We start from the raw sequence: 124,984 nt of genomic DNA on the forward strand, positions 1-124,984 counted from the left end.
GGACTGGTAAACCGCAAGTTCAAAGTTGGCTCAATGCATGTTCCAACCCACTGAAATTGTGCATGAACTTTCACTCCCTGTTGGAAAAGGAATTCATCCATGAAAAAATATGAATGAACATGTAGAGACCTCAAAGTGAAAAACTACCCCCAAAAGCTAGCTCACTACTTAGCGGCAGTGAATGTAGAGCAGAGGTGGGTAGCTGATATGTTCCAAAAACCGTTGTGAGAAATTGGATGGACCGTTCCAGAAAATCTCCATGAGGATTTGGAATTTAAAAAAGTTTGCTTGTGAATGGCAGGTAATTCCATTGGCCAAACATAACTGGTCCTCTTACAATATAACTGATCCAGTGCCTGTGTTTTCTAGACTTAGAAAGACCAGATCTAATTTTGGTTCAGTCTTGTATCTCATGTAAAAAGGAATAAACAGGGATGAATACACTGAATCCATGCACAGGAGTGCAAGGATTATCCTTGCAAATTATTATTATGTGGGCATCAGATGGGAGATTGCAGCACTCAAACAGGCAGCACATCATTTGAATATATCCCAATTAATAGGTGTTACTCTGCGTTTCATTGCATACCATCTCCTATAAACCTGCATTCAGGAGAGGAAAAGGTTTGTCCTGAAAGTAGTCACTACTTAATATCCCTACCATTTCGCTTCACAATCATGCTGCTGCTGTAATGCCCATAAAACTACCTGACAATGGTTAGGTCATCTGATTGATCCTCATTACACTAATTATAAATGTCTCACCAGTGTCTTCTACTTCCCTATCATCAGCTGGGCCAGTCTTCTTTTGTGTTTGGAAGTCCTTTCGGGCAGGAACTAACTCCTGGGAAAAATATCCTGTCTTGCACAACAGGACCTTGACCTTTGCCTGAAATGTCTGGACACTGGCTTATTGTCCAGGAACACAAACAGCCTGCATATGCCTGGACAAAGCCTTCTGGTAAGAGAGAATGTAGAAAAGAGCTCCTTCCTATGTGTCTGAAACCACGGTAAGAACAAACCATAAAGGATCTATGAACATGCAGGACTTGCTCTGCTGCTGTTCATTGACATTTTGGGCTGAATTTATCAAAAAGACAGTAAATCTTTACTGAATAAAGTTAAAATTCACCTAGAAGAGAGGCGTAGTGCCCTTCTCCAAAACGAAGAAATTAATGAGGATATCCAGACATAGTCTCTTCAATTTTGCTGTTTCCTATCCACATATCTTGACCTTTCTAGCAAACACCTCTCCTATTCTTCTCCTCCCCCCACCACCCACCTTCTTCCTCCAGCACTGCTTATACACTTTCAGCTGTATAATGGCCATGGCAACTTTTGCACATCCACTTGTTAAAACCTCAATGAGGACTTCTCAGGATCCTCTTGCAAACAGCACAACTCGAGGGTTCCCAGCATTCCACCCCCTGTGGCAGGCCTGGGCCAGAGCTCTTCAGAAGAATCACAGAATGGTTTGGGTTGGAAAGGACCTTAAAGTCATCTTGTTCCAACCCCCCTGCCATAGGCAGGGATGCCTCACCCTAAACCATGTTGCCCAAGGCTTTGTCCAACCTGGCCTTAAACACTGCCAGGGATGGAGCATTTACCACTTCTTTGGCATGCCCCAGTATGATTCATAAAGGGATGTTGTGGTGTGCTGCAAGGGAGCTGGCTCTGTGCTTGGAGCAGGCAGCCGCCTGTGGGCTTGCCCACGCGCTGTGCGGCGGGAGCACAACCTGCCTGCACGTCAAGGAGCGCTGCAGAAGTGACAGGTGACAACCCACAGGATTGTGACTTTGAAAGGACATGGCACCAAACACCACCACACTCATTACACACTAATGCTACCTGTAGTGCTAGTAGTACTACCTGTAATACCAGTCATATGTCCTACTCATCAGTGCTGAGTATGGTCCCGCTCAGAGCTGCCTTGATGGCATTGTTCCACCCTCTTGCACTCCTCTGTGGGAACACACAAACTGTCTTTCCCTCCAACTCTTCCTGCTTCCTTACCAGCAGCATTCCTTCCTTTCTTTACTACACAGGAATAACCAGAGGAGCCCAAAATGATCCTGGGTCAGGATGACTGATGGATTTAAGTCCCCACACAAGGAAGCGGAGAGGGCCAGAAGGCAAGTGGTTTCTTCTGTTCCCCACGACATCCTGTCCTATGGCTTCCCGCGATGAAGTTTCCAAAGAATAGACTGAGTGTCCCAGCAAGATGAGATTAGCTGATGAGTTTGGTGAGGAAAGAAAGCTTTCCATCTATGCCCCCAGCCCCAAAGGCCGACTAGCAGCTTACCACTATTAATACCACTATAATTTAAAATGCATGAACATATGACTGCAACAGCAGCAGCAACCGTGCAGTGCTACCGAGTCCAACCGAAAACCAGGATGAGCACAGGCACAGTTACAATGCAACAATGCCCCAGCTCTTCAGAGCATGATCAGAGCTAGTGCATGACTGCACAAAACACATGTGCCCCAAGTCTGCTCCTGGTTCAGTTCTGCAGAGGATTTCACACATCTGTCTAGGGGAACTGGAGCAAAACCGGAGCCAAAACAACACAGAACTGAACATTCCTAAATTCTGACAGGTCCAAATGAATTTGCCCAGCCTAGAAATCCCAAAGCCAACCTTTTGTGAATTTTGGATCTGGAGATCAAGTCAGAGCTGTACTTCATGGCTTGGTCATATCTTTAATATACAGAAAAAAAATATGCCAGCCCTTAAAGCCGTTTTTGTCTTGCATGACTGCCTTTCTGATTTCAGGACTTCAGTGATGACTAAAGACATGGTTGTTACTGACTTGACCTCTCCCAGCAGAGGCGTCTTCTTACCTACGTGTTTCTTTGGGAGGCAATTATTTTCTTCCTGCTTCTGAGGTTTACAATTTTGGAGCTAGTGCTTTCTTTCAAGCTCCCACAACCCTCCCAGGGACCTCTCCAGGTAAAAGCAAATGTTATCTCAAAGGGGTACTGAGGCTTTTATTACATCCTGACTTCACTTCTGTAATTCGTTATTTGCTGATCTGCCTGCCATTTCCCTGAGGCATTTGCAGCTCACGTTGAACTTCACTGCTGAAACCTGGGTTTCTGAGCATTTTGCTTCTTTTCTGAGAGAACTTCTCTGATTTCATCCTGATTTCAGACTAAAATTAATTTTCTACTTATCAGATCTCCATGGGTCCTTTCCATTTCTCATAATTTGATTTTCCTGTTACTTCATTTACTGTCTCTCATCTAGTACCAATGTCAGGCTTCTGCGAGTTGCTTTTCAGGTCCCTCTTTCAGAAGCAGTGTTACCGGTGAACATCTAGATAACTGCCGAAGTCCCATATGCGTGCAGGCCTTACAGGAACTGAGTGCCCTCCCGCTCAGTTCAGGTTACCCAACATAGAGCTTGGTAAAGAGGGAGATCGACCAAGACCAGTTCCTGCCTTTCCTTCAATTCTTCTGACAGGTTCTTCTTGCCTTTTCCCTCATTTCTCTCTTTGTCCATGATGAACACCTGAGCAAAAGCCAACCACATTGCTTACTTGCCACACTTGCTGGTATGGTGAACAATTTCTGCTTCAGTTGTCTTCACAGGCATACAGATATATATATAACATACTGTGAAATACATAAATGCTAAGCCTATCATATGGATTCTCTAGCAATAGCTGGAGAACCTAAAAAGCCTTATATGGGGAGACAAGACTTACCTAAGGATAGCTGCCTTGCTGCACACTGAGATTTGCTACCAGCTAATGAGCAAAGTTTAGAAATCCCTGTAGATTTGGTGTAAGCTACATGCATAAGGTCAAAGCCTGCCCCCAGTTCCTCCTCCTTTGTGCAGGTCATCTCAAACTGCAAAAGGAAGAGAGCACTTGGTTTCTCTAGGGGAATAGTCAGGCGGCATAAAAGTGGTACTGCTTCCCTCCGCCCTGCTGAAAGTTTGGGTGCATTTGCTGGTGACCCTTGGCTAGGACATCCTCCCAGCCTGTGACCAAGGCTGTTCTGAAACTTCTACGCTGCTCCTAGGAGTGAATGGTGATGGGAAATCAGCTGTGCCCTACTTTTTGAGCATGCTGAATTCACTTCCACCGTGCTTATGGATGATTTAGCTTCTGGAAGGCATTCAAACAGTCCAGATAAGTCTGCTCTCACATGTCCTTTTGATGTCTCCACCTGAGAAGCAGAGTAACTCTGCTGGCATGGAGCCAGACCTACACTACCCCTCTTGAACTACTTGGGACACTTGAGTTCACCCACTGCAACCCAGTGGGTGTCCCCAGCCTGTGGCACCAGCATGGGGCATGCATTCCAGAGTGCTGAGCTCAATGTAAAACCTAAAGGGAGACAGTGGAAGGGAACAAGGAATCCCAGGATGCCATTCCTTAAGCAGGCATATATATGCCACTCTTCGAAGAGGCCTGAAGGATTTCCAGCTGCTGCCCAGAAATGGGGCCCAGGGTAGTCAGACCTGCCGTCTGCTCCAACTCACTAGAACGCTAAATATGAGCATTTGGAAACCACAACAGTTTGCTTCTAACTCTAGAGGCATCTGCTTCCCAACCACACAGAACAAGACCACCCAGGCCATTGACTATGCCTCCCCAGCACAAACCCATTCAGCACTTTCTTCATGCTTGGCTGTGCCTCCATGCATGCGGATGCCCACACCCTCCCTCAGGACTACACAAGCATCTACCTCTGCCTGGTGTGTTGTGCCTCCACCTCCTGATAAATCATGCCTGTCTCTCCTTTTCCTTGCAGAATCCCGGCTCTGTCTGGTCCTTGTTGCCAGCACTGCTGAGTTCTGCCTTTCCCTACACTTGCTCCACAAAGGAGCAGCCTGTCCATGGAGAGTACACTGAGCACACCTCCAGATTACAGACCTAAAGGCACAAGCAGGGGCATCTCTTCTGTGGCTCCCTAAGGAAAGTGAGGACCACATCACACCACAGGCATCTACCCTGGCATGCCCTGACAGCCAAGCAGAGAAACTATGCGAGATGATCATCCTGCACTGACGGGTTGGCAGGATTCCTTAGCTCTGTTTCTGGATTTTGTAACATTTGGGTGGTTTAGTAAAGACAGTGAAAGTCTTATTTCAAAAGCTGGCTGCATTCCACAGGAAAACACTTTTTAAATTAGCTTTTTTTAATCACGCTTTTACATGTCAATGGCTGCTGTATTGGCAGCAGCCGGGATTAGCACCTAACTCTTGACCTGGTTTGAATAAATGGAATGCTTACTGATCAGCCCACTTCCAGTCTTCACATGGAAGCAAAATACAACAGTAAGTGGTAAAAGGCACCTACAAAAGCTCTGGGGGTTTTGCCTTGATGACATCAATGAGAGAATCAATTTTTATTAATATTTTCAATTTTTAGCATTAAGGAATAACATTTAAAAATATATGTAGGTCAGATCTGGGTCTTGCTTAAAGTCCAGAAGAAGCTTTACTAGCTTACATGAAATTAAAGTTCAGTGCATTATCATTGGTGTATTGGTATCTTCCAATTTGTATCCAGCATTAGCATTGCTAATAATTTTATGGTAAATGCTATGATCTATAAAAGGATTTTTACATTCAATTTACTACCAGAATATGACACTGTAAAATGTTTCTGGGTGATACATGTACAGATTAGATCTCACAAGTGTGAAACCTCAGTATTTTTATGCAGAACCTAAGTAACAACCCAAAAGTAATGTTTTCACATTTCATTCCTTAACCCAGTTTTGCCTTATTTTGGGGTTGCATGCACAATTTTTTTAAAGCCCGTATTTGGCAGAACTGCATTTCTTTGTTTCAATAACTATTCCAGCACCACGAAGTTGTCATTCATTCGTTTGGACTTTAGTTGGTTTTAATTTTTGTTTCAGATATCGCCGATATAAACGGCCTTGGTAACATATTGGTAAGTATCCTACATTTAGGCAGATATGCCACTCTCACCAGAAAAAAGGCGGTTCAAGAAGTCCAACAATCTTGCCCTGACTTCACTTTCCCTTTTGCCACTCGAGGCCACTTGCACAGCAGACATCTGCACTGGTACCTACAGTACCAATGTGTACTCTGCGTGTATCCTGTGTGCTCTGTGCCAGGCAAGATCCTGGAGGGGCCTGACCCAGGCTCATATATCATAGAGCAGATTACTAGTCCCAGCTGCCAACAAAGAAAAGAAGAAAGCAAACAAGAAATGCAGCCTGGGAAGGAAGCCCCTTGTAATCATAGAATCATAAAATAGTTCAGGTTGGAAGGGACCTTAAAGATCACCTTGTTCCAACCCCTGTGCCATGGGAGGGACACCTTCCACACGGTCAGGTCGCTCAAAGCCCTGTCCAACTTGTCCTTGAACAATGCCAGGGATGAGGCATCCCTAACTTCTCTGTGCAACCTGTGCCAGTGCCTCACCACCCTCATAGTGATTTTTTTCCTAATATCTAATGTAAATCTCCCCTCTGCCAGTTTAAAGCCATTCCCCCTTATCCTATCACTACATGCCCCTGTAAAAAGTCCTTCTCCAGATTTCTTGTTGGCCCACTTAGGTACTGGAAGCTGCCCAGAGCCTTCTCTTCTCCAGGCTGAACAAGCCCAACAATCTCAGCCTGTCTCCATAGGACAGGAGCTTCAGCCCTCTGAGCATCTTTGTGGTCTCCCCTGGATTTGCTCAAGGAGGTCTATATCCCTCTTATATTGGGGGCTCCAGAGTTGAACGCAGTACTGCAGGTGGGATCTCACAAGAGCAGAATAGAGGGGGAGAATCCCCTCCCTTGACCTGCTGGCCACGCTCCTTTTGATGCAGCCCAGCATACAGGTCATGTTGAACTTCTCGTCAACCAGCACCCCCAAGTCCTTCTCCTCAGGGCTGCTCTCTGTCCATTCCCTGCCAGCCTGCAGCTGTGCCTGGGACTACCCCAACCTAGGTGCAGGACCTTGCACTTGGCCTTGCTGAACTTCATGAGGTTCGCACTGGCCCACCTTTCTAGCCTGTCAAGATCTCTCTGGATGGCATCCCTTCCCTCCAGTGTGTCAACCGCACCACACAGCTGCAGTTTTTACACCTATTTTGCAATGCTGCAGTTTTTACACCTATTTATGTACCATCTGTTGCTCAGGGTTGTACCTACAGACTAGCATTTAACTTGAATCGGCTTGGAAAAATAGAGTGGAGGGATAGTAAAGCAGTGGTGGAAAACTGAGGCATTATTTTTTACAGCGTGATGCAACAGCGACTTGATATCTTATGGCATTTCCTCCTTCATTCATTCACTCATTGTAAGGGGAATTTTTCCTTCCTGTCTGCAGCGTGAACCACAGCACCGTGCTGCAGCCATCTAACGAAAGTGATGCAGATCTCACCATGGATACCCATTTAAATAGAGAAGTCACAGGACAGTTGCTATTTGTGCGCCTGAATGGAAGTCTATTGTGGGTTGTTTTTTTTCCTCCAGTGAAGCAGAACAAACCCTTCTTTTTCTTTGTTTATATGAGGTGAAAACCATACTGGTACTGACCTTCAGATAAAAACTCTTAGTGGTAGTCAGTTCCTGCTCACTTTGAGAACATCTGGGAACACAGAGACAGTCAGTCCATCTGTTCTGCTCCTACACTTAGGCAACACACCTGTGATATTACATACCCTTCTCATTTCTTTTGTCTGATCACACCTCATGCTGTAGTCCCTTGTGGTCAAGGACTGTTTTTTTACTGCATTTGCTTTTAGAGAAAAACCAGCAACTTTCAGGCAGTACTCAAATACTATTTTTTTGATATAGAATATCATGCATAGATATGAAAACTTTTTAGTTGAGATATTGAGTGAAACCTCAGAAGACCTCAGTCTTGCCTCAAGGACCTGCGTCACCATCGGTACATATCACGCAATCACACAGAATCACAGAATGGTTTGAGTTGGAAGAGACCTAAAGACCATCAGGTTCCAACACCCTGCCATGGGCAGGGACACCTTCCACTGGCCTTGAACGCTTCCAGGGATGGGGCATCTACAGCTTCTCTGGGCAACCTCTTCCAGTGCTGCACCACTTCTTTACATTTTGGCTTTCAGTCTGTATTTTTAATTTGTTTTGCACCAGTGTCCTTGTCAGAGACAACGTGCTCCTTGTGTTTGTGGTGTATAAACACATAAGCAAAAGATAGTCCTTGATTCCCACACACTTGGAAGGAAACACTCTCTGAGAACATGCAAGGCCAGTGGCTCTCCAGGTGAGCTAACCCTGCCCTGCCTCTCGGCATCAGCTGACAGCTTCTGGTGCTGAACCAACTCTGGTGTCCACACAATGAGTACTGGCTTTATGCATCTACTCAGAGGGGGCACACTTGCTCAGAGCATGTCTGAAACCTACATTTTCGCATGCATCTTCAGCTCATGTTAAGACCTCTAATTTTTCGAAGGAGTATAAAGCACTTTTACAGTGTCAGGAATCAGCCAATTTTGTAACTATTTTCTTAAAGGACACTAAGATAAGTCTTGTCTTGGGGCTCATCTTAAACAACACTAATATTCCACTTGCAGATTGATTAAGAGACCTGGTAGGTATCCACATGTGAATTGGATATCCAAGCCTTCGTTACAGTCAGTGGAGTCCAAAGATCTGCTCACCTCACCCTGAAGCAGACCTCTTGCACACAAACCAGCTGGTTAAGCATAGATGTCTAGTGCCAGCTTGGCCTGTGATATTCAAGACACTTACACAGAATTGCCAAATACTAAACATGACGTTCTTCCTTCTGATGTGGCAGTTGGAAATTTGAGGCCTATTACAGGGCATCTCAAATGGCACTAGACAAATATACGTGGGCCACTGAAGCAGTCAGGTGGATAGCTCTCCGTGTTTCACTGTCTGTGATGGGAGTTCAGATACGTCTCATATATTGACATTTACTCCATGAGATAAAAGCCACCCTGAATGTCACATAAGAAGAGGACAGTCTGTCAATTTTTTTCCTTCCCAAAGGGTGGGAAGTTTGGCTCTAAGTTCCAAATCAGCTTCTCTCAGATCATCTTTCCTCTCAGAGAACATCAAGGCCAGGTTGGACAGAGCCTTGGGCGACATGGTTTAGAGTGAGGTGTCTCTGCCATGGCAGGGGGGTTGGAACTAGATGATTTTGAGGTCCTTTCCAACCCAAACCATTTTGTGATTCTATGATTCTATGGGGCTCACCCAGCTTCTCATGACTTTCCATACCTCCAAGCAGTATCCAGCCTGCCTTTAGCTGATGCGCTTACATGGTTTTGCATACTGTTAGAATTTATTTAACTGTAAGGTAAACTGCTGGAAAGGAACAGTATTTATCCAGGGCTCAGCACCTCTTAGGCTTCTCATTGTTTACATTGTGTTTATATTGCTCAGTGGTGCCAATCAGGGTAAGTATTTATTGCTGCAGGGTGTTTACTGCTTTATATCTGAATATAGCTTCTGCTCTGAAGAGCTTACAATTTAATTAGAAAACACGATGCCAAGAGTTTCAAAGAAAGAAAGTTGATGAGCAAAAGAGGTACCCGTACTACCCACAGAGGCAGGAGAAACAAAATATTTTTTATGCCACCCTGTTTATTTTTTAGAATTACATGTTTTTCAATTAAAAACAAAACAACAAAACAAATCCTGCATGCTTCATTTGTCTTTTTCCCCTTCCTGGTTCCCAATGCAATTTGTATTTCTCAGTAGAAAGACTGCACTTAAAATAATTTTAAGTATCTACTTAATCCTATTTAAGATTGTTTTTTATATGTTTGTAACTTCCATCTACTTACATACCATTGGTTCAGGTCTGCCTATCACAAGCTTGGGGCTGGATTATCAGCAGGGACATACAAGGCCTTTCCTTCCCTGATGGTCTACAAAGCAAGGGAGGTCAAATTCATCCATTTTGCCTCTTCTCTTGGTTTATTTGCCTGCTTGCGATCCAGTCTCCAGGATGGACCATGTACCAACATGCAGGTTTCCTACTGGTCTCTCAGCAAGACCTTATCTGGATTTCCTGGGACCATCTGCTGTGTTGTCTTGGGACATCACCCACCATTATCCCACACACTCGTTCCCAGTGAGATGCAGCTCACCTTTATCTGCCACCCAACTCACTTCACAGGATCCAAGGACATGCTTCCTCATACAGAGATCACTTTTATAATTCATTTTAAAAGATAGTTTGTTTATCTCTGCAGTATACCCCCCACTTACTACTCAATGAAAATCAGAAACACATGACCAAAATACTATCCATATTACAGCAGACACCAAAATGTGCTACTACTGTGCAACATGTAGAAGAGGTGCTAGAAATGCAAAAGGCACTAAAGGCAGCATTAAGCTCTTTTAAAAATCACCATGTACTGAAAACCAGGGTTTAGTTGTATATTACATGCATCTGCACAGTTCATGTCCTGTTCAAATTTCACAGCCATACTCTCAGAGCTCTTCTCTCTCCAGGCACAGAGGAGGCACAGAAGGTTGGAGGGAAACACTTTGCTCCTGTGCCAGAAAGCCAGTTGTGAAGAAAACGTCTCTCAGGTGTGTAGGTCATATAGCATTTGTCTCACCTGGGCTCACGTTTTCACTACCAGGCATTGGCCTTTGCCAGCCAGCGTGGCAGCAAGGCAGAATATTTTCTGATGCACATATTTGTCCAGTAAACACTGAACCACATGCACATTTCACAAAAGCCACTAGATAAGCTGCCAGCCCCACAGACCTAACTCAGAACTGGCCTAGCCAAGAGGAAAAACAGCATAGGTAGTTCTCATGGTGAGTTTATCCACCTGTAGTAATACCAAAAAGGATGAATGATCCAAGCTTTGGTTACAGTTAGTGGAGTCCAGAGATCTGCTTACCTCACCCTGAAGCAGACCTCTCAGCACACAAACCAGCTGTTAAGCATAGATGTCTAGTGCCAGTTTGGCCTGTGATATCCAAGACATTTACACAGAATTGCCAAATACTAAACACGACCTTCCTCCTTCTGATGTGGCAGTTGGAAGTTAGGGCTTATTACTGGGCATCAGCGTAGCTTCAGCTCTGAAGTTAATCCATTACCACCAAGTGCTTGGCCCTGCTCAACCTGTGGATGATTTAATGGAGTTGGTGTCAATGCTGCATCACAGCTGAGTCAAGAAAGCACTATGAAGACAAGAGAATAAACTAACCCCCTTCCTCCTTAGAGATAGTTATTTTAGTAAGAGTTCTCTGAGTCTTGGAGCAGGCAGCAGCTTGAGCTGATCTTCAACTTCCCTGTTGTAGATGGGGAAACAGATGAGTCAGAAATTTTTATGAGAGCAGCAGCAATTTATGTCAGTAAATGCTTCCTCTGAAAAATATCCTGAGGATCAAGGACCTTTGGTTAGGTACACGTTTCAGATGCCAGGAACACCACTTGAAGCTTAAACTGAGAAGAGTGCATTGTGACTTCTCAAGTAAGATTTAACTGCGTATCTTTCTGAGCATTAGAAAACAACAGGTGTGGAAACCTTCCCTCTTACTGGAATCTTTCTGAGGCTGAAAACCAGAAATGAACTTCCAGGTCATGGAAAAGGGCTCTGCAACAGGGAAGAGAGGTCATAAGACTGTATTGAATAAATCATCTTGACAATTTCTTGTATTCAGCAGCATTAAGTGATTTTTTTACAGGCCTCCAGAGAGTCATTGTCTTCTCCAACTGAGGGGGAAGAAGTGTAAAGAACAATCAGACATGATTTTACAAAGTTTCAACAGCTAATGGTCTTTTCTTGTGGAATCATTGCTTCTTTATCTGAGGGCCTGCTTGCTTTTGCAGAGCACAAGTCAGAGAACCCAATTAGAGTGTTTATATGTTATACTGTGTCTATAAATTATGGGCATAAAATATCTCAAGACCAAGCAGCAGAGGTTTCTTTTAAATAGATTAACCTGAAGTAACTATAATGTATGTCAATTTAGAAGTATTTACAAGTAAAGCTAGCCAAGTTCAAGACATAAAGCCACTCTGCTCCTCCACCCTGGTGACAAGCGTAGAGATCCTCTTAAGAAGGAGCTCAGAGACAACCAGCTCTGCTCTGACCCTCTTTTCCCCTCCTCTCCTTAGGATTATAGGGAACTTGGAGCTGGTTTATCAGAGACCAAGCAGAGGCTAGTGGGCATTTCTGGACAAAAAAATCCCCTCAAACATCTATCTCAAAATACATGTGCGAGTGCAGGTAAGATTTATGGTAAAATTATTTAATATAATTAATTAAACATATTCATGCATGATCTGTAGATTTTTAGGACTGGATGTTATCGATTCCTACTGACTACAGACCCTGCTTTCATGTAATTAATTTTTGTGATGCATAAATTGCCATTATCTGTTCTTATTTACATAGCAGAGTATAGGTGATCTACAACAGAATTAGCTTTTAGACATTTCAGCATGTGAAGAATGACACTTTTTTTTTGACTTATCTAATAATCACCTTCAGCTCTGCAGCTTCAGGAGCAATAAGCCTATAATTCAAAAGGATGTGTGAAATGAAACAAACCAAAAACGCTTCAAGTCGTGACTGATGAATACAACAAATCGGGTTTGCCTGCCACCTTTCCTGCTGTCGTCTATAATCACCTCTTCTAGCTCAAGTACTTTGCATCACTAAGAAAGATGTCACCTCATAATCCAGCCATAAGGTGTAAAGCTCTCAGAAGAATCCCTTTTGTTGGATATAAATAATTATAAGCAATAGAGTGGATCATTTCTTGAAGCTGTGAAAAAATCCCCAAGGCCAAGAACAACCAACTTAGGCTGAAATGAAGCGTCAGACACTGTACACCCAGTACTTTGAAAAAGGATACATGGTCTTCTTGCTCGGACTGAGCAGTTTGAGTGCATCTGAAGACTGAAGCACAGTTGCCTGGAGCCAACTGTTCTTGGCACGGTCTGGGTAGTGCCTTCCCAACTACACCAGCTACCAATGGTCTCAAAGGACTGTGACAGCAGCTGGGAATCACCAGCACTAAAAGGGTGTTTTGGATACACTCCTTTCTATCCAGCAATGCAATGACCCTAGAAAGGACTAGTGTTAAAGAGATTACTGCAACCCACTATGCCCCTAGGAACAAACTCCTGATGTAAAGGACTATCCAGCATGCTGACACTAAAGCATTTCTCAGACCCTACAACTAGACCACAGTATTTCAAAGTAATTTTTAAACTTGTAATAGTCACTGGTTTACGGCATTTGAAACACTAACCTGTGTCTGAATTTCTTGTATATTTACCACAGTCTCCATCAAGTGCTCTTTATTATAAATCTGAAACTTTTAGCCACATCATTATAGATGACCTGTCTTGTATCCAATACACATATGACATAGCAGTCTGCAGCAGTCTTCTTCTGTGGTGTTAAGAGTAAATTTACACCCTCAGCATCCTGCTGTTGTAGGTATTTGATGGAGAAAGAGATGAAGGAGAAACCCAAAGGTGCCTAGTTGAAGGAACATCAATTGCACCGTGAAATCCTGACTCTGAAGAGAAAGGACAACGTACTTCTCCCCTTCCTCTGTCAGTACAGTTTTGCCTTTCTGCTCACGAACCAGGCTGCACTGTCAACACGCTGCAAGTACAATCTCTTGAAGTCCAACCCATACAGCTCTATTACACAAATCACAGTATCACAGCCTCATAATCTATCCATAGCCCAATTTGATAGGCAAAAAAAAAAAAAAAAAAATCTCCTTCTCCCCTGTACTAATTCAGACACTTGTGTGTAAATACAGGTATGAGCAGGACACCCACCCATCACAGATTAATGACACACCTACTATCTGAAAACATCCATTTCTGTAAAAGATAAGGTGAGGACCCCAATCTCCCTGTCCTTCAACACTGCACAGCCATTTATGCGATGAGAATGGAGTAGCTCTATAGCCAAGCAGCAATACAGTTTCCAAGTTCAAATGAACATTCAAGGGAAGCCAGCAGAGAATCTGCTAACTCTTCATTACTAAGCTTTACCATTTCCAGATGTGTTGCTTTATCCACCAAGGAATATACACCCATGAATAAGAGCTAAAGGATCTTCACTATTGCTATAATTGAACAAATACACTTCTGATGGCCTTTAGAACCAACTGCATTTCTGTGTCACAGACAGATATTTGATGCAGAGTTAAAGCAGCTTCTCCAAGTAAATGGAAAATTTAGGAGAGCTCTGTGATTTAAATTGTGTTCTATGTTAATAACACTGCATAATATTTAGCAATATGACTAATGCTAGATTCAGGGAAAAGTGTTGTTTTAGAACCACATTTTTTGTAATTAATGTTTCATTTAGCCTGAATAAACTTAAAAAAAGAGACACTTCCTGAATTCTACATTTGGTCTTTTTGTACATCATAATCTGCTGTGACAGGCAGGCCATTACAAAGCCTATCTGATGATAAATTGACTAATCACCAAATAAAATGTTGATTTCAGTCAAGGACTACATTTTTCTTGAATAATCGGAAAAAAAGGTGCCACACATATTTCTATAGAGGCTATTTGCTTATATTTCAAATCTTAAATATTGTTATTATCTTTCATCTTTTCAACCAAGCTCACTATTGTGGCTTACACAGTCTACGCACATGTATGTACAACTAGAAACATTTGATACTAGTATCTTTGCAAATCACTCATCTAGTAGCCTGAAAACTTCCATGCAATTTTCCTCACAGATCTCCAACATATTTGAGAATGAGAGAATCAAAACTGCAGCCAAAAGCAAAAATTGGAAACAGAAAATCTTTCTACAATCTATGAGAACAAGAGCAGAAAATACAATCAAAGATGCTCATGTTTGAAATGGGAAGCTTGGGGTATTAAAATATATGCATATATATATTCCCCACTGAATCTTAGCATAGGGCTCAAGAGGACAGAAATACAAAATTATAGTACTTTATTACAGCATACACAACTTTTGCACAGTTACAACACTGAGCTCAAACATCTTCATACCTTAGTTTGCTACCTGTTAATTGGGCATAAATACATTCATACTTCACACAGTGGTTACATTGAGTTGGTTTCAGCTCCCTTTGGAAAATTCTTATTCAGCCACAAAATTTATATAAATTACATGATTCCCATTAAGGCCTAGTCAGATTTTAAAAATGGGTTCATGCTACAGAAACAAATATTGTCACAGACAAAAAAGAACTAAATTGAACACAGTATATTGTACAAACCCAGAATGTGAGAGATCTGTTTTCAAGTCCTGGCTCTGCTACAGACCTGCTACATATAGACAAAGTAAGGCCTCTATACTAGTGTCCTGGTTTCAGCTGTAACAGTTATTTTGTTCGTTTGATGATAGTGTAAAGTGCATGAAATAGAATGGTTATTTCCAGAGTTGTGATTATGCCCAATTAACAGTAATTATTACTGTTAAACCATCTCCTCAAAGTTTGTAATCAGCTGCAGTTAACAATGGTTTTAATATTTATGGTACCATCTTCAGCTTAGACTTTTTAACGCCGTGTTAATGAAACCCAAGATTTAACAATGGTTGGCACTCACGCCACAACTTTATTTTAAAATGGTCCCTATGTCTTAAAGAAATCTGACTAACCTGCTGAAGGAACAAGGCTGGAAGGAACAATCTAGTCCTGTTTGAGTGGAATTTTTCTTATGTCACCCAAGTGCTTCACAAACTTTAATGAATTGTTCTCTATGCTCTTTTGAGGAAGGAAATATTATCCTTTGCATTATACTTAAACGAAATCATAAAGACTGTAAAGCCCACGCATTGCAATGTATTTAGTGACTTCTAAGGGTGTGAGTGCTCAATTCTAGGTTTGGCTTCCAGGAATACTGTATTTTTTGCAGTTCCTCTTTGTAAGGAGTTATCTTCTTAAGTATACCAAATACCTCATTCTTTGTTGCTGAACTAGGGCTCCTGATTTAAAAAAAAAGCCCAACTTATAAATCACTAATATATTGAGAAGTAACTTACATAATCTCTTCTACATCTGTTTGACCACAGATCAAGAAAGAACCAACTACATCTTAGCCTCATCTTGCCTGATGTTTGTGGACTCACAATCCTGTTGTTCACACACATTGTTCCTTCACAGATGCATTCTCTCTGCAGACTGCTGAGTTTGAGCTGTAGAAGAAACAGTAGCTTGCATTACCACACAGCATCCATTGCTGATTTGTAATGTTTTACTCGTATCTGTGCACACATTCCTCAGCTAGCAGCGTACCAAGGAAAATTGTCAAATCTCTTTGATGCCAGCAGCATGCCTTTAAAAATTGGAAGCATTCAGTGATTAAGTTCTACATCCCCCACACTGAGAAGGGAATTAGAAGTGGCCCAGGCAAGTAGAAAATTCCTATTACTTTATGGAAAAAGTGCATTATTTTCACTGTTACTCAACCACAACAAAAGTTAACAATAGGAAATAAAAATCAGAGTCATAGATACATATTGCCATGTTTATCAATATATAACACCTTTATAACATCGGGCTTTTAAAAAATTTAGTCTGAAGGTATTCTTTTCCTTTAATAACACAGATAAGCTGCTTTGGGGAAAAAATCCAAAACAACCAACAAACTCTACCCATTAAAGAAAACTCCCTCCTACCACGAGGCTGTCTCCATATGCTGGTCTTTGATGGGAATCAGTCTTTCTCTCTCACACACTCCTTCAGTTACAGAAAGGGAGAAGATGAGCTCTGCCGTCATAAACCCTGAGACAGCAGAGGGAATGATACAGTGCAGTGTTATTAGTCTGATGGGTTTGGTTTTCTGTCCAAGTGTTGCATGGGAGTATGCCTTGGGGGAGAGGTGAAGACTGTATGTTTAAAGGGTAAGTATCAGGAACTTTGAGGCTCCTCTAAAACAAGGATATAATGGGACTCATGATGTTTGTCAGCTTAAAATTAGATGTTTCTTCTTCTTTTCAAGAAAAGAACTGTAGTCTGCTGAAAAGCAGTCTGGCATCAAAGAATAAAATCCCTATGCTCAAAGCTAAGTTTTATTCCTTTTCCTCATCAGGCTCTATGCTAGCCATCTTCCTTTGATCAGCATTTCTTCCTTGTAACAGCTCCAGAAGAACTTACTATGGAAAAAACCCCACCACCTGTGTTGGAAGCACTTGCTGAGACACACTTCCCTCAGACGAATGGTAAAGCTTCACGTCTGATGAGACCTGATTTCATTTCAGGTACTATGACATACTTTATTTCCTCTGCTAGCTAGGGATTTGGAACAATACAGTAACCTCAAAAACTGCTCCAAAGGATACTTGGGTGTGCTTAGAATAGGTCTCCTGAGTTAACTGCAGTATTGTCTCCATGGGGATTTCTAGCAGGCAGAACTATGATTCTTTATCAGTAAGGATTAAAAACAGGGTCCAGAAGGGCCCATCTGGATTGATGCGAAGATGGCCAGCAATGCATGGTACAGGTAATTATTATTGTAAGATGACGTAGCTTTGCTACGTTTGAGGTAAAAGGCAAGCTGAGGACTGGGAGTAATCCTGAAAGACGATTCTTTCTAGTGTTTTTTGTTCATTTGGGTTTAAGTCCTTAGAAGAAACTACATGTTTTCCATTTGCCTAATTAACTGTAGTTAAAAGCAAATCATGATTTATAATAAATAACTAAAACTGTTTGACAAGACTTGTTTCTTCTTTGGTCAAACAAATGAACTCTTCAATCTCTTGGAATTCACCACAGTTTCAGATAACTGGTGATATGCTTTAGTCCTCGGTAAAGAGGCTGATAAGTTAGAAGATCCCTTCTTACACAATGGTGTCCCACCTGAAACAGAAGGCTCTTCCATGAAATACTCTTCTCATAAAACCCCTTTATGTTTATCACTGTCTTTTGAAGCCGCAGCTACTCAGCCTTACTCCACAGACGCTGCTATATTCAGAGGTAGAATATTCCGTGGTAGGATATACAATTTTGGACAGGCATCTGGATCCTCCCACTGCTGTTGTGACAGCGCTTCAGAAGGCGACAACGCGCCCTGTGTCAACGGAAAGTCGAGACAGCTTTCCCAGACTCGTGGCCGCGGTGATGGCGAGCACGGGCCAGGCGGGCTCACGGGGGCGGTACTGTCCCTTCGCGGGCCGCGCTCCCGCAGGGGAGATCTGTCAGGGCTGCTGAGGAACCGCACGGTGCCCGCAGCCGTCACCGGGGAAGCGACAGAAGCGATAAGACCAATAGGCAGGACAGGCGCGATAGGCCGCGGGGGAGGGGGCCGGGCTGAGGCAGGCGCGCGGCCCGCCCCGCCCCGCCGGCGGCCCCGCGGATAGCGCGAGGCGGTAAAACGCCTCAGGGTAGGCGGGCGGTGTCGGCTGGCCTCCGCGCGCTCATTCTCAGTGGGGGTGACGTCACGCGCGTCACGTGCGGCCGCGCGTCAAGCCGCGCGCGGGCCTCCGCTCCGCCAATCCGCGGCTGCTGGTGCCGGCCGAGCGCGTCGCTTCGCGCTGCGTCGCTGACCAATCTTCTCCCGCCGGCGGAGGAGGGACTTCCGCCGGGAGCCGGAAGCGGGTCTCTCATGCGAGCGGGTGGTTGAGTCTCGGCTCGGAGACGTTTCGGGCCCCGGAGCCGCCGCCGCCGCCTTCTCCTCCGCGACCCCCCCTCCCCGCTCTGCTGCCGCCGCCCGCTCCTCCTCCCGGCCCCCGCCCCCCTCTCCGCTCTCCTTCTCCTGGCATCCGGCGGCGGCGAGGCCCCGGCGGCGGCGGCGGCGCAGCGAGAGGCCCCGGCGCTAGCGGAAAGCCCGGCAGGAGCGAGAGGCCCCGGCACCAGTGGATACTTCTCTCCCGTGCCCGTCTGTCTGCTTCCTGCCGAGGCCCGTCTCAAGGGCGGCGGCTGCTGCTGGTGACAGGTGAGTGCGAGGGGCCTCCCGGGGCCCGCGCCCTCCCGGCGGCGGTGCCTGCCTGGGCCCCTTGTCTGCTTTTCCACCTTCATTTCTCTGTGTGAGGGGGAATGGCGGGGCTAGAAGGGGAGAGCCACCGCACCCGTTCCGCCACCCCCCTCTCTCCGGGGAGGCGGCCGGAGCCGCCATCTTCCCACCCGAGGCGGTTCCCGGGGGAGAGGTAGGAGGGAGGAGGAGGGATCCCGGCTCGGGGCCTCCATGGTGGCGGGGGGTAGGGCAGGTTGCCGGGCTGGGCCGCCGGGGCGCTTCCGCAGCGTGGCTTCACCGAGCAGTGCTCGCTGCTCCGGCCCCGATCGGTGCCCGGGCAGGGACCGAGTGAGCTTTGCCCCCCCAGCCGGTTTGGTGTTACCGCTGATCCCCGTGGGCAGGGGTTGCGAGCGCCTTGGTGGCGTCGGGGAAGGGACACGAGGGGTGTGAGGGCAGAGCTGAAACACCGGCTGTATAGCGCTTGCCGGCAGGAGAGCCGCGACCCCCTCGCCGATCGCTCTGGGCAGATGTGGGACAGCGCTGACTTCCCCTGAGAGCCGTGTCCCGAGTCGATGAATGGGGTGTGCAGGCGCTAGCGGGCCATCTGGTTAGGAAGCAAGACTTGGAAAAGCAGCCACCACGCGAACGATGTTTTGCCCCTAGGATTTTGTTGTTGTTGGGCCTTTGCTGGCTGCTTCAGCTGAGTTGTTGTCACTCTCAGTTTCAGTTTGTGCAGATGCTCAAAATTACTACATAGCTTTGTCCGCAGTTTAAACAGATGTGCACTTGCCAGACAATGTTGTACAAGATTCCTGTGTGGCAGATAAGTATAATTATTTTTATTCTGCAGGTAAGGGAATTGAGGCAAAGTGGTAAAGACTTGCCTGTGGCCACAGAGAGAGAGCTGGTTTCAAAACCACTGTTTAAACTTGAGTCACAGTTGGGGTAAAACCATGGGAATTCTGGCTTCCGATCCTGTGTCTTGTCTCTGGCCTAGTTTTGTTGGTCTCAGTCTGAAACCTTAGTAAAATGGGAGTAGGAACCTTTCTGAAATACTGCACCAGAATCACTACTGAAAGGCTTTAACCTTTCATGTGATTTAAGTTTCATGTCAAACTTACCCATTTTTTACGGATTTAATACATTTTCAAAGGTCAAAGCATGCTGTGTTCTTTTCTTAAACTTGCTGGGATTTCACAACTCCAGGGTTTTGATTCTGATCTGGTAACTGTTTTTATCGGTTGAACTTTTGCTTGTTTCCTGCTAACTTGTAAGCATTTCTTCAAGTTAATTCCTGAGATAGGAAGCTAATCAGCTTAATCACTCTGCCTAGTAGAAGAAAATGGGTATTTTCTAATTTTTTATTATTTTCTGTGGGAAATGAAGGGGAGGAGAAAAGTAGTTGTGAGGCCTGATAAAGCACGTACAGAAAACAGTATGTACTTTGTATGTTTATAGGAGATTTTATTCTTCTAGGTGTGTTGTCATTTATATGTGCATACTATTTATGTGGAAGTTACTGCATAATAGTTATTCTTATGTTTAATTGGATTTACTTTTTTTTTTTTTGTAAAAAAACAAAACAAAACCTAAACCAAAAGCAACTTACTCAAACAGATTTGCATAAATGAATTAATAGAAAACATCTGACCTCTTGGATGTTCCTAAATTAAGTGATTGTGTGCTTTCATGGTATGTAATTGGGTCCTTAGGTGCACACAATGTTCTGGGTTAGATTGATTTGTTTCCCTCATAATTATTCCTATTTTTTCAAGTGTATACACACAAATGCCTTAAGGGAATAAAGGTGTTAGCTCAAGTGTGTTCTGCCTTAGTTGCTTTTTATGCGTGCTCTAATACAAATAAACACATAGCAGGTATGGATGACTGACAGGTGTATACATACATTGTTTAGATATGTGACTAATTTTTCAGTCTGCTTCAGTACAAAGATGGAAGATCTAGAACTGGAGGCAGTTGTGAGGGCTTTGGGATTTTGGTGGGGTGTTTTTTTAGTTTCTTTTTGAGGCATGCAGTAACCATGTAGACACTTTCTGTCTCTGATGTTTTACTTGAGTAGTTTGAAATTAACTACTTGGTGTATTTTACTGAAATGTAAACTGCATACAGTCAGGTTTGCCTAATCTACATGTTCTGTGGAGGTCTGTTGCTGTGCCTCTCAAGTCTCATATCTAGCAGTGGCTTTGGCTTTAAATCAGTTGTGATCTTAATTGGCATGGTAATATAAACTCTTTGTTAAATATTTATTACATTACCTCACAAAATGCACAGAGCAGACACAGAAAAGGCATGTTTCTGGTCACAGTGCGTGACTAATCTAAAGTGACAGCTGAAAGGTAGCAAGAAAGGGGTTATAAAGAACAAAGTTATGAGGTGTAGATGTATTTCATCAGTTATTTTTTTAAACCAGGTGGCTTTTTGTCCCTTCAGCACTATTAATGTTTAATTCCATGGTGCCTGTATATATTCATCAGAGATTCATGTTCTTGTAAATTAACAGGTAAGGTAAACGAATAAGCATGTAGAGCACTTGACTTGTCTTTTCTTGTGCCTGTGTTGGAAGAAGCAGGTTTTGTCAAGGGCAGCAACCTTATTGATTCTCTTCAAGAAGAGCATTCTTGTCTTGGAGATGTTCTGTGAAGGAAGGTACAAAGGTGGCTGTAGAGGTAGCTAACAAATGTGTCATCAACAGGGCTGTTGCTAGCACAGAGAAAAAGTCAGAAGAGACCAGATGAAGAAAACATAAAGAGACATAGTTTCAATACTGGAGAATATCAAGCTTTAGGAGTGTGATTTTTTTTTTTTTTTTAATATATTTTTTCCCCCCGTGTGTGCGTGTGTATGTGTATGCACACATGTGAGGAGCTGTTATGTGCATTAAGCCTTTGTCAGAAATGTGGTTTACATAGTGTTGTGTTCCTTGAAGCATTTACTAGTAAAATACATTTTTAGTCAGAAAGTTTGAGTAGCTCCTAGAAATAACTATAGAAAATAAGCTTTGGCTGCATTTATTCTTGTATGTAATAAACGATACTAAACTAACATGAGTATTGCAAGTGTCTTGTATTTGCATTCAGAATGGGCACACAGGTATGAGTAGGAAAGGAAGGATGTTACAAAACAGGACGTTGTAAGGAAGAAAATTAACCCCTCCCCTGCAGTTTTGAAAGAGGCAAGAGTATGTGGAGAACTGCATAGAAGCAGAGAGTAAAAGCTACTTTTGTAGTAAAGTCCCTGGAAAGGTATTTGAGCAACATTGTTCCCAAAGCAAGGCATAGGTGTATTGAAACTAATACTGTTGGTTTAGTCCATATAAAACACGATCTAGACAGGTGGATTTCACCATGTAACTCAGTCATTAAATTAGGGAGGGGGAATTGATGTAAAAATTAAAGTTTGAAATAATGCTACTTTTATGTGATACCTTTAAAAAAAGACAAAACATGCACACATGCACCTTCTTCCCCCCCTGAACTAGTAATACACTTTTTACAACATTTTCAACTGGTACCTTTGATACACAGTTGTAAACTAATGTTTTGAGGAAGTTCTGTTTCCTTTTCCTATGCATTAATTCCTCTGTGCTAAACTCAAGGCAGGCTAGTGTGTTCCAACAGTCAAACACAAAACCAAGAATACTTCTGAAGCACTTTTTCTGAATATAAAAACACTGTGATACTTCACTTGGTCAATAAAAGTAATTTGGTGATATAAATACTGGATAATTGAAGAAGTACTATTCCAGCAGTCTGTTTCTTTCTCTTTAATTGTATGCTGGCTTAGACTGTTGTGTGATAAAAGTGTTATCTAAAACCAGCAAGTTTGAGGAACTTGTTAGAAATGGGAGACTAAAAGCTGATTTCTGTACTACCCATTCATTTAATGTAGCCAAGTTCCACAAAGTAGTGCAAGAGAGAAACAAGTTCTGTTAATTAGTTCATAACTGATATTTCTTAAATTTTGGTCATGCAATGGAGCGGAGGGTTTATAATCCTTTCTTTCATTGGACTTTCATGTTTGTGTGTTCTGTGCATGTGTTGCTGTTACATACACTTTCTAAATGGGGTGTTTCCCTCTCTATTAGGAAGCAGGCTACAGAGTCATACCTACAGACAACAGAGGTACTTTGGAGTACTTAAATTAGGTGTGACTGTAATACAGCCTAATTGTGCCATTAGGATAGCCGTGACAGTGGTCGTTCTGTGATGTGTGCTGCTGCAGGTATTTTGTGTCTGGGTATGTGTTTCAGGAACAGCAATTAACTCCAAAATTGGGAGCCTGACAGGGGTTACTAATATGTGGCTAGTTACTTGGCCTAGAACATTGCAGGGAATGGGGGAAACGCTGTTTTGACGCCCTGATGAATCACCAATTTCTTTGAGCCTTAATCTTTTCTAACGCTCATTTACCATGGAGGGCTGGGCTATGCATATTCTGGATCCTGTCAGTCCAGCTTCTTAATGGGTAGTTGAATGATGTAATACAAAAGGAATCAGTTGTTCATAAGCTGAATGGATTGCCACCTCTGCACTTCTAGCAGCTCTGTTGTTATTCACAAAAGGCTGTTGGCATGTAAGGAGCTGGTGTCCCCGAGTGTATATCCTACAGTAAAGGTTTATTCTGGATTGTCTTTCTGGCCATCTAGAGTTCATGGGTATTTTGAGTTCAGTGTACATTTATTTAAGGAAGTAACTATACACAGCTTCTAGTTCTGAACTGTTGCACATACAGATAGATAGAAACATAGATGCCTATAGATACATATAGACATCTGTCTGGCATGATAGTTTATAGTGAATTAGGCCCAGATTTGATGTATCTGTTTGGGATTCCTTCCTAAAATGACTATCATTTTCACTATTGACAATAGCAAACACTGGCAATACCAACTTTGGAAATGACACCTTTAGATACTGTCAGTAGTTCACATGGGTCTTGTTCAGGAGTACCTAGAGTTTTGAATGTAGTTGTCAAACATATATTTATTTTTATCTAGAGCTTGTGCTGGGCTTTTTGCAAATCTAAATATTGTATCGCTTAATTTTGCTTTTAGATTTCTTGTATTTTCTTGCACAAGTTGCACAAGTATCAGAACAGGTATCTGCTTAGATTCTTCCTCATACTGGCCTTTCCCTGCTACCTTCTGGAAATAAACAACAGTGATGAATATTAATACTTTATTGATGGTATTCATAAGGCAGACTTCCATCTGTCTTGATAATGGAGTTAGAAATTACAAAAAAAAATTGTAGGCTTCTGTTACTCTACTAAAATGTTTCAGTGTATTTCTAGGAAGACCTAATGTTCTGTGGTCTATTTCCAAGTATTTTATAATTGCAGAATGCCAGTGATCTGACAGAGAACCTTGAGAAACAAAATATTAGTTAAATAGTGATTATGTTGAGAGAAAAATATTTAACCATTTGATTAATTTTTACTTGTCAGAAACTTAATGAAATGCTTGTTAAGCTCTACAGGGATGTCTTTTGGCAGCTTTATGGTTTTGGTTTTGGTCAGTATTGATATCCGTAAGAATATTTTTACAGGTTATGATGCTGTTGCAGGGTGCTGCACAACCAAGTCTGACTGACTTGTTCAAACAAGGAACTGCTGAAACAACAGGCCAATGTCGAAAGTAGCTTGATTTGCTACCCTGGCACTGAAGGCTTATGCTCAAACATTTTGATGTATCCTACTGGTTTCTGATTCTTGTTCTAGAAATTCAAAAAATAGAACAAAAGTGAAGAATGCATTAGAGCACAGTTACTTCAAGTGCTGAGCTACCTTTATGTGTGGAATTTGCGATCTTATCTTGGAATTTCATTCACATTCAATGTTGTTGCTGCCTGACAGGGACAGAGAGTGATCAACATGTTGCTGTTTAAAGCAGCAAGGCAAACAATTTGGGCAAAATATTGCCTGCACTGGCATATCTCCAAGATCTTGGGTTTGTGTCCCTGTTCCTGTTTAAAGCTTGTTGTCTGATTCTTTATAGTAGATGTCTAAAAGATTCGTATTACAAAGAAGGGAGTGGGATAATTTAATTTGTTAATGAAGATGTTGCAGCTTAGTTTATAATCTGCTTTGTTAGAATTATAACTTTCTGTTTCTTAATGTGTATTTTAACTGCCTGGATTCAAGAAATCAGTGAAAATTTTAGGAGGGTCTCTGCCCAGTTATTTTGACTTGCAAGTAAGAATTATTGTCATTGAATCCAAGCTGAAATATTGGAACAGTCCATCCTTTAACAATGAGTCAAAACCTGAATTACCAGTAGTTTTGATTACAGTGATACTCTAAAAAGGTGGGGTGCTCTAACTGTGAACAAATGTACACTCAGTAGGTGATAGCCTTTCATACAGCACTTTAAAAGCAAGCAAGAGTTGCTTCTGATTTCGGTGAAGCTTGTAATGGAGGATAGTGGCTTTTTTCAAAAGAGGAAGTAATACTAAAATGACTGGATCATTTGGGTTAAAATCTATTTTTGGCAAAGAAGCTAATGAAATAATCATTGGCAAAAACATTAGCTTCCTTTTTTGTATTACAGAACCTTAAAGTTGAATGATGTTTCTTCTGTAAGTAGTTTAATTTCACTTTAAGTTTTGAAACATGTTCAGGACCAAATCTTAACAAACAAGTTTTAGGTAAATGAATGCCTTTAAAGTAATCGGGGGGGGGGGGGGACACGACCAAAACCAAACAAAACCAAAAACCAACAAAAAAACCCACCAAAAAAAACCAACCAAACCCTCAACCCCAAAGCCTGAGGGGAGTTCATCCTAGGCTGTTGGCTTTGCAGATGTCTTGCCTTTGCTGTTTATTACAGTAGTCTTGTCATAGTCCAAGATTACTGTATATATTTGTGTTGGAACAAAACTCATTTTTGTATGTTTTTATTTACCTCTGTAATTATGAACATCTTACTTGGTTCCATATATGCCTCTCACCTGGACTTTATACTGCTGTAGACCTTTTTCTCTCTCATTTAATTTGGACCTCTTCTGACAGAAAATGTGTTCTAGCAGCACTGCAACAGCCGTCCCGTCAGTCTGCATGCAGTAGAATTCTGGAGAAGGTTTCTGCATGCATTTGATTTTGAGATCCTTGGTGTTAAGATTTCTGCTTCCTTGCATTAAGCATTTATTGTGTGGTCTGTGAATGTGCCTGTGAAGAATTTAGGAGATCAGCTTTGAAGCTATGTATGTGTCTTTAAAAGTAAGTCAAAACACTAAAAATATTAAGTGTCCTAGAAGTTCCTAGTACAGTTTTTGACCTCCTCTTGCTTAAGCACAGCACTGATTGCAGACTTGAAACATGAAATCCAAATAGTAGTAATATTCTAAGATGATAAGCCTATTAAGACTTGTTAAAGAAAGTCAGACTTCTAACCTCACCCTTGGAAGTGCTTTAAAAATTAACGTTATAGGTTCAAGTGTTGTTTTTAGTCTTGTCTTTCATTATAAAATACTGCATTCTCTTCTGCCAACTCCTGAATTTTTCTGAAGAAGATGGTCTCCATAAAATCCTGCCCAGTAGAGATGGGTTAGTTATTTCCTTTACCTTTGTGAACTGTACTGCCTAGAGTCACAGGCAGCATTGTGAGTGGGCACTGGCCACTTGCTGGTCAGCAGCATAGTAAAGTATGCGGAAAATGTAAAGATGGTGTTGGCAAGTTGGGGGGAGGAACATTCAGTAATTGAAACAAGGAAGTTTGTTGTTCCCAGCACTACTAAATTGACACTCTTCATGCACAATATTTAACTTCTCTCTAAGCAAGTGCTAAAGCTGCTGGTAATTTGTCACGTGTTGTATCTTTGAAGAATTAGGAAAGGCCAAATAGACCATCAGTTGCTGCATCTTAGCTTTAAAAATTCGAAGCAGCCAGTAAAGTACTGTAGAACTTGCAGTTGTTTTGTGAAAGAAACAGAATTTATAAAATGACAGATCTGGTTACTACGACACTGGCATGGTGAGGTGCAGTTGAGTCCATTAGCCAGCAAAGTTCGGCATCTCTTCTAGTTTTCATTCCCAGTCAGGTGTAAGTTTCAGTCTTAGAATGAGAGCTATCTCTGATGATCGAAGTGCAACAGTTTCTATCAACTTTACTGCTGTGTGTGAACTTCTAGAATACTTAATTGTTACTTCCTTCAGCAGTGGAATAGGAAGGTGAATCTCTGACTTCCCTTAAATATATAAAGAAAAGCATACCCCCAAAAACCCCTTGGTTAAATGAGAGCAAGTCAGCTATGTGGGGAGGGAAGAGAAACGAGAAAAATATATTGCTATGCAAGCTAGTTTCCTTGCGTAATAATTCCTCATGCGTGCAGGAGTTCCAAGAAGATATGATAGAACAAGGCAGGCTTAGCATCCAGAGTGCCAAAGTAAACTCACCTTGCAGCATAAGACATGTCAAAATGAAGAATAGGAAAAATTATCTGAGAACTTTCACGTCTTTTTCCAATAACCACTTAACGTGGTGTCTTGGTTGGCTATGGGAAGGGAGTAATACATGCCGAAGTTTTTAAGAAGTTACCTTTATTTAGAATAAATCAAGAGTGCAACAGTTCAAGTTGATGAATTAGATGAGATTTTGCATTTGATGGTGATAAACTTCGGAACCAGATTTCTGTGAGGCTTTCCTAATGTTGCCTTAAGTGAAAAAAAATAATTTCCACATCACTGAACAGTAGTTGACATTAAATACTGGTATTACACTGAAAGCCTGGAATAGTCTCCCAGCTAATTTGTAGGTGTGAAGATATCTGAAGTTATTGAGGAGCTTTGTCTTTCAGAGCAAAATGCAATTATCCCATCAAAGATCACACCAAAGCATCTAGAGTTAATATTTGTGTAGTAGGTGAACAGTTTTAGCAGTTAAAATGATATATGTTAGTAAAAATACCAACACTTTTATTTGCATTACCTCAGCTGAGATTTGCATTTGCAGATGGGAATCCCACTGCACTGGACATTGTGCAAGCACAGGCTGTTACCTCATAGCTTAGTCAAGCATAGTAGGTAAATGCAGGTGGATTAGAGTGTTACAAGAAATTAATGTGAGCAGTGGGTTAGCATAATACATGATGCTTGTACTCTGATGAAAACCTCATCAATTTTTAAAATATATTCAAAAAAGCCTGGTGGAAGGAGAGAGCTTCCATCACATTGTACAGTTACTGTTAACCCACATTAGGCATAAACTTGTTTGTTTTCATGCTTGGCCATTGTTTAGGCTGGTATTTTTAGAAGATTATGTGGCAAGTTAGTCTTCCTCTCTGATTAGGCTTATTTAACAAATGTGTTTTCTATTATAATGCTTGGAAGCAGAGACATGTGAAATACTGTGTGGTGTGTGGGGTATGGAACTCTAAGCTTGTCCTTCTGTAGGTGCTTTGAAGCGTTGTTGCCCTGTGTTCAGGCTTAGTTGGTTTTCTGTTTCTTTCAATGCAGAAGAGCAGGGGTTTGCATTGACCTTTCAGTCTTTAATTCAGTGTAGGAATTCTGCTGGGATTTCTCTTCTGAAAGTCCTGCAGGTTTGTTACTGTGTCTTCCCCCCACCCTGTGGTGCTTTGTAGGCAAGAGCAATAGGAGCAGCAGCAGGGTGATGTGCACTTGACTATTAAGTTTCACTCAGAGCTGCAGTACTTGGTTTGCAGTGCTCTGCTGCTGATGGATTCCTAGGGAACAGGAAAGGAGGGTTATAGGCATTAGTTGTTCAGCTTGGGTCTTCTCTACTACTGTTCTGGGAGGCCTAGAAGTAAAGTATGTGTGTAAGCAACTACTGTGTATTTTTCTGTTTAGCTGTTTATAGGAAAGGGGGATTGTTCAAATTTATTAAAATTCTGTTCCTGCTGGTCATGTTTTCTGTCTGAAAAAATGAGAAGAGACACCAGAGCTGGGAGATAGGGAGGAGATCAAATGCTCATGAACCTGTCGGAGGGCAAGTGATAGAGTATTTTAGTGGAAAATCATCATGCATTGAGATACTTGCCTAATGTGCTGGAGTGGTAAATTCTTGATATCTTTCCTGAGGAAAATCAAAAACCTTTTTGCTCCAATGTGAGGTGTTCTCTGCTTTTTGTAGGCCTTGGTAATGAATGTAAAATTTGTGATTGTACAGTCAACTGGATAGAACAACTTTTCAAGAGAAAATGGGTTGTGGAGAATTATGATCACAGATGCTCTATATTGAAGTAGCATCCCACCCTTCATTTTAGAACTGTCATGGTTTGGGTGCGTGACTAGAATAAATGCCATTTGAGGGGTAGACTGACATAATGCACAAAGGGGAGAGTGAAGGGTTTATTTTAATTAATAGTTTGTTACTTTTTGAAATTATCTGGTAAAAGAATCTTATCTGACATGGTACTTATATAGAATTTAAATATGCATCTTTATGGATAACCTGCAGGGCGCTGGTTGCTATTAGTCCACTTACAGTGAGGGAAACAAGCTTGTGGCTTTGTGATGGATGTGCTACACGAAGCAACCCCTGTTAATGAGTTGGGTTTCTTCATGTTATGTGCTTCAGCTTGCAGTCAGGAGAGTGCTGCTTCAGATTCGAAAACTGAGAACAAGCCATAAGCAAACTGAAAACTGCTCATGACACAATCACGCTTGTCTTCAAGGCACTTCATACTCTTATCAGGGACAAAAATTTCTTCCCAATTCCTGCCTTGGTAGGCACTCCTAGTAATCTTAAATGGTAATGTTTGGGGGTTTTGTTGGTTTTTCTTGTTTGTTTCTTTTTGCTTTCTGTTTGGGTTCTTTTGCAGAAAAGGATAGATAAAAGGAAAATAATCAGAGTTATTTGTTGGTAGTGGTCATCCCATTATCTTCTATGTACTATCAAGATCTTTATTATTGTTGCTTGAGATTAGATGAGTGAATAAGGCTGTAACTCTTAACATCTTCCCATTTTTCTTGCTCTCGACTGAAAGAGGTTTTTGCATACCTCTGTATAGAATCCTTATCACTTACCGCTATCATGTTTCTTTGGTATTTTATTGCGTTTGTTCAGTAACTTCTTGCTTGGTATCTCTTGGACAGCTAATTACTGTAACAGTCTCAATTTCTAGACTTGCAGCATGATTGGTTCTGGTGTGTAGTTCCATCGCACAGGTTTGTGTGTGAGTTAGAAAGCTCAGTAAATGATGGGAGTTGTGAATCACTTGTGAAGCCTAGTGCAGAAATGTTTCAGAAATCTTTAAATAAGGAAATGCAGTGTTCCCTTTAAATAACAAGGTGTACTGTTTCTCTTGAAATCTCAGCCATTCTTAGAGGAGAGACTACATTTGAAGAGACAACTGATAGAATTGTAGAACAGTTTTGAAGGCTATCAACCTTATAAAGAACAGAAGCTTTATCAAAACCCTTGTGAAGTAGATGCAGCAGCAGCTCAAAACCATTTGGGCTCGTGGGGTTTTATTGTGAACTGTTAAAAACATACTGTATAAAGGTTTAAATGGTCTTCTGACACGATGTATTTCTTGGTAACACCCAGTTGCCACATGTGTTTTAAAATGCCTGGTACCCATCAAGGGTCCTGTCCTGAGTACTCTCTGGGCGCTTATGTCCCTGTTCCTCTTCAGTAACCAAAAAGTTGCAGTTTTGTCCTGGATGCTGCCAGGTGGGTGCCTGGGCATGAGTCATTTGTTTTTTTGCAAGAAGGAAAACTGAGACAAATCAGATGGTACTTTCATCCAGTTATTTGAAATCTAACTTTCCAGGCACCGTGCTGGCACATATGCTGGATGCGTGGATATTTTGAAACCATCATCTGGCAGGCTTTGAATGTCTGGATTGCATTAAGCTCCAGAGATAAAATTTTCAGCTCTTCCCCCAACTGTTTTGCTAGTTAGCAGTTAAGCAAATTCAGAGCCTTGTGGTGATTTTTAAAATAGTAGTGTATTCAGTATTAATTTCTATAGACACATGGTATGGCTAAATATTTATGTCATGTCAGCTTTTTAACTGCTGTTGTGCAATACAGAGTTTACAAGTGATGTAGGTACAATGGTGATTGCAGAGATTGCCACCAACAAATGTACTTCTTGGTGGTGTTAGTGTTTGGGTTGTTCTTTTTTCTGTTCACAGCTTATTTGTTCACTGTGGTAATGTAATAACTTCACAGTATATTTTCTTTTAAATAATGCTGTCCTTTGAATGATGGATTGCTTGCCACATCTGCTCTGTAAAGAAACTGATTTCATGCTTTGAAAGGAAAATGGAAAGCCCTGAGTTCTGTTACAGGCTTTCTGTGTCAGAAAGATACAGTTTCATAGGGTTATTCATCTACAGAATGGTAACATGTGTACCATACAGTGGGATGATAGTTCAATTCTTACATGAAATCTTTCCTTGAAAAGCTTCTAAAACAGCTGTCTGATTAAAATTACAAGCTCTAGTTTGTAGCAGTGTTCGTAATGCTAAACTGAAGGGAAACTTGCAGGCTTTCAGGATTAGGATTTGTCAGGTTTCCTTGATGATGCTCTATAAGCTTAACTATCCTATATCTGAGTTAGCAGCTTTACCTGGGCTGAGAACATGAATAATTCTTGACATATTACATGTGTTGGGTATTCAAAACACTTGTGAAGCTAATAAAGGTAAACTTCGTTTAAACAGGAGTTAATGTATGGAATTAATAACATACTTTTGGGAGAGGCATCTGTTATTTCTCATATCAACTATGTAACGTCCTCAGCAGGTGCTAAAACTCTTTTCAAAGCTGAGATGGTAGCTCTGATTTCGTCTGCTGAGGTGTAATAATCCTTGCGGATACCGAAGGGTGTGAAAGATAGTGAGGAAGTATGTTATCTCTGGTAGTAGAAAGGGAGTTGATGGCCTGCAACTGGAAGTTTGTTATGAGGTTTAAGTTAAACAGTGAGTGCATCTCTGTTTTCAAAAGATTTTAGGCTTTCTGATGTTGCTGGAGGTGTATTTCTGTATTAGCCTTCTGAAAAGTTCATCTTAGTCTGTGTTTAAAGTTTCTAAAACGTTTGCTAGGAAGAGTTCTGCACAAAGCCAAACTCAAATCTATTTTTGTTTGTGCTTACTGGAAGAGCAGTGAAAAGATCTTTTATTCTATGAGCTTTTTTGTTTTATGGTGTTGCTGTTTGCAGCGTGAAAGTTAGTTGTCAGCACTCGCATTTGTAAATCTCTTTTTAAGGGCTGATTACTCTGGGCTGAAAGTTGGCAGGCAAGATTTCAGCCCTAGAGCACTGTTTGGGGTTTTACATGTTTTTAAATAACAGATCTATCTGACTGGCTTGATTGAGAGAAAGCACACTGCTACTCATATTCTTGTAACTAGACAGCAAAAATGACTGCATAAAAACACACTCTGAATATGAATTAGGAAAAATAGAGACTAGTAATAAGTGTAGGCCCTGATACCCCTGCTTTCAAGGGAGGTTTTGGGAGTGTTGGTGGGGGCAGTAGTGGTTTTGTTGGCTATATAATAATCTAGTAGATATCTCTTCCAAGCTGTTGCAAGGTTGTGGTGTATAGCAATGCTGTTTGTATAGTAGTATCATCAGACAGCTGAACATTAACTGCCAGTACTATAAAATACCTAAACCTGAACTAAAATGCAGTGTGTTAGCCTGATGTTGGTACCGCAATTCATGCACACATGTGGCTTTTGGATGGGAGTGATCCCAGTTCTGCTTGGCTTGGCACCCAGGTGGAAGTGACGATATGGTTATGTATACTCTATCTGTATAGGCCATACAGTATATGCTGTGGGCTATTGCTAGTTTGTATCTGGTATTTTCTAAAGTGATGAAATTCTCATAACAAGATGGATTTGAAAATATTTGCCAGTAAAGAAACATGCTGTCAACTTAAAAAAACCCTCAGCAACAAAAAAGACCAAACAAGCAAAACAAAACAAAAAAACCCATCCACAAACCAATTTCTTATTTGTGAAAGTGGCTGTGGATATTGCAGAGGCAAACCAGTAGGCTGAAATATGTGCTACCTGTGCTTGGCCAGATGGTCTCACTCCCTCCTGAGAATATTCTTGTAACTCCTCAGATTTAACACTGCTGAGTAGGTGCCCGCAGGGACAGATGTGTACAAGTAGAGTACTGTACCTGTTGTCGTACTGAGAAAACAACTGTATTAAGGTGCTGTTCTCCTTCCTGTTGCGATTACCGATCAGCGTATTACAGTTTTGAGGACATTAAGGACTTCATGTTTAAAAGTTGTGTGCTTTCTAAAGAAACAAGTTTTTACCTGTATTCTAAATTTCTGGGGGATGAGAGTCTTGCCTACTTATCAAAAGCAGTCAAGCTTGGTTTCTAAACTTCAGGAAAATCCATGTGATTTCTCTGGGATTAGGTAGTTGTGGAAATAGGTATTTGCGTGTCTTGAAAGTAACTTTGCTCTTGACATAATACATCTGAAGTTGTTGAACTTGACTAATTACTGTGTGAAGACCAAATGGCAAGCCAGAAGGAAAAATAGAGTTTTCCTATATGTGTTTACAGAATTGAAATTATACATAATATTACAAAACTCTGATTGTGGCCTTCTAAATCAATTCGTAAATGCCATTCTGGCCATTCTGTAGACTGTGACTAGACATAATTAGTGGAGGACACTGATTTTTTTTTTTTTTTTTTCATGACTGTTTGCTGTAGAGTAGGATTACTCTTTAAAAGCACATTTAAGGGATTGTGTGCCCCTGAAGATTTTTCTTGAGGGTTTATTTCTTTTTTTATAACTTGAATGAAAAAAATTGCAGTCTACTTCTGACAGCTCCGTGTTCTGCTGTAGGTATTGCTACCTCTGTCCCAAATAGGTCTGTTGACTTGTGTTTTTCCCTTGAATGTCTCCTACTTACTGCAGCAGCGTATGTTTATGCAAAGATAGGGTTTACCAGTCAGCAATTCAGTGCATCTTTTAAAATGGTGAGCAAGTTAACTCTTCAGCAGGATGATAATCTTTATTGCTGCTGCATTCAAATGCCACGTTTAACTTGATTGCCAATTTGACTATTAAACTAGCATCAAAAGAGGATAAACAGTCTTCCAAACTATCACTCCTGATCTGTAGTTTCTAGTACTACCACATATTGATTGTGGTTTCTGTAAATAAACCTGAGTATGGAGATGCATATCAGTACTAAAGAAAAACATGCTAAAACACATCCTGTGAAGAGCCTGTAACACTTTGTGATTTTTATTGTTTCTCTCCTTGAAGTAACACTGCCTTTTCAACAAACACTGTGTTCTCTGACATGATAGTTATGGAAACCTTCAGTCATATAAATTTGTTTTAAAAGACTGGTAAGTAGCAACTGGTAAGTGGAAAAGTTGATGGCACTAACTTTCCAGAACAGCCCTGCACGTGCAGTCGCTTTGAAGTGCATCACAGCAGATGAGATTTTGCAGCAGAGCACTTGATGTCCTGGAGACTTGGAGCAGTGTGATACACTAAGAGGAGAAAATTACAAAGGAAACTCCTTCTGTGTTTGGGGTCTTCCCATATGGCTTACTCACTGGCAGAAAGGCAATAGTTGATTGTTGTTAAAAGAGTGGGACTTAGAAGGCAAGTTGAATATCCTTTCAAGCAGCTTATTACAGTATCATCTCACTTGTTTTGAGCGCCATATTGATCCTCAGTGATCAAAATGCAACTTAAAAATACGAGTTTAGCATTGTAGTTATTAGAAATAGTTTGTTCACAAGGTAAGTGGGTTTAGTGTGGTCACAACAAATCTGTGTAATGAGAATATGATTATTACTCTGAGTAATCCAAACAGAGTTATCCAGAACTTTTATCTAGACCTAGCCTGTGATAAATGTCTTGTATAATCTCATCTAAAGGACTTCTGAAAAGCAGTAGAATGATGTGCTGCTATTATTGCTGGTGGCTTGCCCAAGTAATCTGAAGTTGCAGTGTGCACATTGCAGTTGTGTGCTGTCTATCAAGTTGTCTAACAACTTGTCTACCCTCAGCTGAAATGAATGATTTAGCTGAATATTTTATGATCGATGGCCAGTCAGCAAATACTTTAAAGTACGTATGTGCAGTGGAACTTCAGTTTGTTAGACTCACATGATCTTAGCTGTTTGCCTTCCACAGTCCATAGATTTACAAAGTACTGGTGCTAACACTACATACCAGAGAATGGAAGAGAGTGCAGCATGACTGGGGATGATCCTAGGAGGGAATGGGAATGTGTGAAGGAGAAGCAGGCAACAGAAGGATGCAAAGAAGTACCTTGGCATTGATTTGAGGATCAAAATGCTGAGTAGGTAACATAATTGCTGACAAACATGTTTGTCTTTCTGTAAATTAGGTTTAGCTTGTGAATCTGGATGAATGTGCATGATCAAGTTTAGTATGAACAGCAGTGGAGATTATATACAGCAAAGACAAAGTTTAAGAAGTCTTTTGCTCTTCTTAGTAAAATACTAATCCAGAATTTAAAAGGATAAACCCAGTGCCTTTTACAGAATATTAACAGAAGCATTCTCCAAGAAGCTTTGACACCTTCCGCAGTGCTAATGTGCTTAGAGCGTGGGTTTGAGGAACATGGAGTCTAGCTACTTAGTACTTGCTTTCACCCTGAGGATGATTTTTTTGTTATTTTATAAAATACAAACATCCTGAATGAATTCCAGACTTTCTGCCATGTAGACTGTTCATGTGTGTGTAAGACTGTATGTGAAGGACAGTGTAATTTCTTTATTGCCTTTTTTTTGTGTGTTGTTTTTTGTCTGTGCCATTATCCCTTGCTTAAATAGTTTCCATTCCAAGATGAGAGGCAGGGTGTTAGGAAAAAATACTTCCGGGAACATAACAGTGATACAGTGCATGTGTTGCCTTCAAAAATATGTTTTTCACTCTGTTTGTCTGAGTATTTTGTCCTGTTGGGAAGGTCTGTATATTGGTTCCTTCAACTGTGTGTGCAAAACATCTTATCTTCTGCATATTCCCATAATACAGATGCTTAAATTGGTTTATAAGTGAATGTCATAATTTTATGTGAAAGTTTTGGAATGTATTCCATCAGTTGTATGAAAGGCTTTTGCTTTTGTCCATTTCAGAATATAGCATAGAGGAGATTCCACGGAAGGCTGTAAAGAAATACTTCAGTCATTTGGAGCTCAAGTTCTCTAAAAGGATCTTATCTGCTAAATAATGGAATCATCCATGTGCTCCAAATATTTACCTTTTATTTTTTCCTTAAGGAGATTGTAGAGAATCTCATCCTGAAGTTGTCACCAACTTGAAGGCAATACATTTCTCTTGCATGTTGTTACAGATGTAGCACTGGAACTTCCATGTGAAGAAGTAACACAAAAAGCATATTAAAACTTGCTCATATTCCTTTTAGAAAAGCAAAATGTAAAAATTACACTGCTTTTTAAACCCCGGTATTTTCTTTGAGACTTCATGCTTCAAATGGGCTTTTCCTGGGTATGGGTTTTTTTTTTTTATTATTTTGCTTTGTTTTATAAGAACAGGGTTTTTTTAAAAAATAACAATATTAAATAATAGCATCAAATTTTGAAGTGAAGTCACTGTCAGACTTTCAACTCTACTCAGTTTTCTACCTGTCTAATCAAATAGAATAACATTTAAGGATGATGGAGCAAAAAACTTGAGTGTTACTAATCTAGCAGAACTGTTGTAACATGCTTGAAATTTGCAATGATTAAGTGACTGTGAGAGTATTTGAAGACAAAGGTTGGTTTGTGACTAAATGCTCCTTAATAACTGAAGTAAATCTACCAGGTGGTGTGAAGAAGCCATGGTTTGAAAACCAATCTGAATAATTAAGGTGAGAATCAAGTGAAATTTTCCCAGTGGATTTCCCTGCCCATTGCTGTGGCAGGTGTTTGTCTGTACTCCCAAGGCAGCCAGTGACTGGGAACTGAGTATATCTGAGAGATCACTTTATCCTTTCCTTTTGCCATAACATTTTCTCTGAACACATAATCCTAACTGTGTTGCGTGGAAGTTCTTTGGACCTTTGGTCTGAATCAGCACGACAGGTCTGGAATGGCTGTTAGTTCTCAGGAATTTCAACAACCACTTACAGAATCTTTTGTTTTTCTGTTTCCGCAGCTTACAAAGGTGACCAGTAAAGTTCTCTCTGAGCAGCCAAAAAGCAGACAGCTCATGACTTCTGATCAGGACACTAAAGTTGTGGCTGAACCGCAGGTGCAGCAAGTACAAGAAGTTAAAGACGGTTCTCATCTAGTAAGTATTTTAATTACATATTCCCCTGGTATAAGTGTTGAATGAAACAGGGTTTTTTTACTATGTCTTAATCAAAATTGTATCTCAGAATGTTTTAGAGGACAGTTGGCTGATAGCATTACAACATAAAATGCTGTAACAGAGCTGTTGAAGGTGGCTGATTCTCCACACCGAGTAGGAGCCTGGACTTAATTTTTCTTTAGTCCTATGGGGGATTAAAATAAACTGCAAGTTACAACAGTTTGCACTTATTTAAGGTACAAGGCTTTTTAGGCTATGCAGGACTTCTGAGTTAGGTTGTAGCTCACACATTACCATGTGAGGAAAATGCAGGAAATGCACTTGGCATGGATCTGTAAGTTGAAAAAAGTACAAACCCATACAAATAGGAAATTGCATTCTGTAACAGGAATTTTGCTCAGTTAGTTCTGCCAAATGGCACGTGCTGCTGCTTCTGTGCTACTCTGCAGGATCCAGGAAGTTGCTTTATGGGGTGCTTTTGGCAGATCATACAGCAGATAGTACTGTGTTTATATGTTGCAGTAAATGTTTTGAAGAAGATTGGTTACATAATTTGTGTGTATGCTCTACTCATAACGCTTTATTTTCATCTTTGAGAGTTAACTGCATATTGGGAGGAATGCTTCTTCTTGGGACATCTTAAAGGGTTTGGTTTTGGTGTGTTCTGCTAGGCACTTAGCCTGTGCTATGCTAAGTGGCAAATGCTTGCTACCTCAGCTTAACCTTGCAGCAGCAGAAAATGCTTGCTGCTTCAACTTACGTTGCAGCATGCACTAAGGAGCATTTTGAAAATGTTCTGAACTTGTGCTCTTCTTTGCTAAGCAAGCTGGTAGGGTTTTTATTTGTTTCTGTACCCTCCTCCCCTTTTTTTTTTTGGGAGGGGGGGGCATCTCTTCTGCTCTGTTGTACCTTCTGACATGTGAATTTTGTCTATTTGATAGTAGAGGAAAAAATTGAACCCACTTCTGTACTTTCGTGCCATAGTTTTGTGATCCCCCCCCACTCCATACTTGAGGCATTAATGTGAAGAAACCAGTGTGTAAGCTTGAGTGGGAGACTTGCTAAGCTTTTTTCAGTTACACCGTTATCATATTCTTGTATGCACAGCATCAAAAGGTCGTTCTGTTGTATGAGAATCATTACCAATATACTCTATTAAAAATGGTGTTTTCAGGATTGTCCCTGTTCCATAATGGCACACTTGCATGAGTAAATTTTTCCAGTGCTTCATGTCTTCACTTACAAGTTTTGGGTACAAGTCTGTAGTTTGAGAAATCATCATGGGCTATAGGAAGAAGTTAGCAAACTAAGATCATGAAGACACTGTCATCTTTCCCAAAACATGATAGGAATGAGAAAAATGGAGGTCCTGATTCAATTGCATTTAGCAAGTACGTACTCAGACTAACTGAAAATCACCTGCTCTTTCTTGTGTGTCTTCATTATTTTGAGATCAGAGGACTAGACTGCATAAAGGAATAGATTCATGCTTGTGGTATTCCCTGCTTCAGTGCGTATTTGATATGGGACCATACTGCCATGGTATCTAGTCAGGTTTCTAGGAGTATTTTTTTTATAGACTGAGAAAAGATTGCTGAATTACATTCCCTAGTTCTTTTGGCTATGCTGTTCTACTGGGATCTGGTGATACCTATTGCGAGTGCTTTTGTGGCAGTTCAAGAAGAAAGTTGTGGAATTTCTACTGAAAATTTTAATACACCCCTGTAGATCCTGGAAAAATAATTCCCTCTATGCTAGTCTTAATTCTGAAGTTGTTATGTCTTTAAACATCAACACTATTAAAAAATTAACAATAATTAGATTTTCCTAGCTGTGTCTTTAGTTCCATCAATTTTCTTTGACAGGAGCAAAACTTAACACATGTTCTGCTGTTAGCAATGTTGAACAGATAGTAGTGAGTGAATTAAAAGTTTTGTGTGATGGAAAGCCACAGAAATCACTTTCCAGGGCTGTGTATGTTAATGATACTGTGGTCACTTATTTACTAACAAGTTTTCAAAGGCTTAACCTCATGGTGAGGGTGGCAAAGTAATTTCTTCTGCCTTGAAGTAGCTATGAAGTTATGTGCTGTTTAATGCCTAATTGTAGATTGATCACAAGCCTAGTATGGTTCATTTCCAACAACAGATCTGCTTGAATGTGGGTGATTTTAGTAGTTTAACAGCAGAATTTCAGTAGTTTGCATGCCAGTCTATAGAGGAAAGTTGACAGGTTGAGGATCCTCATAAATATCTTGTTAATAGTAGCATACACTTACAAGTTGGAGGTAGATGATTTTGAGGATATTGGCAAATTCTTAGCATTGATAAATTTGGGAGTGAAATGTACTGGTATTTCTGGCTTTCTAAGCTAGAGGTGGGCTTTGTCACTTTGTCACCTTGTCATTGGAGCTGTTTTGGGTTTTTTTGTATCCTGGTTGACAATTACTCTTTCTGAGAAAGTCCTGGTCAGACTAGACCTGGTCTAGTTTAGTTCCCTAAACACAGGGAAGTCAATGTTTAAGAAATGCTTCCCTGCCTTTTGACTCACTTCTCTGTTCGCTTTTTTATGAGTGACGCTTCACTACTAGAAATTTGAGGTTACTCTCTGAGGAAGAGGCGAAGACCCAAATCCCATGGTGGAGAACTTAATTGTACTTCCTAAAAGGTTTTTCATAGGATGTAATATGGAAGAATGTCTTAAGCTTAGAGCTGTTGGGTTATGGTAATCAGAAGTCCTTTCGCAACACATTCAAGAGTAAGCCTTGTAGAAGGGACTGAGGAAATTAACTTTACTAGTTTAGTATAGGATCCAGTGAAAATTCAGTCTCTATAATCTTCAGATCATTTGACAATACACAATATTACATACAGTATGTGCCAATTAATAGTTAAGTAACAGTTTGCATAACGAGATGACATTTAATAATTCAAGAAATCCTGAATAGATTTAAACAAGAGGTGGGAGCATTAGACTTAAACTGAACATATATGGTATCAGTGTCATGAAGGATCAATACTGCTCATTGTTTGTTGTTTCTGTCATGTTACTGTGGGGTTAGACTGTAAGAAAAGTGCTGAATAGTTCTGCACCTGTAGTTGACTTCTAATCCAATGTTTAATTGCTTTAATGTGTAAAATGTGTATTTAAACTCTTAACATTTAAGATAATTTAAGATAATCTTAACATAAGTCCATTTAACCTTGATATATTGGAGGGAAAGTTAAACCAGCTGTTCACAAAAACCTGCAGTAGTGACATAGTAAAGTCTTTTGTGATGATGTTCTTCTCTTTTGCCTTAACTGGAGGTGGGCATGACATCAGGTATGGCCTGTATGTATGTATGTCAGGGCTAGGTACAGTTGCATGACTTTACTGTAGAAAAAGGATAGTTGAAGTTAGATGCCAGAAGATTGGAAGGACTAGTTTTGACTTAAGCTATTGTAACTAAAGTTAGACTGTACTTTAAAACTTAGGTCTCTAAGACTGTGTATGAGATAAACACTTGACAAGGAATCGGTACATATAGAAATGAAAGTAGATGGGTAGGTATACTTCTGTTAATAAGTCATGTTGACTTCTTGCCTTCTGCCTAGGTGTGTGCAGCACATAGGACTAAAGTACTTATTAAAAAAGTTGTTCAGGTTATGAAAGTGCTGCTTCAGAGCAGTTTTGTTTCATGGAGAGGGAAAAACCTATTTAGGCTTTGAGTAGATGAGAAAATATAGCAGAGCCCAAAATATGTATTAAAGAAAAAAGAAAACAAAACACTAAAATAAGCAAACCCACTCCTCAGCTGAGCTAGGCTCTGAGGTGGCAGAGCACAAGTTCTGTTGGAGTGCTTTTCAAGTCATGTGGTGATGTTTAGCTTAGCCAGAAGGATTTTAATGAGTCTTGCGAGTTAAGCAACCAATCTCAGGTGATGTAGCATAACACCAGTGTCATTTTCTGCTTAAGTTTGTTACCTCCACCCCTTTTTTATGATGATCCCACAATAAACAGCATTGAGAAATGTGACTTAATGGGCAGTATAGGTGCTTGAAAATAGAAAGCATCCCTGGAACTCTTAGATAAAACTGAAGGAACAAGTACAAAATGTGCCTTTGCACATCAGGAGAAGGTCTGGGAAAACTGGAAGAAGGGTCTGCTTGCCTGAACTGCTTCACTCATTTTCTCCCAATTAGTTGATAGAAGTGCTTGTTAAGGCACTAGGAAAGTGGACTTTGGCCTGGTCTGTCTCTTAAAGGCACTTAGTTCCTCTCTAGAAAGCACGTAGCTAGTAATAGTTAAATCACAGAGGGGAAAAAACCTTGCTATTTGTTTACCTGATGAAAGTATTCTGAGTAGCTCTAAACTTTGTCAATATTGCTGTGACTTTATGCTGACATTAAAGCCAGTTGAGTTGTTTGCTTGTGGCATTTCTTCAAAAAAGCTATTATAAGTAACTCCTTCCCCCTTTCCGTGTTCTTGGTTCCAGGGAATGCTAAAGAGGAGTGGCTTGGCATAGTTTTAAGTCTGGATCCAAGCATGTTGAATAACTTTGTCCCACGGGAGAATTAAAAAAAATGCAGCAGATGGCAGCAATGGTGCATCAGACTTCCCATCCTTAAGAACAATGTATCTGGAGGCACTTGGAGGCTTCACATATTGGATAAGCGGGGGGGGGGCAGGGTAGTCTTCGTCTTCCCTTACTTTGCAATTTCAGAGCAGACTTGCTGAGGAGGGGATGTATTCCCTGGCCTATTCAGCAATCTTTTTTTATGGTCAGAGGATTAGTGGTGAATAGGTTTCCCCTGAAAGTTAGCCAATATGTTTCTTTCACATATACAAATCTGAGTCTGCCTATAGTATTTAATTTTATGTGGCTTCTAGATATAATGTCATCTGTGTTTAAGAATCTAAATCACATTGTTTTTTGTGATTCATTTGTCCTGTGAGCAGAATATTTGGGGAGAAAAAGCTACATTGACAGCTATGTTACAGATTTGCACTTTTTTGTTAGAGTATATATCAAGAGAAGCAGGATAAGAAATTACTCTAATACCTTGCAGAAGATTCAGAGAAGAAAAGCATTTCATGCTGTATAAGGAAGAGCAATTCACCTCTAGTCTGTTATGCTGCTAAATGTGAACTCTACTATTGTTGCTGCAGGAGCACTTCATAGTGTCTGCCCTGTAGACTGAAGTGAAACACTTGAATTTCTGGAGTGCTTCTGCACATGCTCAGTACTGCCTTGTATACTTGCAAGTTACTATCATCACATTGTGAACAGTTTGGGATAGCAAAAGCATCTCTTTTGGTTCATTAGTCTACACAGATATGCACTTAATTTACTGACTAGATACGAATGACTAAAAGAGGAAGTGATATGTAATTTATTTCTGTGTTGACAGTAGTAAATTTGCTGTCAGAAGTAAAGTAAGCAAAGGAGATGGAAAGGAAGAGGTGACTGTGGGCTTATCTGGTAAAGATGTTTGGGTGGGTTTGGTTTTGTTTTTTCTTGGAATTTTGGAAACAAAGAAGAAATCTTGCAGTGTGATGGTGACCATACAGACAGCACAGATAAAACTAAATCATGTCTCAAGCCTTGTATAGGTTATGTGACTTGCCATGAAGGCAGCTGTTAAAGTATAATGACAATCAAAAGTAATGATAGTGGGCTATTAGAAAATGGATCTGTGTTTAGGCAGCCTTTATGCTGCAAGCATAGGTTGCAGTAGACATCAAAATAGATCTCTTACTAATTAGTTGAAAGGCAACTACTTTATTTAGCCTTAGTTACCCCTATGTACTGCTATATGAACACAAGGCAAGTTGCCAGGCTAAAACTAGTTCAAGTACATCTTGATTAAATTTAACATAAGGTGAACAACCAACTGAAAAATAACTGGTTACATACAGCTGAAAGAACAATTGAAATAGAATTTAAGGGTCTATCTTTTCTTTATTCTGCTTTTTCAATATTTTAAGTAACAGAATAGCATTATTTTGTGGTGGTACAATCTGCAAGATCTCTGAAAGATAGGGTCCAAATTTCAAATAGCAACAATGGATTTGAGAGGAGGTCTGAGCGATATAGGGATATGTAAAGGCAAATGAGAACAACTGTTTAGAGCAGAAAAGATTGCTGGGTGTTGCCATCTTTTTACTGGGTTTTTATTTTTGAGGAAACAGAAGCACTTTTTTTAGCAAGTAAAAGAACTGACAGTAGTAGCTGTCTTCCAATATGTAAATACATGCGTGTAAACATGTTCTAATTGTTCTGAGGTCAGAAGGAAGTTATTTATGCACAACAGAGACAAGTTATACTGGGGACAAACTTTTGGAAGAAGTAGCATTTAGTCAAGCTACCTTTTAAATCCACCTGAGGTTTTTTTGTGAGTACACAGTTTTTTTGAAGGTTGGGTATAATTGATCCTGCCACAGTAACATGAGATGGCTGAGGATCTTAAGCTCCCCCCCAGGGAGTATGTATTCTTTTTTTGGGGTTTTTTTTGGTGTGTGTGTTTTTGGTTTTGTTGTTGGTTTGTTTTTTGTGTGTGTGTGGGGGTGGGTTTTTTTTATGTTTGGGTTTGTGGGGTTTTTTTTTTTGTGCAGATAAGTTTAAAAAAAAAAAAAAAGGCTTTGAACAGAATTAGCTTCTGATAATGTACAATGACTGTTCAATGGAGTACATGAGGCCTTATCTATCTTTAGCCTGCTTTTCCTAAAGAAGTAATCTTGGTGTAGGTTCAACTCTGGGGGGAAGGGAGGGGAAGGAGAAAATTATCCAAAGTATGTTTGATCTAATAGCTTCCACTAGTTTAGTCTTCCAAATGGATTTAAACATGTGAAGCCAGAATACATTTATCCTTGTATAGGAAGTGGGAGATGTATTAAATATGAAGGTGAGCATGTTTTTGGCACACATGGACATTGTGAAAGATCTCATTTAAATATTCCAATGATTTGGATAAAGGAAGCTCTTCAGAAAATTAAACAATGGAAGTTCATAAGGCTTGGTAATAGTTGTAAACGGACTGTAATCTCATTAGGATTATTTGGCTTGAATATTACAGTGCAATATGATGAAATACCAAAACATTGCTCAGCAACTGGGATTTGGACTTTGAGTGGCAATGACATATGAACCATGGCATGGTTCTAAAGTGTGCTATTTTTGGCAGCTGGGTGTTAGCTTGTCTCCTCAGTAGCAGTAGAAAGTTAGTTTAGTGTATAAAGGAAGGTGATTTGCAATGAGAAGACTCCTCTGACACGACTTATTAAACATGGGCTGCTGCTTCAGTAAAGAATTGAGTAACAGCACAAATGAGGAGAAAACCAGCTTGTTACAAAAATCCGTGGAAGAGGAAGCACCAAAGTCAAGGATAAGTAAAACTTTATCTTCGATTTTCAGAACTGTGAAAAGCCAGGATCTGCATACAGGGGGAAGGACAGCTAATGGGGCTGCTGCAGTAGTCGGCATTGAACATATTCATAACAATGATTGCAGAGCATCAAATTCAAAATTTGGGGTGTGGGATAGAAAAGCAAAATATCCATCATATAAAAGCATGGAGAATACTCCTTGTGAGAGCTCTAGGAGAACGTATGGTGGACCTTTTGGCTTCTTTAATTCCTTTAGTCACCTTCTGAAGGTCTCTGGTACGTATGGAAATCTGCAGAAAACTGAAGAAAAGAAAGATACGGTTATTCAAAAAGGAGCATCTAAAAAATCTAACAGTGCTAAAGGTCGGCATATGAACTATGTAGAAAATATTAATAGTAATATTAATAATGGAAATGTAGCTGCAGAAGAGCATTGCTTGTTTGATCATATTTGTACTTCGCATGTACCAGACACGGTAGACAAAGGTTTACAGGATGAAATTTCCTTAAATAGAAATTTTTGGGGGGATTACGCAGTTACATGTGACTATTCAAGGCAGAATGAAACAACAGTTAACGCTAAAGACTGCAAGAGTGACTGCTTACAAAAAGTTTCAACTTCAGATAGAGAGATGTCTCCAACATTTTCCTATCTTGATGTAGACAACAGACAAAATACAAAAGATAGGGAGTTTTACAGTATTTGTGTTGTAGATGCTGAAGATCTGAAAGGGGCTGAAGAGGTGCCAGCTACTGTGCATGAAGAGACTGCAGCAGGCATAGATAACTCAGCTGTTACTGATGAAGGAATGTGCAGCATGGCACGACCTCTAGACAGTGGGGGAGAATTTCCAGTGCAGCAATCAACACATGTGGAAGCTAATTCACAGAAAGAACTGTTTGAGTATAACAAATTGGATAGGTCAAGCATACAGGAAAAGAAAGCAAAGGGATATTGTAGCATAGACATCCAATCTTCTTATGACAGCCTACTGGCTAACAGGAGTCAGGTACAGGGGTTAAATACCGAAAGTACAGTAAAAGATGGATTAGTAGTGAAAGTATGTGATGAAAACCCTGAGAATCGACAGGAGGAGGTATATACAGGAGGTAATGCTGTCAGTTGTAATGAATCTCTCCACAGAGCTTGTGATTCTGTAAAATTTGTAAGTGCTGCTGAAGGGGACCGATGCACCCCTAATTCAGAAAACATGAAACATGGTGGTTGTACTTCCAGTGTATCATTAAACATTGGAGGATGTAATTCAGGAAAAAATGAGGAAAGTCATGATTCTGAGATGGTACCATTTGATTTAAGTAGGCATTCCTCGAGTGTTGTAAGGAAAATAAGTACTAAAGAGGTGGCAGATAACATGAGGGGTAACTTTAAATTATCGTTAGAGTTACATGAAATGGACGAAGATTCTTTTTTGGTGAGTCAACGTTTAGAAAGACTTGAAGACTACTTCCTAAAGCCAGAAAGTGAAGTAAACTCCAAGGTGGAAAAGAAAACATTTCAAAGAACGTTCAGTGATGACCGGATGCTTGCATCTGACTCCGGTGAACATCACAGTGTTTTGGAAGAATACTTGAAAGATAAAGAGAAATGCACAAGTACAGTTTTGAGTAGCAGTGAAGCTTTGAGTATGATGGAAATACACGAAAACTTGGAAGAAAGTTCTGATTTTCAAACTCAAATTAACGGTTGCACTGAAAACAGGACCTCAACAGAAGCTGCAAACCACAGTGGCATGGAAGAAGATGTCTCTGTGAGTATCACTGAGCTAAAAGGCAATGTGCTTGAGGCAGCTGGTAGCTTGAGCAGAGCTCGATCATGGGTAAGTGGTGGCACTTTGACATCTTGTGAGCTACATAACACAGGCACAGATGAAATGTTCCTAAAGAAAAACAGCCTAGAATCTCAGATTTCACAAGAGGCACCAGGGAATAAAGGTAAACTGTGCGAATACTCAAATTCAGATAGCAAAACCAGTGTCTCTTCTATGTCTGTGGAACATGAGGGTATGAATAAAACGGACATGAACTGTAGACAAGATGAGCAACTGGATACATATTCCTTCCACACAGTGGAGAATCAATGGAATGTGGGGACTGATTTAGACAAAATAGTTGTGGATGTAGTAGAATCTATGAAAGAGACAAAATTTGAAGCTCACCTAAATGAGACAATAGATAACAAGGCCAAAAATGTAAAACAGAATTTGGATGCTAGTATTATTGATTGTGGTAAAACCATCTTAAATTGCAATAAAGGCTTAACTCATGATGAGGATAATTACTCTAACTCCACTGTACCTTCATCTTTGGACAATTTTATGTACAAGAGTGTAAAATTTATAGATGATACTAAAAATCAAGAAGATGCTGATAATCTCTTGCATAAAGCCCATAATAGTTTACCTTCATTGTCTCAAAATGCATGTTGTCATGTGTATGATAAACCAGTAGAAGAGACTGAGTTATGTCACTGTGTCAATCCAGAGCCAGAGGTTGGGAACACCCAAGTTCCTGTTGGACCTTTTACTGAAGTAGAATCAGAAATGCATGAAAAAAGTGTGTGTGATGTAAATGAATGTAATCTTCAGCATGGTGAAGTAGAACAGTGTGTCAGCATCTGCTCAAAGGAGGAGAACATCACTGGTTTTAGTACATCAACTGATAATCTAGAAGCTTTTACCACGGGGAATTTAGAGCTGTTAGAACTCAAGACTACTGAACTGAAAAGCACCAGTTACATAATAAATACTCAAATGAATGACTTGGCCACAAGTTGGGAACAGATGCAGTCAGATCACAAGATTTTCTCAAACAAAGAGCTTGGAGTTTTTGTTGACCCGGAGCAGGTAGACAAATATGCTGCTACTCCTTCCTATGAAATACATAGGGCCTCTCCTGGTGCCTCAGGATTTCAGCGAGGCAATGAGCTGTGTGTATTAGATCTGATGGAAGATATACCAAGTGACCAAGAGCACTCCTATGAACTGGACAGACAAAATCCCCATGTTGAAATATGGTCACATTTCATCAGTCTTCAGACTGGCAGTGCTGATTGGACAAATCAGCTGTTTTCTGACACCATTGTTGGTAGTAATGGTGAATATCTGATGGGCTTTCTATGCAATAATGCAATTTCTAACAATACCATGAAGAATGACAAACTGTGCATAGTTAATGAAAACTTCCAGAATGAACCTGAAGGTTTAAGAGGTGCTTCATATGCAGTAGGAAGATACCCATGTCAGCTGCTAGCACCAGAAAATGTTGCTACTTGGGGATGGCAAGATAATGATGAATTTGTAAGTATTCTGCAGAATTAATTTGATGTTTAAAGCTGAAGCTAGGAATTTGTATAAGTCGAGACAAACTGTGGTTTCATTATAGTTAAATATAGCATGTTCTGAAGCTGACTGCTCTCTCTTTAGCAAAACTGAATTCTACAGAGAAAGTAGTATCTCAAAAAGTTGCTGAATATGGATATATTTTTTTTCTTTTTAGCTCTGTTTACCTTCTGTGAAAGTTTAAACATTGGGCAAAGTATTTTGATTGCAGATTCTCAGTTCTAGTTGAACTTGATATTAAAACTTCAGTATACAGAAGAGAAGATTTCTACAGCCTGTTAATAGTGCTCTTTACCTTCTTACAGGAAGAAATGTTAAAGTCATAATATTTGAACATTTCAATTTTTTACAAGTCTTTATCATTCAGTAGATGTATTGTTTTTGACATTCTTTAAATCTTTTTTTACCTTCTGAATGTGCTTTCTGTGCACTATGATAATGAGTATTTGAGTGTGTGTGCTTCAGAATAATTAAAGCTTTGTGGAATTTTGAAGTGCGTGTCTTAAACTCTGTAATGTTCCTAGCATCCTTAAATGCACAAAACAAATTTTAATAAGCTTTTTTTAATGTGTGTTCTTATGAGCAGTACTCTTTCCAGGTATAATAAACATATTAAAACATACCAAAGATATTCTGGGTATGGAATAACTGAGTGTGCTTTGCTCAAACATTAGCAAAACAAGAGAAAACTGTCTCATGTTACTATCAAAAAAAGTACTGTAGATCTTGGCAGTGCAGAGAGCAATCTCTCTGAAGGACAAATATAACCATTTATAAAATGGTTATATATAACCATATATGACCATTAAATATGTCCATTTCAAATCCATGTTAAAGGAGACTGGCCTAAGATACTTTATTGGATCTGGTAGTTGATCCTATTTGTCCTGCCTAGGGGAAAACTTACGGAAATGTTTGTTAATGCTGTTTTTTGTCTTGAAGTCATGGCAGAAGTTGTCATGCACATCTCATTGCTTCCAGTTTTTCATAATGATTCCTTAGAACTGTGTTACATGTTTTTATAAGTCCAGGAAGAAAAAACAAACCAAACCCTGTGCTCTTATGTTTTCCTAATTATTTTATGTTACTTCACAGAAACAGATATTGTGATAATATAGTAAATATCGCATTAACATATGTGTTGGAGAACTGCCTGAAGTCTGGGGCAAGTACAGGTTGAGTTAGTTTGTCAAAGGCAAAGAATGTTTGTTATAGTTTCCTTGGCTGGCCTTTTCTGGCCAGGTTCTTTATCAGGGAAGTGAATACTGTGCTGCACAATTAAATTGTGTTTGTACCTGAAACTATTATGGGATGGCAATTCAGTTAATATATTCAGGTATGGAAAAAACCCGTAACAATACAATCTTGAGTTGCACATCTAATGCTGTTGTTTGAAACTGTACATGTGTCTACACATGTGTGTGCTGTGCGTCCACAAAGTGCATAATCAAAGAAATTTCTTTCTGTAGGAGTCAACCAAGGTTTCTGAGTTAAACCCCAATGCAAAGGTGTGGGGAAATCATATGTTACACTTGGAAGCGAGTGGTGCCACTGATGGTAGTGTGAGCAAAACGTGGGAAGAAATACCTGACCAACCTCCAGATTCTTGTAAAGAAGGTATGAATAAAAGTTTCTAGCTGTTGCTCAAGCAAAAGGTAAAATTCAGATTTAGTTTTAACTATGATGATACTGTGATTAAAAGGAATGCTTTTTGAGTGTATTTGTCATCTCTGCCACAGAACTGGATGCCGGTGGTGATGGTGACAAAAAGCATCAGAATGCAGTGCTGACAGAGCTGCAGGAGCCATCACCAGTTGTTTCAGTGTCAGACCAGACAGATATGAACCCTTTGGCTCTCGATCATTCTGAGTATGAGTCTATGCATGAAACCACCCAGACAGGTAAGAGAAAGCTAATATTTGCTTGTACTTAGTTTTAAAAAAGCAAATGTTGAGTTGAACAGTGAGCATCCATTCAAGCAAACAAACTAATCAAACAACAACAAATACACAGAAAACCCACCATAAAAAAACCTACACCACTTTAGTTGTTGCTCTGTGAATAGACTCCAGAAAGTTGTCTCTTGTTCTCAGACTGAGACATATTTGGAAACCAGTCTCCTCCTGTTTTGAGTATAGGCCATATGATGTACAGCACAGAATCCATTATAAGTTCTGGATATAACTGAGTATTGTTTTCTGAAATGTTAATTCTGAATGCATGTCCTTAGTGTAGACATTTACATTTAGGTATCTAAGTTGCATGCTTCTAGTTGGGTCAGGAACTGAGGTGAAATTCACATATCATTTGTGTCTCAAGTGGTAATGTTAATATGTTGAAAGATCAGTCTTGTACTTAAAATGCTAAAATAAGCAACAATTTAGTCTAAATTCTTTGTGTTGTTTTAGTGAATGTTCATTATTTTTCTTCAGTGCAACTGTTAGCAGCTCTAGTTTATACCAGTAAAAATTCATATAATTACGGTTTTTTGCCAGGTTTTAGGCAAGGAAGAAAGAGGAGATGGGGAAGGGAAATAGTGGTTAGTACATGATATGTGGATTTCTCAGGTGTTGGCATTATCTACATCAGAATAGAGCCCAGGAAGGACAAAACGGTGGGGGGAAATTAGAAGCTGCTATAGGAAGAAGAAAGGCTAATGAGAACTGAAGAAAAGGATGAAAGTTACTGAAGAAGGGAAGGGTATAGAGTGTAACAGTTGGTGTGAAATACTTAAACCCAAACCAAACCACAGAGACCAAAAGAAAAAAACCACAAACCTAACTGACATTTATGTAACGTGTTACTAAATGTTTTATAGATCTCTGAAAGCCACTCTTAACTTCTGAGCTTCAAACAGTTCTCCCACTGACACAGTTAGCTTACCCTCAACTTACTGTAGTCTACTGAGTCTAAAATAAAATGAACCCGATATCAGTGTTTTCATGTGATGATTTTGAAACTTCCAGGTATAACAAAAAAATTCATTATTCCTTCTTAACCAAGAGATTAATTGATCACACATCTGTTGTTAAGTGATTGGATATGAGCTGTCAGTGTGCACTTGCAGCCCAGAAAGCCAACCATATTCTGAGCTGCACCAAAAGGAGCACGACCAGCAGGTTGAAGGAGGTGATCCTGCTTCTCTACTCTGCTCTTGTGAGATGTCACTTAGAATATTTGGTGTCCTCCACATAAGAAAGAGATGGAGCTGCTGGAGCAAGTCCAGAGAAGGACCACAAGGATGATCAGGGGGCTTGAGCACCTCACAGTTGTGTTGGGAATTTAGAGTGAGGCCAGAAACATGAGGTCCTCCATAACATCGCTTGTGTGCTGTATTGGTCAGCTGTGTTAGTTAGGGTTTCGTCAGCTAGAAATGGGTTAATTTCCTGAGACTGGAAGACACATATAATTAGCTCAGTATTTACTTTGAGATGTTTGTAACTGCTCTTCTAAAACTGCTTCAGATTTTTATGTATTTGGAGAGCAAAAGTTAAGAAGTGAGGTCAGACATGGTTTTTCTGTAATGCCTTGAATGACAAGTGTTCCTGTGCAATTTTAGTGGGTGGTAAACTAATATGCAATGAACATCTGTGGAATTTTAAAACTTGTTATTGGTTATACAGCCAGTAATAGATATGATGGCTTGATTAAAATACATAATGTGTAATATAGCAGCACTAAATTTAAGTATTTTAATTGTTAGGTGGAAGTGAACAGTTGCAGCCAGAAGGCCAGGAAGATTTACGAGAATTACTGAAAAAAACACTGGAATTCTGTTTATCTAGGTATGTATATACCTAAATGTAGCAAACTGGAGGATAAGTAACAAGATCAGTACCTAATTTGGGATGTGTGTTAATAGTTTCCCAATTGTCCCTTAAAACTGAGTGGAAAGGATGAGAATTTGGGGGAAGTAACACATAAGTTCCAGAGTATTGTACAATATACCTCTTAAATCTTACATGAATCTTCTAGGCCTAAAACCTAAACTTGCAAATACATTGTTCTAAAGTGAGATTATTTGCAAGCAGTTACAGATCAGGTGAATTTTTATGACTGCTACTGATGTCTTTTGGTGCAAATTAAAACTGCGTCAAACTTAAGCCATTTGGTAAGCTTCTTTTTAAGCTAATAATTTTAGAATTTGCATTGATACAAAAGCAGGTTTTTTTTATGTGCATCTATAGATCCCTTTATATTCTAAGTTAAGGATTAATAAAACAACAAAACAACAACAAACAAAACCACCAAAACTCACAAAAACAATACATTAAGGGCTCTGAATCATGCACATTCCAGTATAGACTGATGCAAGATCATCAAAGTAGTTTACTTGTACATAATTATTCTCAGTGCTTGTGTCTTGATAAAAGCATCCTAAACACATGTCTTAATAACCTAGAACAATTTTTTACCTGTGTACTCCTGCGCAGCCGGTTACTCAGTGGTCATTTAGAGTAATGAACTTACCTATATTACATGCTTGTGGGGGTAATGTGCTGCCTGAACAGGAAGATGTCTGAAGGAAAAATAAAGACATTTTCCTATTTTCTGGGCAGTAAACTATATAGATAGACTGGGGAGTTGTTGAAAATGCTGAATACAAAATTCAGTGTAGGAATCTGCCTTCTACTGTGTTAGGTTTTGTTTCACGTTCATTGACAAAAGTTACATCTGTGACTTTTCTCTTTTATCTCCCAACAGAGAAAATCTTGCCAGTGACATGTATCTTATATCACAGATGGACAGTGATCAGTATGTGCCAATAATGACAGTAGCAAACCTTGATCATGTCAAGAAACTCAGTACTGATATGGATTTGATTGTCGAAGTGCTGAGATGTAAGTAAAAAGCAATCCCTTGATGCTAGAAAGCATTTTGGTTATTGCCGTAGGACTGTTAATCTGGATTTTCAATCTCTCTTCCTTTTTTAATGTATTGTAATAAAATGCTTTTCTTTTCCTGTGAAGTATTAAATAGAGCAAGCAGCTTCCAGTTTAGACCATCACAATTATAGGACTGCAGTTTTATCAAAGATACTTCACATTTGAAGTATTGAGTAATGACCTATGTAAATGAGAATAATGTGAATGTAAATTGTGGAACATGGTGGGACAACTTGCATTACTGGAGGATCACAGTGGGTGGCTACAGGCTGTTTCATAAAGACAAGGTAGGGAAGAACAGAGGGAGGGGTTGTGCTCTATGTTAAGGAGAATCCTGAATGTTTAGAAGTCAGCTATGGCAATTGTGGAAGCCCTACTGAATACTTCTAGGTAAAGATCAGAGGAGATTCTTAGAGTAGGCATCTGCTACTGACCTCCAAACTGAGATAAGTCCAATGAAGCATTATTGGGGTCACTTAAGCAGCCTTTGGTTCAACAGAACCTGGTTCTTATGGGTGACTTCAAATACCCAGACATTATTCCAGACATACTGGAAGAACAGTACAGCAGCTCACATATCATCCATCAAGTCCCTGGAATGTGCTGAGGACTGCTTCCTCATGCGAATTTTTGATGTGCCAGTCAGGAATGAGGCACTGCTGTACTTGCTACTCAAAAATCAAGAAAACTTGCTGTGTAATATCTCAGTGATAGCATTGGCTGCAGTGATCGTAACATTCTGGTGATCTGGCTGAGCACACTGCAGGTTAGGACTAAGAAAAGTTTTTTAGATACTAGAAGAACAAACTTTGGCTTGCTCAGAGATGAGCTGGGGGAGATTCTATGGGAAGCTTTCACAGAGGATAAAGGAGCTAACAAGTGCTGGGGGGGTTTCAAAAGCTCCCTCATGGAAGCATGAAAACTGCTCATCCCCTTTAAAGATAGGGGAACTAGGTGGAGTGAGAGGCTTTCTTGGCTTAACTGTGAGCTTGTGAGTCGGCTCAGAACCAAACCAGAAGCATACGAGAGATGGAAAAGTGGACAAAAACCTGTTGAGAACTACAAGGGAAGGGCGTTGCCATGGTATGTAGAGATGGAGTTAGGAAAGCAAAAGCTCATTGAAATTGGCCAGAGATGTCAAAAACTACAAGAAAGTGTTCTTCAGGTATTTAAACAACAAGCAGAAACGTAGGAAAATATTGGCCAGCTGTTACATGAGAGAGGTGAATTAATCACCATCAATGCTGAAAAGGCAGAGGTTCTCAAGACTTTCTTCACCTTTGCCTTTACCAGCACTGCTGAGTCTCAAGCTTTGGGAATAAAAATCCAGGTTGATGCAAACACAGACCCACCAACAGTTAAGGAAGAGTTTGTATATGAACTATTACAAGAGCTTGACCCCTACAAATCAATATGCCCTGACAATATCTGCTGAAGGTGTTAAGAAGGCTGGTTAGTGTCATTGCAGGGCCATTATCCCTAAACTTAGAGAGGTAATGGAGACTGGGAGATGCCCCAGAAGACTGGAACAAAGCACACGTCACCCCAGACTACAAGAACTTGCATCAACAAGGTCATCACCAGCAGAGATAGGGTTATTATCCCGCTCTACTTGACACTTGACAGGGTACACCTGGAATACTGTGTTCAGTTTTAGTCTCCCCTAAACAAGAGAGATGTGGACAGGCTGAGAGGGTTTCAGAGAAGGGCCACAAAGATGAGCAAAGGACTTAGAAGCCTGCCACATGAGGAAAGGCTGAGAGAACCAGGTTTGTTCTGCCTTGAGAAAAGAAGGCTCAGAGGAGACCTTCGTACCGTGTTCTGGTATTTATAGAGTGGTACAAAGAAGATGGAGACTCCCTTTTAAAAGGAGTCCCACAAAAAAGATGTTGGGTAGTTGGGTACAAGTTAACCCTGGGAAGATTCCAGTTGGACACTAGAGGGAAAGTTTTCACCATGTGAACAACCAGCCGCTGGAATAATGTCTTAGGGAATTGGTGGCTTCCCCAGTGTTGGATATGTCTAAGATTCAGCTGGACAGGGTGCTGGGACATCTTGTGCTTTTGCCAAGGAAGGTTGGACCAGATGATCCTTGAAGTCACTTCCTACCTGATACTCTATTAATAAAATGAGATTGAATTCTCAGGAAAGGCTAATGGACATAACCACTAAGGTAGGAATCCAAAAAGAGCATGACTCAGTGTGTGCCTCAGAATAAAAAGCTAATTGGGATTTTCAAGGCTGGAATAGTAGGAAGAGTGTGAAGATTTTAAGGAACATGACTACTTAGCTTTGTATGTCTGAAAGTATCCTCAGTCATCTTCTACTTTTTTCTGGATGTTCAAATATTTTGAACTTTAGCACAAGAAGCTTTGCATTGTAAAACTGTTCACAGCATCTTTCAGTGTGCAGACCTATAATTGCTGATAGCTAAAATACAATTTTGTCTTTTCTCTCTTAGCATTGCCTTTAGTCCAAGTGGATGAGAAGGGAGAAAAAGTCAGGCCAAATCAGAATCGCTGTATTGTGATTTTACGTGAAGTACCTGAATCTACCCCTATTGAAGTAAGTATTTGTTTAGTAAAGAATGCTTTTCCCTTAGGATTTGGAAGTTAGATTTCCTCTGGATTTCAATAAACATATCACATTTTCTTAATACATTGTTATTTAGTTTCTAACAGCATTTCTAAACCTTGGTTTGGTGCATGTGTGTGGATAATAAATGTATTTGATAGAAGCTTGTTGCTTATAGGAAGACTGTGGTAAAATGGGTAGCTCTGCAGAGGGCTTAAAAACTGAATGTTGTCTTAGGTAGAGATAACTCAATTTTCTTGGACTCTGGTTTATCCATATGCACGTAGTGCACTGCTCCTTGGATAAATGGCAAATGAAGATGAGGGAAGATAAGTCTTAGAATGGAAAATGCCACTGCTGTACCTTGAAACTTGTTGGGGTGAAGTACTTAAAGCTTTGCAAACATTTCCATAACAGTGAGGGTAGAGTTGTCAGCAGATCACTGAGGAGCTCCACTGGCTTGTGGAATAAGAGTGTGAGAGTAGGCAGCTTGATGCTTTGAAAGATACCCAGTGCGAACTCTGATATAGCTGGGACAATGTCTAACTGAAAGACTGGAAAACAGTGGTTGGGGCACAGGTTAAATCACCTTGAATTTTCAAAAAGGAGAAAAGGCAAAGATTCTTGATGATAGGTAGGAATTTTAATTTCCTCTCTTTAATTTGACAAGTAAAAATAAAGGTGCTAAGAGTTGTTTCTCTTGATAGTCTTCATACTAAAATAAAAAGTACTACAGTTCAAAAGCTTACAATAAGGAAGTGGCCTTAATAAGCAAGAGTATGAAACCAAATGCTAAAAGGAATCAGAGGGAAGAACTTAATTATGCTAAATACATAGCTTAAAAATATTAGCTGCTTTTAGCTTTCTGTATAATATGTAACCTTTCAAACACTGCCTAGCTTTTAATAGTATAGATGTGGTTTTTTTCTTTTGTCATCAATTTGTCAGGTTGGGCATGTTAGCACTGGGTGGTTGCTCTAAAATGCTTAACAACAGCAAAGTTCTGAGCAGTCTTTATTTTCAGAGGAGGTGGTCTGAAGTGTTCTAAACGTTGCATGTATAAATTTGCTAGACTGGAAAATCTAGACTCAACTGGCCACACTTAATGGGAAAAGTTTCTGCTTAAATAAAGCCTGAGCATGCTACACTAGAAAATCTGACTGTAAAACCTCCCAGATTGCATTGTTTTTTGATGCTGCTTGTCTCAACTCTCTGACAAAAATAGTGTGCAAGCAGATTAAAACAGATGAAAAAGTCCAAGACGTGGGTTGTTTTCTGTAGAACTTAGCTGATTGGTTTTGAGTTAACGTAAACCCTGTTTCAAATATATTAATCTATAGACACTTGAGTTGAAGTGTGTTTCCAGGTTTCTGCAGAAAGGATGGGGGGGGGGGGGAGGTGTTCTACCCCACCCGGCATGCACAGGTTTTTGTGTGGTTTTGGGGACAAGGGAGATAGAAATAGATGGGGTTTGGCACTTGATGCCCAATTCAAGAATTTCTGTATGGCCAAAATAGATTTTGTCCTCTGATTTAAAGGAACAGGCTACTTCTACTTGCAGCATGGCCTTAGACAACACTTGTGTGAATTTCTTCTAGTTAGTGGGGAGATTGGAGAGAGCTAACACTACTTAACTGCAGGTGTTCTGAAGTGTTCTCAGTTCTGTTTTGTAAGCCTGAAAGCTTTTTATCTTTCTTACTGGAGTTCCAGTGTTCTGTGCTTTAAATTGATGTTTTCTTCTGTCTTTTAATTTATTTTTTTCTTCTCATCCTTTTCTCTCCCTTCTTATGAAAACCACTTTTCGTAGGAGGTTGAAGCACTTTTCAAAGGAGATAATTTGCCTAGGTTTATCAACTGTGAGTTTGCCTATAATGACAATTGGTTTATCACATTTGAATCGGAAGCCGATGCACAGCAGGTAACGCTGATTTTTTTGAAGCAGTTTAGAATACAAGTAGACAAGGATGGGATAAGGGTGGGCTGACAAGACTAACTATATTGTAACCATGTAACAATTTAGAGAAAAATACCTAAACCTCTAAAACCAGTAATGCTTCCCCTTAGCTAATATCCAGTTATCAGTACTTTTAAACACCCTATAAGAATTTTGTCTTGTTTGCATGTCCTGGTTTTCTGGCCAAAGCTATAATTTTTTGTACTAAGGACATGGGTATTTTGGATGACAGATTGAAATGTTTCAATGGTAAGAATTAAGATCTTGTTTTAATGCTACTGAAGCACTTCTGTAATGATAACTTAAATCTTACTGAATGCAGATTATATTTGAGGGGTTTCTATAGTCTTAACATTAGCAAGCACTTCAAGAGTTATTGTCAGGATTAGCCTGTCAAAACTTAAGTTTCCTTTGTTTAAATTATACTTGACAAATTTTATAATTTTTTAAAGGCTTACAGATACCTGAGAGAAGAAGTGAAAACTTTCCAAGGAAAACCGATTAAGGTAAATAGAGCTTTATGCTTTTCTTGGGGGGCATGCATGTATATGTTCTAGTTTGGGGGTAGGTGGTCTCCCTGTGTTTAACATAAATTTGTGATCTGATCTCAGCAGCCGTTTGACCTGGAGACTGGCTTTGAAACATAGCACATGCCATTATACTACTTTTTCCTCCTTTCTGGCAGTGGTATATCCATCCCCGCATCAGGCCAGCTTTCAGCTTTTCATACCTTCCATGAAGGGGAAAGCAGTGACTGACAAGTGTCCAGTAAAAGTTTGAGAGATGCTAGTTTGAACTATTCTGATTTAATTTGAAAGGCTGCTGTAATAAATAATCCAATCTGCTTTGCAGGCAAGGATAAAAGCAAAGGCTATAGCTATAAACACTTTTTTGCCAAAGAATGGATATAGACCTCTGGATATGAACCTCTACACGCAGCAGCGTTACACAACATCCTTTTACTTACCTCCAGTATACAGTCCCCATCAGCAGTTGCCATTGTACAGCTTAATTGGTCCACAGGCCTGGTCAGCCACACACAGCTACCTTGACCCTTCATTGGTAAGTCTCTTGAGTATGAAACAGTTGTATTCTTTTGAAAGTTTTCTATTTTCTTGTTTAATTCTGAAGTCTTGAGGTGTAGGGAGTGAATGTATCCTGAAGAGAGGAGTTGAAGATACTGATTCTTTTTGAAAAACAGCGCTTCAAAGTTCTTCCCATGATGTACAAGATTAAGTATTTGAAAATTGTATCTGGTCTTGGACTGCATTTGATTTTTTAATTTATTTTAATTTTTTTAACCTTTTAGGTTTTGAAGCAGTTCTTTAGTAAAGATTATTAATGGACCATTACCAGTAGAAGTCTTCACTACTAAAAGACTTCTTTAAAAAACTACTAAAAGACATCTTAAAAGACTACTAAAAATCTTCTTTACTCAAAGGCTGCTTTTAGTAAAGGTTAAAAGCCTCTTTAGAAATTAGATCTTCAGAATATGTACATGAATACCAGAAAAAGCAATTCTTGTATGTGCTGAATAAACTTAATGGTATCTGATGAATAAGGATAACTTAGTATTTTGATCTTCCAGCAGGAAAATGAGTTCTAGGTTGACGTTTTGAATTACCCTAACATGTTGAATTACCCTAACATGTTGAATTACCCTATTTGCCATGTTCTTTAAGTAAAACATTTTCTCTGCAAAAGTGATGTCTTTTTTGGCAATAAAAAAAAAATATGCTTAATTTAAAAAACATTTCTTAAAGGGGCTATTGGTAAGCCTTTAGAGCTCAGGTAAGTTCAGAGCTTACTAGCAGTAAGGCTTTATATACTCTAATGGGATGTCAGCTGCATCCTGCAGTGCTGCTCCCAACACTGTGATATTCCCATCAGAATTGCCTTGGCCCCTTTTAGTCAGCCTTTGTTACCCTACAAAAAACTCATGTGCATATAGTTTTCTGTAATGACTGGGAGACTAAGGCTGTCCTGTGTGGAACCTCTTTTTCCCCTCTGTAAATGCCTCTTTCCTTGGGGCTAAAAAATTAGGGTAGCAATGTTCAAAATTAGAAGCTTTTTAGAGATTTTTTTGGCAGAGGATTAAAGTGTCCTTGAACAAACTTCCTGTGTACTGAACAGCAAGCTAATTAAAAAGTTGGTGTGCTAAACACTTCATACACAGGGAGGGTAGCCAGGGCCTTTTCAGAGGAAGGCTTTTAAGGGGAATGAAAAATGTGGGAAGACAAGGTTGTGTAGTGAACAATGTTATTCCAGGAGAAAGCAACCTTATTAAGCAGCAATGAATGTGATTCTTCCTTAGGATAAACAAGACGGACTATTGCAGAGTCTTGCTATGGGTTAATAAAGTAGTTGGGTGGCACTGATGTAGATTAATTGTCCACAGGTTCAAGCACAGCTTAGTGTGTATCTGCCTTACATCATCCTAGAACTTTTTGTATTCCAGAAAGCTTATTAGTCCTGGCCCTTAGGGGAAGACATTACAAGTTTGCCAGTATTAAAGGTCTCATGCTTTTCTCAGTAAAACCAGAAAATTAACTAGCAGAGCTTTGCCTCACACTGTTTTGCAGCTTATTGTCATTGGTTAGCTGCATTTTGTGTATGTTAATGTAATAGGATATCCTTTCCAACCCTAACTATTCTGTGATTCTGATTTCTTGCACCTTTTATAGGAAGAGCTATATTTGAATAGAGACTACTTGAGAGGAGAACAGGGACTATGATGAACAATGACCCTGGAATAAATCTCATGAGACAGGGTTGCGCTTTGTGTGTGTACTTGTGTGCAAAGGTCGAAGCTTCTCTTCTGCTTCAACTTAAACACTAACCGTGCTATGTCTCATGTTTAATTTAAATTAAATGCATGCAGTAATGTGGGCATACAGTTTTAGTTCTGAAACTAGTATGTGGCAACACATGTCCTCAATTCTAAAACTACCTACTTCTTCATCAAGTACTTAATAGTGTTTGAGGAAAGATTTAGCTTGTCCTGCTTGTTTTCCCTTTAGTATGTTCAATGTCTTCTCATTAGGTTCAGTAGTTGCTTACTAGCTTTGAATTTTAGCGTTCAAGTTCAAACTATTAAAGTAGAAAGCAGTATCTAGATGAAACTTTGCTTCTAAAATAGCTGTATTAAACTCCTAATAGCCATTTTTTGGAGCCTGAGGTGGCATTTTTCCTAGGTTAGGCTGTCAGTAGCTTAGCATGACAGCTTTGGTGTTAGATTTTATTTTTCATTAGCTAGTGACTTACTTTAGCTTTTGAAAGAAAGGTTAAACAAGCCTAAAGGTGCCTTTATAGGGGACAGTCTTAATCCCAGCTGTTTCTCATAATTTTGTAAGTGTAGAAAGGGTGCTACACAGAAGTCTTTCTATTCTGCATTTTAGTTATTTTCGGGGGGGAGAAGACAAGCAAGCATTTGCTGTTGCTGATAAGAATGTTTTCTGAATGAAACTCATTCATACATTAAAGTGGAGAAAAGTGTGTTAGTGAGGTTGGAGAAACATGTACTATGAACATGTTTCAAATTTTGATATACCTTGTTAATACAAGACATAGATATGCACCCACCTCAAAATCATTTCCTAATGTTGCTTCTTTGTGCAGCAAGGCACTAAGTCACATTTCAAATAAGTTGGCAAGATGTGAAAAGAATCAGATGTCCACTTAACATGCACTTACTATCTGGGCTTTGTTAGGTGTCATGTAGAAGATAAGTAAAATGAGGAACTAAAATGATGTTTTTTGGATTTAGGGAGGGATTCACATACAAGTTATAATTACAGGCTTTGTAGGTTAGAGACTCTTAGACAAAGCAGGATCTTTGTACTCTGAAGTCATGCATAGTGTGGTGTGAAGTTCCATTACTTACAGCCATGAGTTTTGGCTCAGTGTTTTTCAATCCTTTTAACAAATTATCAGGACTTGAATATATGTAGTGGCTGTCTTCTCAAAAATCAGCATTTTGTCAGTTGGTTACAAGGCACTGGAAAAATTCTCTGTAGCTGTTTGAGCCAGTCCTTTAAATACTGCCCTGCAGAGAATGTCATAAAAGATGTGGATAAGCAAAAAATAGTACTTGGTTTGTTTGTAATTACGATCATGCAATATTTTCTTTAGGTAACACCATTTCCAAATGCTGGATTTATCAATGGGTTCACGTCTCCAACCTTCAAGCCTGCTGCTTCTCCATTGACTACACTCAGACAGTATCCTCCCAGGAACAGGCAAGTTCAACCATTTTTTAATAGTATACACAAGATTTTATTATCTTGCACATGGGGGTTTAATCTGCTTACTTCAATAACACCTGAAAATACTTGTGAAATTGAACCTAGTGCAAAGTTAAGTGAGGCTAAAGGGCAGATGGTGCTGCCCTTGTTAGTGGATGTATTGTTTCTAAATGTAAATGGACTGTCTGAAAGCTGAGAACTTGTCTGTTCCATGATTGAGGGTATTCAGATGAAATATTCTGAATGATGGCATGTGATCAGCAGGATTATTTGTACAGTATTTTCAGTTTCAAGTAGTTTTGAATAAAGCCATAGTTGAGAGTAGACAGTGAAAAGGTTAATTTGGTTGACTCACATGACCTGTTAAAATGAATATTTATCATTCTTATAAACGAAATGTGCAATCAAGGACTAAAGATCTTACTTCTTCTGAATTCTGTGTATGGACTTAGGCCTCAGAAGATCTCATAGTACGTATGTTGAAATGACTTTTGAATTTGTAGGAATCCTAGCAAGTCTCATATACGACATACAATACCCAGTGCAGAGAGGGGACCTGGGCTTCTAGGCAGTCCTACAATATTCGACTTTTCTGCTGATCGTTTAATCAATGGCGTCAGGAGTCCACAGACGCGGCAGCCAGGACAAAACAGGACACGGATGCAGAATGCCACTACGAGTTATACCAAGAGGGAAGTGGGAACTGGACGGATGGAACAGACCAGTGTTGACTCGTCTCCTGGATTAGGTAGAGGAAGGTGAGTGTACTGTTGTTGTCCTCTGAACAACCGGTATAGCTGCTTCTAAACTGCTTCTTCTAGTAAAGAGGTATGGTATTAGTACTGTTCTCATTAGTATTTTAAACTGAGACTGTCTTTCCCCAAAACTAAAATGTTGGAAAGTACTTCAGAGTGCTAAACATAGAACAAATGCAAAGTGGACTTGCATACTTTCATACCAAATGAAAATCATTAAGGGCAACCAATGAACAGTTTACAGCTGTAAGATCTAATTCTCTGTCCTTTCTTTGTGTTGTAAGAAAGTTTTTGCATATTATTTAACTTTAGTGAAGAGGTTCTGCCCATTCCATTCTTCAGCAGTGTAGATTGTGCTAGCAGTGCTCATTGTTAGTTTTTTCAGTTTAAATCATTTTTCCCGAATTAGACATTTAGAACAGAGAGGATGGATTGGTATGGAGGGAGGAAAAAAAATTATATGCAATTAAGAAGCCTGTTGTTATACATTTAAAACAAAACCACAAACACCTAAAAAACCTCCCACAAAACAACACCTCCCTCCCCTCCCCCCAAAAAAATCCAACCTAACAAAACAAAAAAAGGCAAACAGAGAAACAAAAACCCACACCAAGGGAGCTGAAAATTGGTGGCACCTATATTAATGTGAGAATTTAGCAGGCTTGTCTTGGATCTTTTCAATACAGTTCTAATAAGTGCTTTATAAAAGTACTGTGCAGCTTTGAACGATGGCCGTGTTTCTGTCTCCAAGTAAATTACATTCAGTGACTTACTAAATTGGAAGGTAACTTGAATCTTTTGTAGATGATCTATATTAGACTTGTATTGCATCATTACAAAATCAAGTGGGGAATTTGTGCAAGGATTGCAATACTTCTATAATCTAATTTGGCAAATTGCGTTATAACTGGTGAATAAAAGTATGATTAAGAACCTAGGAAACAAGTTTCTTCAAACCATAGCCTACAAAAATGTACAGGAGTAGTAAGAACTTAAATTTATATTCTGAAGTTACAGTATTGAATATATTAATAACGTTAATAGTCAAACTTAGAAGATATATTGCAGCCAAATTAGAATGCATTGGCAAATTTTGAAATGTAGTTTGGATGCGCTTTATCTCAGTTGAAAGTGGTTATCTGAATTTCAAAAGTTACATAGGTATATTAAAAAAAAAACCTCACAAAAACCCCAACCCAACAACAAAAAATACCTTTGCCCATTGAAGGGTTTTGTCTAAACCTTATGTGTAATCTGCACTGAGATGTTTTTAACACAGGAATTATTTGTAACCATTGTATTCTTATGCTGACTTGTATTAAGATCCACACCTTTAATTTAATGACAGCTTGCTAGAAATTTTTCCCCAAAACACTTTTTTTAATAACCTGTCTAGAGTGAAGATGGATGAAATAGCAATGTGAATTAACTTCTCCCATTCTCACCAGCTGCCTTAGATTCATTTATAGGCAAGGTTCTAATAACTGCTTTCTTTCCCTTAGGAAAAACTCGTATGGCTACCGAAAGAAAAGGGAGGACAAGTTTACAGTGAGTGTTCATGATCATTTTCATCTATCTTAAAAATAGGGTAACAAGTCAATAGTATAGATATTATGTGGAGTAGCAGGTGAGGTAAGTTATTGCATGAGCAATTGTATGATACAGTTGACTGAAGACAGCAGCTCATTAAAGTCACATCGGTTTACTGCATTTGGGTATCAGAGAAGGTTGTCCATTAATGCAGAAGTCAGAGGAAAAGTTAAAATTACTCTTTCATAGTAGCAAAAATTTTCCGTCTTGGTGTTATTTTGTCAGCATGCCAGTGTTTATGTTTAGGGAGAGCTATATAGCTAAACTGAAGTTCAAAACACTTGCTAGTTACTGTTCTGTAAATCTTGAACATGTTATAGATCCATGTGTCATAATGTGTAGCTAGAATGTTAGTTAAGTGGTCAGTTCTGTTTCTTAAATGCCTTCCCAAGTACCACTTGGTAAGATTATACTAAGATTATAGTTTTGGTAAACTTAAATTCAAGGTGAATACTTAAATAGCCTTGATACTTGAAAAGGCTGGACTAGGCATTGTGTAGAAGAAGGAAAAACAATATGTAATTTTCTGGTAGGACTTAAAGTTTGGTTTGATAAGAGACTTCTGCAGTTCATTTTTTCCACACATGGAATGTTGATGAAGTTGAACTGTTTTATTTCCTTATTCATGTTAAAATTGCTAATTCAAATTAAATTAACCCCACTGCATGAGCCATCATGGCACTTTGAAAAAGTTCTGCAATCATTACGTTGTGATTTTTTTGTGGCTCCTGCTGTCACGTAGCCTTAAGGGGTCTTAGGTAAAGGAGCATCAAGTTTTGGAAAGCATAAAATGACAAGTGGTTCCTTCCGTTTAGTTGCTTTTAGTTCTTGTCAAACTTCTCAGAGCTTGGTGAGATCAGATTGCATGTAGGATTCTCAGTACTGCTTTCTTTTGCCCCTTCAAAGCTACTTGAACTTTTAGCTTGATGTTTTCCTATCAACATTTTTTTCTGTCTTTGGAAGAACAACGAAGTGGTATAGGTTAGGCATATCAGTGACTGGAGTGAAAGAATTACCTTGGACACTCTTACTGACCAGAGAGGCTCTTCTCACCCAGCTTACTGTAAAGATTATTTTAACTTTGAATATAAAACTGGTAGACCTGAGTTCTTTGCAGACCCACAGTTCCCTTCTCTCAGCACCAGGCTTTAATTGCAGCCTGTGCAGCCAAGTTCCTTCTAGTCTCTTCTGGCCCATGAATCTTTAGCCTGTACTATCCAGTGGTGTAACTTGAACATAGGTGAGAGCTGCTGGGAAGGAGTGTACTTTGAAAGATCAACATCTCACCCCTCTAGACTGTGGAAATAATTGAATCCAGGATCCTATTTCTTGTGTGATTAGTGTATGTAGGACATAACTACAACGATGTATTTGAAAGGAGTGATGACTTATTTCAGTTTTGGTTTTTTTTTTTTTTAATAAAGGAAAAATTATAGGCAGCATGCATGCTTGCATGGAGAACATGAGCCTTTCTGATCAGATTGTATCTGAGGCTATAGACGTAAGCCAGTTATTCAATTATCCAATTTTATGCAGTTGGCAGCTCAAAACCCATTGAACTCCTCCCTAGTTTTACTAATTTAAGGGGTTAATGGTACTTGTCTCTTTATGTTGCATTTTTCAGGACTCATTGATATAACTTAAAATGTTTGTAACATACAAAAGTATTATCTATTGCAGGGATTTAGTCCTCTTTAAGAAAATGAACTGCTGTGATTTAAAGAAGGATGCTGGGAGAGAAAAAAAAGCCCTGAAAAAATCAAAACAAAACCCCACAAACCCAAAAAGGTTGTTCCTCTTGCAGTTTGAGCTGGATAAGTGTAGTCTCTCTCTGACCCTTTGACAGGTCACCTGACTTATGTTTTTGGAGGTTTGCAGTCTCCATTGCTGTAGCACTCTGAAATTCTTTTCAGGGGGGTAGTTCTGGGTGCTTAGCAGTCCTAGGAGTTGCAGTTGTTCTTGTCTCTCTATTCTTTCCTTACTTCCTTCTCAACACACACTTCTTACGATACAAACTGGAGTCTGTGAAGAGACCTCAGGGGTAGTTTTGTAGGTATTGCTCTTCATGAGGAAGAAGGGGAAAAAGATTAAGTAATGCAACAGCTTTCTGTCCAGAAGCATTCTTTTCACATTCAGACCATCTTGCTGTATACTCATAAATATTTCCCTTTTCAAAATAGGAATTATCTCAGACTACTTTGCATTTGGTATTCTGCAGCAGAGATCACTTTAGCCCAGGCCTGAGCACAGTCATGATACAGATGAAGTTAATTGGTAAATTCACTTATAGCATATTACAAAAGGGATTTTACTTTTCAGTGTAAATAGAATTCAGCTTTACAAATCCTTACAAATGCTCCTCACAAGTGATCCTGAACTGTGGTACTGTTAACTCTGGAACTGCTGTCTGTAGTGCAAAATAATTGCATTTAGCCTACTGATGTTTTGTTTTCTACCTGGGGCATTGTTTTTCTTCTTAGATTTAATTAAGAAAAATTCTTCGTGTTTCAGAAGTAGTTTTGCCACTTATCTTGCATTTTTATGAAGTTGACCATATAAGTTAGAAAGAGGGAAAATGCTGTTGTCTACACTACATGCAAGACATGCTGTCCCCCCATTTCTTAATATATCTGAATGTGGTCAAGATTCTTGACTTCTGTCCTTCATTCAGAATGTTACCAACTGCACGTAAATGGGCTTTGTATTTCTGCTATATTGTCATGTCTAAACCAGACCATTTTCCTTTCAATGTTAGTGTAAGATCTATCCTGAAGGAAGGGCTAGCAAGAAGACTTTTTCTTACTATACAGTGTCAGTAAAGCTTATGCATGTGATATTTTTAATGATATTTATGTATTCCTAGTGAAATATTTTAAGGGCAACAGTGGAAAATGAAAGCTTCTGTTCCTTGGTACTGTGTGCTTTTCTTGGGAGGTGGGATGAGGGAGGCCTCTCTAGAGCTTCACAGAAATAAATCAAATGCAAAATACAGTTCAGAGTCCCATGTCTGTCTTTCCTGTCATCCAGTGCAGTAACCTCAACACATTATTTCTATTCCAGAGAGGCCAAACACAGTCTCCACCACCCCCAAAACCTCCATCTCCTAGCTTTGAATTGGGTTTATCTAGCTTTCCTCCATTACCTGGGGCTGCTGGCAATTTAAAGACCGAAGACCTTTTTGAAAACAGACTGTCCAGTGTGGTAATAGGAACGACAAAAGAAAGAGTGAGTAGCCAGTGTTCACTTTTGTTGGGAAAACACATTTCATACTTCTTGTTTTAGAATTTGGTGGCTTATATGTAGAAAAACATGGGGTTTACATGGGTTATAAGAAATGCTTTTAAAAACAGCTGTCAAATGATGTGCTGCTGCCTTCTTCACTTATATCTGAGAAGTTGTCTGGTATTGTCTTTGAAATGGTGTGGAATATGGGCACCAGTGTAAGTAGATATTAATAGCAGAGATTAGAAAATACGCTCTTTGCTGTTCATAATTACCTTAGGCTTTTTGATAGACTCAGGTGAAAAATGTGCTAAACTTTCCTCCTTTTTGAAATTGACTATTTTGAGTTCTATATAAACCACTTGAAAGTGACAAACTTTTAAACACTGAAATATAAAGAAGCTGCCTACAAAATCTCAGTACACTAGGTATGATAGCTGGAACAAGAACTGTTCCCAAAACCAGCTGGATCCCAGTGTTGTCTTAGTGCTTGGAAATATAAAAATATATCAAAATGAATTGGCAACCACTGCTTTCTAGATGTAGCAGAGATAAAGCTGAAAATTAATGTTCAGTAGCTGTTCATAGATTTCATTCTTAGAACCGTCTCTACCATGCCATCTGTGAGTGATGGTGTGTTCTCCTCCAGCAAGACTTGTATAACTCTGTGAGCTATGGAACAGTTTAGGCTGTGGAAGTCAGTATTGGCTTTTTTTGCTATCTCTAGTTTAATTGGTGTTTTCCTGGGTGTACCACAACTGAAGAAGTTAGCCCCTGGATATAGCAGTGGAAAGCAACCTGTTGAAATACCAAAATCTCTCTCATGTCTCATCTCTACAGCTAATCTATTGCAGAAGTGTTTTCTTTGGTGCCCATGTATCAGACCTGGGTAGGGAGAGTATTTGTTGATAAAGGAAAGAAGAAGCAGCAGAGCAGCCTGCACCCAAAGCAGTGATTGCATAGACAAGCTATATATTCTGTCTCTTGCAAGTGGTAATAGGGACAACTACATTCCAGGGTTGCATTTAGGGGGGAATGTGCAGGACAGTGCCATAGTAAGAGCAGTGTTTAATCTGGAGTACTTGCTGACAGTATTCCAGATTGTAGTCTGGTTTTGGCTGAGATCTATTTTTAAGTATTTTACCCCTATTATTTCTGAAGTGTTTTTTGACTATGCTATTCCAAGTTTTAAATATAATTCCAGCACTTGCTACTGATCCTGCAGCTGGAAACCCATTGCTCCTCCCATTACAAATCTAGCACTTGCTTTGCACTGTGGTTGTAAAGAACTTGCACTTCTCCCCTGTAGTCAGTCGGGCACTGAAGTTTTATGATAGTGCAGTGTGCTGTCACATTACAAAGCTTCCTTTGATTTTCCAGTATCTTTTTCTGGCTTGTACGAGTTAGTCAGTACCATTGTGTGGAAGAAGCGGATTGCACGGTCTTTCCTTGTTTGTGTTAATAAAAAATAATGGTAAACTGACTCCAAGGAGCGATTGTGTTCTTCTGCAAAGGTGTTTGAGTTAATATTAGAGTATTAATAATGGACACAGGCTGGTTCTCACCTTGAGATCGAAATCTTTTCATGTCATCTGATGCAGAGTTACAAAGTGCTGAAGTAGTTACACTTGCTACTCTTGCATTAGAGACAGGCAAGTCCAATGTACAGAAGCTAAGTGAATTTAAGTTGTCTAATTTCCCACAGTTGTCATCTGAGCCTCGTATCTTTATGCTCTTCGCTATGTGGTGCTCTTCTAAGTGTAGCTCTGGGGAATGGCAATCATTCTGTGTTTTCCAACTGGGAAACTGCAGCACTGTCAGGTCAGAGGCTGAGTGTTTTGGCCTAGGAACATCACTTGTATATCTGCTTGACTTGAAGCTATTCACACTTAACCATGTATCTACAAGTTTTCATGGTCTTGGGCTAGAGTACTCACCAATTTGCAATTACAAGCCTTTTGACACACTACTAGAGTAAAACCATAGAAGCTGTTCTCTTATTTATAAAAATCCACTTTTTATGGCTTTTACTAGGCTTAGATCTACTGCAATAATCTGTGATGTCTGATTTAAAACAGTGTCATCAAACACTGTTCTAATTTGTAACAGTGACCACAGGAGTGTCGTGTTTTATGACCTTTGAATGGTAGCTGGGCTGGTGGCAAGGGGTGGCTGGTGGCTATCTTCCTCCTTCTGTGCTTGTGTTCTCTTCCATTGTTGTCCCTTCTGCTTTTCAGAGTCTGTTCTGGTTCTGGAGTCAGACAGATCAAAAGTGGTACACTTTTAAAACAAAATGTTTATAAATATCAGAAATACGTTTTTCAATATACAGAATCTTTTATCTCATTTTGCAGCCATTTAAATTCATGTGTGCATATTGAACCTATTTGGCCTTTATCTGGAAGCATGATATCACTTGGCACTAGCAAATGCTTTAAGGGCTGTGGAAAAAGCCTCTTTTGCGTGGTAGAAAATCATGTTATAGAATAAGAAAGGGACTTTTAAATGATGGTGGTATCCTAGTTAGCAAAACCTTATTTTTTTTAAGCTTAAGGGGTTTTAGCACCAGCTATTGGGATGATGCAGAATTAGAGCTTTGAAGAAGACAGTTCTTAGTGCATAAATCTAGGAGACTAAATAGGCTAACTATGGCTATGCAAACAGGCACAAAGCCTGTTTTGTCACCAGCAGGTGCAAAATTCCCAGGTTGAAAGAAGTAATTTTTGTCACCCAGATATGTCCCAAAGGACACTAAACTTCAAACTTTCTGGGAAAGAGGCACAATATGTGAGTCGCTTGTGTTTCTAAATAATCGTAAGAAGAGAACTTACTGTTACAATACATATATTGGAACCTTCTGTATGTATCTCTCTGTAGTTACTTTACCTTTATAAATCAACTTGTAAACTGTTCCTGATAATGGTAATTTTTCAGGCAAACCATATTAATTGGATACTATGATTGCCCTTCTCTGCCTTTTTTTGTGTTCTTCTTCAGAACATTAATGTGGATGCAAGTACAAACACTATTCCGTCGGGAATTCCTCGAGAGCCCGTGTTGCCAGTTTCTTCTACATTGCCCAGGACGTTTGAAAGGTCTCCTTCGCCACCCCAGTCTTCTGAGTAAGCACTTAATTACATGGCTATAATTATTCTGCTCTGAATCACATTTGCATTTTCTTTCCTCAGATGGCTAGGTAGAACACTGTACATAGCTATTAAAATCTTAATCAGTGAATGGAATAATATTGTATATTGTAGTAAAGGCAATAAAGCTTAATTTCTGAACAGTATCTTAAAGTGGTTCAGTTATAATAGTCATGCAGCAGGCAGAAGCTTAGAGTTGTGTTTTAGTCTCTGAAAGTATTTAAGTTAAATGAATACCTTACTGCCTTGTATTAGATAGCTGTGAAGTATAGAGAGCAGACACAGAATCCTGTGGGCAGTACCGTTGTCTATATACTAAAGAAAGTTTTCAGTAAGACTTTATTTGGAACATGCAAATAGAATTGAGGTGTATGAGTAATGAAAGCAAGATAATTGAATAACCAAATGGTATCAGAATGTCACAAATTACAGGTAGCGTCAAGTTCCACAGGAATAGTTCTTTTAATATTTGATAGCATTTTTAAATGTAACGTTAGTCACAATTTGCTAGGCAAATTATAGCTATAACTTCTTATAGTCATACTTGGATACTGTTTTAGACCCATTATTAGATGATTTATCTATCCTGAAGTTTCACTTTTCATGAGCCTTGCTTCCTGCTGGATGCTTACAGGGACTGCAAGGTTGTGGATAAACCGCAGAAAGAGACACAGAGTACAGAAAGGCTTTCTTCTTCCACACTCAGTACTGCATGTAAATCGGTACAAGTCAATGGGGCTGCCATAGTAAGTGACCTTATTACTTCACTTTCTCTTAATGATCCAGTTTGATGCATTTAACAGAAAATTGCTTACATTGCTACCCAGTACTGCTTAATCATGTGAGCCCAGCATCCTTAAATTTGAGTGTTGGTGGCCTCATAATTATTTTCATGATACAATTACGAAATTAACAGTGCAAAAATGTTCAAGATAACTTGGTGAATCATAGGTTTTAACCTGCATTCTCTTCTTGGTAGAATGAAGTGAGAAGTATTAATAAATATGTTAATATTTCAAACAGAGTATTTATCATCTTTCAGCTTTTTCAGAGTTCGCTTGAATCAGAAGTATTTTGCGTTATCACAGTATCCCATTTTTCTGGCATACTGTTTTGCATTTTACCTTGAATCTTGTTGTCTGCACAGCTTCTGTAAACATTATACTAAAGCCCTCATCTGTGTGTTTTAGTGCAGCGGTCTTTGGGGACAAAGACTTTATTTTTTTGCTCATGAAAGTAAATTACATTTTCTCAGGATACTTTAGCTCTGCTATCCTGTTTGCTTTTGTGATTTCACAGGAACTTCGAAAACCTAGTTATGCAGAAATTTGCCAGAGAACAACTAAGGATCCTCCTACATTGCAACCCCAGAAAGACCAGAAGCCAAACACTGTAGCATGTGGGAAAGAAGAAAGAAAGCCCACAGAAACAATAGAGAAAAACAGAGAACCTCCTCCTGCAAAGTCACATCCTGGACAACCCAAAGACCAGCGGAGACAGTCAGGACGCAGATCATCCCCTCCAGCTGTTGGCAAACGTTTAAACAAAGAACAGAGTACCCCTCCAAAATCTCCTCAGTGAAACTAACACCTGGGGGGATTTGAAAAGAGGTCTGCTTCCCACAAATTAAACCCATGTTCCCACTAAGATTACCTGAGAATGAGTTGCTGGTTAGGAGCTTGCAGTGATAGTAGGCATATAACAATGCCTGCAAGTTATTTTTCTGTGAAATACTTTTTCCCCTCTTGAACAAACATTCTATTTTTCTGGATAGTTCTGGATAGTTGTTCTGAACCTTACATTTAGGTTGGTGCTTAATTGGAGGTGAAGCTTAGTGTGATTATTTCCTTTCAAGATGTAAAATATTTGTCTTTATGAAAATCAACTTTTTATTAAGCCTCTCTGTGGCTGTGTGAGTGCAAGCTCTGTATAGTAAGTTTTTTCTAAACTGTTAAGCAGAAATGTGCTGCTGCAATATTTTTAATAAACTGGTCTGCAAGTACATATCTAAAGTGTCCAAACGACTGATAACGGCAGCTAGCGTGTGTAGGGTGCAAGGAAGTAGATACATTTTACAAACTGGTATGTGACCTTGAAGATTATTTTTTTTTTTTATTGGGCTGCTGTACTAAGTGTCAGCAAACGAACTTGCACTTTTAGGTTCCATGAGAGTTGTTTCTAGCATTTTTAAGAATTGACTCTTTTTTTTGATATTTTGCACACACAAAATGAATCCTACGGAGCACCATAGCAGTCTTTCTAAAATATTTCCTTTTGTGACTTACTGCAAGCAAGTAACCATCTTCTCACTCCAGAGAAAAACTGATGTTATAATTTGCAAATACAAAGCACATTGTGAATAGAAAGAATTAAGTCTGAGCTTTTACGGTGGTGAAGCCTGTTAGTGGATGTTATCAGGAGAAAGCCCTGTAGCCTTCTTGTGATAACCTTAGCTTCCCTGTGCTTGTAAGGGAGTTAACTGAGTCAGCGCTGTATATTCTGGTTACCCCTGTGCTCTGTGTAGGCTTTTTTTTAACCTCTGCCCCAAGTGCTCTTTGAAAGAGTTCATATCGTAGTCAGCCTTGTGTTGGCATCTTCCTGTAACTACAAGCATTGGCATATGGATTTAAATTTTTCAAGACGTGAGATAATGGTGTTTGTTTTGTGTGGTGGAGGAAGAGATTCCTGATGTTTACCTCTGGGATGAGGCTTCTCACACTTATTTACTTTAGAAGTGATGCGCTTTCTGAAGGACAAGGATGCACTAAATTAGCAAGTTTCTAATAAAGTTGAATATAAATTATTTTTGTTTTAAAATGCCTAAAGTTTTTCTTTAAGTGTTTAAACTGCAGGAAGTTCAGACAAAACTCATTCCTGCTGACTATGACAGTACAGTTTATTCCACAAAAGTGTTTATTTAAACAACCGATTTTTTTAAAGAATTATTTCCATCCAATATTTAAAGACTTGAATTTTATTTAAACTTGAAAATGACTTTGCCTTAACTTTTGTACAAGACAGCTTAGAGTTAATGAGGTCTGACCCCGTGGAGGGTTAGTGTGAGTGGAATACAGAATTACTCAGTTACAGTATGTATCTATTGTCACTGGTCTTACTGGGTAAACATACTGTAGTACAGGAACTAGCAGCAGTTTTTGTAATATACCTTAAAGATCTTAAACAGTTGATCTTTTTCAGATTGTTGAAAAACCTGTAAATGCAAATAGTCAATACTGTATTAAATATGTGCACTTGGAAGTGTGTGCTTTGCTTGTACAGTTGTAAATAATCAGAACATATAAAAAGGTACCCTAAAGAAAAAATCTGATAAAAATTATTGATATTATAAATGTTGCTGTTGAGCTGGATGTAGATAAACTAAATGTTGTGGTTTGAATATTACTTTAATTTGTTGTTTTTTCTTTTTCTTATTTTATTCTGGTGTGCTGAACTGACTCTGCCTCTTCACTGCAAAAGGGAAATGGAACGAAAGTCTTATTTGAAAGCCCTCAAATGCCTTTCCTAAGTCCCTATAGAAACAAGTGATTTAACCAATTGAGAAGTGTTTTGCTATGTAAATAGTAAATCTCAGCAGTCAAAATGTAATTTTTGTCATAAATAAAATCAGATTTAATTGGGAAAAAACTTTAGACTGCTAAAAAAATATACACTGAAGCCTACTTGTCTGCTTTCAAGAGTATCAGTCCTTTCCTTAATGTATGATTCATAGAACTGTAAAGTAACTATAGAAGTTGACTCCTGATAAATTTCCTATTACAAGTATCAATTGGTAACTAGTTGACCTTTAAAATCCAGCCTTTTATATGCTGCAGAATAGGGCATGCTGGAATTTGTTGATTGTTCTAGTTCAAAAAGAGTCAATGCTATGGGAGGAGATAGGACTCTGACAACATCACCAAAACTGCTCAGCTAGTTCTGTCATTGGATTTTTAACGTACTTCTCCTTTCCCCAGTGGCAGTGAAAGTGGTGGCTAGATTTGTGTATGGTTTAGGCCAGCTGTATGATTCATTTTGTTTGTCTGCTGCAAGTGAAAGGCTTACCAGCTGCAAACAATCACAAGTGGTTCCTTACAGAGACTGTGTACAGCTAGTCGTGATACTCAACTGGTACCTACGGTGATATATGGAGACCAGGGGGATGTGTTGTGCTGTTCTGATGTATTCTGCTGCCATTTGTGCTAGGTCAATACACTGTAATTATTGCTTGCCCAGCAACAGTCTGTTGCATTGAAAGTTTAAACCTTCCTCTGATGTGGTTTTTATAGCTTTTTTAAAAGGAAAAAGTGACACACCAGATAGCTGTGTAATATACAACTTATCCGTACTGCATTTTACTTTGAGATTTTGGGGTTTTTCCACTCAGTGACAAAATGGAGTTTCTGGAGTAGAGTTGTGAAGTTGCATGCAGACTGTTGCTACGATACACAGAGATTAAAATGTGGCTTTTAAAATGAAAAACCTCCCAAAAGCAGTAGCTGAGTTCAAGGTACAGGGATACAGGAATTAAAATTGGCATTTTACCTTGTAGGAGTGTGTGGTGATGCTTTTTTAGTTTTGAAAACAAGTCAAAATGGAATCTGAGACTCCTCTTCCAGGAATTATAGAACCAAAAAGCCAAAGGTTGCTTTTAAAACTTAATGTTTCAGATCAATCCCCCACCATGACGCTGTTGTTTGCCACTTAGAAAGCTGTGAACAGTGGCAAATTTTTTACGTTGCTGCATTATCCTTCATGGACTTGAGCAGTTGACATAGAGAGGCCCTTGTTTGAGCGTGGTGCAGCGTATCAGGAGCAACAGCTGACTGTAATGATGTATACCTATCTCTGTATCTCCTCCAGCTCTAGCTAAAGGTAGGGATTCTTCTGTGCTTTGTAACCTGTTACACTAATAGCAGCAGACAATCGAAGACTTCTAAGGAGACCTAACAGCTGCCAATTCACGAAATAGAAGTGTAATATGGGAGCCTTCTTGAGGGTTTTTGTTTTTGTTCTTCTTCCATTAAGACTGGAATCAAGCTTACATGTAAACTATCAGTAATTTAAGTTTCCTTTTGTGTCATAAAATGTAAAACTGTCTAATTTGAAAAAATATGTAGGTTAAGAAAAATAAAGATTTAGGCACTGTTGAATTCCTGATTTTTTTAATTAAACCTTTCTTCAGCAGTATTTTTCACTACCTTTTGTCTTTTGCTCCCATTTTTGGAAATGGTATATTTCTGATTTTGGGAAAACGAAAATCTTTGAATCTTTGCTTGCTTTACTGTTCAGCACAGCTGTTGTAACCATCACCTAAGGCTATGCAGCAGAAACAAGAACACCTGTACTGTAACTCCAGAGGCAGCAATATCTATCTCATAGGTAAATATTGTTAACTGTTTTAAAACAAAAAGCTGGTGTCATGCATTGTTTATGAGAGGTTATAATCTTCATTAGTGGATTCCTCAAATTAGAGAGGGTGTTGGCTTGGCTTTAAATGTTGATTTTAATGTTTGGGTTAGTGCTTTGGTTGCATGGCTCTTGAATCCAAAGATGTCCTGGGATTATTTTTGGCTTTGGCTGGTTTTGGAGATTATCCTGGTCATGCCTCTAGGAAAGAAGAGCTTCTGGGATATCCTCCCTCTGAGTAAAAGATTTATTGTGGAAATACTTCAAAACATTAAACATTTTTCCTTTTTTAGATTTGTTTCTCATTCAGCTGCAGCTGACCAAGTTTAACCATGGACATAAGCACAAAGTACTAACAATTACTGGTCTTTATAACCATCTAGGGAAGTATTGCAGTATTATTCTTTAGGTTTCTTCTTCTGTAAGCTTCTGGTCAGGTTACATGCAATTGAGTATCCAGAGATTACTTACTGTCACAGAAACTGTGACTCGTTGCTTTTTGATCTTGAAGCTTCTTCAGAAGAAGATTTTAAACAGTTTTGATTTTTCTAATATGCTTTTATTTCACAAACCTCTGGAAATTCAAACGTTGATTTTCATGACCAGGCTTTTATGAGTGCAAACACTAAAGTCAGGGAAGTGATTGAATTTCAAATTTTGCTGGTTTATAGGCATGAGTAACATTGACCCCTTCATCTCTGCTTTTGAGAGAATAAGCTGTGTAGCAGTAGAGCATCCTGGTGCCATCTGGTTACAGTAGCTCAGTTAGATCCACTCTCAGCTTGAATATCCATCTTTCATACAATTGTGTTCAGCTGAAGTTGTTCAAGTAGATGTTTGCTCCTGTTGAGGTGGCCCATGGAATACTGTTAAAGAAGTGTTGGGCTGAGTAAGCACAGAAGTGCTGTGAAGAGGCTGGCCTGAGCTGTGCCGTGTCCCTCCTGTCAGCTCCTTCACTGTCAGGCCCTCACTGGCGTGGGCCAGAGCTGCTGCACCATCAGCAAGATGGCGGAAGGGACAGGAATGAGCAGTCGGTGCCCTGAGGAGACGTGGTGTGGTAATGCCTTGGGCTGAAGCTGACTATTTGTACAGCTAGCTTACGACAAATGGAAGGTAAAAAAAATAACTGGCTTAAATGTAGCTTTGCTTGCTCAGGTGAACATGGCTCAGCTCATCACACTTGGTCATTTTCAAGCCTTGTTTTCACAATGGGGAAAAGGGAGGAGAAACTTGAGTATTCTTCATATGAGCTGTAAATGTGCTGAGTCTTTGATGTATGGTGATGATTCGAAGTCTCCGTATGTCTTGTCACAAACGGCTTGGGAGCAGTTCACTGTTTGGCAAAATGGAGGGCAAAACATTTATGTGCTGGGGGAAGGGAGTCTAAGATAAAATCACCCCCTAACCTCTCCTACAGTTTGAAAAGCAAATTGCTCTGTGTGCTTGAGTTACACACATATGGTATGGAAAGCATCCTGCAGTCTGATAGCTTTACATCCCATTTACTGTAGGCAGATGATGTCTGCAAGAGTAGTAAATCTACCGTAACTAAGGGTGCTCTGAGGAAGGAGTGATAAGTGGATGAATTTAGAGTTGTAAAACATACCAAAACTGGACAGATGTATGAAATCTCCATGGGTGGAATTACTGATACCTAATGAAATGTGTCTGATATCTTCCGAAACTGAAGCCAGAGCCATACGTATGCTGTGCATGCAGCTTAAGATGTCAGCTCAGGCACAGAGTGAGTTAGTGAGGTTCAGCAGGTATGGCCCTGTCCAGCAGTCTCCTTTCCAAGGCTGTGAGTGTTCTCCAGGAACTACAGTTCATAGGCTGTAGCACATATGAGAAACATTCATTGCTCTTGCTTTTTTGTCTTTGGTTTCAGCTTAAGCTTAAGATGTGCAGCGAAGCAGCTTGGTGTGCTGCAGTGGTTAGGGCTCCCACCAGCCAGCCCTGCGTGGTGCAGCTGAATGGCAGGATGTGCTCTGTGGTGAGAGCAGAGGTTTGGAGATGGGCAGTTAAATGCGCCCTGCGGTGTCTGTGGCTAGCCTTGCCTATGGTCTCTTACTCCTCTGCAAGGAGTGTGATTTCTGTCTTGTTTCGCTTTAGAAATAGGTGTATAACATTGTTTTTCATTTCCCCTCACCTGATATATTCTCTGTTCTAGAGATTCAGTGCTTGCGTTCTTGAGAGTGCGTCACTTGTGGAAGATGGCAGCTGTTGATCCCTGCTCCTAAGAATTATGCTTAGTTTCAGAAATACAACAGGCTCAGCATTTTGAAACATTTTGGTTTGCTGAGGTTTTGGGGGGGGGTTTTGTCCCATTTGCTAAAGCAACCTTGGTACTCGGAGGGTTATCTTGATATGTGTCAGTTCTTAGGCTCTAGGTTCACAAACTATATACAATAAATTCAAAATAGTGTGCTCCTTGGATAGGTACAGCTGTTGCTTGGCTTTATGGGTTTTGATACCAGCTTCTTCATTTCTGTGTTTGCTGGAATCTGTGTCCTTCCTACATACTGGCATACTCCATCTTCTCTAGCGTGACTGGTGGTGGTACTGGGGTAAGATGCCTGCCTTAAAGCTATGGCAAATAAGCACTGGAGAGACCTGTTGATTCAGGCAGTAGACACTGAAGTGACCAATTAGCTGGAGAGATTTTCTCAAGGGATTTGATATTTTGTTTGAATTATCTGTTCCCATGAAAACCTAAGCCCTGCGTGTTTCAAAGCCATCAACAAGTGTATGATGATGAAATCTTGCAAAGAACATACCTTCAAATATCTTATTTCAACACATCTAAATTGGATGACCAAATTTGAACAAAAACTTAAATTTCTACAGAAAATGTTAACACTTTTGAACAATATTTCCTCAAGTTCCACTTGCAGGTCGAAATGGAAGGTGAGTTACTTGAGTAGCTAGTGCAGTTCTGACTGTTGGCCATTTTACTACATTTGCCACCCTAGGAACAAAGGTGGCACAAAGCAATGCCCTGGATAGGTAGGGCTGAGGACTGACTCAAGATTCTAGTGGTTTATGACAGGACACGGGACCTGCCACTGTCACTATTGAATAGAGCAGTCATAAGAGTCTTGCTAGTGCAATGTGATGCTTGCATGCAGTTGGAGGTCTCCCTGTGCCTTCCAGGTTCTCCAAGCATGTCCTGGGTCAGGGAATGTTTGTCTGTGGGCCCTCAGGCTTTGGGCAATCTTGATGATTCAGCAGCACTAGTGGTGTGCTCCACAAGCACCTTCAGGTGTTTGGCAGCATTTCCAGGCACATCCAAATGTTTTCTGGCTGGATTCAGGTTCTGTAAGAACTGGTGGCTTTAAAATAAATAAAAGGTACTGTCTAGTAAACAGAAACCAAGCAGAGTACAGGGGAAACAATGTGCTTTGCACCAGGAAGAGAATGGCAGGCTTAGACTATAGGGGCTTCTCAAGCTCTATGGAGACACGAGCACCATGAGTGCAAGACCCCTCTCCACTGAGATGTATAAAAAGTTTTGTCACCTCTACTCATTTAACTGTCTTCCCATCCCTTATCCATAGCTTGCCAAGTCAGACTGACCTCAGCATGGTAAAAACTCCCAGGGAAATGACACTAGAGTTGCCTTGTAAGCAGTTAAATGGGGCCTGTTGTCTGCTAATACAGCATAAAAGAACACTGAATGTGTATATAATACACAGAAATTAAGTTATAAACTACAAGGCAGTGGTTGGGGCTCAGCTTGCAGACGTATGTAAATTGAATTGTCTGCTTAGTCTGCGGAGATGGGATCAATAGGCAATGGAGCCTGGAGAGCTGTTCATCTGCATCCTGATTGGCTGAATTCTGGCCCTGCATCTTGATCAGCTTGGGTAGCTCTTCAGCTCCACTGAAATATGAGGATATGCATATACACACCTTGGGTTGATACCTACAGCTGGATGTCCTGATCTGTGAACTCAATTTCATACATGAAAATGGACAAATGATACAGTTCTTTATTAATGTAAAAGTACATAGCGCACTTTCTGTGTCTTTCTTTGGAAATCATTCCAATCATAGCATGTTTTTGGATTTGCTGTTGAATCTTTTTCTAAATGCAGATTTTGTAAAAACTTCTGAAGGATCCCATGAGGCCTTTGGCCCATTCTTCTCAAAGGAGGATCAATTGGGTCTTGAAAACCTCCAAGGCTGGAAACAACCTGTCTGGGCAATCTGCTCCAATGTTTGACTGTCCTTTCAGGGAAGGAGCTTTTCCTTGAACCTGTCTGCCTGTTCACTCTCATCCTCCCTCTGCCCTGCTGTACAGAGTCCAGTTCTGTTTCCTTGGTGGCTTCCCATAGGTATGGGAGCTGCAGGTAAGTTTCCCCAAAGCCATCCCATCTCTAGGCTGACCAAGCCTAGCTCCCTCAGCCCATCTGCCCAGGGTGAGTGCTCCAGTCCCAGCCACGTTGGAGATCTCCTCTGAGCTGCTGCCAGTTTGCTAGTGCTTTTCTTTTATCAAAGGCCTAAAACTGGACCCAGTCCTTCAGCAGCAGTCTACCTTCCAGCACTTTTCCACACCAGAGAGAATAATTCTAGTTGTCTTTTGCCTTTGCGTAACTGGAGACTTAGAAAATTTCTGAAGTCCACTTCTTTTAAGAGGTTATGTAGCACTTGACAAAGTCTGAAGTGAGTCACAGTAGCTGCTTATAACCCCCATCACAGCCTCTTGGAGTTGAAGAGTACTTGTTCGGGGTTTTTTTGTAGCCTGTGTCTGCTATTATAAGACTGTAAATTTTTGGAAGTATAGATTGCTGCCTCAGTGTAATAGAGGAAGAAAGTCTAGAAGGGCCCTCAGGAAATGGCTATTGCCTCACTTTTGTTCTTTCCATGGCAGACAGATTATTTGGTACATTTATTGTGTTTCTACAGTGGAAAGTATCTTCCCAAACAGTCTAGTCCAGTATTGTTCTGTTCTTATCCTGCTCCCAGCCTCCTTTCCAAACCCCCATCAGCCAGCCACCCTGGCTCTTTTCCCTGCTCCTTTGGGGGACAGGAAAGGAACCTGAACCAGGTGTGAGCAGGAGGACAGGAAAGGATAGACAAGGAAAAGCTGAAAAAAATTGGCCTTGAAGAATAACGCTTTTGCTCCTTTTGCTGCGAGTAGGGTTTCTGTGGCCAGTGATGGAGGGAGGTTGCACAGGCTGGCTGGTGATGCTGATCTGCTGCCTCACCACCCCATCCCTGCCGTTGGTATAAATGGCAGAGCAGGCTCAAGTGAGATGCTTTGCTGACATTGAAGATCATTCCCTGTTGGAGTTTAAAATTCCGGTCTATAGAAAATAATGCAGCAGTAGTGCTGGTTTGCATTTCAGCTGCTATGTAATCTGGTCAAAGAGAAGAAGCAGAGAACTTGTACAAAGTGGTTTATGATGTCTTCAGTGTTTTGGCACTTATTCCAGTTCTATGTGTTATAAAAACTAAAGACCTTTGACCTTAAGAGTGACGCTTAGCCAAAGACATGTAGTAAACTAATGCTTCGAATGCCTTTCTGGCTGCATCTGAGAATACTTTACTAGATGGAGCGGTTGCTTTCTCAATGTTGTTCTTCAAGGACTAGGAGATTAGCCCTGTCTTCTAAGTACACTTCTAGTGCATTAAACCACTGACAAATGCAGCACAGCCATTCCAAACTGATTTGTTTTAAGTGGGCATCTGATGACTCAATTTATCTGAACTTAGTCACTTGGATGTGGCTCGCCTGCTCTATTCAAAGGAAATAATCTGAATGCATTTACTGTTTCTTGCTCTCAACACTGGTCTAGGACTGTAGGAAAGAGGGCTGAGCTAACTCAAATAGCTCATGTTTGATAGAGACAGAGCATGCACAGGGTCAGTTACTGCACATTGCCTGTTCCCTGTGGTAACTGAGAGTCTAAGCCCAGAGGTACAGAGTGGGAAAGCAGTATTCTTTAAGAAGAGTGTCTTTCAAGAGAAATACCCATCGGTGTTGATAAATCCATTAAGTCAACAATCAATCATTACTTTACTTATGTTTGTCCTTAAAGAATGGAACTTGCCAGAGCTAGTAAATTGTCATGCTCTTTAGAGTATATTGATTCTTAAAATTATTAAAATATGGTATTAAATACTAAATTATCGAAGTCAATTCTCTTTGACCATGGGCAATGTGTCTTTTTACTAGGCAAGAAACCTGCAGATAAAGATTTGTAGGATCCTTTCATATATTTCACAGTATTTAAGAGATTGTCTAATTATAAGAACATTCTTGGACATAAATTGCATAGCAGCCTGGCACACCAGCCTTCTCCCACCAGCTTGCAGTGGAGAGCTCTATGTGCTGCTTCTCAATGTTCTTCTCTGTGGGAGGCCCAAGTGAACTATCTGCAAGATGTCAGCTTCTACCCGGAGAGGTGCTGAAGCCATTTGTCTTTAGTGATGCAAAAAGCACTTCACAGAGATGCCTGCAGTATGTTCTCGTGTGTAGATATCCAACCAAACACCATTTATCACACTATTTGTTAAAGAGATTCAGCTTGTGCTGAGGAAGTATTAGTGATATTTTAAAAAGAAATCACCAATCCTTTGACTAAAAGGCTGTATTTACAACTGCAAGGATAATTAATACTTTCATGCACTTTTAAAATGAGTTTGCATCTATTAGTTTTTCTTGCCCTTTATTCAGGGAGACAACTGGCTCATTAAATCACCCCCTCCAACCCCACCTCAGCCTCTGGAGTAGAGGTTAAATCCGTGCTGCTGGGTTTCAGTTTAGGTGTTTCTGATGCTGAGGAGGGAAGTTCCAGACCTCTCCAGGCTAATGTTACTTTTAGTGACTTTGGGCTATAATTGGGCTTTCAAGAAGACTTGCAGTGAGATCTGACTTGAGCTGGTAAGAGCTAGCTTATTGCTGGGGCCAAATACGAGCCTACTGGTTATGGCTATGGGATGCAGAGGCTTTAGTCTTTCCTGCATCCATTTGGCAGTGTTACTGGAAGGCAAGATTAAATGAAGATATGCAGGACACCTAAGTGGAGCTAGGGCTGGGCAAATACCCCTGTGTTTTCATGTACTCCTTGGCTGGGAACAGAAAATATAGCAGACTTCCATCTAGCTTAAGGTTTCTCAGGTTCTTCAGTCACCTGAGGCTAAGGAATGGTGATATGTTTCTAGGTTAGGTGAGCTGAAATGGCAGCTTTTTGGTGGCTGGAAGCAAAGCTGGATCTGTGCTTGTGGGTGTACAGCTGCTCAGGATCAGTAGCTGCAGAGTACTCTCTGGGGTAACCTTAATAATGGGGCTTGAAGGTCTTGTGAGCCATGGGTTGCAGGGCAAGGTGGCATTTGCTCCTGCTGTCATGAGTGGTGCTAGGGCTTCTCCCAGCCGTGTTTGGGCTGGCTTGAATAGGTGGTTTCTGTTACACTGCTTCGGGTTTATGCACAGCACCAGCTCCTGGATGTTGTATCTCTCCCTGAGGAGATGGGTGTTGTTATTTGCTGGAATGAGACATTTAGGAATTTCAACATGTTTTATGGGATTATATACGTGATCTATATTGCTTAAAATGCTAGCTGTCAGTGCACATGTACTGAGTAACTGCTGCTCTCCCAAGACTTCACAGTCTTCACATATCTGGCCATTAAGATTTGCAAACCTTAACTGTCCTCTCCCTGTAAAGTTATACATTTTGATAGTACAAAGATGATGGACTTGCTGTGGGAACTGCTGCCTGGTTGTCTATGGCATTTATTACGCAGCTGACCTAGATCATGCTGGTTCATTCTGGCCTTCAGTCTACGAATCTCTGCAGAAACACGCCTTGCCCAGCGCTCTCTCAAGCAGATGGCCAGGCAGATGAAGAGCCGAGATGTGCTGCTTCACCAAGAGCCCGGCTGGTGCCAGAGATTTTAAACAGCAAGTTGGAGGAAGGAAAATGTGTGAGAAAAGTGAAACAAAATGGGCTGAAACTCTCTGCTGGAAGGACATGCAGGATGAGGACTGGGAGGAGTGAGGTCTGTAGATCAGTGACTGGACGAGAACTGAAGGAAAAGAAGGAAAGGAGGGAAAAGTGTGACCCTGAGGTGTGAAGGACTGGGATGGTCTATGCTGTGTTAAGCTTGTTGCTTGTCTTTCGCTGCAAGGGGGCTGGGGAGTTTGCACTGCTTCCCTGTGTTAGATGAGGATAACAACATCGCTTGAGTGCCCTTAAATACTGTGGCACAAAGGACATATAAACATCTCAGGCAAGTGTGAATTTTTTGTCAGATAGGAAAATTAAAATGACAGAAGGCAGCTGAGAAGAGGGATGGTAGCTGGGATCACACTGATTTTAGCGATGTCTAGCAGAGAGGAAAGGATAATGACAGGTCAGGAGAAGATCAGGGATACAGAAAATGGTTTATCAGCTGAGACAGAGGAAAGCCCTCTCTAAGTGCTGTAGCTGTGGGATATGTCATGGATTTGGGAAGACGGTGACTTACAGCTGGTCCTGGAGCTCTGAGGGGCAGGAAGAGGACATTTTGCACAAGCCACCTTCAGCGCTTTAAACCAAAGTCCATTAACAGATACCACAGCATTGAATGCATGCTGCTGTCTATTGGAGCGGGGAGAGGAGTGACCTTTATGTCTTCTTCCCCTCTCCCCGGCAGCCTGATGGGTTCTGATAACTCACTTAGTGGGCATGTGGGTGGTGGGTGATGGCGTCAGAGTGACGGGAGGGAAGCGGCTCCTGCCATATCCTCACTGCTACAGCACTCTAAAAATAAGCTGTCTCACGTCGGGAGCCTCTGGCTGTGCCTCGGCTCTCCCCGGCTGTTCCTCTCCCTGGCAATGTCTGTCAGTGCTGCGCTGCGCAGCTCATGCACTCTGCTGCCTCGGAAGCATCTGAGTCACTGGGGACCAGGCTATGGGGATCGGATGTTTCTGCACAGCAGGGGACATAGAGGAACCATGGAGCTGTCACCTGCTGCTGCAATTTCAGGGGCTAGGGCACCCCTGGCAAGCAGCAACTCTTGGTGCTAAGCTGGGAAGCAGAGATTTGGTCTCATCCTAGATCTGCACCATGAACTGTAGGGTGGGTTTAATTCAACGCATCTGGCGCAGGTCACAAAACTGTGCTGGATGAAGGGAACATCTTAGCTGTGTGCCTGCCCCAGCTCTAGCCTGCAGGCTAGCTCAGGCAGGAGGGGGCCCCGGGCAGTGCCTGACCAAGGATAGTACCAGTGGAAGGTGGCTACCTCCATGCTGGGTTCCTGCTGTACTTGCCACTCAATACTTTCAGTATGTGCTAGCATGGGCTCTGGCAGTCCAGTCCCTGCTGTGTATCTGTAACTGGCAGCACACTGAAGCACCCCACCATGGGGTGCAGCAGTGAAGGGCATGACATAGGGCTTGGAGGCATCTGGCAGGAAGCAACACTTGGATAGGTGATTTATTTATACATAGTAACTGTAAGGTGGTTCTTGCAAACACAAACATGAGACACAAAAGAGAACAAAACAGAAAATAATACCCAGGAGCATAATGTTGCAGTAAGAAAAACAGACATGCTATCACTTTAAGAAAAGCATGAGCACCATTGTCTCCCTTTCTCCCTTGCTTTCTTTGCACTTCAATGGTATATCCAGTGCATCAGCCCCAGTGGCTGTGTGTGCTGACTAGGGCAGGCTGGGCTGCGAAGAGGCTGCCTTTGGGCTGAGGTGTTTGTGCCATCAGTGAGACCATCAGCTGTTCAGTGGGACCTGCTGCTGAGATTCTCATCACTCTGCCTATGGAGTTGTTGCTAGCTCTTGATCTATACCTATATGGTTCCTCCTGCATCTTTTCTCCAGGCTTGAGGATTTAACTGGTAACAGGTCAGAGATTTTAACACTTTTTCAGGCTAAGATAGCATTAGAAGTACCAACTTGCTGACGAAAATGACGTCAGCCTCAGGTAGAAAACTATTTCTGGCTGCTGCGGCACTTGTTTGGCTGAGCAGATTAATGATGGATGGGAACTGGCAGTGCTGAGCTGGGGTGAGTGTGGGCAGGCTGTCTTGCATATGAATCTGGCACAACAATGGTGGAGTTGGGACCCCATCTCATGGGACAGGGAACAGAGTGACTTAAGCCTCAGCATCATCCAGTGTGCTCTTGTGCTCATTGCCATTCCTGGCAAAGGCAGCAGCACGTTGCCTAAACCACATCTCAAAGTGTTCTTGGGTGGGTGCAAGTGTTAAGAAACACACATGTGTGGCTACGTATGTTACTCTTTATGTGACCTGAGAGTTGTCCAACCACCCTGAGAACTTTTTCCATAAAGAAGATAAAACTGCATTCAGAAAGCTCATTTACTATTATGCTACCCTGTCTATTCACAAAAAGCATGTAACGCTCTCTAACGTTCAGGAGTAACTGAAGTGAAGGTAAACTTTGACCTCAGACACCTCTCTTGACAGGCAAAGATGAACCTCAGAAATGCTCTTCCTCAGCTTTTCCACCCAAGCTTGCTTGTACAAGAAGCCTTTTCTATGCCTATTCCATTTTTTCCCATGTTTTCACAGTGTTCAGAGAACCACCGGCAGTACCTTGCCTGTGCCATGGTTTTGGATGAGTTCAGGTCTTGGCCTTCTGCTGTGACTATTTCCACAACCTGTTACTGTAACAAAAGGCTGGGGCTTCCCAAGTGGCTGGAAAAAAGGTACAATGAGCATGTACTGTGCTTACAGCACAGCTCGTAGGGGCCAGTATTCAAAGGCATCACTAACTTCCCTGAAATGTACCAGCCTGCAGAAGCAGTTGCCACAGGAAGACCCCATGTTTCATAGTTTCTTCCTGCAGAGTGTATGTCAGATTGTAAATCCTGGAGAACAGCAGGGAGCAGAAGAAATAGAAAAACAGAAATTAGTGTTCTCCTGAAACCCCTATTGATGTCAGAGGAAAGACCCCAGCAGACCCTTGACTAAACTGGGAGTTTGTCCTGGAATCTTTTCTCTGCTAGCAGCATCATACCTATCTCCTTGCATTGTAGCTGGAGCTGCACTGCCATGTCATCTCCTGCAGACCCCTGTGGATCATGGTTTTAGTGTGGCCATGGGCATCCCTAAGTGGCAGTGGCTTCCCTGGAGAGCTCCTCTGGCACCTTGTACTGCCTGTGCCCCAGGAGTTCCTGGTGGTAGGAGGATGTGAGGAGCTAACTGAACAAATGACCAGGCCAAAAGAAGAATTGAACCTGAGCTTCTTGCTGTGTGACACTGAACAGCTTGTCACCTTGCAGGGCTTGGAATCGAGAGGGTAATGCACTGAAAAATTCATGCCAAGGTTTCAAAACATCCTGATTAGGATACACAGGAGAAATAGATCAAAACCAAGAATAAGCATTTTGAAATTGAAATTGAGTAATTAAGCAAAGCGAGCATAATCACAACTTGGTTTTTCAAAGGGAGGATGTGGCTTAAAGCTCGTTTTGTCAAGCAACAAAGACAAGAGGGAAGACTTGGTTCTGGTCACTCCTAATTGCTTCCTCTGTGACGGCAAGATGTGCACAGAGGAGGAAAAGGGAGAGGATGGGAAAAGACTGGGAGAGAACACAGCACTTTTAGGATGCTGTTGGTGCCCATGACGATTCTAAGGGAGCCATCAGTGGCAGCCAGGCCTCTGGGCTGGATGTCATGAGTCAAGGTCTCACCTTGCTGCCCCAGGTGAAAGGCAAAGGCAAAGCAGTAGGAGGGGAAGGCAGGAGAAAACTATTGAGGTATGGAAGAGAAGCAAGGAGGAACAGTTCACACATCCCAGGGCAGTGCCCTTTTGGAGGGATGAGCAAGCAGATGGTCAGGAGCCCCCAGCTGGTGTGTTGCCTCAAGCATCAGAAGGACATTAGAGCTTCAAAACTGCAGCCTGATGGGAGTTGAGGCCAAGATGACACTGCTCTGAGGATCAGGGAGTGCTGCCTGTCCTCCTGTGAGCCTCTTGTCCCTTTGATGGCCAAGCTTGCTCAGCCATGTTAGTCCTCATTAGGCTTGCTTGGCAGTAGTCACCTTGGGGCAACTGATTTTCAGCCCTATGCAGTGGCTTACCAGGCCTCAGCATCATCCTTGAGCTGCATCAATCAGCCCTGTTGCTCAAACTGAGCCAGTCCTTCATGTGCGTTTTGCATCTTTTCCTGTTGATGTTTGTACCTGGGATGTCCTGGAGCTTTCATCTGCTTTTGGCAGATGAATATGCAGGTGGCAGCTCTCCTGTTTTGTAGAAGCTGCTGGAATTATAGCAGTGTGGCTTTTGCCTTACACCTTTGATGAGCAAGATGTCAACTACAGAAGCAAGCAGAAGCAAGTGCCAGCACTGGGAGTGCTCCCTCAGCTCAGCTGCCTTTCCCACCACGTTTTAGGAAGAGAGCAGTCAGGGTAACAGGTCTGACTCAGCCTGATGAGGTGGTGTTCAGAGGCAGAGATTAAGAACAAGCGTGAATTAAATGAGGTTCAAAGTGTTAAACTGCAGGCGCTTCCCTACTGTAAATATTTTGGCACCAAGCTTTGTGAAGGTTTTAATCTAAAGGAAGCAGAGGGGCTGGAACAGACCCATCCTTGAGCAGTTATGGAGGTAGATACACTTATCCCAACCTGTCGCACAGAGCAGTGAGCACCTGCCTTGTTTGGAGTCTTCATCACTTTTGGCAGGCTTGGGTCCAGCTCAAAGGCAGGAGCAATCCCAACGTGTCCTGTCCCCAACACCTTTGCAGCAGTGCAGCTGGCTCCCAAGCAGCACCATAAACCCTGTCTGACAGTGGCCCTGTGACTTTACTGTTTCTGGCATGTTTTACCTTAACCGGTATCAAAGCATGCAGCTACAAATAGTGCTTTCTTCCTCCTCTTTTATTTATCTAGTGCACTGAGAGAAGGAAATCGCGTTCTTCATTCTTTACATTTAGTTTTCCTATCTGGCACTAGAGGGCAGAAGGAAGGGCGGTGGAGCCTTGCAACCCAGACCTGTCTCTCCTCAGCAGCTATCCAAGAGCGCAGAAATAAATCTGGCTTGAAAGGCTTCTCCCTTTGCCCACTATGAAGGCACATCAAGGGTTTCGTGCCCCAGCCTTTTTAGTGCTATTAAAGTTTAATAGTTCAATGTTGCATTTCAGAGGTAGCGCAATGCAAAGTAACCCTACGTGCTCCCTCCTCAGCAGTCGCCATGCTGAAGCAGCAACCCTGTTTGCTGTGGATGTAAAGTAGGCATTTGTGGTTTGTGCATTTTGGGAAATGGCTTTGTGTGATGGAGAACTTGCTTTCTTCCTTGCAGCAAAGCTGCCTGCCCGCCCTTACCATCCCTTTACTTTGAAAGCCTTGTCCCCCCAGCACAGTGCCTGTGAAAGGGTGTTTCACAGCTCCACAGCAGGGAGGGGAGAGGTAAGAGGGATGTGCAGGGTGCAATTTGCTAAGGATGGAGGTGATGGAGCCACATTATGAGCCAAGAAATACCAGTTCTTCACAGGCAGGAGGGATTCCTCATTAAAATCAATGAAGGTAGGGCATTTTCATGGTGCACACGACTGGATGCTGCATCACATTTTATTTCTCTCTGCCAGCGAAACACAGTCTGGGAGCCACCACGGCTGTGGCACGGAGGATTAAACCCTGCCGTGATGCCCCAGACCGCCTTTGTCAGGAGGAGAAAAGAGCATGTGAGCAAGGGAAGCTGAGCACCTCGTGCCCTGGTCAGCAGGAATGGGGCTCGCTGTGGGAAAGCCACAGCAGGTGTAACACTGGTTCTGCTCCAGGATGAGGAGAAGTAGAAATCAATTAGACCAGCTCCTTCTGCATGCCCAGCTGCCTCTATGTAATGGCTGAAGCATGAGGGGCAGATGGCAGCTAATAGCAACTCACTAGTTTTATGCCAATTGTTGAATTCATTCTATTTTTCTTCTGATTTTGCAACATCTGTACTTAGCACACATGATATAAGTGGTTATTTAATCAACAAATAAGACAGAAAATAGTCTTGCTTTTCATTTTCATCCAGTTTGTCTCTTCAGTGTACCACTGACTAGGATGAAATGACCTGACAGTTGCAGGTGGTGGAGAGAAACTAACTCTCTTAAACTCAAATGAAACTGCACTGAAAAGGGTTTTCACAGTCTGGCGCACTTTTTGAGATTATGTATTTTATTCTCTTTTCCACAGAGGAACAGTAATCTTTCATATGCTGACAGTAAAAATGACACTAAAAGAGCTAGTAAATAGTCCACTGGTCAGAACACTTAATTTGTGGAAGAGCTGACGTTGGATTTATTGTCTACTCATTTTGACCTCTAATGCACAGTTTTTCACAAAAAGCACAATTTTTTTTAAGCAAAATTTTGGTTCCAACTGCTCAGCATTTCCTGAATGGAGGAAATGACTGTCAAAACTTCAGACCACATCCTACCACAGGAGCACTGAATGCTGAGGGAAGCTGGGACCAAATCCAGCACTCCCTTGTCTCTCCACGTACTGCAGCAGTACCTGCGAAACAGTGATGTCCTAGGTCCAGCCTGTGCCAAAGCTCTGTCCAGACCCACCAATACAGTGGTCTTTTCCTGAATTATCTTGCAGTGTCAGTATGCTGATATTCATATCCCGAAGCTAATTTAGCAGCTCACTTTTGTGCATGGTCTAATCACAGAATGGTTTGAGTTGGAAGGGACATTAAAGCTCATCCAGTTCCAACCCCCCTGCCATGAGCAGGGACACTTTCCACTAGACCAGGTCCCTCAAAGCCCCATCCAAACTGGCATATGGCATAATGCATAGTTCCTGGACTGGAAGGGCCCATGCTGCTGGCTCTCAGGAGCCACTGCTATGTCCAGCTCCTTCTCCTGGCCCAGGGGAGATGAGCAGAAACACAGTATCAGTGAAGAGGTGTGTGTTGTACCTGAATGATAATGTTTGGAAAATGTCAGAAATATGTGAACATAAACAAAGAGATGTAGGACAGAAGTCCCGTTAACCACCAGGGACCCAAACCCCTGGAGGTTTTGCATGTTCCAGGCATGGAAATTGAAGCAAACACTGGGGCCGAAGGAGGCGGCTTTGCCTCCAAAACAGCATGTGTGGGCCTGATTCTGGCACCACTGCTGTTTGGTTTCTGTTCATTGCACTGCCTGCTCGGCACCAAGCTGCTGTTCTGCATGTGCAGGCACAGGGTAGGAGGGGGAAACCTGCTCCCAAGGAAAAACACAGGACAAACATGCAAGAAGGAGGGAAATTGCAAAATTCAGAATCCAAGCATAGAGGCCTCCTCCTCCGATCATGCGCAGCATGTCATGGGTTTTTTTAGGGAAATAACTCACAATGGCTTACGTGTATGGGGAGACGCAACAGTTCCAAGACATAACTTCACTTTTCGCTGTTTATCTGTAGTAGCTACCTGTTGTTTTGTATTTCAAATGGGAACCACTACTCAGTACATGAGAGTTCCACAGTGGCTGCAGTGTACAAGCAGAATGCTTCCTCACATCGCACATCTAATGTGCGTATAAAGGTACCTGTGCTGGAGACAGCCACCTGCATGCAGCCATTTTCTATTGCTCCTGCTCATTTTCTTTTCCCCTACCTACTGAGCTGTGAATTCCCTTACGCACCAGTGGAGTTACTGCTCATTAAAACTAATCAGCTGAGCAGATGCTGAAGAAAATAATGGGCTGAGAATGAAAGAGGATGTTGGTCATACATTGCCAAAAATCTCTGCAACAGGCTTTTGTAGTTCACTGAGTTTTCATTCTATTCCAAATCAACATGCAAACCAGCTCCACTGGGAGGAGAGCAGTTCAGTGAGGAAAGGGAACTTCAGATTATGAAGGATTGGTTGCCAAGTGATACAGGAGGAACCCATCATATAAAATATTCTCCACTGAACAAAGCTTGCAATACAGTAATGGATGTAAATGCAAGTCAATCTCATCCTATTGCCACCACAGCCATAATTAGCAAAATGAAAACTCTCTCCCTGCCCGTGCCCTGAATGTGTACCTGTGATACGGGAAGCTAAGAAGGATGCTTCTGCTTTCAGTAAATTGATACACGTTACAGAGAGGAACCAAGCTCAGAAAATGGCCTACATTAAGTTAATATCTGAGTATACAAATAACTTAGGGCCAAAATTAGCCTTCAGTTGCATTAGTGTAAATGCAGGAGAGCATCACTGGGTGGATGGGAATATCTGGACTGTAAGTGGAGGGAAGATTTGGCCCTTAGAAGATTGTAACAGGAAGAAGGGAGAGTGAATCCCATTATCTGGCCTTGCAGGGGAATTGATAGTGGTTTCCATATGAGCGTGCTGCTCCAGATGGCACGCTGATGAAAGTCCTAACACTCAACAAAGGCAGGGCTCAGGTATCAGCCTGCAATGCAGAAGCACACTGATGAGACTGGAAAAAATACAGCAGCAAAAGGTGGGGAGATAAAGCATGTTTGCTAAGGTCCTTTTTTCTAATGATTCCAATTTAAAGCCAGCATAACAGTAGGCACGTTTTTAGCATGTCAAACATACCCACTGTTTTTCTGGCAGGGATGCAGAAGGAGGCTTCTTATTTCATCTGTTTACCTTGGTGGTGCTGCCTGATGCTCTCTCGCATCAAATGCCTGGACAAACACATTTTCACTCCTGACAAAATTTTGTCTTTTTGCTTTATAGCTTTAATTTTTGACAGAAAACATGGAGTCTCTTTTCCTTGGGATTCACATCAGCAGCCTTTTGAAATGTATTTCTGATCAGTATTTGATTTGTTACAGAACAGGAATTATTTTTGATGAGGTTTTATTGCATACAGCAAAAATGTCTGGTGACATTTTTATCAAAGCTGCTCAAACAGCTTCAGGAGTAAATTTCCTTTCTTTCTTTTCTTGGTTCTTTGCTTGTTGCATGTTCCTGATTTTTTATTTCTCTTTGTCCTTTTTTTTTTGCGTATTTTAAAAATCATTTTTATAGCCAAGAACACAAATGATTCACAATCAGAGCTGTGTAAATAGCAGGTTTTCCACTTTAGTGGCCAAGCTGGAAAATGAAGGATCAGTGAACTGCGTGCATTTGGAGGTGATTTAAAACACAGTATTTCATCGAGAGCTAATTTTTACCCCTGTAAGAAACTAGCTTGTCATCAAATGAGCACAAACATTTCATTTTGCAAGGTTATGAACCTGTGTGTCCAGATTGCTTTTTTCTGTTGCTGTCAGAAACACTTTGCTGTCCTTATTCCCCAAAGCCGCACTCCATGGCGGTGCATGCAAGACTGCTGGGAGGAGAGATGATAATAACACAGGATAAGGAAGAAGGCGCTTTCTTGGAAAGAGATTTCCTGGGGCTGTAAATTAGGAGTGAGGCCAGACTGGAGGATTAAGGTCTGAATGTCCTCATGCATTTTATGAGTTCATCCAGGTTTCCACACTGGGGATCCATCCTTTTGTAATTAATGGGCCTGAAGTTCAAGCCTGAATGGAAAGCTTGTGAACAACCCTTCCTGGAGCCAAGCTTCCATCACCCCGGGGCTCAACTCGGTCTCTGTTGCTGAAAGCAAGTTGTTCGTTTTGTGAAGCTGTCAAGAGGAAGGACTCAGAACTGCTGGGAGAATAGAGTCCCCAGTGCAGTCTTAGAACAAAGACTTTGAATCCTCAAATTCCCTGAATTCCAAGTGTCCTCTCCTTTCCACTTCCCATCTCTCTCTGCATGTTCCTGTCTGTGGTTCTTCTGCTTTCCTTCTTTTGCCCATGAGAAGCTTGGTTTACTCCCTCAGACTCAGTGTGGATGGAGCAGCTCCTTCCCTCCTCTGTAGCTAGCAACAGGGGGTGACATGAGCTCCCTTTGTTTTTTATGTGAGTAGTACGAGGGTCACATAGGAACATCTGTTTCCCTAATAATTATTATTCCCAACTAGGCTCAAATGTACAAGGCCCTTTTGCATATGTGCCACAGATCCTAGTGGCTTCCTGGTGGCTTCTGAAGCAGGCCACATTGAGGTCAAATGGCTGGCACATAGATGGCTGAATAAAAGATGACCTGACTCTCATACGCTGCAGGAGTCATGGACTGATCCCCTTCCCTCATTTATAATATCACACCTAGGCTTTTCTTTACCACCACATTCACTGTCATATCCTGTGTCTATAGTATGCCTTTCTCCCATCAGCAACTCTTTATTCTAGGACTATTTCTTTCTGTTCACTTCATTCCATCATCACTGCTTCTCTTTACTTGTTTTTTTTTTTTTTTAATGTTTTGCCACCTTTTCTCTGTTTGTATTTTCAGTAACCTCAATCTTGGGCTGGGGGAGAAGGAATAAAAATAACAACAAAATCCCTTACTCTTTTCATTTTTTAGATCAAAGATGACTGAGCAACCGAGGGTGAGAATTCAGGGCAGCCTTTGATGCACAGTATTGATGTTGGCTTAGCATGAAAATCTCCTTGTGCTATATTTGGGCCAATTACCAGAGGTCCATACAATTAACCTGAGACACACAAGCCCCACGTGAAGCAACGAAATTTAAGGCCTAGGGAGGTTAATTCAAATCTTAGATGTTGCTATGATAGGAGATTAGTTACCCTGCTCCTTTGTATTTGCTAGGAATCTTTGTGATGAAGATTTTGATATTCCACCGAAGTTGTGCTCTGGCGGCATGTCTCTTGCTGTGATACGTGATTGCCTGCCTGCGCTGCCGGCCTGAGCATTGTAACTGGGTTGCTTTTACACTGGAGGTGCTTTTGCTCTCACACCCTCCAGATTCCCATGAGAAACGCTTCCCAGACTCCTGAAATGGTGTCAAGCTTCTGCTGCACTCTTCACAGCAATGAAACACCACCTAACCTCTTCAGCATCCTGGTTCTGTTGCATTTTTGGTTTATCTTCTTTGTACAGAGCTTCTGCTGACTAAGTTTTGGTCAAGACAGGATGTCACACTGCTGAGATGGTAATCTGTAAGACCCACATGCAGACTGACACAGCTTTGTCTGACTGACACTCCTCAGAAAACTCAGTATTGGCATTAGCTATGAATATAATTCTTCTGTAAATGGCCTTTAATTCTCACCTGCACTGTACAAGTCTTGGCATCGCCAGATCTGTATGAAAGGAAGAGCTTCTGGTTCAGACAGAACTCCCGACTGAGCTCCAAAGCAGCAAGGGACTGCAAAGGTGAAACCAGGGACAGGCTGACATTACCGGGTTGTGTTTGGGTTGCATTACTGGGAGTACAGTTAGCAGGTTGAGGGAAGTGGTTTTCACAAGGGCCCCGTGCAGGACTCGTGAAACTGTGCTGGTGTCCAGTTTGAGGCTCTGCGGTACAAGACAGCAGCAGGCTGGAGTGGAAAGCTACCCAGACAGTCAGGGAGAGATTTTTCCCATTATTCTTGGGCCTCAGTGTGTAATTTGATTCTGTAGGACATCATGGCTCAGATCCACAAAATAACGTATCCAGCTGTATGGGTTTCTTTGGGACCATTGATTCAGAGCTGTTGCAAGAAAAGACCCCTCTGGGGTTTGCCTCCTTGGAGCTGGCTGGTGTTTCCACAATATAAGGTATGTGAATATCTGGAAGATGGCTCCCAGTCCCTCATGCCATTCTCTCTTGGTGCTTATTTCTTTACAGCTGGCTCTTCTCATGCTCAGAGGCAGGTCAGCCAACCTCTTGCCTCTCCTTCACCTTGTCCTTCAGATCATTGCTGGTCACATTCATCTGTGCTCTGGCACTGGTTCAGTGTTAAAAGTCAGCCTGAAGTACACTAGCCAATCTCCAGAGGAATGCTTTGGAGTTACAGTCCAGCAACAATACTTTCCTTTGCAGGTATCCTGAGACTCCCCTGGAAGAGCACAGAGAAGGTCTGGACTGCATCAGGCATCTATACACATTCCCCCTCCAAGGGCTGAAGAAACTCCTTTTATTGCTTGAAGCCTGGCATGGAGCCTGCTAGCACACACAACTTCCCTCCCCTTTTGTGGGCTCTGAGGCAACTGGCAATGCTTTTATCTGACAGGTCTATGGTCAGACATCACTGGTCAACTGATGTGGTTTCCTACAAGGACCACAGGCTTCTCAGGATCCGAAGCTTGTTTCTGAATCAGGTTTCTTCTGCTGGAGAAGGTAACATTCCTCTCAAGCCCCCGGGGCATAATCCCATATATCAGTCATGGACATACCTTTTGTGGGCTAGAGGCTCCTTATCTCTTACTGTTTCGTACACTACAAGGCTATGGTGATAGCTTTCTCAGCACTTCCACATTTTGTCCTTTTTTCCTATTTGTAGGGTCAGTTGTTTAAAGGGTGCTGTGATCCAACTCTGGCTTGAACAGAGCAGCATCCCTGAAAGGACCTTAAGGTCACCCAGTTCCAACCCCCCTACATGAGTTTGGATGGTCATGCTGCTGTGTCGGGCAAATCTTGTACTCTAACAATGCTTTGGGATAAGCATCTGGGTTTTGCAAGTAAAACTTAAATTAGAGCTTGATCTGTAGTACCACAAATCCTATAAAGTACTGACTGTGAGCCTGTTTTCTTACTCCACCATGTGCAGACCTCTCTCCCCTCTTCATGTGCATTCTGTACAGACGCAAGTTGCCAGTCCCAGTGCAAAGCTGTGACCAGTTGTTCTGGAGAGTGAGGAGGTATTATAACACAGGTATATGGGAAAAGGATAGAAGAGGTAAACCTAAATCATTGCAAAAAAGAAAACATTGGGAAATTTTTACCTCTACTTTTAGTTACATCAGTGAAACAGTCTACAAGGCTGGTGTATCCTCTACGTATGTAGCTGAAAGGATTTTTTTTTTGTTCATTGATATTCATTTTGAAACAGCTTAGAATAAGATGTCACTTGCTATGGTCTGATCACTGAGTGTGTTAAGGCTTGTTTATTAGGCAGAGAACAGCAGTAAATCATAGCTAGGTAGTTATTACTGGCAGTACAATGTTATCAATGCAGCTTTGATTTTTTGGAAATTCAGGACACAAACTAAGATATACTCAGACTGTTCTGTGAACGTACCCCATTGATTTTTAATGCATTAAATAATCACAGTTTAATCTGCCTGTCTGCTTTTAGCCATGTATGTTAGGGAGCAGATTTGTTTTAGATGATGTCTTGCAGCACTTTTCTTTTTGAGTGTTCAGTTCATTCAGGCTAAAGCGGGGAGTCTTCATACCTTAAGTGTCACACAGTAATTTCTATCCACACATAGCTAGAACTCAGGGAACCTGAGTGCATACACTGTAGGTTATATAAGCACATACATCTTTGTATACTTCCTGAGTAGCAGAATGCAAGTAGCAGTGAAATGCAAGTTTTGCACAAAAGTTATTTGTGTTGTCATCAGTGGTTATTCACTGATGCAGTTCAACTGTGGTTTCAAAAGTACAAAGTACTTACTTAGTGGGATTAAAGCCTGCTATTTGGATTGAGCTGATTGCATTGCTGACTTAACTCCAAATTTTCAGAGTTTTAAATCACTTCGATATCAATATATGGTTACTTGGTATTTGATCAATACATATAAAAATATGATCATTTTGGTACTTGAACACCTCCAGAGGAGGGCAAAAAGTTGTGAAAGGGCTGGAAGGCATGTCTTATGAGAAGCAGCTGAGGACATGGGGTTTTGTGTATGCTGGAGAGAAGGAGAAAGAACTTCTTCCTTATACCTAACCTGAACTTCGCCTGTTTGAGTTTGAACCCGTTACCCCTTGTTCCTTTCACTACAGTCCTTAATGAAGAGTCCCTCCCCAGCATCCTTGTAGGCCCCCTTCAGATACTGGAAGGCTGCTATGAGGTCTCCACGCAGCCTTCTCTTCTCCAGGATGAACAGACCCAACTTTCTCAGCCTGTCTTCATACGGGAGGTGCTCCAGTCCCCTCATCATCCTCGTGGCCCTCCTCTGGACTTGTTCCAACAGTTCCATGTCCTTTTTATGTTGAGGACACCAGAACTGCACACAATACTCCAAGTGAGGTCTCACGAGAGCAGAGTAGAGGGGCAGGATCACCTCCTTCGACCTGCTGGTCATGCTCCTTTTGATGCAGCCCAGGATACAGTTGGCTTTCTGGGCTGCAAGCGCACACTGAAGCCGGCTCATGTTCATTTTTTCATCAACCAACACCCCCAAGTCCTTCTCCGCAGGGCTGCTCTGAATCTCTTCTCTGCCCAACCTGTAGCTGTGCCTGGGATTGCCCTGACCCAGGTGGCAACCTCTCAGCAGAACATGCAAAGGATGAGCAAACATCAGCCCTTCTGCCAGAGGAGAGCTGGGTCTCTGCCTCCTTTCTCACAACACATACCGCTTTCATCACACCTTGCAGCAGGAACACCAGGGCTGTACAGGCAGGGTGGTAAAGCAAACTCACCCCTCTTGTGGCAAAAACTTGAGGTCAGGACACAGGCAGCCTAGGGAACTGCCTCTAAATTGGTAAATTTATCACTTTTTACTCTATGTCAATTTTGCAGATAAAAAGCAGGCTTGAGTCCCCAAGGCTCCCCATCTGGCATCTTTCATGAACACTAAATAATTCAGTAAAGAAAGTCTTTACATGTTCACTGCTTCCTTCCTATATCTGACATAGCCCATCCAAAGCCTACTTGAAAATAATGCTTTTTCAAAGCAGTCTGAGCCCTAAATAGTGTTAGAGTTAACATCTTCTGACCTCTGGTCACTGTTCTTTATTAATCTATATAGTATTAAAACCAGAATTACACCTGTTGCTATAACCTTATCTTTGTTAATCGCCTATGCAGAAATCTGGATGTCTTAGCAGGTACAGTGAAAGCACTTTACTTCTTTTTATATTCTGCAATTTTTTTAAGCATAGTTGTTACCTGCTGTTTTTCTATACAAAATGGTTTCTTCTCCCCCCCCCTCCCTCCATTCCTCGTGTTTCTCCAGTTTTCTATAGAGGAAGAACAGGCTGCCAGAGTTTCATATCCTAAATGCTCACAAAACCAATTGGTGTGCCTGAACAGCCAATTTGAGAATTCTTCAGAGAAACCTGATCTGAAAACTGGGGGTGCTCAGCATTTTCTGGAAAAAAAATGAAAAAGCCCTGAAAACCATAAAACAAAAGACACGCCATTGTTAAGGTATTGCAAGTGAGGAATCTACTGCCACCAGTGTTTCTGGAAGCTTTTATCCACATTCCTTATGTCTTCTCTGGACACAAAGGGCACAAAGAAAAATAATAATATGACTGCTACTTTTAAACACTCATACATTTCCAGTGTACCCACAACAATGGTGTCTGGATTGTGGGAAGCCTGAGCTTTAGGGCCCACCAAGAGGTAGGAGGCCACTCACCCTGGAAGCCAGAAGAGGGTCCATTCTCTGCTGCCAAGGATGGATGTGAAGCCCTGCTGAGAGAGGCCTTCCGTGGTGAAGTGGACCTTCTCCGAGATAAAAACATGTTTATAGTCAAGGAAAGGATTTATAAAGACTTGTATTGAGTTTGTGTGGAGAAAGGGGCAGCACTGACTGCAGATGTTCTGAGGAGCCATGTGGAAAACATTTTTAATGAGCCACAAGATGTATTTTTTAAACCTGGAAGAGCTTGTTATTTCTCTGACCAAGTTTAATCTGAATGTATTTACTCCAGTCAGAGGCCCTGTTTAGCAGGTCCCTACAGCCCATTGAAGTCCATAGGAGTTGAACACGCTTCAATTCTTTCAAAGTCATAGTGTTCCTGTTTCTTTTTTTTCCAGTTTCTGTGTTCCTCACACACTGGTCTGTGCACGTACCAAAGCAACACAAAGAAGTCAGTAGAGGTGCCTGCAGATCACAGCACTTCATCCCCCACTTGTTTGAAACCTGTGGCCTGTGCCAACTCAAATCTCACCAAAGTCACGAGGAAATATGCAGTGCACTTTGCCTGTGAAAGACACACACAACGGGTCTTCAGAGATTTGATGCTATGTGAAGTCAGCAGGCACTCACTGGAAATGAGCCTGGGAAGGTGGCAGGCTGAGGGAACCAGGCAGAAAGAGAGCCATGGCAGCACAGGAAAGGCTTCAAGGGGCCACGTGCCCAATTGGTGTGACCTTATGCAAGGCTGGTGGGAGCAGTCACCTCGCATGTCACGTGGTCTGACAAGGTCCGAATTTTGACCTTGTCAGCTGCCCTTCCTCACAAGTGTTAACTGTTCTTCAGGAATTGTCCCCATCCCCAAGGCAACAATTTTAAGGAGGCATCATTTTGTCCCTCCGTCCATCTATTTCATGGTGGAACTGGCTTATCTACAGCTCAAAGGTTTGGGTCTCTTGGAAATCATCTACCCAGTCTCCTTGATAGGGAATGGGCTGGGTAAGTCCTGCCATGTCCTACTGTGGGTAGGGACACTTTAACTGTATGGAGCAGGACCTGCTTCTTAATTGAATTCACTGCCCCACCACCAGCACTTCCATTTAGAAACTGAGAGAAGCATGTATGGTGTTGCGATCATCAGAGCATAATGTGGATAAACTAAGCTGCAAAGCGAATAAGAGGTAAATTTATACTGCTCTCTTCCCATGGTTCAAATTGCCTCTTGGAAGGAGAAGCTCCAGCTTTCTGGCACACAGACCATTTCAGAGACATTGCTAGGAATATTGTGGGCATACGGGGAGCCACCATACTCCAAGCCCTTCCCAAGCTCATCAGAGAGCAAATGAAAAGCAACAGTTTCTGGAAATGCACCTTTCGGAAGCCAAGGGCAGTGAAACAGCATAGGTAAAAGGCAGGAGCTTTGCAGAGGCTTGCGGGAGCCTAGGTAAAACCTGTGATATCACAAGATGGCCTGAAACAGAAGGCTTTTGTAAATTAATGTAATTTAACATAATTACACCTTTGATCTTGCCCATATTTATGAAGTAGTGAATGTGGAACTCTGAAGGAATTCAAGGAAGAACCAACTTTATATGAACCCTCCCCATAAACCGAGGTCCATTGTAAATCACCTTTCTTCAGCTGTCAGCACCTCACTAGAAGGGCTGAACTTGTCCTCAGTGCTCTCAGCCCCATTAATGTCAGCTCTGCAATGAGCTCTTGTCAGTCTGAAAAATCACAGGAAAAGCAGCATAAAAAGACTACTTAGCCTGCATGGGTCTGGGGACAGGGGCTGAGCTTTCCTTGTGTCTCAGCACTCTACAGTGCCATGATACTAATCCCCGACTACCACCTACCTAGGACCCCAGACACTGCTGTACTAGCTATTCGTGCAATTATAAGAATTAAGGGAAACCCACATCATTCAAGTTTTTAAAAATAAGGCCTTTTAATTTTAACCTTCATTTCACTGAGAGCTGGAAGGCTGTGTGTATATGTTTGTATAAGCCTCTCACTGCAGTGCAGAATGCTTGTTATTCTGATGTATGTTTTGAGAACACCAGGGGTAGTTTTATTACACAAATAAACAAGCAGAGGAATGAATGGAAATACTGTTCAATCAAGAGTTCCTCATTGATAAAATACCTGTCACATACCTCTACCTAAAGCTCACAGACACACTTGTATAGCAACGTGGCAAGTGGCCCACAAATCATGTTCCAAGTAAGTCCTAAAAAGGAAAATTTCCACAATCTTGAAATCTATAGAGGAGCAGATGGATGATGGTAAACTCTTAAGTGCTTTACTGGCTGCCTGCCTGCCATCCTCTGAACAAGGGCTAATAATAATATCACTTAAAAGAGCCGCTGAAAGGTTAGATAAGTTTCACAACTGCAATCTGCAAATACTTCAATATCTGAGTTTACTAACTCCTTTGCTATGACCATGGTCAGCTAATTCCTGGGTGCACTATGTTTACCCACTGATACAAGCACGTGCTTACCTTTCATCAGGAAGAAATCAATAGAGCTGATCTGGGTCCTAGTGAAGTCACTGGCAAAATAAAGACAAAGTTTCACCAGCCATTTCTTTATACTCCAACTCCCCGTCTCTGCAGTCAGGGAGCAGGGAGGAAAGCTTGTTCCCACCTCACCTTCTGGCTTTTTCCACAGCTTTTTAAGCCTTCCTTGATAGGATTTTGGAGCCTTTGGTGTTGCATGTGAATCAAGGAAAGCGCAGTCTCACCTTGAAATTCTGGGCAGGCATGTGGGTTAATCCTGGAGTGGTTTGCACAGCTCTGTCACGGTGAGGGGCTACCGAGACCTGCTTTGCAACCTCCTTCCACACATGTGGCTTGGGGCTCCTTGCTGCCACTGGCCTTATGTTCTGCACAGCATGGTCAGTGCATGGCCACTTTCATTCCAAGTGGAAAGTCCTGCTCTGAAAGCAGCAAGTGTAGTGCCAGCAGTGAACTCAGTGAACTCCTCTCTCATCAGAAACCAAGCTGAGAAAGGGCTCATGAGTGCTACCGAAATGAAATAGCTGGCAAATAGCTCTGGATATGTGGGTTCCCAAATTAAGAGGTATATTCCTCTCTTTTTTCTCCTCCTTCATTTCTTACATAATGAGGTCTGTGGATGTTTGAGATCAGAGCCATGAGCCACCACTTTGCCTTCTCTCCATCTGATAGTTAATAACCTCAGCTTTGGATTTTACTGACTGGTTAAAACACAGAAGGCCATGTTTTTACCTAAAACTTGTAGAAACAAGTATAGAAATTTACATAAAAGTTATAGAATCTACATCAGGGAATAAGGTAATCTTGGAATGATTTAATGTCATTTTATGGTGGTCTAACCGCAGCCAGCAACTAAGCCCCGCACAGCCGTTTGCTCACTCAACCCTGGTGGGATGGAAGAGAGAATTGGAAGAGTAAAAGTGAGAAAACAACACATTGGTTGACATTAAGACAGTTTAACAGATAAAGACAAAGCCATACACACAAGCAAAGCAAAATAAAGGAATTGGTTCACCACTTCCCATGAGCAGGCAGGTGTTCGACCATCTCCAGGAAAGCAGGGCTCTATCATGCATAATGATGACTTGGGAAAAGGAATGCATTCACTCCAAATGTGAACTTCTTGCTTCTTCCCCAGCTTTATATACTGAGCATGACACTGTACGGAATGAGATATCCCTTTGGTCAGTTGGCATCAACTGTCCCGGCTGTGTCCCCTCCCAACAACTTGCTCACCCTCAGCCTCCTCGCTGGTGGGGTGGGGCGAGAGGCAGAAAAGGTCTGGACTCTGCATAAGCACTGCTCAGCAGTAACTAAAACACTGGTCTGTTATCAACACTGTTTACAGCACAAATCCAAAACAGAGCTCCATGCTAGCTACTATTACCTCTATCCCAGCCAAAACCAGCATCCTTCATGCCAAATATCTTCAGAAAACATCTGAACAAAAGAATAAGGAGGGTTGGCACCTAGAAAAATGACTGTGGCTCTTGGAGCTGTTCAAATTGACTAGTGTAACACAGAAAATACTTGTTCTGTGTTTCCTGAACCTGAGATCTGAATGAGGCTAAGTGGCCCATTGTGCGCATTCTGTTTATTTCTTCACTTGTGTTCCTCTCTCTAATCCACTATTTTGAAATGTTTGGGTTTTTTTTCATTTTAATTATGAATAAACAGGACCCATCCCAGCTGCACCCCCCTTATTGGTTCCCTCTTTGACCTTCTTGGTGAGAGGATCAGGTTTGGTCCATTTGCCAGGAGTTTGGTCACCATATGACTTCTACAATTCCCTGTGCAGGACAGGCAGGCTGTTATGCTCTCATCACCAAATGATGTAACCAGCAGGTTTTCAATTCTCTAGCTCATGTTACTTTTTGATACCGATATGAAAGCTCTGCCTGTTGCCAAGGGATTCAAACAACACGGGCAGGGTAGGCATTTGCTGTACAAGGACTTTCTTATACTATTGCTTAATACCAAGTGGAAACAAAATAAATCACAAAAAATCCCACTTACAACACTGCACTGACCCACGTTTTGCAGAGTCAATGAATATTTTGACAACTCCCCCCACACACAAGAGCCGTCAGCACTCCCTAGGGAAAAGCATCAGACAGACACACCTCACCGCATTTTGGTTTCCACAGCAGACCAGGCTGATGCACAGGAGACTCACAGAGGCCAGCATGCAGGCACGCAGTGACACCCATGCACACAAAGCACAAGAAACCCCAGCAATCTCATGTTAACCTAGGGACTGATTATAGCAACATCCAGGCTGGTACAGGACTGTGCTATTACCACTGCTGCCAATACTAACCCATCTATTCCGATCATTTGATACTTTCTGTAATTGAGAGGTTCTGCATTGCTGGTGCTTGCAGCCAGCCTTTGAAACATTGCAGAAGGAATCCCTGGACCTATGGAAATGCATTTTATTTTTCCATAAAAATGCATGTAGGTTTTGCCAAGTTATGAACTTTGAAAACAGCAATTTCTCTTCTGTCCCTTTGCATTTTCCGTAGAAAGCCGGTAGTGTACTTTCAAACTAATTGATCATGACAGTTCTTGTGCTCTGAAGCACATCTGTGTCCACACAGCAGAGCTGGGAGCTTTGAGGAGGGCCCGCTCCAGATACATCGATGGAACATACTCCTCTAGCAAAAGCATTGCCAGGGCCTCCAAGTTAGCAGAGGAAGGGTGGGTTGCAGTGGCCTTGGCTGCCAAAGTCTGATGACCAGCTCTGGCTGGATCAGACGTTGTGGAAATGGAAAGAAAGAGAGACCAGGGTCCTTCAATTCTCCCCTCTCCTCCTGTCTCCTTGTGGGCCACCCCTCATCCTGTCAGCAGTACTCTGCTTTGTACAAGCACCACCTGGGGTGGCCAAATGTTGGCAGAGGCGGTAGATGTGACAGCAATGCAGAGTAGTCAGCATGCCCTTTCTAGTAATACTGTATAATTAATGCATACAAAAAAAGACATAAAATAACTGAGATTTTACCTCTTTATTTAAAATTACATATAGAAAGTGACACTTAGCAATACATTAAAAGAACCCTATTTAGGCTTCAAAGTCAAGCATTAGAGATGAAGGGAAGAGGTGATTAGTGTGCAGCCTCAATTCTGTCCCCTATCTGCATTATGTTATAGAATTTAATTGTCAAACCACTTGTGCCTCAGGGAGAGTCCAAAATGGAAGTTCAAGAGGCAGAATCGAGACAATTTTAATGCAGCATTAATTTCACAACTTTGCAGTACATGTTTTTTGCATCTGAGTAGCTTTTTGTGAATATAATTTATAAGACAAAGCAAAAGAAAATAATCTGCAGGAAAGGAAGTACAATTAGTTATGAGGAAACTGAGATGCAGAGCAATTAAGGAATCTGTTCAGCAGCACCACACAAGATAAAACGGCTGTAGAGAGGGAATTGAACCTGGTTTCCCCATAGATTTTTTGATCTCAGGAAGCTGACTCACAGTGGAATACTGCTGTGTAACTGTTGTTTAAATTAAAGCATCCTAATTTTAAAAAGTTCATAAAACTTTTATTTATAATACCTATATATTCATAGTATCAGACGGTCACTTTCACTTTCTCCTGCACCTAAAGAAATCCAAACAAACATGTACAAATTCACGTGTAATGATGACTAGAGTAATATAGGAACCTCTTTTCTATATTTTCTAGTTTCTGATTTATTGCACATCCAGGGTTTTGCCTGCATTCTTTTCCTTTACTGAAAGATGAGTTGAGAAAATGGAAGCACTGAGACAAGGCTTTCGGCAGGCCACCCTTCCCTCTACACAACCCTCATGATCATGGGGCCCCTGCGTGATGTGGGAGGCTGGCTGCATTTCTGGTAAATGATGCTCAGCACCATTTTTCAGGAAAAGTAATTCCCCTTTAGTTTTCCATCTTTGCTTGTATGCACACAGAGGAGATTTTGACAGCCATAACCTGGCCTTGGTAAAGAATAAGGTGCTGCAATTCAGCTACTTGCAACCTGTACTAGGACCCCACTGGTCCCCCTGGATGGACACGTCCAACAAAACAAGTGTGTCTGGAAAGCTGTTGTGAGGTCTGGTTGCCTCAGGAGCCCTGCTCAGTAAAGAAAGGTTTTTGTGGTGTGCTGGGTGTCCTCACCAAGACCTTTCTGGGGCCAGGAGCTGCTGTGAAGCTGCCCTGATCACTGAGCATAACACCTTGACCTTGTTCAGGAGGACACTCAATAGTGGGGTCTTAGCAGCTTCAGCCGAAATGTTCTTGCGTCTTCATTCATCTTTGCCTTTCTCCTATTCATTTGCCCCTTTGGCCAACACAGCACCCGCAGCCTCTGGGGAAGGACAGGGTCAGAGGGCCACCGAAATGCGGGTTTTCTCTCTACCAGTACTGGAGGGAACATAAGAGGTGTATTGATCCCACACTCTTATCACATCCTGTGTTCCCAGCCCGCAGAGAGAGCACAACTGCTTTTCTCTGCAGGCATCTGAGTTCAGGAGTTTTTACTCCTTCCCTCCTTCTTTCAAGTGCCCAGCCCTGACCTCTTCATGTACGGCATCACATGGCTAGTCCTATCCCTATAGGCACCTTGTACATGTGCAGCCTCCAGTGATGAGATCCTCATGCACACAGCTGGGAGCGAGGGCAGGGCAGCACTGAGGCGACCCCCTCCAGCAACAGACACCTCCCTGCCATTAAATCCAACCTCCTCCAGGACCACAGCCCTGTAATTCCATCCAGCTTTCTCTAGGCTCTGAGCTTTGGGGGTTTGTTTCACCCTGGGATACAGTTCTGGAGCCCCTGTTTGTTTGCACAGATTTGTTCTGCTGTTAGCTCTGTGCTCTGTACAAACAGCAGGGAAGCACAGCTGATGGCAGACACGGAGTCTCCTGGTGCTTGGGCAGGGACACCACGCTGCGCTCATGAGGGCTAACGCTGTAAGGGTTAAGATGTATGCCTGAGCCAGCAGGGATAAATCAAAAAAATCTCTCCTCAGCCTCTCTTTATCTACATATATGGCCTTCAGCTCTGCCTCCCACCACATTACAAATGTATCCCCACAGCTCCCTGCTAAAGAGCCAGGGCTTGACTGAATCTCTCAGAATACTTTAGGTACAAGATCATCCTCCCCTTAGCCTGAACTCTGAATGAAACCATCCTGACGCTTTGAAAGCGTGGCTTAACCAGTGCTTTTATTTTCTGCATGCCTCAGTCCTGCCACTGGGACACCTGGTACACACAAAAGCCTTAATTTACTATGAGGGATTTATGATGCAGCCAGAAATGGAAGGGAAATCCTACTTAATGCTTTGAGTTCACTTCGCAGCTCCCATCCCACACAACCACCTTGGAAACAGCTGCCTTGTGGCCCTTTCTGCAGGAAAAATCCATCCTTCACAGTGTTTCCAGGTCACTCCTTTCTTCCTCAGCCTCCTTAAGGATGCAGCTGTTTTTCCTTTACATGCACAGATGAGTGACTACGCAGAAAGCTGGAGACCCTGTTCAGTACTGTTGGGTAAATGAGGAAAGCTGGGCAATCATTTCATGAAGATCTCTGCTGTGGCACAGGTGTCTTCCTGGTACAGTACAAGCTCACTGAAGTGACCAGGATGCTTGACAGAGAAAGAGGATCAGCTCTTTTATTTACTCCCGGAGTTGCTGTGTCTCCCTTTTGGTGAGGTGCTGACCGTGGCTTTTTCTCCATGATGGGCAGTTGGTTAGAAGTCTGCAGAGGGACCAGACACACAGCTTTGAAGTTACCAATAACAACCTAATTTAGACATTTGTTTTGCCTAAAGGTGGTTTCACTCACCCCACTGCGGCTCCCTTTGGGATGGATGGCTGTACAGACCTGAGCGCCATGGCAGCTGACTTAGACATGAGGCAGACATAGGTTTCAACTATCTCTGTTTGACACTGCGGATGTATGTCCAGATGTTTTCACACTAAAGCAGTAGTAAAGGCACTGATGAACTTCCTTGTGTCTTTCATGTTGCTGCCTTTGACCAAATGCAAGTTGGACAGTTTGGTCATAAGCTCCTGGGAATGTGTGAAAATTGATGGCAAATTCCAGCCATTTTGTAACATAATTAATAAGCAGTTAATTATCTTGGATGGGATAGCCTAGCTACAGGACTGCAGCATGGAGAGACACTGTGCACTGTAAAAACAGACAAAGATAAAACCGTGATGTTAAAAAAAACTACTTTCCAAGGAAACAGATGCTAAAATATTACAAATACCCTGACAGACAAAGCAAAGCCACAAGCTGAAAAGGAATCAAAAAGAGGCTTTGACACATCTTTCTGGACTCTTCACCAACTTTCTATCCCCTGCAGCAGGGTGTCTGAGTTGGGCTACAGTCACTCCAAGATGTAGTGCAGTCAGTGATACAGGAAAAATTAATTCCTACCCAAGACTGAGCCCAAACAGTGTTTCTTGGTTTTGCAACGGCATCCCACACCAACTGCAGCAGGCCATCAGCACAGCCCTGGGCTGGAAACCCATCATCTGCACAGATATCTGGTAATGCTTCATCTCCAATACAAACCTAGAGACATCCCTGCCTTTATCCTGGGACCAAATTCAACCCTTGGGCCAAGTCATCTTGGGATTTTTAATGCAGTGCCTGGGTTGGAGGTTGGAGGTTGAAAGTTGAAGGTCTGAGGGGGTGCCCCAAAGCACAAGGTTACCTCCTTTGTGGGCACAACCTACTGTTTTAATTTGCATAACCCCCACAGTAGGGCCTTCTGTGGTTTGCATGTGTGAAATAGCTGCTGAAGCACAGCTTGGTCTAGTTGCCTGTCTCCTGGGCCTGCCTCAAGGGCTGTATGTGGTGACATTTCCCTGTTATCTAATTTAGACCTAACCTCATCAGATCCTGACTGCTTCCAAGAAAGTGCACTGTCACGTCTGCTTCCCATGATTTCCTGGGCACATGCCACAAGAAGGATTTCTTCTTACCATGGCTTACAAGATCTGGTTCTCACTGTAGTTTATCCAAGGCATGTTTACTGGTTTTTCTCCTGGCTTTAAATGTCTCCTCTCCTTACAGTCTGTATTTATGGCTGGGTCATAGGACTGATTGCTGGGTGTGCCATCACACATCCGCCTCAACAACTGAGATGCAGGTGGCTTCACTCTTCCCATTGTTTCATTGCTAAATCGCTAATTCATTATACATTAAAATGTCAGACAAGATTTTGAAAGCCTTACTCACAAACATGAGCATTTACTTATACAGAAAACTTCCTTATGTTATGGGCATGCTTCTGTGCTCTTTGAACGAATAAAAGAGTATGACCTCTCAATCATGGTATTAGGATGCAGATCTACCTCTAATTTTGGTTCTACTCATTCCTTATGGGTATAAGGCATCCAGAAAGTCATGTCTACAAGTGAATTTTCCTGAGACAGGCTGGAGGCACTTAGAAACACAGGCAAGGAGATCAGCACCAAGGTACAAACCTCTTGTGCAATCTTGCCAGCACACACATGAGGAAAAAGGGAACATCACGGGTTCTTGGGCCAAATTTGTCCTTTACATCAGCTACAGGACAGATTTAACCATAACCACTTACCACTTTTGAGTCCCTTGCAGAGCACAATTTATGCTGCTTGACTCTAATTTGGAAAGAGGACATTATCTTTTCTTAGGACTTTGAGAAAGTCTAAGGAAACTTAGAATAACGATAAGGTTAAAAACAGGGACAAAGCAATTATGAATAACTTGCAGTCTCATAATTCTATGGAAGATCAAAGTAACCTAGGTATTCCAGGAAAGACTAATTCCCAGTGTAATGTGTCTTTCCATTTCTACAAATGTTACTCTGTCCTTGATTTAAATTAGATTTTTCTATGGGAATTATTCTTCCAGCATCTTATATTCACATGCACTTCTACCTCCCAGATGAATATATATATTGATTCCAGCTGCATCAGCCCCATCGCTTCGTTTTTTGGAAGCTGCTCTTGCTTACACGGAAGTAACTGCACCTTTGGGAAACAGTCTTAACTTGGCAGGTATTTTATTAGGAACATGGTGGGGTTTAATCATCTGAAGAGACATTACTGATAATGAAATCTATTGCTTTAATTTCAAGATGATTCTGGAGATTTAAGAAGTGAAGATGCATCATCTTAGAGAAAAAAAAAATCAAGATTTTAAATGGTGCTTCATTAGTTTCAAAGATGTGAAGTGTTTTCATGTGAGGTGTTTTAGTGCGAGGTGTTTTAGTGTGATGTGTCCCTGCCCATGGCAGGGGGGTTGGAACTAGATGATCTTAAGGTCCTTTCCAACCCTAACTATTCTATGATTCTATGTGGTATGTTACCCGTAAGATGAGGAAACCAACTGAATTAAGTAACCCAAGTAGATGTGCCGGTCCACCTCAGGTAATCTATAATCCCTCCTCCATAGCCAGACAACCAATATCTATGCCTAAGGCTGAGATTACACACAGTGAAGCAATGACTAAAGAAATCTATTTTTGGAGTACAGATGGTGGCTATGGATCCACAGTGTTGAGGAACAAGTCAGTAACACTGTGCATTTAATATTGATCTCAGTTTATGACCTTAGGTAATTTGCAAAAGGACTAGATTTTGTAGCTATGAGCTTCTTGTTTAGATTTTGAGGTCAAAAGAAACTAAACTAAAACTTCTTTAAAGGATTGTTTCAGTCATTAAAAAGACGGTACCTCCTTCCACAGCACATTTTGCTAGCAATGAAGTTTAAATATGGCACCAGCATGTATGTCCTATTCAGACTTACTAGTGAGAGATGCTAAATAAGTTTGCTCTAGGAACTAAGCTGGGAAGTAGGGGGACATCAGCCTTACTGCATTTAAACTCTTAAGTCTGTCACTCCCTCTTTTTCCTATGTTTGAGCAACTCAAACAACTTTATAAAGACAGTTTGCATACACAGCACATATTCACATTGTCATTTTAAGTACAGTTACATTTTGGCAGGAGGGTGGTACAGCAAATGAGATGCAATAAAAATAAGGAGTCCTTGGTTAGGCTCTAAATAACTGACTAATGATCAGATTTTACACCCCCATTTAACTTTCACTAGCTGGAAGTAACAAAGTGGGTCAATTAATCCTCATAACAGGAAGTAATTGAATTGCCGTTCCAATCCAGTCTGCAGAGAAAAAACACCATGCTATTTTCTAAGAAAGCAACTGCTGTACCAAGCCGGGTCCCGGATAATTTATTTAGTGTCAGTTTGTGACAGCCTCCAAGATCTGTGCTGCCACATCTATGTATTTAATGTCATGGACCTGGACATAATTGCTTGTCATGAATGTTGCAAAGTCCATTAAAGACCTTATTCCCTCCAGGAGGGAACCAAACCTGCACCTGTGAGCTGTTTGGCAATGACTTCGTCTGCACAGACCTGCTGCAGCACTTGCACATCATTTGTTCTGTGGCCCATCAGATATCACGAGATACTCCTATCAGCTTAAGCAGCTGATAGATTTGTCCTGATGACTTGTGCAGGGGCGTGCTCCTACAGTGTGCAGGTATTTTATGACTCATTATCTGTATGGCAAGAATGGTCTTATGCATTATGTACTGCAAACGGTTTATACTCTGCTCTAAAGAAAAAGATTATTAGATAGGAAATTTCCTCATTACTCTTTCTATTATGTTCACCACAGTGGTATCTGAGGTCTATATCAAAAGAGGAGGTGTGAACACACTGAATGTGGTAGTGTCTGGCTTCTAGACAACTGACAGACTGAAGATGTTTCCTACCCGCAGGTAAAAGCTGAGTAACATCTTGGTACCCTGAACAGGAGGTACCAGCACGAAGGTGAGATAAAGGCTCATTTTCTTTGCGCTTTCCTCAGATTATTGTGCCTTCTGGTTTTGAGTTCCCTCCAGGAAAAAGTGAGGACTACGCACTGCAAAAAGAAGATTTTTACATACGCTTTTCTTTTTCCAAAGAGGAGGCAGTTCTCATTATAGCCAGCAATGCAATGTATGGAGCATTTGCCCAGGATGTAGGTGACAGATTAAATTCCTTTCTCTTACTGTGCAAATGTCTCAGTAATTTCACATATATTCTCAGCTATTCTTTGATCCAGTGAATATGCAGAGAGATTGGATTCTCTGTGGTCCTTGCAAATTGCCTATATCTGTGGGTTTACCTCCTTCTTGCCATGTAGACTTTGTATGAGGCCTTGCAGCCTCTGAAAGTGTTACTAGCGTCTTTGCCATTCCCTTGATACTGAGAACCAGCCGTAGACCCAAACATAGATCTTGCCAGAATTCATTTAGACAATGGCTTGTTTCATTTCCTGTTTTGTAATTTAAATAAGCATATCTGTTCACATATCTGTTACTTTGCATGAAACTTTACATATGTGGGCCTGTGAATAATGCCTCAGCACAATATAAGCCCCTGAGATTTGTTTCCCAGCATCTTTCCCTGTTACAGGCCAGAATAGATGGTCGTTGAGCAGCATTAGAGAAAGAAGAGAGAAATTCCCACGACAGCTGCCTGCAGGGAGGAAAGACAGGGCCTGTGGCTGATGTTTTATCGACTGCAATGCAGACATGCACTTTCCTATGAACTGATGTAGTGTCACTACAGAGCAACATGGGAGAGTTTTTCTGCAGGGCTCTGATGCAGGCTCAGAAGGTATGATGCCCATCTATGTGCTAAGCATCAAGGATCTCACTGTAGTGTGTACGCAGCTGTAGGTGTAAAGTTTAGGGAATTATTTTTGAGGTATGGCTTAGGAAGGCTTTTCACAATAAAAGTAATAACACACAGTTGAAGGTGTATTTATTATGCATTCACGTCTAAGTCTGCAGTAGGCCAGATTCATATCCCTCACATATGACTGCAGAGTAGCTTCAGCAAAGGGCATGAGATTACTGCACATTAGGCACAGCCCCCCTTCCACAGAGTTACCACTTTCGTAAATATTTCACCTATGCAAAAAGGATTACATCCCTTGGCAGGGACAAGAGCTTTTGCTTGATGTGTGAAGTAGCAGCAAACAGGGCTGCTCCAGATTTGTCTTCATAAGAAGTCTTGGTTTTGCTGTAAATTCAATAGATCATCAATTACATCTAACACGCCAGGACAGTTACCAACGCTCAGCCAGATGAGACTGAACTAGGGGAAAGCTGGTGCTGCTAACTCATCATCTGCAACTGTATGAGAGAAGATTCAGATGTCCTTTTATGAATGTGACTGACAAAGTTTAATAATTAATGTCTCTAAAAAAAAAAGGGAGTTGGAGAGGCAAACAATACCAGTTTCCTTCAGCAATAAATCAGCCTTTCTGGTATGAGCTAATTCACAATCATCTGCCTTGAATTACAACACAACAAAAATTATTTCTTCCAGTTTTCTATGAAAAAAAAGGAAAAGAAATAATTATCATGGGATGACACAACTGCAAAGGGTGTCTATAGTTGAACCATGGAGTCTGCTACACTAGCCACATGTGGAATTCAATATTTTGATGAGAAACGAGAGCACTTCCTAAGGTTCTTATCGTGAAAATGATTCTGCAGCCATTGGTAAATAGGATTACATAAAGGCCTGACTCATGGGATGCTATGTTAAAAATTAAACATTGATAGGGAACATCCCATGAAAGGCCTCCACATTTCCGCAGATTGAACAAAATTATCAAGGGATCACAATCACAAGTTTTGCTAGAACATTTTCCTTTTAATACTGAATGACAGACTCCCTTAAAGTAGCATCAAAGAAGAAAATAAAAGGGAAAAGAGTCTATTATCTTAAATTGAATCTTAAAGCATGAAACTATTTAGGAAAAAAAAGAATATGAGGAGGAAAGGGAAAATTAGGCTGCCAGGAAAACAATCTTCTCAATTTCCTAACTAGAAATTGTATGGAGTGATACACAATAATCTCTTAGACTGGCTCTCAAAAATTATATATCCAATTCTCATCAAAAGTGGCTCAGAAGAAAAGACTATATGCAAAGCTGATACTGCTACTTGACAAATCCAGGATCTGAATGGGACACATCATTGCTTTCTGAGTACTGTGAAATGAAGAAGAAAAGCTACTGTTGGTGTTCCTGCTTCTTCTATTATCTTTTATAATGAAAGAATGATGTCCTACTCAAATGTACTTTAGTTCAATCACTGGTGAATCAGGAGTCCCTCCCATACTCCCATCAAAGATTCCTGAACATCTGCAGAATCAGAGCTTTGATTTTTAAACAAAATAATCTCAAGTCTCTGTGTTTGAAGAGAAGAAACCACAACTTTCAAGTCTGAACTGAGTGCAAACTGGTGCTATTCTCTGCTATGAGCTGAGAGAGTAAATCAATAGCAATATGAAAGATGAACTCCCTCCCCATCTCCCACCTTTTATCTCAGTAGGCTGAAGACTCTAAAGGGTGATTTTAGTGTCAATGTTGATATCAATTTATTTTTCTGACTACCAGGAACATGGAAATAGGACTGAGCAATCCTTCTGGATCACTGAATTGACTTTCCTGCCATACATACAACTTTCCCCATTAATATATAGTACTAATTTTTTTTTAAATCTAGCTCTGTTTTTTTGTCCCCACTATTCTCATTAAAGGCTTCAGTGCCCTGGGGCAGCAGATACTGTCCTCTAAAAACAAGGCTAAATGTATTCATTACAGGTTTATACCCACCTGATCATGTGCCAGTAGCACTTCAGTGTAAACAGCTCTTCTCCTTTCTGGATGTTAACCCCACAATGTATTTTACAGTAAGCATACCTCTCTCAGCTTTCATATGCCAGACTAACCAAGTGAAGCTCTGCGAGTCCCCTCGAAGCTGGCCCCTAATCCCCTCATCCTATTAGAATTGTACAGGCTCTTTCCTAGACTCACCAGTATGTTGCATAAATGGCAATAATATTTCCCTTGTTTTTTTGGGAAAAGCCTCCTGAGAGCCTTTCTTTTCCTAATTCTGGAAGACGTGAGAATAAGAAACTGATGAGAATTACTCAGAGTGATGAGGCTATTTAAAATACACCTATGGGCATCTGGCTGATGGAGTGGCAACCCTTTCAACTGCTCAGACAGAATTGGTAAGGCTGAGGTCCCCAGGTGTATCAGCCCACACGCAGTCTGGAAAGAAAAAGGGAAACAAGGAACATTAGTTATTATTTCTTAAGCTTTTTAATGTAATTTTTTTAAAGACGAAATGTTCTTCTCATATTCCTTCTCCCTGCCCTGGTGCTTGACACTCTCTGCTTCACAACAGAAACCAGAAAGGAAAACAAGGAACCAGGCAGGGCAAAGAGGAAGCTGAGGCACGAAGGGACCTGGCAAGCCTGGCATGAGGGAGAGGGAACTGGCAGAGAGAGATCCATCCTGAGGACACTCCTTGTCCCTGTGGAGCCACCACAGGGTGCTCCTGTAAGCCCAGTGCTATATAGCACCTATCCAAGTGGTTGCCTTATGCCGTCAATATTAGTTTCCCTGATGTCCCACCAGGATGCAACTTTCAGAAAAGATGCATTACAATAAAATGCAAATAGTATATTGTCTCTGAAAATGCCCATAGCTGAATGGGCAGCATAAGGGTATCAATTCAAGCTTCTAAACAACACCAGTGCTATTGTTATTGATCTGACACCCATAATTGATACTAAGGGGTTGCACATTCAGTTTAGTTACTCCCTTCTAAAATGCCACCTTGAAATTTTCCACTGCTAATAGTACACAGCAGTGAGTCCCTTTCCAGAAGAGGTAATTGAAATGTGGCCAGAAACAGAGAAATGAAAAGCAACAGAGGTGGAAACAGAACAGTCATGGAAGAGTGTCCATAATAACAGTGGAGTGAAAAGGCAGAGGAGAAAAAGGAACTAATATGGGTCATTCTATAGACTGACTATACTCATATACAATGGTCTTATCTCTTGCTGGGGGCCTTTCAGTTACACAAATGTAGGATAATAATTTGCTTTTTCTATCAGCTTGGCCAAGGAGAAGAGTGCTGGCCCTCTCATTAAGGTGACGTTCCAGTAGAAGAAGAAAGAATGAAGCGCTCTTGTGCCTTGATTCACGAAGTTCTGACCACTATCTTTTGTCAGACTGCGGCAACAGGAAGGTCAGGATCTTTCTCATGCACTGCGCTGCTTGAAGCAGAAAGCCACCACCAGAGAGAGCTATTCCAGACCTTTTGGTCAGAGAACATAAAGCTTGGATTCAAGTACTGAAGTGAGTACTCAAGACTTGTGATCCATGCAGACCTGCTTCAGTGAACAGGTTAAATATAACTGACGTGTAAGGTATGCCATCCACTAGGAGTGTGCTCATGGAGATGCAATTCAAACTCCATTATGGCCAAGTCCATAAAGACACCTTAGCCTGATTTTAAAAGCAATTTTATAAATCTTCTATCCTTATGTAGGAATTCTAGATCAGGCTTAAAACACAAGTTGATTGGTTTTATCTCTGAGAGCAAGCACTCAGGATCTCTTTCCCAACATTTCAGACTGGTCTAAAGGCAGACAGACATACCAAGCCTTGATCTTGGGGAAATGAATGCTGGAAGCCAAGACTAAGTAAAGAAACAGTTCCATTACAATATCTTCCCCAGCCTTATGATGAAGCAAACTCACAAGCTTGCTTCCACAGGTTTTCCACAGTTGTTTTCCTCCCCTGGAAGGGTATTTATTTTTTCCAGCTGTGTTAGTTTGAAACTATAATTGCAAAGCTTATAGTCTTCCAGTGCCTGTTTTCCATAGCTATAGACCCTATTTCCATAAATATTGACCTTATCATCCTTGAGAATGACAACGGAAACCAAGAGTTTGCTGTCCTCATGTACCTCCCAGAATGTCTGACGGAAACAGAAATCTCTGAGATTTCCTGATCATCTGTAATCTTCAGGATTCCATATAAACAATACCCCTGTAACCAGAAATAAGAAGGAAAAATGAATATTACCTGAATGCAGTTCCAGTGTCTTCAGAACTAATCGCTTGAAGTGTTTGAAAGAAATACGGAGTATAATAGCAATTGAGATATTTCCTCACCGCCCAGCACAGAAACAGGTGCTGCTTTTACTGGGCTTTGTGTGTTAATTTTGTGCAGTATTACTGATAATACTCAGAAACCTCTTGCTGTGTGGATAGAATTAATGCAAGATGGTACTGATGCAAATATAGCTTGCTTGCTCAAAGGGATCTGGAAAACTGTTCCACATGTTCGCTAAGCTGTATCCTTAGGTACATCTCAAAATGTGTTCAGAAGTTGATGTTTATTTCTGTGCCTAAAGAACATAAATTAGAATCCAGATTTCATAAAGACAGGAAAAGACATATCTACCAGACTGGGAGACAGTGTAGGATAAAACACAGGATTGAGTTTCCCTGGTTTAATGCCACCACAGACCACTTGAGCCACTGCAGCTAACCATGTACATACCCTTCACATGTGGGAAATGTGAAGTAAAACACTGTGAAGAACTGACTTACAAGCTGGCAGGAGTGACCATGTGCTCTGTGACAGTGGCTCAGCTGATACTGAGTAGCATGTCCAACCAGGAGCCACATTCTTCCCTGCAAGGTGGACACTTGCCATTTTTCCATTTCGGACTCAGTGAAAGTAAGCTGCTACCAGCACCCTCAAGCTCCAGTTCTGGGAAAGAAAGGAGCACCTGGTACTGTTCAACAAAGGGCTGCCAGCCTCTGCAGTGGTAGCTCAGTTGCATGCATGCAACACGGATCTCCAAAGGTCTTTAAAGGTTGCTTTGATCTCTAGTGGCATTGAATACAGCATCTTGCTCTGGATTTAATGGGGCTCAGCACTCCTGGAAAACAGTCTGCTTGAATCCATCGACACTAAAATTGAAGGATGTTTTTCTTGTACCAATTTCTTCAGATGTTGAATCAGCATCTTAGTGTCAGGGATGGTAGACAACCTTTCAAAAGCAGTTCTACCTCTCTCTGTGCTGAACCAGTCACCCTTTACATGAAGTGATTTGGGTTAAGAATAATCACAGTCAGGATACACTGATGCCACTGTTGCTATCTTGCAGATGTTACCTTTGCACTGGACAATACAATGAATCTTGTTCTCCAAAGACTGATGTGTAACTTGATAGCTGGATGCTCCTGTGGATTTGGAAATCCCTTGGAGCACCAGAAACCCGGGCTGTTGAAGAGTGCTCAGGTTTTTCAGGGCTTCCTCCCTGACCTTTTGCACATTACTGAACATGGCTTGATGTTTGTATGAAAAAAAATCATATTAAATAACAGCCTACATCCATTTCTTGTAAGAGACCTGGCCAAGTATCAAGGCAATCTACATATCAAACTCTGTCTTGAGGTTTGGGAGGAGCTCCTTTCCATGTTTTCATTTTAACCATTTTCTTATCCTCATTTCCTGATCCTGCACCTCCTATGCTATCTCTCAACATGAACTGCACTGACTCTGATTTCATTCCCACTCATTTAAAGACAGAAAGCACCTTGTTGCATATCTGAAAGATAGTTCTGAATTAAGAACTACATTCCACCTTTCTCTCTGAAGGCATTTCTACTCAATGTTTGTAAATCTTGATTATTATATATACATATCTGATGCAAGAGCAGCATCAAATATTATTACTGTGTCATGTAAAGTATGATGGGCTACAATATGTCTTTGAATATTCAGTATATTTGGAAAGCTTTTTTAACGGTTACAGTTTGGGAACATTTTAAACTGATGAGATGATGATTTTTCCACAAACAAATAGTTTTTACTTGTGTCAACCTTTTTTTGGCATTGGATATAATTTTTTAGCTTCTATGAGTGACCCACAAAGAAGAAAAATACCCTTAAAGTCCTTTATGTTCCTGTAGACTTCACTGAAAGGGATAGCGAGCAGACACAAATTACTGTCTGTCATAGACACAGTGGGTCAAGCCCAGGAGTGATAAGGTGTAGTGCTCCACTCCTTTATTAGGGTAAGAAGGCAGTGAAAAGGTGTCTCTCTCTCAAGCCCTCCCACAGGGAAACCCAAACATTAACAATTCTGATGTATATTTACCATATAAAAACAATCAGAAGAAAAAACATTGAATATTTTTCATCTTACATTGAAAGAAAAAGGATATAAATCCAAGCCAATCAAAAATCCCAGTAGTCATTTAGTGGTAAAAATCCCTAGTAGTCATCATTCAACTATATGTATATATACATACATATATATATATATATATATATATATAAAACTCCAGTTGAAAAGTGAAGGTATTTACTCCCTCTCCCAATGAAAAACTCAGCCCCTTAATGTACTACGAACTGCAGTTAGAATTATGTATGGATTATTTTAATGTCTTATTGACATACTAATAAACTAAGTACCTTGTTTTATTAGTGTCATTTAAGTCTGTATTAGAAAAAACATTATAGAATTTAACTCCTAATAATAATAATAATCTAGATTCTTGAAAGAAGGGCAAAACTATCTATTTCCATGATACAGTGACATGACAAGACACAATCCTAAGAGCATATGAAGTTCTGAGTTTATCATAGAACTCATAGCAGAGTAATTCAGGAGTTTTTAAACGCCACTTTCTTAAAAGTAGTAATTTACCCTTCATGTGATATCTTTGTAATAACCAATCGTATCTGCATTGTACATATTACTTGTTCTGATGCATGCTTTTCCACAAATTTATCCATTGTACTTGAAACCCAGCCACTACGTCTTTCCCTAAATTGCACCACTTCTGAAGTAGTTTCCAATAAATAACTAAATAAATAAACAAACATTATTGTCCATGAGTGCATACACTGTAATGTACAAAAAATGCTATTTCCCTGAAGAGTATCCATTACACATAATGACAATGATTTGTTTTGCAATACCTATTTTATGCTTTCAAGCTACACAAAAAGCACTCTTATCCCATGATAATTAAAACCAAGACGACACAGACAAGGGTTTTCACTCTCCTTTCTGTAGCAGAAGTAAGCCTGAAAGGACAAATGTTTGGTTCATTCTTTTACATGCCTGGAAAAATGACAGCTGAAATAATAGGGTAAGTGGTGAGCCATTCAGGTGTCATTAGCAAAGGGTGAGCAGATGCCACCAGATCCTTCCATTAATATTATCTGGAAAGGTGAGTAAACAGCAGTTCCCAAGAGCAGGAGTATTTGACTTCCCTTTCTTGATCTGAGCCTGAGAGCCAGCAGCTCTGTCAGCGCAGACCTCCTCACCCACTAGCAGCAGCTACTTCAACACCAGTCCTGAGGGACAGGCCCCCTAGAAGGTTCTAGCCTATTCCACTGTCGAAGCTCAGGGTGATCCCTCATTCAGGCTGAGCAGAAAGTGCAAAAAAAGCCCCTTAGGCTGGAGATGTGCCCTGCCTAAGGCTTTGAGTTGAAGAGCAGGGGCTTTTCAGAAACAAAGTCTCAAGACCCAACCCTGCATCAGGGTCCCCAGGGCACAACAGGGCTGTGGGAAGCAGGGATTATGAGTGGCAGCAAAGATGAAGACATCTGGCTAAAGAACTGACTGAAAAATTAAGTTAGGGATCTGGGAGAAACAAAATGGTCCATGAGCTGTCCCTGGTGTGTTCAAAACCAAAGTATTTTCTAAATGAAAACATTACCTAGAAGAGTATTAAATTCATATAATCTGTATTTTCATCCTGCAAATGCATTCAACCAAGATACTGATTATTCTGGCCTAAGAGGAGATAATATCCTCTTCCTTTATATGTGTGAAATTGTCACATCAGGATTTTTTTTTAGATGAACTCCCTGAAAGCATTATAAAAAATCTGGAATTGCCTCACCTGTGCTGAATCAACATCACAGCTCAGACAGAAGTGAAACCTTGGAAAACTGTAAATCAGATTCTTCCCTGCAATACTAACTGGTTTGTTTTTTCAAAGTAATTAATAAAAGAAACCCAAGGACACAATATATCTCCAATGGGAAGAAATTCTTCTTACCAACAACAAAAGAAGTGAGAAAGCAACAGACTGTCTGTGCAAAGAAGGTTGGGGAGAATGAAGAAATTACCTGAAACCTTCCCCTGGGCAGAATTTCATCTGAACGAATTATTTCAACAGAGCCTGACACTAAGTCTTCTGTGTTAGAGACAGTGACACTGATTAAACTGGCGTAACCATTCTTAGTTTGGATTAAGGGTACTTCTAGTTCATCTTAGTTTTGATTAGTTCCTAACTGATGCAAGCTAATTGATAGAACTCCAGTTTAATTTGGAATAGAAGTTGTTTAGACGGGTTTTAACTAAAACTGCTTAGATGTCGCCCGTGTGACATGGAGAGCTCACATCAAAATAAAGGTGTTCATATACACTCTTGCACCAAAAATATCCAAAGGTTTGAACTTCAGCCTATCTAATAATTTTCCTTCTCATTATCACCCAGACAAACCTGTGGCTGTGTACGCAGTTACTGTCAGTGGTTCAGCACTACATACATCTGATAACGTTGCAAGTTAAGGCAAGAGTCCTCCTGAAGTGATGCAGGAAAGTTTTTTAAAGGTCAGTAAATAGACCAGTTAAAAATCAGACCAGGAAACAGCAGAAATAAAGCAAGAAAAGAGAATGGAGCAAGATCAAAGAGTGTGACTGAAAGATTACCAGTTCTGGGGATGTAGTGTTGCCCTGTTTGCAGAACACTAAGCTCTCCTGCTTTCTCTGGAAGGCAGGGTTTAAATCCTAGAAAGTGAAATGCTGTCCCCTTACTTATGGTGAGAGGACATTTTTTTAAACTCTCAAGGACATTCTTCTTAAAAATGGAAATACTGGAGGCACTTTAACACAAAGAATTGTCTTAGCTATTAAGCAATACTGCTTTCTTATATTGATAATGAAATGTTTATCATTAGATAAACATGGTATCTGTGGTATTCATGGCATTTCCTAGAGAACTACACAAGTGCTGTTAAATAACTGGTCCTCACAACACCTGATGAGGTAAGTAAATATAATTCTATTTCTACAGGGCTAGATGTTACCCCATTCTCTGGATGATTTCTCCCAGAGAAATGATTTCACTGTCAGCTCCAATGCCCCTGGAAGCCAACAGAACTTAGACAGGTGCCCGTACTTAAAAGCATTAAGAAGATGAAAAAAAAAGTAATTTGAAACTTGGGAACTGAAGTTCTCCGCTGTCAATCTTGACCTATATTTCCAAGACTATTCAAAACAGGCTTGTCACTGGATGTAAAACAGTATAGGAATGATTAATCTGAGCCACTGACATGGGGTTGTAGGCCAGCAATGTTGCGTTTGTGGAGTTTCAGTTCTTTTCTGGTAAGAATAGCTCCCAGGGCCAGAGAGAAAAAGGGGGCAGGAAGCACTGTCTACTGTTATTAAAATGGTCCGCTGATCTCATGCCTTTAAGGAGGCTCAGACGAATAGTCAAACATTAACCTTTTTAGCTGAGAGAGGAAAGAAAAACATCCACGCACAATGAAAAGCAGGAACGTGGTGAGCAACTCTGGTGAGTAACTCTGCAGCTCTGAGTGGAGCTGCCCGGCTGTTCGGTACCCCTCTGCTGCCAGATGTGACCGCTCACAGCAGCACTCACCATAGGGTGCACTTACCCACATGTCAGGGATACTGAGGGCTGTTTTCTTATTTGAAGGGTACACTTTGATTCATTAATTTGGCGCACAAGTGAGGTGAAGACTACATCAATGACTTAAGCATTTGCAGAGAGCACACAGAAACCAAAACAACTGCTGGTTAGTCTTGTTCCAGCACTGAATTCAACTTCCACATAACTATTAAACAGCAACAACAAGAAAGATACATCACAAATAAGAAGTTTCTCCTCTGCGCTGCCCTAAATCACACACCTTAAATAAAAACTGGGGATGTGGCTTCATGTTGGAGTCTTTGCCTGCAAAACCATGGTAGTGTTTTACCCTAAGTTTTGAACTCCCAAACCAAGTAAGCAAATGGCATGCAAAGAAGAAAACTTCTGGGCTATGTAAACAGCAAACACTTGCCACTTTAGCCCTGGCAGGAAATTTTATGCAAAGGGTCAGTGAGAATAGTTTTTCCAGGGTACAGTTTTACAAGACAGTAGCAAGCCAGCTCTTTCAGGAAAAGTATTTCTACAGAGAAACCTTAGCATAGTTCCCTGCAAATTTTCTCCTGGACTCAGCAAGCCCTAAAGGATTTCAGTCCATAGAGAAGCTGATGCTGCATACTTGAATACGGAGAAGTAATTGCTAGAAGTCATCCTTCAGAGATTCATGGTAACATTGGAAGGAAGAAATGGCTCCTACAGAGACAAGAATGGGAGTTTCAGGACAGGATCAAATGAGAAGATTTTCTCAAAAACCCTGATCAGCTTCCCTATGAAAAGAGCTCAGAGGTGAAGAGCCTGGCCAGAATGGGGGAAGGATCTTGGGACAACTAGGAGTATCATGAGCATAGACTTCCCAGAGGGCATCGCTGAGTCTGAACTACATTTGCTAAAGGCTGACCAAAATGTGTACCTGTTTTATGAAACTTTTATCTAGATCCTGTTGAGCCAGCACTAAGGTGCACAGACTAAGAAGTGATAAAGAGCTAATAGTGAGGCTAAGTATTACTTACTTCTATTTAGCCAAGTTACATTCTTACATGCACTGTGAAGATGAAAGTGATGATGACAGCAGTATTTTCTCAAAAGTCAAGTTACTGTCTCAGAAAAGAAAGGGCTTTCTAGCTTCCAGAAAGGTAGGAGAAATTACTTTATGCAGCTTAATAGTGAGATGGGTAATTGTCATACCTTTACTGCCATTTGTGCAAAACTGCTAATGGTAGATGTCAGATATAAGACAGCATACAATTGGAGCAGATTGTAAAGATAATTATAACACAGCTCCTCAGAACAAAATCCAAGCTTTTTTTTTTTTTTTTTTTTTTTGGTTGCTAAGTAAGAAGAAAATGAAAATGTCAAGATGGTGCCATAGACATTGTGAAAGTATTTCAGAATATTCCCACCATTGTTCAGATGGATCATTCCGATGTAGCAGCAAGGAACTACTTTTTGCTTCCAAGAGTCACTGATAATTCAAAGTCTACACCTTGGTGGTACAGATGTTCTAAGTCTTGCCAGTAATTAACTAACTCCCATGTCAGCTGGGAAAACAAGGCAAGAGTGTTTTTTCTGTAACAACTGATACTTCAAGTCACAGAGCTATTAAAGTGTTTTGGGATAAATATCTGTTACTCTGCAGTAACAAAGAGTAGTCTTTCATCTTGATTATCTCCAGGAAAGCATGAAACTGCTAGACTATCTCAAACTATCAAAAACACTCTAAAGTGTTTTAAAATGCATCATCGTTGCAGGTGGTAACCTTAGTCCTAACTTTGGGTGAGAACAATTAAGCTGAAATGAATTTAACCTGTCTCAGATAGTGCAAATTGAGCAAAATACTCTTTGGTTAAAATATCCTCTTATTTGTAATAAAAAAAAAAAAAAGTGGTTTTTTTTCTCCGTTTCCCAAATAATTTCATATTTGTAAAGGACATTTCATGTTGTTTGCTGTGAATCCATGAAAATATTGAGGCATGCCTGGTAAGGAGTTTATCCATCTTGTAGCAGAAAGAATCTCAAGACGTTTTCCATGTATTAAAAGTTATTTTTGTACATTAATTGAGCATTGCCCTGCTATTTTAATATTCTTTACGAAAGGTAAAGATGGGCATCATAGATAGGCGTATTAAGTGTCAGAGTATTACTTACATTGCTTTTACAATGTGCCAACAGCTTTGTATGACATCTTCTTAAACAGGATCAACAATCTGAATTTTTTGTTGCTAAAAATACCTATAGTGCTTTAACTGGCAGGCAAGCTATGGAAAATTGGTATTTCCTTTTCCATACATTATGTTTTATTAAAAATGACCAACAACCCAACATTATTGAAAAGCAGAAAAATGGAAAAGAATTTACTCCAGGAAATCTGCTCTCAAAGACTCCATTTCACATTTTAATTTCAGTAGATTGAAAGATTCACTAAATCTAGTTTAAGAAGCTGAGAAAACCCACTGAGTTTTCAGAGAACTGTAAACACCCCCGAAGCCTCAACCTCGATGAAAGGGCAGACAACTATTATTTCTGTAAGATTCATGGTGCAGTGAGAGACCAGCTCTGTGCGTGCGTGTGCCGGGATCTTGTGGCAGAATACTGGGACATTTCCTATCTTCAGATGCCAGTTCCCTCAATTTCTCTGAACTTGGGAAATGTGTTACCAATTCCTACCTCAAATGCAGCAGTGGAGAGGATGTTTTTGGTGTGTAAATGGGCTTTGCCAGACTGCAGGTGCCTAATGAACACTTCTTATGTGAAACCAACTTTCAAACCAAAGTTAATTTAAGATGTGCCAGGAGAGGCTTTTCATTGCATTTTTGCTTTTAATAAAAAGAAAGATGTATGAAAATCATTAAAAAGCACAAAATGTCATTGTAAAAAATACTTTAAAATTTATAGTAATAAAATTGTTCCCCTAAGAACAATGGAAATGCAAAGTGGAGAGAGAAATATCTAATATATTAAGGGAAACTGTATTTCCCAAGGTTTCCTTT

The 124,984-nt window shown here is 40.9% G+C and overlaps 1 protein-coding gene across 7 annotated transcripts; it reads left to right on the forward strand.

The window, feature by feature from the left end:
• The first annotated feature begins 18,479 nt into the window (after positions 1-18,479).
• LARP4B (La ribonucleoprotein 4B) lies at positions 18,480-79,844 on the forward strand. Of its 7 annotated transcripts, none has more exons than XR_013958934.1 (18): positions 18,480-18,859; positions 36,986-37,120; positions 49,338-49,485; positions 49,608-49,769; positions 51,572-51,653; positions 52,573-52,709; positions 55,216-55,319; positions 57,136-57,246; positions 57,735-57,788; positions 58,135-58,344; positions 61,414-61,520; positions 62,030-62,284; positions 63,784-63,829; positions 66,932-67,096; positions 70,091-70,215; positions 70,874-70,985; positions 71,539-73,841; positions 79,743-79,844. XR_013958934.1 is itself a non-coding variant. In XM_080639502.1 (18 exons), the coding sequence occupies exons 3-18, from the start codon at positions 37,040-37,042 to the stop codon at positions 71,818-71,820; spliced, it is 2,181 nt and encodes a 726-aa protein (XP_080495628.1). In that variant the 5' UTR covers positions 18,480-18,859; positions 34,994-35,162; positions 36,986-37,039; the 3' UTR covers positions 71,821-75,374. The 7 variants fall into 7 exon arrangements, 6 of the variants coding, with proteins under 6 accessions (XP_080495628.1, XP_080495627.1, XP_080495629.1 ...); XM_080639502.1 differs by lacking the exon at positions 79,743-79,844 and adding an exon at positions 34,994-35,162 and having other exon boundaries at positions 71,539-75,374; XM_080639501.1 differs by lacking the exon at positions 79,743-79,844 and having other exon boundaries at positions 71,539-75,374.
• The last annotated feature ends 45,140 nt before the right edge of the window (positions 79,845-124,984 follow it).

The sequence above is a fragment of the Psittacula echo genome (assembly GCF_963264785.1).
Source record: "Psittacula echo genome assembly, chromosome: 2".
Taxonomy (NCBI): Eukaryota; Metazoa; Chordata; class Aves; order Psittaciformes; family Psittacidae; genus Psittacula; species Psittacula echo.

What these genes read in the sequence shown, in the direction of transcription:
- LARP4B (XM_080639502.1), top strand. Translation starts at nt 37,040, where the DNA reads ATGACTTCTGATCAGGACACTAAAGTTGTGGCTGAACCGCAGGTGCAG. An exon ending in CCTGGATTAGGTAGAGGAAG is followed by an intron (nt 62,285 to 63,783) that starts GTGAGTGTACTG and finishes TCTTTCCCTTAG; the next exon opens with GAAAAACTCGTATGGCTACC. An exon ending in AAGTCAATGGGGCTGCCATA is followed by an intron (nt 70,986 to 71,538) that starts GTAAGTGACCTT and finishes GTGATTTCACAG; the next exon opens with GAACTTCGAAAACCTAGTTA.